General features: G+C 44.7%; 1 protein-coding gene and 1 long non-coding RNA gene across 3 annotated transcripts; one reads left to right on the top strand and one right to left on the bottom strand.

Moving 5' to 3' along the window:
• Nucleotides 1–4784: 4784 nt before the first annotated feature.
• Nucleotides 4785–6442, bottom strand: LOC306758797. 2 transcript variants are annotated; one of them, XR_013771399.1, is made up of 3 exons: nucleotides 6040–6442; nucleotides 5011–5193; nucleotides 4785–4922 (listed from the first exon to the last, which is right to left on the bottom strand). It is a non-coding gene; the product is annotated as an uncharacterized lncRNA (long non-coding RNA). The 2 variants fall into 2 exon arrangements; XR_013771400.1 differs by lacking the exon at nucleotides 6040–6442 and adding an exon at nucleotides 5808–5890.
• Nucleotides 6443–38039: 31597 nt separating this feature from the next.
• exoc3 (exocyst complex component 3) lies at nucleotides 38040–131951 on the top strand. The gene is made up of 16 exons (XM_079244045.1): nucleotides 38040–38183; nucleotides 40288–40471; nucleotides 40555–40774; nucleotides 40856–41028; nucleotides 96567–96779; nucleotides 103672–103850; nucleotides 104004–104120; nucleotides 104210–104327; nucleotides 112651–112776; nucleotides 123977–124077; nucleotides 125654–125764; nucleotides 126204–126345; nucleotides 129957–130079; nucleotides 130182–130343; nucleotides 131344–131465; nucleotides 131626–131951. The coding sequence occupies exons 2-16, from the start codon at nucleotides 40328–40330 to the stop codon at nucleotides 131828–131830; spliced, it is 2256 nt and encodes a 751-aa protein (XP_079100171.1). The 5' UTR covers nucleotides 38040–38183; nucleotides 40288–40327; the 3' UTR covers nucleotides 131831–131951.
• Nucleotides 131952–137600: the final 5649 nt, after the last annotated feature.

Genomic DNA, 137600 nt, shown 5'->3' with positions numbered 1-137600 from the left:
ACACAGACAGACACAGACTCAGACACAGACAGACACAGACACAGACTCAGACACAGACAGACACAGACACAGACACAGACAGACTCAGACACAGACAGACACAGACTCAGACACAGACAGACACAGACACAGACACAGACAGACTCAGACACAGACAGACACAGACACAGACTCAGACACAGACAGACACAGACACAGACACAGACAGACACAGACACAGACAGACACAGACAGACACAGACACAGACACAGACAGACACAGACACAGACAGACACAGACACAGACAGACACAGACAGACACAGACACAGACAGACACAGACACAGACACAGACAGACACAGACTCAGACACAGACAGACACAGACTCAGACACAGACAGACACAGACTCAGACACAGACAGACACAGACTCAGACACAGACAGACACAGACACAGACAGACACAGACACAGACAGACACAGACTCAGACACAGACAGACACAGACACAGACAGACACAGACTCAGACACAGACAGACACAGACAGACACAGACACAGACAGACACAGACACAGACACAGACACAGACAGACACAGACACAGACAGACACAGACACAGACAGACACAGACACAGACAGACACAGACACAGACAGACACAGACTCAGACACAGACAGACACAGACACAGACAGACACAGACACAGACAGACACAGACTCAGACAGACACAGACACAGACAGACACAGACAGACACAGACAGACACAGACACAGACACAGACAGACACAGACACAGACAGACTCAGACACAGACACAGACAGACAAAGACAGACAGCTGCGGAGGTGAGGCCTGATCATTGAGGAAGAGGAGAACTGAAAGAGTCCAGTAACGTGGTCAGAAACAGGCGGCGTTCAACGGACAAGCAGGCAGGATCCAGGTACGTAACGGGCTCAGTGGTCCAGAAACAATCATGTGTCGTGTCCAGATAGGTCTGACCCAAGCACATGTACTGGGTCTGCAACCTGGAATACACCACAGAGAGAACACTGGACTTGATCCAGGCAAAAGAGCTGCTGATCAGCTGGCAGAGAGGAAACGCCTGAAGGGAGTCGAAGTCATGCTGCAACCAGGTAAAGCCAGGTGGGCTGAACTAGGCTGGCCAAGCAGGAATGGGAACCATGGCAACCCACCTTTTCCTTGCTCTGGATACTTTATGCCGCCCAGCATGTGCATGCCAGCTTGGTAGAGTTTCTGTTCATTTTACCTGAATGTGGGCTCCATTTCCTTTATTTCAATAATCATCAAATGCAAAGGATTCAGTTTATGGGTTCAGCAGTGGAGACGGGATGACAGTGAACCTGGGGGCTGGTCTCAAAGGGGCTTTCATTCATCTGAATAGCCCCACAAACTAGTTTAGAAAAAGAATCAATAATGAGCCAGTCCCTCCAATCTGGGTCATGTTCTTTGAGTAAATAAACGTTTTGGAATCTGCCGCTTTGAGGCGATGCATGACTAATCCTCTGTGTTCACTCTAAATATAATGAGACGAATCCGTCATCAGCGTCCTCTTTGGCACCATCACCCTTCCCTCCCCAGTCCCTCCATGCCTTATCTTTCCACAGCTGAGTGACAACAGTTGCTATGGTAACAACATGTACATGTTTTAAATAACAAAACAGGAGCACAGACATCCTTTCATGGGAAGGGGAAATCCTTCTGTAATAATGACGTTCCCATGGGGGACAGACCTGCTCGGCGTTCTATGTTTTAAGGAACATAAAGTCAGTAAAAAGCTAAGGCAACAACCATTCACAGTTCCATTAGTGCGTTAGTACAATGGGAACATCTCACTAGTGTTTCCGGTTGCACTTTGCCTTACAGATAATTCGGTAATTACATGGTAACAGTGTGGTAATTTAATAGAAACAGACAAAATTACACACTACTTATGGATAATACCCAGTAATTACTTGTGGAAATAACCAGGTAATAGCCTTGTAGTAACACCGGAAACATCATGGTGACCAGACACTTGAACTGAAGTTTAAAGGGTAATACGTTGCCAGTTAAACAAAGTGATAGGACGATAACATATTTGACAAGAAAGTGAAACTATGTGGTTGTATTTTATTAATATTGTAGTAATTACCTTGTAGAAGCCTGGAAATGTCTTCAAATAACTCAATCTGAAAAAAAGAAAGAGTAATGATTTCCTGATTTTCAATCAGGAATTTTATTCTTCATTATTTGGAAAGTGTCTTGTTTGGGGATCACACCATGAGTCATTTTATCTTACTGAGCTTTCTGACTGTGAAATCTGACTATGTTCTTTCTTATGAATGAGAGAGGTTTATTCCACCGAACTACCACCTTCTCAGGACTCCAGAGACCCGGGGCTTCATACATCAACCATGCATACACACAGCAGTGTGTTAATGTGTGCCTACAGCATTCCTTTCCAAAGTCTGGGATTTATCAGCTTGTGCATAGAAAAATGTGTAAATTTAACCAGATTTTCTACCATGCATCTTCACAGAACCTGCTGGTGGAAGAGGGAAATTGCATGATTTCTGCACGTGTCAGAGTGATTTCAGCATCCACATTTTTTTACTTGCTTGAAATAATAAATGCTCAAAGGTAAACTATTTAGAAAAAGAAAAAAACTTGACAGGGGTGGGGCTTACTTGGTTTTTAAACATCCCAAAGATACCTGAGGTGTTAAGAAACAACAGATCTAATAATCACACTATCAGCGGATCTGATCACTGAGATCATTTCTGATCAGATGCTGCTTTTTGATTCTGTGAAAATGTATGCATTGATCATGGATCTGTATCAAGAACATTAACTGCTGTTCTGGTGAATATCAGTGAGGTTTGACATTACATGTCCATCACTGAGCTGCTTTACTCAATATGTGATGCATGTGTCTTTGCTATGGACCAACACACATTAATTTCTCAAAACTCATCAAAGCAGATGTGAAATTATGCTGCTATAATACTGGAATGATGCTGGAATGATACAACAATTATGTTGGAATGATGCTGGAATAAAGCTGGAAAGACTCTCTAATGATTTTGGAATGATGCTGGATTGATGCTGCTATGATGCTAGAATGATTCTGGAGTGATGTAATGATGATGGATTCATTCTAGAATTATGCTGGAATGAAGCTAACATTGTTCTTGAATAATGTTGGAATAAATCTGGATGATTTTGGAATGATTTCTGAATGAAGCTGGAATGATGCTACTGTAATACTCAAATTAAAGGTGTCATAACCTGGTCTTTTCATGTGCCCACTGTCCTCTAACGGTTTTTAAATAACATCTCTAAACCAAAAATATTCCTAAAAAGTGCTTTTTCTGACACTTTATTCATAACAAAACTTTTCTCGCGAGAATTCAAGTGAGATTTCTATCAACCTAGATATTGATTAAAATAATGTTAATGAGGTGCTCACTGATTGATCGCTGGAAGTCTGGAGTCGGAAGAGGGGCGAGGTCAGTGGTCTCCATGCTAAAAACATTAGCGGCTAGTGATAGCAGCTAACCCGACAGCAACAGCTTTCTGAATTCAGCATTGATGTCTGAACCGGATTCTGAGCCTGAGAGAGAAGATACCGAGATGGTGGAAGGAGCACGTTTACAACAAACTGTCTCTGAATGGTAAAGTCCTCATTTTTAATGTCTGCTCGCCTTGCCTGTTCAGATAGCATGTTGACAATGAGGCATGTCGTTCATGTTAATACGTATCAGTTTTATTCTGTGTTGGACTGTTTTTATACAATAAATGTACTTTTTAAAAACTCCGAGGTTACAGTAGTAAAAAAATGAAACGGATGTTGACTGAACTGGTCGGTACGTTCAGTGTCCAGCTGCCGGCCGGTCTGCACCCAGATAAGCACACACACATTTTAACCTCAAGGAATTTCACGAAGCTGTGCTTTTTATTGAGGTTTTATTTACCGTCAAGGGTTTTTCTAAATTAATTATCTTATTTAGATTTCCCGTTTTAGCCAGGAATGTGAAAAATGTCGTTATGTCAACATGACAGATCTCTGGTTGATGCAGCCACTGATGTGGGCTGGTGTGTTACTGTACAGATAAATAACATGAAGTTAGATATCTTGTATCATTGATCAGGCTTCCTGCTGACTAATGTAGACTCGTGTTTTATATATTCCAGCATCACTTACCATCTATTATGTTGGTCTAATTGTTTCTGTTAAGCTGCACATGCCAACAAAAATAGACAGCAAGATATTATTACTGTGCTTAGAAGATAAATTTTCTCTTTTCATTTCCTTAGGTGCTCAGCAGGATAAAGCAGGTCCAAACTCCTCTGTGTCTGACCCAACATCCTGGCGTGGAACCAGTCTGCTTCAATGCTTTTTCATTTATGAGCAGGATTATGTACATTTACCTGTCGGAGGGAATGAGAGGCAAGTTTCTCTTCAATGCCCAAAAATTCAGAAATAAAGCTAATCAAATGGCAAATAACTGTAAAAGGTGATTATTTATGTTCTTGCCATTTCATATGACACATAACAAGTAGTAACTTTGCTGCAGTCACTGAGGACAATAGTAACTGATTAAAGTAAATACACAACTTTACCATATACATATTTATGCATCTGACCTCTGAATGTAAAATGTAAAGCTGAAGTAAAAAAATACAGCTCTTTCAAACACAATATCTTTATTATTGTACAGAAGAAAAAAAAACAATGCTCATTTTCGATGTAATAAAATAAAAATGATCATTTTGACTCTTAGTAATTGATTCTGTTAACACAGTAGCTGAGTTTTCTGGGTTTTATGTGGACTCTCGTGGTTCTGGAGCCGGATGAGCAAGCCTCCACAGCACTGTCTTCATCATCATCTTCCTCCAGACTGGCTGAGATCTCATCTTCACTGCTGTCGTCTGGGTTCCTTTTCTGCACAGAACCAGATACTGACGTCAGAACAAGCAATAAAAGTGCCTCTTAGCTTCCATTAAGAATGTATATGTGTTTGATTTATTACCATTTTCTGTATGTAAAATTAAACAAACAAATGGCAAGCCTGTATTTGTGAAGAGAGGGTGGAAAGTCCTTGATGACAGCTGTGTTCCAGTTGTTGCCTGCATTGTGGGGTCAGTCTGCTCCAACATCAACTTTTAGACATCAGCTGGTGCTGCGCATGGTGTGAGATGTGCTGGACTAAAATCTGCAAATATAAATTATAAAAATATCAGATCATCACATAAATAGACTGTAGGTGTAAATAGTTGCAGTTTAGGAGTAATCAAATACTGTAATACAAATAAATCAAATAAAACTTTATCAAGCACTTTCATGTCAAAGGCAACACAAAGTACTTTGCATACTTTTTTTTTTAAAGCTTATTAAATAAAACAGGTTTTCAAACACTGAAATATTAACATAGAATATTAAAAACACACTCATTTTATTTCACACAGTTATACACAGACACGATTTTCCCAAACCTCTGTGTCTTCACTGCATGTAGATAAAATAAAACATATCTTTCAGATCCATCATACCAGGAGTCAGACCTCCACATCCACAGAGGCTGCAGCTGCAGATATTAATCCTGCACAGCTCCCGTTTTACAAACAAGACGTGAAGATGTCAGAAATAAAACGTTTGCATTCTGGTTCGGTGAATAAATACGATGATGGAAATAAAATATCCTCCCTGCCGATATCCAATAGGTGCCAACATCAGACTACATAATGGTTAAATTATCATTATGATTATTACAGCTGCATGTCATGGTGGAGAGAGCAAAGCTACACCCATCATAAATACTGTACTTACTGTGTGGTAGCAGGCGTGAAAAATAATAGAGAAGTCATTTACAAACATTTACGTGGCAGAGCATAGGATAGATATAAGAAAATAAAACCCAGGGCTCATTTGTACGCCGCAGGATGTTAAACCTTCAGGCTCGTCCCGTTAGCATAGCCATTAGCATTAGCATTATCTGCACCAGCTTAAGTCACGTCTCAGTCATGACAAAGCAGAACTTTATAGACGTAGTGACACTTACTGACTGCATTGATGCTGAGCCTCTTAAAGTTGCAATTGACCCTCTTTCCAACCGGGTTGATGGCATCTTCCCTTGGTATTTTCCCAAATGTTAGCAAAATGTTTGGCACAAACAGGCTGCAGCTGGCAGAGATGCAGGTGCATTATCAGCAAAAAATATTGTAATCCATCTGTAATCCATCTGTGATTTGGTCCGCTGATGAAGGGAGATAAAAAAAAAACCTTCCGATGTTAGTTTTGCTAACAGACAACCGAGCAGTGAACATGGGATCGCTGCTCGCACATCTTCACACAGCTTGTTGCTAATAGCAACTGAGACAGATCCAGCAGGTGTATTTCGGGTGGAAAAGAGGCAGGTTAATGCAAATAGAAAGAAAAAAAAAAAAAAAAACGTGTTTGCGAGACTTCAGCGTTGTGGGCAGTTATACTGTGAACAAAGCGTCCAGACGGGAAAAACCCGGCCGTCTTCAACAGAAAGGCTTCCGCCTTGTGTTAGCACTTCCGCCCAACACTAATACGCAGGTTTTAACTCGACAAAGTGAAATTTCCGGGTGAGGATTCCTTTAAGCTGGAATGATACTGGAATTATATTGGGATGATATCAAAATGGTCCTACAATGATGCTTGAATAAAGCTGGAATGATTTTGGGATGATTTAAAATTATTCTGGATTGAAGCTGGAACAATTCTCAAATTATGTTGCAATGATGCTTGAATGATTCTGAAATATTGCTGGAAGGTAGCTGGAACGATTGTGAAATAAGTTAGAATGATGCTAGAATGTTACTACTGTGATACTGCACAATTCTGGAATGATGCTGCTGAGATGAGACGAGACGAGATGAGATGAGATGAGACGAGACGAGACGAGACGAGACGAGACGAGACGAGACGAGACGAGACGAGACGAGACGAGAGGACAGGACAGGACAGGACAGGACAGGACAGGAGAGGAGACGAGACGAGACGAGACGAGACGAGACGAGACGAGACGAGACGAGAGGACAGGACAGGACAGGACAGGACAGGACAGGAGAGGAGACGAGATGAGATGAGATGACATGAGATGAACTTTAGTCATCTTCGAGGGGAAATTTAAGGTTCAATGAATGCTTGACTGGTCTCATGCTGACAGCTCCAAACAGCCTGATGTCTGGAGGGGTCAGTTTCCACCGATGCCAGCAGACATCTGCTCAACGCTGGAATCAATTCTGCGAGCCATCTCCAGAACCGCCACCAGTTTGCCAGTTTGGGCCAGATTGGCATCCTCCTTGTCCGCTACATTCTGCCAGCCTGCCAGTAGCTGCCTGTAGCTTGTGGATCTTCAGGTAAATCAGAAATCGATTGCGTTGAGAGACCAGTCGATCAGATCCATGATGTAAAAGTTTGAGAAATAAGAGATTTAAAGTGAGGCTTCAAGTGAGACAGGACAAAGTTGCAGGGAAAGAAAGAGAGGGAGGGAAGAAAGGAGCAAAGAGAACAGCGTCCGCCTCCACCTAGAGCAGGGGTCGGCAACCCAAAATGTTGAAAGAGCCCTATTGGACCAAAAAAAACAAAAAACAAATATGTCTGGAGCCGCAAAAAATTAAAAGCCTCATTATATAAGCCTTATCATGAAGGCAAGACATGCTTTATGTATCTATGTTAGCTATATCAGCCTACTATCAAAATGACTAAGTTGGCTACAAATACATAATGAGCCTTAATGATAAAATGTTTATTTTCTCTGCAGCGCATCCTGTAGAGAATGATGCACCACGTGACGACTCTGTTGTACGATGCCGTCTCATGTTTAACTTCATTACAATGTTAATGATTTATGTTTTGTTGCATTGATCAAACTAAAACAATGCAATGAAGAAATCAGATTTTTTTTATTTTTTATGTCATTTTTATTTTTAAGAATTCGGAAAAAAAAAAAAATGGAATGTGCACAACACGCCCCTTATCTGGGCAACAAACAGAGCGCAATAAAATGCAGCCTGCATTTATAAAAAATAAACCAGCAGCCTTTTAAAAAAAGGTAAAGTATATCAAATCAAATGAATACAGTTTGATTTCTGCCAAGCAAGTCAGTGTGAGGGTAAAACGCAGCAGCATCCTCTTGTCTTTAGACACGCAACCAACGCAGCTATCCTCCGACCTGAGCACCATTACCAAGTGTCATTCCAGATATATACTGACAAAAATCAGAAATCATTTATAAAAACATCCACTTTGTTACTCAGTCTGTGTCTATGAAGGATGATGTTCTTACCCGTTTAATGTGACTTCTGTTGTCGGACATCACTGGTCAGCTTCTCAACATGTAAGATGTAACTTGTGCTGAATTAATGTCCTTGATTTGCTGATCGGTGATGTTGCCGCCATTTTAACGGTCCTTTCCTTCACTGTCTTAGCGGAGAGGGGCATGTCTTTGATTTTCTGTATGATCTCGATTTTGTTTCTGAAGTCTGGAAATACGTGTTCTGATATGTTGATGACTGAGTCCTTCATGTAGTCACCATCTGTGAACGGTTTTCTACGCTTTATTATCTCCCGGGTTGCAACAAAACTTGCAGCAGTAGTGAAGTTTGGAGATGCAATCCACTTAAATCTATTTTTGCGTTTCTCTAATTTCTCCAGCAGTAATGCAATCGTACTTTTTGTGTCACTCCCAACTGGGTATTGGCTGCAAATCTAGCATGCTTTCCCTGGAAATGTCTTTCCACATGACTCTTTTTGTTATTTGACAACTTCTCGCTACAGAGCAAACATTCAGGCAATCCTTCCGCATTGGTAATGAATGCAAATGATTCGGTCCAAGAAACGTTGAATCCTCTGTTCTCCTCGGTTATTTTTCTCTTTTTCCCTTTGGGATCCATGTCCATCACACAGCCGCCGGTTTGTTTACAACGCCACCTGCCTGGCATCCCGCCCTGCTGATAGGCTACATGTGTCGCAGGCTGTGACGCAAATCCTCCTTGACAGAAATGTTGAAATTTAATATTTATTCTACACATTTTTACAGCACTGGAAAACGTTAAGAATGTTTGTGTCATGTTTGTCCTCCTACAGAACCAGATCAAAACAAAATTATATATCCCTCCCCCATCTTTTTCCATTTTTTAAACATTTTTGAAAAAGCTTCAGGGAGCCACTAGGGCGGCGCTAAAGAGCGCTAAAGAGCGGCTCCAGAGCCGCGGGTTGCCGACCCCTGCTCTAGATGATTCTGGAATGATGTTGGAATAAAGCTAGAATGAACCTAGAATTATCTTGGAATGATTTTGGAATAATGCTGGAATGAAGCGTGAATTATCTCGAATGATGTTGGAATGAAGGTGAAATTATGCTGGAAGAAAGCTGAAATTATTCTGAATTATTCCGGAATGAAGCTGAAATGGTTCTGGAATGATGTTGCGATGATGCTGGAATGATTCTGGAAGGATGCCACGATGAGTCTAGAATGATGTAATGATGCTGTGTTGATTCTGGAGTAATACGGAAATGAAGGTGGAATAATTCTCAAATGATGTTGGAATAATTTTGGAATGATGGAAAGAAGCTGGAATAACTCTCGAATCATGTTGCAATGAAGCTGAAACGATGCCATGTTGCATCAGTAGTACTTTTAGTCCTTTGTTAGACTCATGCAAGAATTTAGAAACCTTTCCATATATGGTTTCAACCCGTGGAGAGAAAACTAGATCTGCAGATCTGCAAACAATATAAGTGATTTAAAGCATTGAAAAAGTGTGTATATCACTTGACTGTCAACAAGGAAACTTGTCTTCATTTCAGTTCATCATGCCAGCCTCACACTCAGTTGAAAGTCTGCATTTGTAAAGGAAATGCTGGGAGAATCCAAAAATACTACTTACATCCTCTTTCTTCCACATTTTCATGCTCAGTTTAAACTTCAACAAGTCCTCTTCACTATAACTCAATGTTTTGAGTTGCTGCCATGTGATTGGCTGGTTAATAATTTGTGTAAAAATGATGTTGAACTGGTAAAACTGATTATTATGGATGGTGGGAGAAATATTCTCTGAATACTTCCATGTTCACAGGTGCCGATGTTGGAAGTGTGAACATCTGCTGCAAAGATGTAAGAAACGTACAGCTGATTTTGGACGTTTCTCACCATTTCAGTTTTGGCTCAAAAATCAGGCTCCTCATTGATGCACCAAAGTTTCCATCATTCTGGACATCACTCATAAACTGTCTTCAATGTTGCTTCAGTGAAGTCCAAACATTTTACAACTATGTCACCAGCCAGAAAACACAATCTGCATCCACACGGCCAGGAAACCAGCCTCACCATTGTTTCAGAGACATAGCCAAAACAAAAATCTCTGCTTTGGGATAACTTAAATAAAATACTGAAGCATCCAAGTAGCCAGTGCTTTAAGTGGTGGTACTCCCTCAATGACTTGCTGTCAGTTCGTCATGCAAATATGGGACAAAAACATGGCTGTTAATTATATGTGTTCTATAAATTGATCTTTAGATCAATAGTTTTATTGCACAGAAATTACAAAAAACAAACACAGCAAGTTTTAAATCAAAACCACATTTGCCAAATTCAAAGTGCCTCATTTCTGGACATTAAAAACACTGAACAGTAAATACATAAACTAAAGGCTTCCTAACCCTTTCATGCATGTATTAATATAAAAAACAATGCAACATTTGTTAAAATACAGTGTTTTACCTCTACAGACATATGCCATTAAACCAATAAAGTCTGGTATGCATTGTACGCTGTAAAAAATAGCAAAAAAGTGATCAAATTTAAAAGTGCCAGTACTGAGTTACGATGCATACCGGCCTTCTTAAAGCACTCCAAGTAGCTCTATATTTGATGCTTAAGCACACTGTTATAATATATTTTTAAACTGGGTTTAACAGGAAGTGCATATAAAAAAAGCTAGTCAGACAAATGTGACTTCATGAACTCCAGAATATTCCCTACAGCATGTTGCAGCACTCCACTCAGACATGGGATATCTGATGGATCGGATTATGCTGAAAGTCCTGAAAGGTCAACCTGAAGCTTTTGTCCTGTTCTCTGTTTACAGTACATAACACTGGCCAGCTCTGTGAAAAATGTCCTGACTTCCTCAGCTTTTCTCTGAGAACAACATGTCTTATCGGAAAGGGTCTTTTGGGACATCATGAGTTTTTAGGGACAAGAAATTAAAAAGCCACCCAACCCCAATATCATCCATGTCCAGCAAAGAGATGCCATCAATAACAGCTCATTGGTTACATTGATTACAGCTCATCATTACATTTATAGGCTATTACAAAACAAAAATTGTACACAGCACCAGAAATATATCTGCTGGTTAAACCAAATGTAAGCTACTATTCTATACTCTTGTATGCTCTCAAGACTTTAGACAGAAATCCTTAAATTTTCCCACCAACACATTTCCTCTGGACGATGAAAGAAAGACTGTTTTTTGGTTTTGTTGCCTGTTCTGGCAAAAAGAAAAGAAAAAAAAAAAAAAGAAAAAAAAAAAAAAAAAAAAATATATATATATATATATATATATATATATATATATATATATATATATATATATATATATATATATATATGTATATATATATATATTAAAATAAAATTCAAATAACCCGAAATATTTAGTAATATATTTTGTTTCTGCCTGTTCATGTTCTCTTGCATTCAGAAATGCCCTCATTTTCCCAGATATAGAAACAACACATCCCTTTAGAGGTCAGGCAGAAATTGCTTGTGTTTCTCCTCACAGAAAGATAGAAATGTTGTTTCCTTGCTGAGTTTGACATCAACCAAACACTGCTTGTTCAGTGAACAAGTATTTTTTAAAAGTACATCTGAAGCTGACTTGCAAAAGCTTAAAGGCAGGATATAAATATTCTTTAACAGTACGGTGTGTAAAGAAGGTAAACTAAGAAAAATAACTCAAAAGATTGCAAAAAGCAATAAATTATTCACTATCAATCAGATCAATCTCTGTCATTTTCCAAGGGAGAAATTATTAAGACGACTGATATCAGACTATAAAAACAACCCAAGAAAGCTGTTGAACTGTAAACTGTAGAAAAAAATCGTACAGCAGAGACACATCTGTGGCTGGAGGAGGACACAACTTCCATCCTAAAGCTCTTTGGTTTATCTCAATTGGTTTTAGATGCTTTGTGGAGATAAAGACTTGGTGTGACATTACTTTCATACACATTGCAGCATCATAGCAGCATCATTCCAATATCATTCAAGCATTTTCCAAGCATCATTCCAACATCATACACAGCACATCATTGTAGCATTATTACAGCATTATTCCATCATTGTCGTTGTGTCATCATAACATCATTGCAGCATCTTTGTAGCATCATCGTAGCATCATAGCAACATCATTGTAGCAACATTGCAGCATCATAGCAGTATCATGGGAGCTTAATTGCAGCATCATTCCAGCATCATTGTAACATCATTGTAGCATCATCATAGCATCATAGCAGCATCATTGTAGCATCATTGAAGCTTTATTCCAGCATTACTTCAGTATGATTTCAGCATCACTGTAGTATTTTTGCAGCATCATAGCAAAATCATTGGAGCATCATCACAGCATTATTCTATCATTATTGTGGCATCATAGCAGCATCATAATAGCATCTTTAAAAAATTATTGTGCATCACTGCAGCAACGCCAAAGAGCAGCATCATAGGATCCTAGCAGAATAATCATAGCATCATAGATTCATTGCTGCATCATTGCAGCATTATACCAGTATCGTAGTAACATCATTGCAGCATCATCTTAGCATCATTACAACCACATTCGAGCATCGTCGTGGCATCATAGCAGAATCATCATAAAATCATTGCAGCATCATTGCAGCATTTTTCCAGCATCATTGTAACATCATTGCAACATCATCATAGCATCATTGTGGCATCTTTTCAGAATCATCGTAAAATCATTGCGGCATCTTTTCAGAATCATCGTAAAATCATTGCAGCGTCATTGTAGCATCATTGCAGCATCGTAGCCACATCATTGTAGCAGCAATATCCTGGCATCATTGTATTCTTGTCATAGCATCCTTGAAGCATCACTCCATCATCATTTGCGGCATCATTGTAGCATATTTGCAGCATCACTGTAGCATCATTGCAGCATCTTTGTAGCATCATTGCTGTATCATCATAGCATTATAGCACAATCATCATAGCATCATTATAGCATCATTCCAACAAAATTGTAGCCTATTGCAGGATTTTTGCAGTGTTAAAGCAGCATCATTGTCATTTTAACATCATCCAAGCAATATCATGGTATCATTATAGCGTCATTGCAGCATTCTGTAGCATCATTGAAAGCAATACCATAGCATTATTGCAGAATCATTGTTGTAACACTGCAGCATCACTCCAGGAACATCATAGCATCATTGCTTTGTTATCAAACCCTCATTGCAGCATCATTGCAGCATCATTGTAGTATACATACATACATACATACATACATACATATAGATAGATATACATACATACATATATACATACACACACACACACACACACACACACACACATATATATATATATATATATATATATATATATATATATATATATATATATATATATATATATATATATATATATCCATATAAATACATACATATACATACATACATATGTACACACACATACCCACCCACACACATAAATATATACACCCACACAAGCCAACTCTAGATTCATGGTCCCTTTGGAGAACAGAATCATTGACAATCAGGAGGACCAGAAACTAGCAGGTTAAATCAGCTGTTCAGAGAAGAGTGATCATGCCAATGTGACCCCGCCCGCCTAGGGCTAGAGGCAGGCCAGGAGAACCCAGAGACCCGGGTAACCAGCAGTCACCCCCAGGCACAGACCCCAACCACCCCACTCCGGAGCCAGCCATGCATCCGCCCAGGAGGTGGCGAAGGAGGTCCCCAACCAGAGTCCCCCGCAATCAGGGGGAACAGGCCCCAGCAGGCCCAGGCCAGCAAGGGCCGATCCCGCCGGGCACCGGCCCCCCAGGGCAGACAGAGCGCAGGCCCCAGGGCCCCAAGAGCCCGAGAGCAGCCACCCGCCCCCGCAGGCAGAGGGCACAGCCCACACCGACGGAAGATCCAGGATCCCCAGACCGCCACCCAGCGGCAGCCAGGTCGCACCCCAGAGCACCAGCTGCGCTGAGGGGGCAGAGGACAGGATGGCCCCGATCAGGGCCCCCATAATTACCGCCCACCACTCCCAGCGTCCCCCCCACCACTCCACAGATGCAGCTGACCCAGCACCCCCCCCAGGGCCAGCGACAACCCTCCTACAGCCAGGCCAGCCCAGACTTAGGTCTAATGGATGGCACTCTTCCCCCACCCGTACCCCCCCCCCAGTAAAGCTCCGAGAATAGGGGATGAGAGGACCCTATCGTCCCTGCCTCCCCTCCGCTTATGACTGATTGTGAAGTATGTATTAGTTGCAATTAAAATTGAGGGAAGTGCCACGCGGTGTTGGGAGAGGGACCACCTAAGCAGCCCCGCCCACCATACACCGCACGACCCCCCCCCCCCCCCCCCCCCCCCCCGTGAGGTGAGCCGAGGCTGGGTGCAGCGATCAAGACCACCTTGATGGCCTTTCTCATCACCCAGCACCACGTGTACACCTCCCAATACCCTGCCTGTGTGTGATGGGGGGCGGGGAGGAAGAGGGGTCGAGGGATTTAAGTCCAGAAGGTGAGCCGCCCGCGGCTCTAGGCATGCCCCCACTCCCAGGGCCTCCCAAGGACCAGGACAAGCCAGGGACAGCCATCCCCGAGAGTCATCACACACCCAAGAGGGGACCAACTCACCACATGCAAAAGGGGGGCATGAGGACAAAGAGGAGGGGCGGCAGAAGGGGAATCCCAGACCGATTGTCCACCGCCCCCTCACTCACAGAGGACACCCCCACCTGGGGACATGAAGTCCCCCCTTGTCCACACATCGGCACTTTCACACACATCCGCCACTGTCTCAGCACACATACCTACCCCACACACATCCCCCACGTCACATCCAAATCTCCACCACCCCCACCCCCAACCATCACATCTACACTTATCCACCAACCCACCACACACATGCACCCACTACCCCATACATACACCCCTGCCCCATCGCCCCCCCCCTCCCACACACACACACACGCACACGCATTCATGCTTCGTCACGGCACTACCCACCCCCCCCCCACACACACACACCCGTATACATGCACCACCGCCACTCCCCACATACACGCATCACCCCACTCCCCCACACACACGGCACTACCCCCCCCAACAGACACCACAACACCCCCCCCCCCCACACACACACCCACGCACACCCGTATACATGCACCACCGCCACTCCCCCCCACACACGCATCATCACACTTCCCTACCCACACACATCCACACACCTATGTACCGCCACCAGTCCTCAACACACACCCCCTACACACACCCCTCCACACACACACACATCCCATCCACACTATCAAACAACCCCCCACTCCCCAAGTCCCAGGGTCGCAACCAGGCACCAGAGCATGTACCTGCCCGCCACCGCAGTGGCAGGTCCAGGTCAGCCCAGCCCCCCCCCCCCCCCCGGCACAAGCCGACCCCCCACCTCCAAGAGACAGGGGACAACCCCGGGCACCGGAGCCCTGGACCCCGCCCAGCCCACCCCACCGCGGCACAGGCGCCCGTTACGGAGTCAAGCCCGCCAACCCATCACCCGCCAGCGACCTCGCCCCGCCGCTGCGTGGCAACTCCAGCCGCCGGCCCATCCAGGTCCACAGTAGGGCTGGAAACCTAGCAACCCCAGCAGTGGAGCAGTCAAAATTCCCCCCCCAGGAGCCCACCACAGACCCACGGCCTCATGAGACCCCCAACCGGCCACCAACCCCGAGCGCAATAAGGTCACATTCTCCCCCCATACTAAGTGATGGAGCTGATCACAGGGGACCAGAGGGAATAAAGTTCAGCCGACTGATCTCTTGAGGAGGCAGACATCATCTCCATACTGATGTGATCTAATAAGAGATTTCTGAACTGCTGGATACACAGACTTTGTTTGCTTTTCCAGTTTAGAAGGATAGTTTTCTTTGCGATACATAAACTGGTGAGGATTAAGTTTGCAGGATTAAATTCTATGTTAATTTCACCAAAGTGACCCAGTAGGCCCAGTTTGGGGTTTGTAGGGATGTTACATTTGAAGCAATTTGACAGATCTTTACATACCTGAAACCAGAATTCCTGGACAGGTGGGCAAGACCACAAAGCATGGTAGTAGCTGTCAGTCGTGTTGCCAGTGCAGTGTGGACAGATGTTTGATTGTGACAGACCCATCCTGAACATCCTGTGTCCTGTATAATGAGTTCTATGCAGAATTTTAAATTGTATTAGTTGCATGTTTGAATTCTTAGTCATTGTAAATGTATCTGAACAGATCTGTGACCATTCATTTTGGTCAAAGTTACTGGATAAGTCTGCTTCCCATTGAGAAGTTGGGAGACATATGGAATCGTCTAGCTTTGATAGTAATCTATATATTTTGGATAACAGTTTCGGGGCATTGAGATTTAAGAATTCTGCAGCCCTGATAGGTAGCTGCAAGTTTAATTGATCAGGGGTGTATTTCTTACCTATAATAGATTTAAGTTGGTGGTATTCTAAGAGTTTTGTGCTGCTGATTTCATATCGTGAAGTAATTATATCAAAAGGGAGAAAGTTCCCGTTTTCTATTAAATGTTCTAACTGTTTTATTCCTTTATTCTTCCACTGAGGGAAGTTTATCATTTTCCGGTTTTGCTGGATGTCGGGATTGTTCCAAATAGGTGTAAGTTTGCATGGAATAAGCAAGGATTTGGTTAGTTTAAGAAATTCCCACCAGGCCATTAGTGAGGAGCTGATATTAATGCTTTTAAAGCATTTTTGGCATTTGACAGCTGTGCTGATAAATGGCAGGTCTGAAATTGCCATATCCTCACACATAGCTTCTTCTATATTAAGCCATGGTTCATCTAGATAGCTAGGTTTAAGCCATTTAGAGATGTATTGTAGTCTGTTGCTGAAAAAGTAATTTTGGAAATGAGGCAAGTCTAAGCCACCGCTATCTTTAGTCTTCTAGAGTGTTTTTAGACTAATCCGTGGTGGTTTGTCTTTCCAGAGAAATCTAGTGACATGAGAGTCCAGCGATTTAAACCAGGTCGATGGAGGTTTAATGGGGATCATTGAAAACAGATAATTGATTTTAGGTAGAATCATCATTTTTATAGTGGCAACTCTTCCCATTAGTGATATGGGTAAAGATTTCCACCATGTGAGATCGTCCTCAACTGTTTTTAGTAGAGGGACATAATTTAGCTTTATAAGGTCTGACAGTCTGGGTGAGATGTTTATTCCCAAGTATCTAATATTTCCTGACTGTAAAGCAGTGTCAGGAGTATTATGGAAGGAACAGTTGATGAGTAGAACGGTGGTTTTAGACCAATTAATGGAATATTCAGAAATTGATGAGAATTTATTGATGAGTGTGATTGTCTGACAGATGGATGATTGTGAATTTTGAAGGAAAAGTAAAACATCATCAGCATAAAGACTGGTCTTATGCTCCATATTTCTACAGTTAATGCCTTTAATGTCTTTGTTTTGTCTAATGCTAGCTGCTAAGGGTTCAATAAAGATTGCAAAAAGTGAGGAGAGAGTGGACAGCCTTGTCTGGTGCCTCTCTGCAAGGTGAAGCTGTGAGAAGTTTGATCATTTGTCCTGACGCATGCATTTGGATTGCTATACAGTATCTTTATCCAGTCGATAAACGATGAGCCAAACCCCAATTTTCTTAATGTTGCAAATAAGAATTTCCAGTTCACCCTGTCAAATGCTTTTTCAGCATCTAGAGAGATTATTGTAGTTTCCAGGTTATGTATGGTGGCATAATCAATTAGATTTATTAGTCTGCGCGTATTAGTGGTGGAATGTCTTTTCCTGGTTTTAGTATTACTGTAATACTAGCCAAATTCATGTTTTGAGATATTTGGCCTTTTTCCTTAATTTCTGAAACCATTTTATAAAAAATGGGTGCTAGTGTAGACCAAAATTCTTTATAATATTCAACTGGAAAAGCGTCTGGTCCTGGAGCTTTATTGCTGGGCATGTGTTTTAAAGCTTCATGTAGTGTGCTTATAGCAGATTAACATGTAAATTTAACAATGATTAGCTGTATGAGTGATAGATATTACCTGAGGTTAGTAGAGCCAGGGGGGGGGGTATTTTTGTCACGGTAAAGCTGTCCATTAACGAACAATTTGTCCACCGCGATGACTGCACGGGATCATTCGTCTCTGAGCTTCTCTCGGATGGGAAACAGGACCCTGCGTCTCTCCAGAATCTCTTTGGGAAACTGATCATTTACACTAAAATCGGTCCCGCGGAGTTCCGGACCTCGATCCGTCACCTGCTCTTTCTGCTTGCAGCTCACGAACTTGGCTACAATCGGTCTCGGTCTGCGGCTGTCCGGTCTTTTCCCACCTAAGCGATGAATTCGGTGAAATGAGATGTTCCTCACCGCGTCTTCGGGTAGCTTCAGCTTGGTTTGGATAAAGGATCTGATTGTTTGCTCTGGATCCTCTTCTTGTTGCGAAGACCAGGTTGTCCCTCATGCTGCGCGCCTGGAGATCGATCACCGTTTCCTTTATTTTTTTATTTTCCTCTGTGAGTCGGGTCATTCCCTCGTTGAGAGAAGTCACCGTCTCCCTGAGGCTGGCGTTCTCTGCGGCCAGAGACTCCACCTGCTGTTGGCTGAATTCCAGCGACTCCCGCAGCGACTGAAACTCCCGGTGGAGAACTTCCAACAGGCCCAGACGAGCGTCGAAGCTGGAGAGATTTTTATCAGTGGACATCAGGATGTCCGAGGTGTCATCCCCGTTAGAGGACGTCGCTCCGGGTGAGTCTTCTTTCCGGCTTCTCTTGGAGGTTGAAGCGGATCTGGGCGCAGACGGAGTCGGTGTTTGGCTTGTCTTGCCCATGACGATGCGGTTGAAACACTCGTCAATAAACTCCGACAAGCTGGTGAGATCCTCCTCGCTTTGCTCCAGAGTTTACCTTAAACAAGACTTTTTAATTGTTTGCTTCCAGAAACAGTTTAAGATTATATTGGCAAGAATATGATGTAAAATGAATATTTGTTTTAACGCGCCTTGACTAGATCTGCCGTCTCGCAAAATTTACATCACTACCGCATCATCATTACAGCATATTTGCAGCATCATTGTAGCATATTTGCGGAATCATTGTAGCATATTTGCAGTATCATTGTAGCATATTTGCGGAATCATTGTAGCATATTTGCAGTATCATTGTAGCATATTTGCGGAATCATTGTAGCATATTTGCAGTATCATTGTAGCATATTTGCGGAATCATTGTAGCATATTTGCAGTATTATTGTAGCATATTTGCGGAATCATTGTAGCATATTTGCAGTATCATTGCCAATCTCATTTGATGGCTTATGGATTGTTTTAAAAGATTGTTTTAAAGATTTTAAAAAAAAAATAAATAAAAAAAAAAGGATAGCAGCTCAGTGATGACAAAAAAAAACACAAAACCACCTTCATATTCACATGAATAGCAGTTAATATGACCTTGCAACACACATCCCAGATCAATGCAGGCGCGTACACAATTTACACATTTTTCAATGTAGAAGCTGATAAATCCCAGACTTTGTGTGGGAATGCTTAATGCACACATTAAGCACATTTCTGTGCTTATGCATGTAATATAGTAGAAAAACTCACAGGCATGGGAAGAACATGAAGAAAAAACAGTCACTATGTTTCACGTCAGCAGAATAAACATTGAACATTTCAGAATTATTCACGTTTAAAATTTTTTTAAAAACCAAAGTGATGTGGGAAATACAGCATTTTCCACACACAAACCCACTCATATTTTTGAACTACGTTATGACAATCAGAAAATCAGACTGTCTGACATTGTTTTTTCTTTGGACCTGAGACCCACAGGAAAACTTTGTCTAGCTTTGGAATTACTCTGAATTTGTCCTACTTCAGCTCCCAGAACTACAGTGATCAATGTTTGAGTGTATTTTTTATTTCTGGATTATTCTGTGTGAACAATATCATGACTGTCAGACCAGAAGGTCCATTTAGTGTCAAAGTCCTCATGGTGTTTGATTGGTTTTCAGACTAATCAGCTGACACTGCACACACCTGTCTGGTCAGCAGCTATTTAATCCCAGGCGGGTCAGACACTTGCTTTTAATCTCTTTGTGTGTTTGGTGATTTTCTTTTTTGAGTCCTATTTAAGGTAAAGTGACTTTTTGTGTTAATCTGTTACTGGTTTGCAGGGTTGGATGTATACATAGAAAGAAACATCAACATTCGGGTTTTGCCACCGTTTTCATGAGCTTCATCACGTGTTTGACGATATTTCAACTGAAGGTTCCACATTCATGTCATTCAGCTTCTGTTCCAAATCCTGCCTGTGCTCCTCATTTAGAAACCGTGTCTGCACGTCTATCAGCTAGAGGCCAATAATCCCACAACTATGAGCCTTCTGAACATTATTGTTTCTTTAGCACAATAAAAAACAGCCTTGTGGTATAAAATGGAGGCCTTAAACTAGTGTTTCAGTCCTGCTCCTCCAGTTCCACTGCCCTGCAGTACTACAACACAGCTGAATTAAATGAGGGCTTGGTGAGGAGGTTGGTTTATGTGTATCAGGTGTGTTGGAGTAGGAAGACATGTAAGGCCAGGACGGAGAAACCTGCTGCTGTCTGCCATGTTTAAGGTCCATTAACTTATTTTACTCTACTCTGGGAAGGCAACAGTGTGTTTTACTGAAGCCATCCATCTGAATAGACTTGCTGCTGAGGAAGAGCCCATCTCCTCAGACCTCTCTTCTGTGCATGGTCCTCAGCTTCTCTCCAGATGCTGCTTCTGTCTGTGAAGCAGGAAACGGCATGTATACATTTATACAGTACAGTGTCCTGTACTGTATACCAGTACAGGACACTTTTTATACTTTTTGGGATAAAAAGTCTTGTTTCTAAACCAGATTAGTAGTTTCTGATGATGAATGACAGGTTTTGTCAGGAGGTAACGGCTTACTTTTCTACAGAGTTTAGTAGTTTAGGTTATTTAAATAAAGCAGGTTATTTCCTGATGTCTGAGCGCCGCATCTTGTGGTTTTATACCTCCAGTCTGACCATGTAAATGTGCAGATCTCTCACGCATATAAAGTTCAGTGTTTAATTGCTGTTGGATGAATCAGATTATTGACACAATAACGAGCGTAGGTAATGAATATGCGTGCTGTATTTTCACAACCGTGCTGCTTTATTTACTGCTAAACTGGTTTTATCTTGTTTATATTGCACTTTGTGTTTTTGTCGCATTTAATCACATTTGTTTGAATTGCAAAGTGTCTTTGACTATTTTTTGAAAAGTGCTTTGAAGTAAAATGTACTACTGTTGACCTTCAGTTGGTTTAAACACCTGGAGGGGTGATGGATACAAGGAAAAGGAAATTACTTGTTCTGTTTAGCATCCAGGGTCAGTGAACCCTGCAGTTAGCCTTATGATGCTAATTAGCATTGGTTTGTTATGGGGTCTGATCTTTCTGAAATGGAATTCAGATGGTTGGTGTGATGAACCTAAAGTTCCCGTCACATCCCTCAGATTCAGTTTGTCATGTGAAGTCTGGACTGTGGAAACTAGGCTGTGATGATGTCGCCAGACGGATCTGTTAAGTTGAATATCAATATCAAGTGTTTTTTGTTTTTGTTTTTTTTCATTTTGTATAAATGTAAAACTGAAAAGTTCTCATCTTACTTGTACCTTCCTCCTCCACCTCTGAAGGTGGGGTATGGCAGCAACTGTGAGCCGACCCCCTGCGCATCCAGGATCTGAGGAAGGGAACCAAAGCTCTGGTACTAGCGGTGTTGGGACAAACTGTGCACCGCAGGAACCAGTTCAGGACCCAGGATCATCATCATACCATCCCCAACATCCTGCTGTTGCCCGGCCTGTCTTCTACTTTCATGCTCCACCTCCGCCCCCTTTCCTCCAGTACCAGTGGCCCATGCCCTTCTCTTATAACCCTTTTGCAGGCTTCCCAGCAATGAGTGAGTTGTAAATTTATTTTCTACAACTTTTTGTCCAACATTTTGCTACAGTATCACTTTTAGTCCATGAATTTAATAATTAGATGGTTCTGTATCACTGATGTTCTGTCAGGCAGGGTGGGGCCAACAAAGCCCTCTGGGCTAGACACCCCAGGAGGCAACATGATGCTACAGGCTTGATCTGGGAGAAGCTACCTATTCAGTGCAGCCTGCGTTAAAAGTTGTGATGAACTTTTTAACTCGTGATAACATCAGGTTTACTGGTTTTCCTCTTAGGTTATGGTATGGTTGTACCCCCTCCTCCGCTCCCTCCTCCTCCTCCCCCCCCTTTTATGGAGACCCCAGCCTACTTTCTACCACATCCTCACATGCAACCAGTTGACTACAGACGCTTGCTCCACCCACAGGCCCACACTCAGGGTGGGTCACACCAAAACCCAAACCAGACGCGCCGAATCCGTCCACCTCATACTGTCCATGTCAGGTGCACTGTGAACTCTGAGGTCCAGACGGAACCGATCCACAGCGCTGCCGGTGTTTATGATGCGGGTTCAGATTCTGGAAGAGGAACTGCCTCCAACTCTCCATGCACTCCAGGCTCCAGCTCCCACAAAAGGGCTTCGGTTGAGGTTGTGAGCTACAAGTTACCTCAGGGTGACCCAAAAGACAGCCAAGATAATGAGTCCTGCACCAGCAGCGCCATCAGACATGGGTTTGACAAATGTCCTGCCGCTGTGGAACCATCTGTCAGAGCAACTCAGGACATGCAGATGGAGAAAGACTTGGTTGGTCAGGAGCCCCCCCTCCCTCCATGTAGAGAGAGTCATATGTGGGCAAGTTCTCCAGACAGCATGGTTCCTGTGTGCAGCTCATCTCATGAGGACGGAGTCCAGAAGGAAAGACGCATCTCTGTTCCTGACATCCTGATGGGTTGGGGAAGTGATGCGCCTCAAGCAACACTGAAGCTCTCAGACGGGGAGTTGCTGGATGAGCATAGGCTATCTGATGAACCTGAAGCACAGAGCTCTATTTACCAGGATTTGACCAAGAAGCCATCTGATGATGCTCTGATGCTTTTCAAGATCCTCAGACTGCCCTGTGCTTTCATCGGGTCTTTCTCAGACTCCAATAGAGATGGTGACCTTGCAGAATCCACCTGCAAAGATGGATTGCAGTTTTCGTCAATTTCATCCAAGAAGTTCCCTGAACATGAGCAAGAAGATGTCACTGAGGCAGATGGACATGCCGATATGATGCAGGCCATTCCCTGCAAAGTAAGTCATGTGAGAAGGCTGAATGAGTCTGCCTGGTCCGTGGAGTCTCTGGCTCCTTTCTTCCCCAGCGGAGACTGGCTGTTACAGAATGGCATGTTTGACCTGAAGATCAACCAGATGAACGACGTTGGAGTGTCAACCCTTCATGGCAGCGTAGCATGTCAAGAGAGGAGTTGCAGACACTCCCCTTCTGACTCTGTTCCTCCGTCAGGAAGCTGGCTTGATTTCCAAAGTCCTGATCCTCAAATTGGTGGGCCGGTGCAAGGCAAAAGTCCCTCAGAAAAGGTTTCCTCGTCTTCCCCTAACCCCCTGGAAAACTATGCATCCCCCCCTGCTGAAGAGGAAAAAGGGTCTTCTGAACCAGAGGCTCATCAGAGCCCGAACCAGGACACAAATGAGCTGCAGGAGAAAAGCTCTTCTCCTGAGGAAGGAGTGCTTCTCCTAAACTCTGCAGCAGAGGAGACGATCCAGCCAGTTACCCCAAACGGGGTGGACCCTGAGGATGCTGAGGACAGAGGTCCACTCACCGTCCAGACGACGACTGAAGTGTTCCTATCCAGGGGACACTTGGTGGACTGTGGAGTTCAGTGCAACAAAATTTGGGAAGATGACTGTTTCTGTGAGAACCTGGAGCTAAACGGAAAGCAGCCTTTGAAATATCCAGGTGATTCTCCTTAAGTCCATGTGTTTTTGTCTCATTAAAACGAATGAAAAGCTGAAGGACCGCTGTCCCACAGAGCTGCAGAAGGCAAACATGTCGGAAGCCTTCAGTACGACTGGAAACCTGCAGAGGAAAAGGAATGGTCAGTGGCGGCACAGAGGTCAAGGTAATGCCCAGATGTCTTCCCTATGGTTTTCATCAAGTGCCTCGTGGGTTTTTTTTTATTTTTTTTTTTAGTTTTTCGTTGTTGTTTTGAGCTGGAGCAGGACATTCTGCATCACATTATTTTTCCAGAGATTTTGTTGTTTCTTGCTGTTTCTGCACCGTGAGGTAGAAGCTACATGCTGTAAAGCAGCGGTGCCCAGCACCAGTCCTTGAGGGCCGCTGTCCTGCAGGGTTTCCATGTATCCCTGCTCCAACACAACTGGCTTCCAGTAAATGGATCCAAAAGCCAATGAAGTTCTGCATTATGACTGATTAGTTTGAGTTGGGTGTGTTGGAGCAGCAAAACAGGGAAAACCTGTAGGATGGTGGCCCTTGAGGACTGATGCTTGACACCAATGTTGCCAGATTGTGTGAGAAACAAGCAACCAGCTGGATGAAAACAGAACCAAAAGAGAGGTAGGTGTGTGTGTGTGTGTGTGTGTGTGTGTGTGTGTGTGTGTGTGTGTGTGTGTGTGTGTGTGTGTGTGTAAATTAGTGTAACAATTTTTTTATTTATTTTTTTTTCTGAGAGTGTATTAACACAGAAACTCTTCCTCGCTCATGGTCAGTGCTTGGGTGAAGCCACTACGAAGAATGAACAGCTTCACCACCAGAAAAATAAATGGCCTCATCAACATGTTATCGTTCATATTCTGTGAGAAATGGCCAAGAAATAATTAGTTCTGCTACGGTATGTAAACTTCTGAGCATATACATTTTTATAAAACTGGGAGCAAACCAGTTAAACTGTCCTGCCACAAAGAAACTCTATTTCTGAGGTTAAATTCCACCTTAAGACGTCTGGGGGGGGGGGATGTAAAAACAGCTGACTCTCAAATTAAATAAGGCCTTTTGATGATTTATGAATATTCCACACTTTGACAGAAATGCATCATCATACATTATTTATAATATTCATGGACATAATTGTAAATGATATTGTAGCGTTCTCCATATAAATTTCTTTTATTAAATTAATTAAATCCATTAATTGGCCTTTACATCCTAAACGCAGCATAAGGCAAAACATAACCAGAGGAGTGAAGTAGCAACATGCACAAACATGGTTTCATCTCTGTTTCATTTGTTAATCAGTTAAAGTACTAATGTGCAGTAAAAACCTCCTTTCTCTGTTAAATCGGGCCTGATGTCACATCGGTGTTGTGGTGAGAGGAACAGCAGCAGATACAGTGGTGGGTTAGGGGTTGTACAACACTGGTTTGGGCCAGCATGGTTACCTCTCTTTATGTACGGTTTATGGTGGTTACCAAAGAAATGGGGTTTTGGACAGATCCAAGAAATAACTACTGTGTGATTCTTTTCACAAAAATGTGAGAAATATGTAAGAATGGTTGGTTCATAAGGGGAATAAATCAAGCCCATATAAGTAACCAGAGTTTTGAAAACAAGCCCAAAAAACTAATATTTACAAGTGACTTTACAAAAAAACAATCCAAAGTTGCTTGGAATAAGCAGACCTGGCAACCCTGCTGGACATAACCCTGTAACTTGTTTGGATCAATGTTGAATTGATGATTTGGGAGGATTGTTGACTTCTGATTAACAGGTTTCTGAATTTATGCAACTAAAAGATCCACGTCACCTGCGAAGTGATGGCTTTATCGTGTCATGTGACTCCTCCGTGCTTTTTAAGCAGCAGAAGACCGTCTGGCAACATTTCGGCTACAACCACGTCCACACCCGCTTTCTGCTGCATGCAGCAACTGTTCCAGTTTTAAGGAAGCTGGACTGGAAATCATCGTGTAGACTGGTGATAGAATCAAGATTTTGTTAAATTGATCAAGTTTCTTCCACAACGTCCTGAACTCGCAGCGGTCTGATTTATCAGGAAGAACTTGCAACTGCATCATTCCTCTTTATTCTGACTTTTTGCAGCTTTTCTCTGTAAATCAGGCTATTTTTAAACTTTGCTTTATTCTAGATGTAGCTGGTAACATTTAGTTTTACATGCCCGACCCAGTCTCACGATGAACATACCAGGAGACTTTTCCTCGTCCTTCCAACTGTTGAAAATATGGGCAGAATATTTAAAAGATCTTTTTTTTTTTTTTTTCTCATTGAAACCGAAACAATGTTGACATCTGTGAACCTGAGTTGTATCTTGATCATTTTAGCTGATTATCGAGATGTTTTCTTTGGCTCTGGCTTGTAAATTCATTCTTTTTAGACCTTGGCACATCGAAATGTTAAAGGATGAAAGCAGTGCTGGTTGGAACTGCTGGAAGTGGCAGAATGGGACTTTGCACGAGTTTTAAATTTGACTCTTCTCTGCAGAACGACGCGGCGATCAGCAGGAAAACTATCATGGACACTTCAAGTCTGGTAAATCTAAAGGTGAGGGCAGTTTTTCTGGCAGGTGTTGATGCAGCGAAACGCACTCATGAGTTTCCTCTTGCAGGTGCAAATGGAAGAAACCTCAGACATTGATGTCCCTGTGCTGCACTCTGGTTTTAGCAAATCAACTTAAAGTGAAATAAATGTTTTGTATGTTGATGTATTTGGACAATAAAGCTTGGACAAAAGATCGATGCCCCCCCCCCCCCTTTTTTTTTTTTTTTTTTTTTTTTTTTTTTCTCTCCTTTGAACCATCTGAACCGAAATGTCGTGAACTCAACTAAGTCTATATGAAGCCTTTTCTTTTTCTAGATGTTGCTGGAACACTTCTGGTGGTTTTTCTTACCAAGTTCAGCTGTTTAAGATGGAATGGTCTGTTTTAATTGGCAAGGTCTTCCTCTGGGAAGCAGGGAAATGGAAAATGATGACCTTGATGACCTTCCATGTAAAGATAACTGTAGTTACTTTGCCAGGGGTGGTAGAAAAGGCCCAGCTGCCATGCGTGCCTGTCCAGGTGGGTGGATTGCTCTGTGCTGTTCCTCTTCTTGGGTCTGCCTCCAGGCTGGTTGGGCTGACTTTTTGAGGTTCATTTGAGGATGATTGATAAAATCCCCACAACGGTTCCCTTATTTAACAAAGTGCTGTTCTTCTTTCAAACTCTCCTATTGACAAAACTTTTCATGAGAAATTCTGGGTTTTAGTGAGAAACATTTTGATTTCCAAACAACCAGATTTGATATTTCCTAATCCAAAATGAGTTGTTTGAATACTGAATACTAACCCATGTCCTGAGTCCAGATTTAGTCAGAAAAATGACTAAAGTTGACAGATTCTTCTGGAACCTTTGACTATTTTGCTTTAAATAATATACCTGTAGAGGGTTAAATGTTGTGTACAACTTGACAAAATCCATTTTTAGGTCAAATGTACAGAAAGTTCAAATATCGATGCAACACTAACGTGGATCCTGAACGTAGGATGTTTAAGCAGAATCGTATTCATGCCTTGTTCAAGAAAAATAAAGACCATAGTTCTGTAAGGTTCTTAATACCAATGTAAGCATATTCTGTGCAGTGAACATCCTGAACTTTGAACATGACATTCTAACTGCATCTCTGAGACTGTTGTCAGTAGATAACTCCCTCTTCTCATGGGAAAGCTGAATATGAGCTAAACGTAGGTTAACCCTTTCAGCACCTGTTCTTCAGTTTGCTCTCAACTCGCTTCACTTCTGGTCTTCTGCGTTTGTGCTGACATGAACTCCTGAAAAATAAATGTACTTATTCCTGAGAAGTCAGTCTGCTGCAAATTTACATTACGCTCCTTTGAGTCGACTGGCATAGTGGTTAGCACGGTAGCCTCGCAGCAAGAAGGTCGCTGGTTTGATCCTCGCCTGGGGGCGGGGCTTGGTCAGTGGCCTTTCTGTGTGGAGTTTGCACGTTCTCCCCGTGTATGCATGGGTTCTCTCCGGGTTCTCCGGCTTCTTCCCACCATCCAAAGACATGTTAGGTCAACTGGTTACTCTAAACTGGCCATTGCCTGTGAGTGGTTGTGTGTCCCTGCGATGGACTAGCGAGCTGTCCAGAGTGTTCCCTGCCTTTCACCCAAAGACTGTGGGGATAGGCTCCAGCTTCCCGTGACCCTGAATCGGACTAAGCGGTTAGGATGATGAACTGGCTCCTTCGAGCCGGATCTCAACTCCTCTCTGTGGAAAGGATGGGACGTGAAACTGTGCATGAGGGTCGGTTTCTGGGTTCGGGGAACCCTGGTGAGTTTGTGGGTTTGGGGGAACCATTAAGACAGTCAACGTCAATAACCTTCAGACCACCATCCTTTACTTCTTTTACCATACGGCTTTTTTCCGATAATGTGGTCTATTTCTCCAAATGAAATTAAAACTTATTTGGTTGATAGATTTTGTTTTATTTGGGATAGTAAGAAGGGTCAATACACCTCGACAGACTTTCCATTTTTGTCAGGTAAATCCGGCCTAAGATTGAAAGGCCTCTTTGGAGCCATAGGTGTAATTTAGTTTTACAATTAAGTTTATCTTCCATATTCATTGATTGGCTTAAATGTTGATCTTTGGTAAGATGAATACCCAGGTATTTGAGTTCTGATTTGACTGGAATGTGACATATTTCTTTAAATTGTGAGTCATGAACAGCTAGGAGTTCACATTTGTTTATGTTTAAAGTTAGTCCTGAGGCTTTGGAGAATTTCTTGATTTTATGAATTGATATTGGAATTTGTTTTTCATCCTTTAAAAAATAAAGTTGTGTCATCGGCTAGATGGCTGATGATTATTTCTGTTTCAAGCATGTTAGGTTTCTTCATGTCATTGCAGTTTTTAATGTAAATGGATAACATTTCAGTAGCAAGAGTAAATAGGTATGGTGAGATGGGGCAACCCTGGGGGACTCCGACATTAATTTTAAAGTTTGGAGTTGTTCCATTTGGAAGAATAACACAACTGTTGATGTTCTGGTATAGACCACCAATCAGGTTTCTAAATTTATTACTAAAGCCAAACTTCTCAAGTACTGATAAGATAAATTGATGCTCCACTGAGTCAAACGCATTATGGAAGTCCAAAAACAAAAGAAAACCATTGTCTTTAATTAGATCTCTATACTCGATTATATCCATTACCAACCTTATATTGTTGTGGATCAATCAGCCTTTCAAGAATCCGGATTGTGTTTCTGCAATAATATTTAATCTTCCAGTTTGGAGACAAGAGGCAAATATGTAAGTTAATAACTTGTAGTCTGAGTTCCGTAGTGTAATGGGTCTTCTGTTGTCTATCCTTCTGGGATCTTTTTGGGTTTCAGGATGGAAACTATAATCCCATGTCTCATTGTGACTGGGAGTGGACCGCTCTCAAAAATCTCTAAGAATATTGAGAATAGAAGTTCTCTGATATCATCCCTGAAATGTCTATAGAAGTCTCCTGTCAGACGATCTGAACATGGGGCTTTATTAAGAGAGAGTTTGTGAATTACTACATCAAGCTCTGTGATTGTTAATTGATTATCACATGTTTTATTAAACTGATCATTAATTCTGGGCATGTGTGGTGAGATTTCCTGCAGGAAAACATCACAATCTACTCTTGAGAATTTAGAACAATAGAGCTGACCATAAAATTTATGGATTTCTGAAGATATCGTTTCTCAAGAGTAATTTCTATCTGGCCTACCAGGATGGATTTAAGCTCTTCTTTTCTTTTTCTTTTTTTTTGAAGTTACAAAAATTCATTCATCTTCATGCCGCTTATCTGGGGTGGGGTCGTGGGGGCAGCATCCTAAGCAGGGAAGCCCAGACTTCCCTCTCCCCAGCCACATTTGCCAACTCTGCGGGGGGATCCCGAGGCATTCCCAGGCCAGCTGAGAGATATAATCCCTCCAGCGTGTCCTGGGTCTTCTCCGGGGTCTCCTCCCAGAGGGACGTGCCTGGAACACCTCACCAGGGAGGTCCAGGAGGCATCCTGACCAGATGCCCGAGCCACCTCAACTGGTTCCTCTCGATGTGGAGGAGCAGCGGCTATCTCTAAGGGTGAGCCCGGCCACCCTGCGGAGGAAACCCATTTCAGCCGCCTGTATACAAGATCTCGTTCTTTCGGTCACAACCCACAGCTCATGATCATAGGTGAGGGTAGGAACATAGATCGACTGGTAAATCAAGAGCTTCGCCTTCTGGCTCAGCTCCTTCTTCACCATGACAGACCGGTGCAGAGTCCGCATTACTGCAGACGCCGCACCAATCCGTCTGTCCATCTCACGCTCCATCCTTCCCTCACTCGTGAACAAGACCCCGAGATATTTAAACTCCTCCACTTGAGGCAGGACCTGACTCCTGACCCGGAGAGGGCAAACCACCCTATTCCGGCTGAGGACCATGGTCTCAGATTTGGAGGTGCTGATTCTCATCCCGGCCGCTTCACACTCGGCCGCGAATCCCTCAAGCAAGAGCTGGAGATCACGACCAGATGAAGCCAACAGGACCACGTCATCTGCAAAAAGCAGGGACCCAATCCTGAGGCCACCAAGTTGGATCCCCTCAACACCTCGGCTGCACCTAGAAATTCTGTCCATATAAGTTATGAACAGAATCGGTGATAAAGGGCAGCCTTGGCGGAATCCAACTCTCACTGGAAACAAATCCGACTTACTACCAGCAATGTGGACCAAGCTCTGACATCTGTCATACAGGGACCGGACAGCTCGTACAAGGGGGTCCGGTACCCCCGCAGGAGCCCCTGGGGGACACGGTTGAACGCCTTCTCCAGGTCCACAAAGCACATATAGACCGGTTGGGCAAACTCCCATGCCCCCTCCAGGACCCCAAAGAGGGAGCTGGTCCACTGTTCCACGACCAGGATGAAAACCACACTGCTCCTCCTCAATCCGAGATTCGACTATCCGGCAGACCCTCCTCTCTTACCAGGTAGGCTGAGGAGTGTGATTCCCTTGTAATTGGAACACACCCTCCGGTCCCCATTTTTAAGAAGGGGGACCGGAGGGTGTGCTCCCCTGGGGTGATGGTCCCCCCTTCTTAAAAAGGGGGAACCCCACCCCAGTCTGCCAGTCCAGAGACACTGTCCCCGATGTCCACACGATGCTGCAGAGACGTGTCAGCCAGGACAGCCCCACAGCATCCAGAGCCTTAAAGAACTCCGGGCGGATCTCGTCCATCCCCGGGGCCTTGCCACCAAGGAGCTTTTTAACCACCTCAGCGACTTCATCCCCAGAGATAGGAGAGTCCACCCCTGAGTCCCCCAGCTCTGCTTCCTCATCGGAAGACGTGTTGGTAGGATTGAGGAGGTCTTCGAATTATTCCCTCCACCAACCCACAACGTCCTGAGTTGAGGTGAGCAGCTCCCCACCTCCACTGTACACAGTGTTGACGGAGCACTGCTTCCCCCTCCTGAGCCGCCGGATGGTGGACCAGAATGACCTCGAAGCCATCCGGAAGTCTGTCTCCATGGCCTCACTGAACTCCTCCCATGCCCGAGTTTTTGCCTTGGCGACAGCCGAAGCCGCATGCCGCTTAGCCTGTCGGTACCCATCAGCTGCCTCCAGAGTCTCACAGGCCAAGAAGGCCCGATAGGACTCCTTCTTCAGCTTGATGGCATCTGTCACTGCTGGTGTCCACCAACGAGTCCTGGGATTACCGCCATGACAGGCACCAACGACCTTACGGCCACAGCTCCGCCCCCCTCTTCACCCGAGTGTCCAAGGCACGTGGCCGCAGGTCAGACGATACGACTACAAAATCGATCATCGAACTGCGGCCCAGGGAGTCCTGATGCCAGGTGTACATATGGACACTCTTATGTTGGAACCTGGTGTTCGTTATGGACAATCCATGACGAGCACAGAAGTCCAATAACAAAACACCATTTGGGTTCAGAGGGGGGAGACCATGACTCCCAATCACTCCCCTCCAGGTCTCACTGTCATTGCCCACGTGAGCATTGAAGTCCCCCAGCAGAACAATGGAGTCCCCAGAAGGAGCACCCTCCAGCACTCCCTCCAAGGACTCCAGAAAGGGTGGGTACTCTGAACTGCTGTTCGGTGCATAAGCACAGACAACAGTCAGAACCCCCGTGAAGGCGGTGGGAAACTACCCTTTAATCCATCGGGGTAAACCCCAACGTGCAGGCACCAAGCTGGGGGCTGATGAGAATGCCCACACCTGCTCGGCGCCTCACACCATGAGCAACTCCAGAGTCGAAGAAAGTCCTGCCCCTCTCGAGGGTACTGGTTCCAGAGCCCAAGCCATGCGTCAAGATGAGTTAGAGTATATCTCGCTGGAACCACTCAACCTCGCGCACAAGCTCAGGCTCCTTCCCCACCAGAGAGCTGACTTTCCACATCCCTAGAGCCAGCTTCTGCAGCCGGAGATCGGACCGCCAGGGTCCCCCCCCCCTTGCTGCCGCTCAGCTCACATTGCACCCGACCCCTACGGCTCCTCCTGCAGATGGTGAGCCCACAGGAGGTGGGGCCCATGTAACCTTTTCGGGCTGAGCCCAGGTTTGTGATCATTATAGGGGTCGATGAGCCATGCTTGGTCTGGTCCCTCCCCAAGACACCTGTTTGCCATGGGTGACCCTATAAAGCCCCAGACAACATAGCTGCTAGGATCTTCGGGACAAATATGTGTCTAATATAACCTAATATAATAGGTTACAAAAATATACAGTTTTTTCCCCCTCTTCAATCCATTTGGCTTGTGATCTAACATATGCTCCTTGTGCTCTAGGTGTAAAACTTATCTAAACTAGATTGGAGACTCAGTAACTTTCTTTTTATCTTCAGATAAATTAGGTTTGGTGCAGATTATGTTCAGTTGTTTTATTATCTCCAATTCTTTTTCTTCTAAATCTGTCTTTATGTTTTTACTGAACGAGATAGAAAATATTCTAATTTTATATTTAAGGAATTCCCATTTTTTGACAGGAGAAGTCAATTCAGTTTCTTCCCGGATTTCTGAAATTAGTGATTTAATATTGTAGCAATAATCCTTGTTTTTAGTGAGGCTGGAGTTAAATTTTCAATACTTATTTGAGAAAGTTTTCTGGTTTTGAGGTTTAATTTGTAGTTGTAGGAGACAGTGATCAGTTAATGGAGCAGCAGACATGCTCGAGCTGATATCGTGACATAAGTGATTTGACATTAGCCAGTGATCAATCCTTGATTTCAAATTATAATTCGGACTGAACCATGAATATTGTATTCCATCTGGATTGAGATGACGCCAAGGGGTGGCTTATTATATAGTTAGAGGGGTATCGATCCAAAAATTAATCCTGAACCAAGTTGAAATCCCCTCCTATTAGTGTATAGTGTATTAGTTTAAGATGGTCCAATTAATTGGTGATCTGTTATAGTAAAATCTGTTTTTCTTTGTTATTATTGTAGCCATAGATATTAATTAGGATTAATTTTAAAGTGTCAATGCGTATTGTGAGAATTACCAGTGACCACTTTCATCTGCCTTGTGAGGGATAATTTGTCCTTCCAAGTGATTAATAAGGATAGCAACTCCTGCTGATCTTATAGTACCATGGCTGAAATAAACTTTGTTTCCCCACTGTTGAGACCAAAATGCTTCATCTTCCTTCTTAGAGTGAGACTCCTGTAGAAAAGTAAAGTTAGCCTTTTTCCCTTTACATAATAAAAAATTTTTCTTTGGTTGAGTCTCTCAAACCCCTTGAAATAAGAGAGAGTAATATCAGATTTAAATTGGAACATAGAACAGAACAAAATTAGTAAAATGAGAACTTTAAAGTAGCAAAACCCTAAGTATGTAATTACCCCATGAGCTCTATGTATGTTAGGAACATACCAGTTTATGGCGTGACTCTCTGTCCATTTATAAATGCATGAAGGCTACGGAACTTGGTCTTGCAACCATTTTTTTTTTGCTTGTTAGACTTTTTGCCACACAGCTTTTCTCGCGTCTCTGTCTTCCTTGATGAGATCTTCTGCAAACCAAATGTTGAGATCTCTGCAGACAGGGTGGTTCTTGGTTGTTCGCCATCGTTCATCTCTGAAGATTCTTTTCTTCTTTGACACGTTCAGCCTGAGATTCCATCTTCTCTTGTAACGTTCAAATTCAGAGGATCTTTTTCCCAGCTCCAACATTTTAACCTCCATCTCAATGTTTTTCTCCTTTTGGTACTTCACTTCATCTTCCAGTTTCTTGTTTTGTTCTTTGCACTCTTTAATTTCTGCAAAGTTAAACTCTACAACTTTGGCAATATTAGTAATGGTGATGGTGTTTTGCTTAAGCTCCGATTTGACGTTCGCCATCATGTCTTGGAGGGTGCTAATTGCAGCTAAGATGGCAGCATTAGACACATGGTCTGCGTTGGCACAGAAACTTGCAGTTTCGTCTGGCTTTTGTTTTTTGAGGGGTGTTAGTGATTTCGCTGGGGAGGTTAAGTTGTTCTTAGTGCCTCTGGTGTTTGTATCCATGTCTTCAGGCGAGCAGTAGCCGTGCGGGAAGAATGTTTTAGCTTTGCCGCTGGCATTAATTTTAGCATTAACTTTAGCCATGGTTTTGTACCATTTCAGAGAGCTGAATGTCCTTCAGTACCGTCTGATAGGTCGTAGTTAGGTTATCGACTTCTTGTTGGGAAATAGTTTGTTAGACGTATGTCTTAAATGTCCATATTTGGGTTTTTGCTGCACCGGGTTACTACCGCGCGCCTGCTTCCTCTGCAATCTTGCCAGAAGTCCACCAGCGTAGGGTCTGGCGACTCACTCGCATCAACAAGTTTCCAGGGCGGGACAAACAAGTGCGGAGTAAACCAATCAGAAAAATGGCAGATGTGACGTCAGTAAAGCGGCAGCCTACAATCTCTGGAAGTGTTCAGTAGAGCGAACACAGCAGAAGAAAATAAACATGGCGTGCAGTACTAGCCTGGCACGCCAGACTGGAGGACTCTATATATTCTACGCTGGTATAGCGACAGAGTCTGGCGTGCCAGGCTAATTCAAGACAGTATTTATGGCAAAAAGAAACTAACTCCCGCTACGTCCATGCGCCATCTTGAATGTTTTGACGAATATGTAGCGACACAAGGCAAGAGTCTCCTCAGATCAACCAATCAGAGGGGCCGGTTTGTTTCAGACCGATGCGAATCTCCATGAAGGGGAGCAACTCTAGACTGAGATGTTCTGTATGGAATATATAGAGACTTCCAGTCTGGCATGCCACTTACTAGTTTTAAATGTGAAATCCACAGAAATTCCACTTTTATGGAACTTTTTTTTAAGTAGAAATTCTGAACAAAAGTTTAAAAAATGCCAAATACCTGAGAAATGTAGTTACCTTATAATGCCTACATTCATACAATTTTTAGCTTCCAAATGCTATTTCCATGAAATATTCATTCATTTGACCGCTTATTCCTGGGGAGGTGGAGTCTTTGGACTATAAGTTAAAAGAACAATTTGGAGTGAAATGTAGGCTTCTGTCATACTTAGCAAAAAATAATAAGGGAATTAAAGGGGACATTTACTTTGTGCGTATAGTGGCTTTGGCCCTCATGCTGCTGTGAAATGTGAATGCACTGTATCAAAAGTTATCAAAGTAGATAGATCAACCCAATATTTTAAGCAATGATTCCCACTTTTAGTCCTCAGAGCCTGTGAATAAAGGCACAAATAACATTGTGATCATTTGAAATGTGACAATATCTTCCAAGGATACATTAATATTCTCAATTTAAATGAATAAAATAACCCTCGTTGAAGAAATAAAGATTAGCATTCATTGACCAAAAACGTCCCCTGCTGTCCCAATAAAGTTTGAACCAGTTGAACAATGACAGAATAATCCGGTGGCCCAGACACTAGCTAGCATGCTAAGTAGTCCGAGTCCAGCCAATGCGGCCGCATAATCATACACAGTAAATAACCCAAACTCCAAGAAGATATTTTAGATTGTTTTTAGGTTATTTAGTTTAGTTTGTAGGTTATTTAGTTTTAAGTTATTAAAATAAAAGTATCCCGGCGCTATTTGCACTAGGACCCCTTTGCTGTCTGAATTACCGCCTGAAGGGGAAATAAATGCTATAATGGAAATATTTTGAAAGCTTTTTAAAATATGTATTTCTTAACATTCTAACATTTTTTTGCAATGTCTAATAAACACTTAGACCAGACATGGCCTATTTCAGCATTTATTTGTGATAAAGGCAACAACGGCAGAGACCAACGACATAAACCAACAGCATTGACCAACAACAGAAAGCAACGACATTAGCCAATCAGAAGGTAAAGACGTGCAGCGAAATACGAAGTCTACATATGCAGCAAACCCAAATGCAACAACATACATGTACAACATTTACATCATCCAACATTTATATGTGCAATAAATGCAAATGCAACAGATACATGTTCAACATGTACATGTACAACATGTATATATGCAAGAAATACATACGCAATATTGACATATACAAAAAGCAACACTTGTCAAAAACATTAGGCCATAGACATGTACCAAAGACACATTGGAACACCATAAACCAACAACATGTACACATATTACATAATTTTTTTTTTTGACACAAACGGAAACCCATAAATAAATAAATGCATTGGAGGTGCATGTATATGATGTCTGTGTTCCTGATGTCTATGTATATGATGTCTATGTACATTTTGTCTATGTACATGATGTCCATGTATATGATGCCTGTGTACATGATGTCTATGTATATTATGTCTATGTATATGACGTCAATGTACATGATGTCCATGTATATTATGTCTTTGTACATGATGTCTATGTATATGATGTCTGTGTACATGTCTATGTATATGTCTGTGTACATGATGTCTATGTAAATGATGTCCATGTATATAATGTCTATGTATATGATGTCTATGTACATGATGTCCATGTATATGATGTCTGTGTACATGTGTATGTATACTATATCTTTGTAAATAATGTCTATGTAAATGATGTCTATGTACATGATGTCAATGTACACGATGTCCATGTATATGATGTCTGTGTACATGTCTATGTATATGTCTGAGTACATGATGTCCATGTATATGATGTCTTTGTACATGATGTCTATGTATATGATGTCTGTGTACATGTCTATGTATATGTCTGTGTACATGTGTATGTATACTATATCTTTGTAAATAATGTCTATGTAAATGATGTCTATGTACATAATGTCAATGTACATTATGTCCATGTATATGATGTCTGTGTACTTTATGTCTATGTAAATGATGTCTATGTACATAATGTCAATGTACATTATGTCCATGTATATGATGTCTGTGTACTTTATGTCTATGTACATGATGTCCATGTATATGATGTCTGTGTACATGATGTCTATGTATACTATAGCTATGTATATGATGTCTATGTAAAAGATGTCTATGTACATGATGTCAATGTACATGATGTCCATGTATATGATGTCTGTGTACATGATGTATATGTATATGATGTCTGTGTACATGTCTATGTATGTCGTGGTACATGATGTCTATGTATATGATGCCTGTGTACATGTCTATGTATATGATGTCTGTGTACATGATGTCTATGTATATGATGCCTGTGTACATGTCTATGTATATGATGTCTGTGTACATGATGTCTATGTATATGATGTCTATATACATGATGTCGTTGTATATGATGTCTATGTACATGATGTCTATGTATATAATGTCTATGTAAATGGTGTCTCACGAAGACGAGAGGACGTACTGCGCAGCCGCATTGCCCTAAAAGCGGCGGGGCTAGTGGGCGGAGTCTAAAGGCGGAAGGCGGAAGTGAAAGCAGCAGCAACACAAGGCCGTTTCTCCTGAAATTATTTATTATAAATTATCGGGGTTACTCTGAAGATATGCATTTTATATTCATGACGTTTCTGTTCTTCTGAGGCCTGAGGTGAGAAAGTTTTGGGGTTTGGGCTTTGGGTTTGTTTCAGAAAGCGAGTTAGTGCTAGCTGTTGTAGAGATGAGCTAATGAGCTGAAAGTCGGACTGGTTTGGTTGGATCTGGAAAAATCTGCATAGATCTGGAAAAATCCAGATATATCTGAAAAAATCTGGATAGATCTGGGGAAATCTGTGAATTGGAACCTACATGTCTCTGCGAATATTGTCTAACGTGGTAGTAAAGAGGAGGTTTAGGTTTAGGTCCAGCAACCTGCTTCCATCTGACCGTCAGACTACAGACACGTTCCCTCTCAGACTACAGACACGTTCCCTCTCAGACTACAGACACGTTCCCTCTCAGACTACAGACACGTTCACACGTTCCCTCTCAGACTACAGACACGTTCCCTCTCAGACTACAGACACGTTCCCTCTCAGACTACAGACACGTTCCCCCTCGGACTACAGACACGTTCCCTCTCGGACTACGGACTACAGACACGTTCCCTCTCAGACTACAGACACGTTCCCTCTCAGACTACAGACACGTTCCCCCTCGGACTACAGACACGTTCCCCCTCGGACTACAGACACGTTCCCTCTCGGACTGCGGACTACAGACACGTTCCCTCTCAGACTACAGACACGTTCCCTCTCGGACTACGGACTACAGACACGTTCCCTCTCAGACTACAGACACGTTCCCCCTCAGACTACAGACACGTTCCCTCTCGGACTACGGACTACAGACACGTTCCCTCTCAGACTACAGACACGTTCCCTCTCAGACTACAGACACGTTCCCCCTCGGACTACAGACACGTTCCCCCTCGGACTACAGACACGTTCCCTCTCGGACTGCGGACTACAGACACGTTCCCTCTCAGACTACAGACACGTTCCCTCTCGGACTACGGACTACAGACACGTTCCCCCTCGGACTACAGACACGTTCCCTCTCAGACTACAGACACGTTCCCTCTCGGACTACGGACTACAGACACGTTCCCTCTCAGACTACAGACACGTTCCCTCTCAGACTACAGACACGTTCCCCCTCGGACTACAGACACGTTCCCTCTCGGACTGCGGACTACAGACACGTTCCCTCTCAGACTACAGACACGTTCCCTCTCGGACTACGGACTACAGACACGTTCCCTCTCAGACTACAGACACGTTCCCTCTCGGACTACAGACACGTTCCCTCTCAGACTACAGACACGTTCCCCCTCGGACTACAGACACGTTCCCTCTCGGACTACAGACACGTTCCCTCTCGGACTACAGACACATTCCCTCTCGGACTACAGACACGTTCCCTCTCAGACTACAGACACGTTCCCTCTCGGACTACAGACACGTTCCCTCTCGGACTACAGACACGTTCCCTCTCGGACTACAGACACGTTCCCTCTCAGACTACAGACACGTTCCCTCTCAGACTACAGACACGTTCCCTCTCAGACTACAGACACGTTCCCTCTCGGACTACAGACACGTTCCCTCTCAGACTACAGACACGTTCCCTCTCGGACTAGAGACACGTTCCCTCTCGGACTAGAGACACGTTCCCTCTCGGACTACAGACACGTTCCCTCTCGGACTACAGACACGTTCCCCCTCGGACTACAGACAAGTTCCCTCTCAGACTACAGACACGTTCCCTCTCAGACTACAGACACGTTCCCTCTCGGACTACAGACACGTTCCCTCTCAGACTACAGACACGTTCCCTCTCGGACTAGAGACACGTTCCCTCTCGGACTAGAGACACGTTCCCTCTCGGACTACAGACACGTTCCCTCTCGGACTACAGACACGTTCCCCCTCGGACTACAGACAAGTTCCCTCTCAGACTACAGACACGTTCCCTCTCGGACTACAGACACGTTCCCTCTCAGACTACAGACACGTTCCCCCTCGGACTACAGACACGTTCCCTCTCGGACTACAGACACGTTCCCTCTCGGACTACAGACACGTTCCCTCTCGGACTACAGACACGTTCCCTCTCGGACTACAGACACGTTCCCTCTCAGACTACAGACACGTTCCCTCTCGGACTACAGACAGGTTCCCTCCCTCTGAGGGTCTCTTCTCTCCCTCCTGCAGACAGCCAGCCAGCCAGCCAGGCAGGCGGAGCCGAGCAGCCATGGAGCAGACGGGTCGCGAGGCCGTGGCCACCGCCGTTCAGCGCGTGGCCGGTATGCTGCAGAGGTCCGACCAGCTGGATAAAGTGGAGCAGTACCGACGCAGAGAGGCCCGGAAGAAGGCCTCTGTGGAAGCCAGGCTGAAGGTCAGATTCACTGCTTTCATCACGAACATTAAGTCAAACCAGAGAACTTCATCCTGATCCCGTCCTGACACCCTGTTCTGCAGGCAGCCATCCAGTCCCAGCTGGACGGCGTCCGGACCGGTCTGAGCCAGCTGCACAATGCCCTGCTGGACGTCAAAGACATCCAGTGCTCCCTGGCTGATGTGAGCAAAGACTGGAGGCAGAGCATCAACACCATCGAGAACCTGAAGGACGTGAAGGAAGCCGTGGTTCAGCACAGCCAGCTGGCCTCAGCGGTGGAAAACCTCAAGAACATTTTCTCTGGTCTGTTTCTGGAAACCGGCTGATTCTAACTGCGTCTTCTGACTGCCAGCATGTCATGTGTTCCCCGTGTTTTACTTCCAGTCCCGGAGATCGTGTTGGAGACTCGGCAGCTGATCGAGCAGGCAGATCTGCTGCAGGCCCACAGGAAGCTGATGGAGCTGGAGTGTTCCCGAGATGACCTGATGTATGAGCAGTATCGCATGGACAGCAAGAACATCAGCGACATGAGCCTCATCTCCATCTACTTTGAAGATGTAAGACCTCAAGCCGCTCCAGACTCCTCTCATGTCTTAACTAAATGATTTTACTGAGATTTTTCATATTCGTATTCCTGTAAACTATCAGAAGTCAGAGAGAAGCACATGCTCTTCTGGAGCACATTTAGAGGTTTTCTCCTCAGAAACCAGCACCGGGGTCCTCATTTCTAACCCTGCAGCACCAAACCTGGCGTAGACCAGTCCCAGTCCACTTCTGGGGTTTCTAAAAGCAGGACTTGGCGGTAAAACGTCCCGACCTCCACGCCAACTCTGACCCCGGCGTATGACAACATCTGGAGAAACGGGAAACGGCGACACCAAAGGCAGAAAATAAAAAGAAATCTGAGCCATTTGTTCCAAATGAAATGTAAACTTTCCCCCAGAATGTTGGACATTAACAGCATCTGCAGAAGAAGAGAAAAAGTTCCTCCAGCACGTAAAACGTCCAGCAGTAAAATGTTCTGAAACCAAGCAGTTCTACATGTTAGAAAAGCCACATCACACAGTTAATAAGTCGTACAGAAGCTGCCGTACTAATAAAGCTCTACATGAAGACCTGCAGGTAAAAGGAGGCGGTTGCCATGACAACAGCCCATCATCAGGCTGCTCAGGTGTTTCCTCCACCTGCAGATACAGAACATGAAGTGATGGTTGGATATAAAATGCTCCCCAATGTGGCTTATCTGTCCCTGCTGGTGGACATGGAACATGGAGACTCTGGACTCCAGTCCGGCACCTTCCAAAGGGAAGGGACTGACAGGTCGGGTCCGCTCCTTTTCCCAACCCAGAGCAGAGGAAAAGAACGATGTTCTCCACAGCCAGACGTGGTGTAGCGGCCATCGGGCAGATGGAGGCAGGTGGAGGTGCCTCCATGCCCAGGAGGAAACCTGTTGTACAGCTGCAGATGTCTGCAGATAGTGGAGACGCTACATAACATGCTACTAAATGACGTCAGCGCTTCACCTGCGTTCACCTGATCAATCATCCAATCTGAATGATTGTGTTGTCAATCATCCTCTCATGTTGGAACCAAACGCTGCTGCTTTACGTCTAGAAGTGATGCAACACATCAGAGGTGGAGAATTCTCATTTATTCACAAGTTTATCTTTAGTGTGGTTTCTGTCAGGGTGGTGTTTATTCCTCTCCATCTCCTGCACCTCCTCCTTCATGGTGATTATTGGTTCCTCTGCGAGGACACCGCAGCTAGGACACAAGGTGGAACCACTGCCCCCCCTCTCTGCAGCGCTGCAACCCAGCTGGGACACACAGGAACACCAGTATGTTCCCAGTAAATAAACTGGAGTCAGAGACGTCTCATTTATGTCCGTTCATTTTATAATCTGAAACAAAGGAATGAAGCACTTCCAGCATCATCTGGAGCATTTTGTTCCAGCGTATCTCTGGACTCCTTCATTTTCCCGCCAGCTTCTAATCTGTGGGAGTGGGCAGCGCCCCCCCTTCCTCCTCCTGTGGACCAAGATGCACTTTCTCCCTACATTTTACTGTCTGACCACTTTATTTGTCCTTTCTGGATAAGTCCGGTGGTCTGATGAGACGCTGACAGCATCTGTCCCCTGCTGACCTCCTCTGTCTTTCTGCTGGTGGTGATGTCCATCCCGTCTCCACCAGATAAAATACTTTTACATTTTACAGCTTTATCTGTTAGAATTTCTTCCTCATTTTCCAGAAAATTCCTCTTTTTTGCTTTTTTCCTGCGGAGCCGTCATGGAAATGAGCTCATTAATATTTATCAGGGGTGTTCACCTGACCTTTTAAAGTTAAATTTACTGTTGATCCTGATTTATGAAGGAAACAGGCGTGGGACGTGCTGCTGTAGAAACCTGGAAGGCTTTTTGTGCCTCATTTCCTGTTTTCCGTACGGACGCCACCTGGAGGCATCGTTGCTGCGTACAGTTTGATAAATGAGGCTCCTGGTGCGTTTCTGCTGCAGTCCAGGGCTGGACTGTTCAACAGCTGCTTTCACCGTTCAGATAGAAATGGCAGAAAGGAGGCGGCGTGATTCCAGCTGCTGCCGCTGAGCGGCATAAAGAGGGCAAACGTCTGACCGACCAACAACCAGCCAGAACCACAGACCAGAGCTTCTACTGGGAACTAAAGAGCTTCAACTGGGAACGAAAGAGCTTCTACTGGGAACTAAACAGCTTCTACTGGGAACTAAGGAGCTTCTACTGGGAACTAAAGAGCTTCAACTGAGAATGAAAGAGCTTCTACTGGGAACTAAGGAGCTTCTACTGGGAACTAAGGAGCTTCTACTGGGAACGAAAGAGCTTCAACTGGGAACGAAAGAGCTTCAACTGGGAACGAAAGAGCTTCTACTGGGAACTAAAGAGCTTCTACTGGGAACTAAGGAGCTTCTACTGGGAACTAAAGAGCTTCAACTGGGAACGAAAGAGCTTCTACTGGGAACTAAGGAGCTTCGACTGGGAACTAAGGAGCTTCAACTGGGAACGAAAGAGCTTCTACTGGGAACTAAAGAGCTTCTACTGGGAACTAAAGAGCTTCAACTGGGAACGAAAGAGCTTCAACTGGGAACGAAAGAGCTTCAACTGGGAACGAAAGAGCTTCTACTGGGAACTAAAGAGCTTCTACTGGGAACTAAAGAGCTTCTACTGGGAACTAAGGAGCTTCTACTGGGAACTAAAGAGCTTCAACTGGGAACGAAAGAGCTTCTACTGGGAACTAAGGAGCTTCGACTGGGAACTAAGGAGCTTCGACTGGGAACTAAGGAGCTTCTACTGGGAACTAAAGAGCTTCTACTGGGAACTAAGGAGCTTCTACTGGGAACTAAGGTGCTTCAACTGGGAACGAAAGAGCTTCTACTGGTAACTAAAGAGCTTCAACTGGGAACGAAAGAGCTTCTACTGGGAACGAAAGAGCGTCAACTGGGAACGAAAGAGCGTCAACTGGGAACGAAAGAGCTTCAACTGGGAACGAAAGAGCTTCTGCTGGTAACGAAAGAGCTTCAACTGGGAACGAAAGAGCTTCTACTGGGAACTAAGGTGCTTCAACTGGGAACGAAAGAGCTTCAACTGGGAACGAAAGAGCTTCTACTGGTAACTAAAGAGCTTCAACTGGGAACGAAAGAGCTTCTACTGGGAACTAAAGAGCTTCTACTGGGAACTAAGGAGCTTCTACTGGGAACTAAAGAGCTTCAACTGAGAATGAAAGAGCTTCTACTGGGAACTAAGGAGCTTCTACTGGGAACTAAGGAGCTTCTACTGGGAACTAAGGTGCTTCTACTGGGAACTAAAGAGCTTCTACTGGGAACTAAAGAGCTTCTACCGGGAACTAAAGAGCTTCTACTGGGAACTAAGGAGCTTCTACTGGGAACTAAGGAGCTTCTACTGGGAACTAAGGAGCTTCTACTGGGAACTAAGGAGCTTCGACTGGGAACTAAGGAGCTTCGACTGGGAACTAAAGAGCTTCTACCGGGAACTAAGGAGCTTCTACCGGGAACTAAGGAGCTTCTACCGGGAACTAAGGTGCTTCTACTGGGAACTAAAGAGCTTCTACTGGGAACTAAGGAGCTTCTACTGGGAACTAAGGTGCTTCTACCGGGAACTAAAGAGCTTCTACCGGGAACTAAAGAGCTTCTACTGGGAACTAAGGAGCTTCTACTGGGAACTAAGGAGCTTCTACTGGGAACTAAGGAGCTTCGACTGGGAACTAAGGAGCTTCGACTGGGAACTAAGGAGCTTCTACTGGGAACTAAAGAGCTTCTACCGGGAACTAAGGAGCTTCTACTGGGATTTAAGGAGCTTCTACTGGGAACTAAGGTGCTTCTACTGGGAACTAAAGAGCTTCTACTGGGAACTAAGGAGCTTCAACTGGGAACCAAGGAGCTTCTACTGGGAACCAAGGAGCTTCTACTGGGAACTAAAGAGCTTCTACTGGGAACTAAAGAGCTTCTACTGGGAACTAAGAAGCTTCTACTGGGAACTAAGGAGCTTCTACTGGGAACTAAGGAGCTTCTACTGGGAACTAAGGAGCTTCTACTGGGAACTAAAGAGCTTCTACTGGGAACTAAAGAGCTTCTACTGGGAACTAAAGAGCTTCTACTGGGAACTAAGGAACTTCTACTGGGAACTAAGGAGCTTCTACTGGGAACGAAAGAGCTTCAACTGGGAACTAAAGAGCTTCTACTGGGAACTAAAGAGCTTCTACTGGGAACTAAAGAGCTTCTACTGGGAACGAAGGAGCTTCTACTGGGAACGAAGGAGCTTCTACTGGGAACGAAGGAGCTTCTACTGGGAACTAAAGAGCTTCTACTGTGAACTAAAGAGCTTCTACTGGGAACTAAAGAGCTTCTACTGGGAACGAAGGAGCTTCTACTGGGAACGAAGGAGCTTCTACTGGGAACGAAGGAGCTTCTACTGGGAACGAAGGAGCTTCTACTGGGAACTAAAGAACTTCTACTGGGAACTAAAGAACTTCTACTGGGAACTAAAGAGCTTCAACTGGGAACTAAAGAGCTTCAACTGGGAACTAAAGAGCTTCAACTGGGAACTAAAGAGCTTCAACTGGGAACTAAGGAGCTTCAACTGGGAACTAAGGAGCTTCTACTGGGAACTAAGGAGCTTCTACTGGGAACTAAGGAGCTTCTACTGGGAACTAAGGAGCTTCTACTGGGAACTAAGGAGCTTCTACGGGGAACTAAAGAGCCTCTACTGGGAACGAAGGTGCTTCTACTGGGAACTAAAGAGCTTCTACAGGGAACTACAGAGCTTCTACAGGGAACTAAAGAGCTTCAACTGGGAACGAAAGAGCTTCTACTGGGAACTAAGGAGCTTCTACTGGGAACTAAGGAGCTTCTACTGGGAACTAAGGTGCTTCTACTGGGAACTAAGGTGCTTCTACTGGGAACGAAGGAGCTTCTACTGGGAACGAAGAAGCTTCTACTGGGAACTAAAGAGCTTCTACTGGGAACAAAGGAGCTTCTACTGGGAACTAAAGAGCTTCTACAGGGAACTAAAGAGCTTCTACAGGGAACTAAAGAGCTTCTACTGGGAACTAAGAAGCTACTGGGAACGAAGGAGCTTCAACTGGGAACTAAGGAGCTTCTACTGGGAAAAAGGAGCTTCTACTTGGAACCCAGGAGCTTCTGCTTGGAACTAAGGAGCTTCTACTGGGAACTAAGGAGCTTCTACTGGGAACTAAGGAGCTTCTACTGGGAACTAAAGAGCTTCTACTGGGAACGAAGGAGCTTCTACTGGGAACTAAGGAGCTTCTACTGGGAACGAAAGAGCTTCTACTGGGAACTAAAGAGCTTCTACTGGGAACGAAAGAGCTTCTACTGGGAACGAAGGAGCTTCTACTGGGAACGAAGGAGCTTCTACTGGGAACGAAGAAGATTCTACTGGGAACGAAGGAGCTTCTACTGGGAACTAAAGAGCTTCTACTGGGAACTAAAGAGCTTCTACTGGGAACGAAGGAGCTTCTACTGGGAACTAAGGAGCTTCTACGGGGAACGAAGGAGCTTCTACGGGGAACGAAGGAGCTTCTACGGGGAACGAAGGAGCTTCTACGGGGAACGAAGGAGCTTCTACGGGGAACGAAGGAGCTTCTACGGGGAACGAAGGAGCTTCTACGGGGAACGAAGGAGCTTCTACGGGGAACGAAGGAGCTTCTACGGGGAACGAAGGAGCTTCTACTGGGAACGAAGGAGCTTCTACGGGGAACTTAAGAGCTTCTACTGGGAACTTAAGAGCTTCTACTGGGAACTTAAGAGCTTCTACTGGGAACGAAGGAGCTTCTACTGGGAACGAAGGAGCTTCTACTGGGAACGAAAGAGCTTCTGCTGGGAACGAAAGAGCTTCTACTGGGAACGAAAGAGCTTCTACTGGGAACGAAAGAGCTTCTACTGGGAACTAAAGAGCTTCTACAGGGAACTAAAGAGCTTCTACAGGGAACTAAAGAGCTTCTACTGAGAACTAAAGAGCTTCTACTGGGAGCTAAGGAGCTTCTACTGGGAACTAAGGAGCTTCCACTGGGAACTAAGGAGCTTCCACTGGGAACTAAAGAGTTTCTACTGGGAACTAAAGAGCTTCTACTGGGAACTAAAGAGCTTCTACTGGGAACTAAAGAGCTTCTACTGGGAACTAAAGAGCTTCTACTGGGAACTAAAGAGCTTCTACTGGGAACTAAGGAGCTTCTACTGGGAATTAAGAAGCTACTGGGAACGAAGGAGCTTCTACTGGGAACGAAGGAGCTTCTACTGGGAACTAAAGAGCTTCTACTGGGAACTAAAGAGCTTCTACTGGGAACTAAAGAGCTTCTACTGGGAACTAAAGAGCTTCTACTGGGAACTAAAGAGCTTCTACTGGGAACTACAGTGCTTCTACTGGGAACTAAGGAGCTTCTACTGGGAACTAAGGAGCTTCTACTGGGAACTAAGGAGCTTCTACTGGGAACTAAAGAGCTTCTACTGGGAACTAAAGAGCTTCTACTGGGAACTAAGGAGGTTCTACTGGGAACTAAGGAGGTTCTACTGGGAACGAAGGAGCTTCTACTGGGAACGAAGGAGCTTCAACTGGGAACGAAGGAGCTTCAACTGGGAACTAAAGAGCTTCAACTGGGAACTAAAGAGCTTCAACTGGGAACAAAGGAGCTTCAACTGGGAACTAAAGAGCTTCAACTGGGAGCTAAAGAGCTTCAACTGGGAACTAAAGAGCTTCAACTGGGAACTAAAGAGCTTCAACTGGGAACTAAGGAGCTTCTACTGGGAATTAAGAAGCTACTGGGAACCAAGGAGCTTCTACTGGGAACTAAAGAGCTTCTACTGGGAACTAAAGAGCTTCAACTGGGAACAAAGGAGCTTCAACTGGGAACTAAAGAGCTTCAACTGGGAACTAAAGAGCTTCTACTGGGAACTAAGAAGCTACTGGGAACGAAGGAGCTTCTACTGGGAACGAAGGAGCTTCTACTGGGAACTAAAGAGCTTCTACTGGGAACTAAAGAGCTTCTACTGGGAACTAAAGAGCTTCTACTGGGAACTAAAGAGCTTCTACTGGGAACTAAAGAGCTTCTACTGGGAACTAAGGAGCTTCTACTGGGAACTAAGGAGCTTCTACTGGGAACTAAAGAGCTTCTACTGGGAACTAAAGAGCTTCTACTGGGAACTAAGGAGGTTCTACTGGGAACTAAGGAGGTTCTACTGGGAACTAAGGAGCTTCTACTGGGAACGAAGGAGCTTCAACTGGGAACGAAGGAGCTTCAACTGGGAACTAAAGAGCTTCAACTGGGAACTAAAGAGCTTCAACTGGGAACAAAGGAGCTTCAACTGGGAACTAAAGAGCTTCAACTGGGAGCTAAAGAGCTTCAACTGGGAACTAAAGAGCTTCAACTGGGAACTAAGGAGCTTCTACTGGGAACTAAGGAGCTTCTACTGGGAATTAAGAAGCTACTGGGAACGAAGGAGCTTCAACTGGGAACTAAAGAGCTTCAACTGGGAACTAAAGAGCTTCAACTGGGAACAAAGGAGCTTCAACTGGGAACTAAAGAGCTTCAACTGGGAGCTAAAGAGCTTCAACTGGGAACTAAAGAGCTTCAACTGGGAACTAAAGAGCTTCAACTGGGAACTAAGGAGCTTCTACTGGGAATTAAGAAGCTACTGGGAACCAAGGAGCTTCTACTGGGAACTAAACAGCTTCTACTGGGAACTAAAGAGCTTCTACTGGGAACTACAGTGCTTCTACTGGCAACTAAGGAGCTTCTACTGGGAACTAAGGAGCTTCTACTGGGAACTAAGGTGCTTCTACTGGGAACTAAAGAGCTTCTCCTGGGAACTAAAGAGCTTCTACTGGGAACTAAAGAGCTTCTACTGGGAACTAAGGAGCTTCTACTGGGAACTATGGAGCTTCTACTGGGAACGAAAGAGCTTCAACTGAGAACTAAAGAGCTTCTACTGGGAACTAAAGAGCTTCTACTGGGAACTAAAGAGCTTCAACTGGGAACGAAAGAGCTTCAACTGGGAACGAAAGAGCTTCTACTGGGAACTAAAGAGCTTCTACTGGGAACGAAAGAGCTTCAACTGGTAACGAAAGAGCTTCAACTGGGAACGAAAGAGCTTCTACTGGGAACTAAGGTGCTTCTACTGGGAACTAAGGAGCTTGTACTGGGAACTAAGGAGCTTCTACTGGGAACTAAGGAGCTTCTACTGGGAACTAAAGAGCTTCTACTGGGAACTAAAGAGCTTCAACTGGGAACGAAAGCGCTTCTACTGGGAACGAAGGAGCTTCTACTGGGAACGAAGAAGCTTCTACTGGGAACTAAAGAGCTTCTACTGGGAACAAAGGAGCTTCTACAGGGAACTAAAGAGCTTCTACTGGGAACGAAGGAGCTTCAACTGGGAACGAAGGAGCTTCTACTGGGAACGAAGGAGCTTCAACTGGGAACTAAAGAGCTTCAACTGGGAACTAAGGAGCTTCTACTGGAAACGAAAGAGTTTCTACTGGGAACGAAAGAGCTTCTACTGGGAGCGAAGGAGCTTCTACTGGGAATTAAAGAGCTACTGGGAACGAAGGAGCTTCTACTGGGAACGAAGGAGCTTCTACTGGGAACGAAGGAGCTTCAACTGGGAACGAAGGAGCTTCAACTGGGAACGAAGGAGCTTCAACTGGGAACGAAGGAGCTTCAACTGGGAACTAAAGAGCTTCAACTGGGAACTAAAGAGCTTCAACTGGGAACTAAAGAGCTTCAACTGGGAACTAAAGAGCTTCAACTGGGAACTAAGGAGCTTCAACTGGGAACTAAGGAGCTTCAACTGGGAACTAAGGAGCTTCAACTGGGAGCTAAAGAGCTTCAACTGGGAACGAAAGAGCTTCAACTGGGAACTAAGGAGCTTCTACTGGGAACTAAGGAGCTTCTACTGGGAATTAAGAAGCTACTGGGAACGAAGGAGCTTCTACTGGGAACGAAGGAGCTTCTACTGGGAACTAAAGAGCTTCTACTGGGAACTAAAGAGCTTCCACTGGGAACTAAAGAGCTTCTACTGGGAACTAAAGAGCTTCTACTGGGAACTAAAGAGCTTCTACTGGGAACTACAGTGCTTCTACTGGGAACTAAGGAGCTTCTACTGGGAACTAAAGAGCATCTACTGGGAAGGAAGAAGCTTCTACTGGGAACTAAAGAGCTTCTACTGGGAACTAAGGAGCTTCTACAGGGAACTAAAGAGCTTCTACTGGGAACGAAGGAGCTTCTACTGGGAACGAAGGAGCTTCCACTGGGAACGAAGGAGCTTCAACTGGGAACTAAGGAGCTTCAACTGGGAACTAAGGAGCTTCTACTGGAAACGAAAGAGTTTCTACTGGGAACGAAAGAGCTTCTACTGGGAACGAAGGAGCTTCTACTGGGAATTAAAGAGCTACTGGGAACGAAGGAGCTTCTACTGGGAACGAAGGAGCTTCAACTGGGAACGAAGGAGCTTCAACTGGGAACGAAGGAGCTTCAACTGGGAACGAAGGAGCTTCAACTGGGAACTAAAGAGCTTCAACTGGGAACAAAGGAGCTTCAACTGGGAACTAAGGAGCTTCAACTGGGAGCTAAAGAGCTTCAACTGGGAGCTAAAGAGCTTCAACTGGGAACTAAAGAGCTTCAACTGGGAACTAAGGAGCTTCTACTGGGAATTAAGAAGCTACTGGGAACCAAGGAGCTTCTACTGGGAACTAAACAGCTTCTACTGGGAACTAAAGAGCTTCTACTGGGAACTAAAGAGCTTCTACTGGGAACTACAGTGCTTCTACTGGCAACTAAGGAGCTTCTACTGGGAACTAAGGTGCTTCTACTGGGAACTAAAGAGCTTCTACTGGGAACTAAAGAGCTTCTACTGGGAACTAAAGAGCTTCTACTGGGAACTAAGGAGCTTCTACTGGGAACTAAGGAGCTTCTACTGGGAACGAAAGAGCTTCAACTGAGAACTAAAGAGCTTCTACTGGGAACTAAACAGCTTCTACTGGGAACTAAAGAGCTTCAACTGGGAACGAAAGAGCTTCAACTGGGAACGAAAGAGCTTCTACTGGGAACGAAAGAGCTTCTACTGGGAACGAAAGAGCTTCAACTGGGAACGAAAGAGCTTCAACTGGGAACGAAAGAGCTTCTACTGGGAACTAAGGTGCTTCTACTGGGAACTAAGGAGCTTCTACTGGGAACTAAGGAGCTTCTACTGGGAACTAAGGAGCTTCTACTGGGAACTAAGGAGCTTCTACTGGGAACTAAGGAGCTTCTACTGGGAACTAAAGAGCTTCTACTGGGAACGAAAGAGCTTCAACTGGGAACGAAAGAGCTTCAACTGGGAACGAAAGAGCTTCTACTGGGAACGAAGGAGCTTCTACTGGGAAGGAAGAAGCTTCTACTGGGAACTAAAGAGCTTCTACTGGGAACAAAGGAGCTTCTACAGGGAACTAAAGAGCTTCTACTGGGAACGAAGGAGCTTCAACTGGGAACGTAGGAGCTTCTACTGGGAACGAAGTAGCTTCAACTGGGAACTAAAGAGCTTCAACTGGGAACTAAGGAGCTTCTACTGGAAACGAAAGAGTTTCTACTGGGAACGAAAGAGCTTCTACTGGGAGCGAAGGAGCTTCTACTGGGAATTAAAGAGCTACTGGGAACGAAGGAGCTTCTACTGGGAACGAAGGAGCTTCTACTGGGAACGAAGGAGCTTCAACTGGGAACGAAGGAGCTTCAACTGGGAACGAAGGAGCTTCAACTGGGAACTAAAGAGCTTCAACTGGGAACTAAAGAGCTTCAACTGGGAACTAAAGAGCTTCAACTGGGAACTAAGGAGCTTCAACTGGGAACTAAGGAGCTTCAACTGGGAACTAAGGAGCTTCAACTGGGAGCGAAAGAGCTTCAACTGGGAACTAAAGAGCTTCAACTGGGAACTAAAGAGCTTCAACTGGGAACTAAAGAGCTTCTACTGGGAACTAAGGAGCTTCTACTGGGAATTAAGAAGCTACTGGGAACGAAGGAGCTTCTACTGGGAACCAAGGAGCTTCTACTGGGAACTAAAGAGCTTCTACTGGGAACTAAAGAGCTTCTACTGGGAACTAAAGAGCTTCTACTGGGAACTAAAGAGCTTCTACTGGGAACTAAAGAGCTTCTACTGGGAACTAAAGAGCTTCTACTGGGAACTACAGTGCTTCTACTGGGAACTAAGGAGCTTCTACTGGGAACTAAGGTGCTTCTACTGGGAACTAAAGAGCTTCTACTGGGAACTAAAGAGCTTCTACTGGGAACTAAAGAGCTTCTACTGGGAACTAAAGAGCTTCTACTGGGAACTAAGGAGCTTCTACTGGGAACTAAGGAGCTTCTACTGGGAACGAAAGAGCTTCTACTGGGAACGAAAGAGCTTCTACTGGGAACTAAGGAGCTTCTACTGGGAACGAAAGAGCTTCAACTGGGAACGAAGGAGCTTCTACTGGGAACGAAGGAGCTTCTACTGGGAACGAAGGAGCTTCTACTGGGAACGAAGGAGCTTCTACTGGGAACGAAGGAGCTTCTACTGGGAACTAAAGAGCTTCTACTGGGAACGAAGGAGCTTCTACTGGGAACGAAGGAGCTTCTACTGGGAACGAAGGAGCTTCAACTGGGAACTGAAGAGCTTCAACTGGGAACTGAAGAGCTTCAACTGGGAACTGAAGAGCTTCAACTGGGAACTAAAGAGCTTCAACTGGGAACTAAAGAGCTTCAACTGGGAACTAAAGAGCTTCAACTGGGAACTAAAGAGCTTCAACTGGGAACTAAAGAGCTTCAACTGGGAACTAAAGAGCTTCAACTGGGAACTAAAGAGCTTCAACTGGGAACTAAAGAGCTTCAACTGGGAACTAAAGAGCTTCAACTGGGAACTAAAGAGCTTCAACTGGGAACTAAAGAGCTTCAACTGGGAACTAAAGAGCTTCAACTGGGAACTAAAGAGCTTCAACTGGGAACTAAAGAGCTTCAACTGGGAACTAAAGAGCTTCAACTGGGAACTAAAGAGCTTCAACTGGGAACTAAAGAGCTTCAACTGGGAACTAAAGAGCTTCAACTGGGAACGAAAGAGCTTGAACTGGGAACGAAAGAGCTTGAACTGGGAACGAAAGAGCTTGAACTGGGAACGAAAGAGCTTGAACTGGGAACGAAAGAGCTTGAACTGGGAACGAAAGAGCTTGAACTGGGAACGAAAGAGCTTGAACTGGGAACGAAAGAGCTTGAACTGGGAACGAAGGAGCTTCTACTGGGAACGAAGGAGCTTCTACTGGGAACGAAGGAGCTTCCACCGGGAACGAAAGAGCTTCTACCGGGAACGAAGGAGCTTCTACCGGGAACGAAGGAGCTTCTACCGGGAACTGAAGAGCTTCTACCGGGAACTGAAGAGCTTCTACTGGGAACTGAAGAGCTTCAACTGGGAACTAAAGAGCTTCAACTGGGAACTAAAGAGCTTCAACTGGGAACTAAAGAGCTTCAACTGGGAACTAAAGAGCTTCAACTGGGAACTAAAGAGCTTCAACTGGGAACTAAAGAGCTTCAACTGGGAACTAAAGAGCTTCAACTGGGAACTAAAGAGCTTCAACTGGGAACTAAAGAGCTTCAACTGGGAACTAAAGAGCTTCAACTGGGAACTAAAGAGCTTCAACTGGGAACTAAAGAGCTTCAACTGGGAACTAAAGAGCTTCAACTGGGAACTAAAGAGCTTCAACTGGGAACTAAAGAGCTTCAACTGGGAACGAAAGAGCTTCAACTGGGAACGAAAGAGCTTCAACTGGGAACGAAAGAGCTTCAACTGGGAACGAAAGAGCTTCAACTGGGAACGAAAGAGCTTCAACTGGGAACGAAAGAGCTTCAACTGGGAACGAAAGAGCTTGAACTGGGAACGAAAGAGCTTGAACTGGGAACGAAAGAGCTTGAACTGGGAACGAAAGAGCTTGAACTGGGAACGAAAGAGCTTGAACTGGGAACGAAAGAGCTTGAACTGGGAACGAAAGAGCTTGAACTGGGAACGAAAGAGCTTGAACTGGGAACGAAAGAGCTTGAACTGGGAACGAAGGCGCTTCTACTGGGAACGAAGGCGCTTCTACTGGGAACGAAGGCGCTTCTACTGGGAACGAAGGCGCTTCTACTGGGAACGAAGGCGCTTCTACTGGGAACGAAGGAGCTTCTACTGGGAACGAAGGAGCTTCTACTGGGAACGAAGGAGCTTCTACGGGGAACGAAGGAGCTTCTACGGGGAACGAAGGAGCTTCTACGGGGAACGAAGGAGCTTCTACGGGGAACGAAGGAGCTTCTACGGGGAACGAAGGAGCTTCTACGGGGAACGAAGGAGCTTCTACGGGGAACGAAGGAGCTTCTACGGGGAACGAAGGAGCTTCTACGGGGAACGAAGGAGCTTCTACGGGGAACTAAGGAGCTTCTACGGGGAACTAAGGAGGTTCTACGGGGAACTAAGGAGCTTCTACGGGGAACTAAGGAGCTTCTACGGGGAACTAAGGAGCTTCTACGGGGAACTAAAGAGCTTCTACTGGGAACTAAAGAGCTTCTACTGGGAACTAAAGAGCTTCTACTGGGAACTAAGGAGCTTCTACTGGGAACTAAGGAGGTTCTACTGGGAACGAAGGTGCTTCTACTGGGAACGAAGGTGCTTCTACTGGGAACGAAGGTGCTTCTACTGGGAACGAAGGTGCTTCTACTGGGAACTAAAGAGCTTCTACTGGGAACGAACGAGCTTCTACTGGGAACGAACGAGCTTCTACTGGGAACTAAGGTGCTTCTACTGGGAACTAAGGTGCTTCTACTGGGAAATAAAGAGCTTCTACAGGGAACTAAAGAGCTTCTACAGGGAACTAAAGAGCTTCTACTGAGAACTAAAGAGCTTCTACTGGGAGCGAAGGAGCTTCTACTGGGAACTAAGGAGCTTCTACTGGGAACTAAGGTGCTTCCACTGGGAACTAAAGAGCTTCTACTGGGAACTAAAGAGCTTCTACTGGGAACGAAGGAGGTTCTACTGGGAACGAAGGAGCTTCCACTGGGAACTAAGGTGCTTCTACTGGGAACTAAAGAGCTTTTACCGGGAACTAAGGAGCTTCTACTGGGAACTAAGGAGCTTCTACTGGGAACGAAGGAGCTTCTACTGGGAACGAAGGAGCTTCAACTGGGAACGAAGAAGCTTCTACTGGGAACTAAAGAGCTTCTACTGGAAACAAAGGAGCTTCTACAGGGAACTAAAGAGCTTCTACAGGGAACTAAAGAGCTTCTACTGGGAATTAAGAAGCTACTGGGAACGAAGGAGCTTCAACTGGGAACCAAGGAGCTTCTACTGGGAACCAAGGAGCTTCTACTGGGAACCCAGGAGCTTCTGCTTGGAACCAAGGAGCTTCTACTGGGAACTAAGGAGCTTCTACTGGGAACTAAGGAGCTTCTACGGGGAACGAAGGAGCTTCTACGGGGAACGAAGGAGCTTCTACGGGGAACGAAGGAGCTTCTACGGGGAACGAAGGAGCTTCTGCGGGGAACGAAGGAGCTTCTGCGGGGAACGAAGGAGCATCTGCGGGGAACGAAGGAGCTTCTGCTGGGAACGAAGGAGCTTCTGCTGGGAACGAAGGAGCTTCTGCTGGGAACGAAGGAGCTTCTGCTGGGAACGAAAGAGGTTCTGCTGGGAACGAAAGAGGTTCTGCTGGGAACGAAAGAGCTTCTGCTGGGAACGAAAGAGCTTCTGCTGGGAACGAAAGAGCTTCTGCTGGGAACGAAAGAGCTTCTACTGGGAACGAAAGAGCTTCTACTGGGAACGAAAGAGCTTCTACTGGGAACGAACGAGCTTCTACTGGGAACGAACGAGCTTCTACTGGGAACGAACGAGCTTCTACAGGGAACTAAAGAGCTTCTACAGGGAACTAAAGAGCTTCTACAGGGAACTAAAGAGCTTCTACTGGGAGCGAAGGAGCTTCTACTGGGAACTAAGGAGCTTCTACTGGGAACTAAGGTGCTTCCACTGGGAACTAAGGTGCTTCCACTGGGAACTAAAGAGTTTCTACTGGGAACTAAAGAGCTTCTACAGGGAACTAAAGAGCTTCTACTGGGAACTAAGGAGCTTCTACTGGGAACTAAGGAGCTTCTACTGGGAACTAAGGAGCTTCTACTGGGAACTAAAGAGCTTCTACTGGGAACGAAAGAGCTTCAACTGGGAACGAAAGAGCTTCAACTGGGAACGAAAGAGCTTCTACTGGGAACGAAGGAGCTTCTACTGGGAAGGAAGAAGCTTCTACTGGGAACTAAAGAGCTTCTACTGGGAACAAAGGAGCTTCTACAGGGAACTAAAGAGCTTCTACTGGGAACGAAGGAGCTTCAACTGGGAACGTAGGAGCTTCAACTGGGAACGTAGGAGCTTCTACTGGGAACGAAGTAGCTTCAACTGGGAACTAAAGAGCTTCAACTGGGAACTAAGGAGCTTCTACTGGAAACGAAAGAGTTTCTACTGGGAACGAAAGAGCTTCTACTGGGAGCGAAGGAGCTTCTACTGGGAATTAAAGAGCTACTGGGAACGAAGGAGCTTCTACTGGGAACGAAGGAGCTTCTACTGGGAACGAAGGAGCTTCAACTGGGAACGAAGGAGCTTCAACTGGGAACGAAGGAGCTTCAACTGGGAACGAAGGAGCTTCAACTGGGAACTAAAGAGCTTCAACTGGGAACTAAAGAGCTTCAACTGGGAACTAAGGAGCTTCAACTGGGAACTAAGGAGCTTCAACTGGGAACTAAGGAGCTTCAACTGGGAGCTAAAGAGCTTCAACTGGGAACTAAAGAGCTTCAACTGGGAACTAAAGAGCTTCAACTGGGAACTAAAGAGCTTCTACTGGGAACTAAGGAGCTTCTACTGGGAATTAAGAAGCTACTGGGAACGAAGGAGCTTCTACTGGGAACCAAGGAGCTTCTACTGGGAACTAAAGAGCTTCTACTGGGAACTAAAGAGCTTCTACTGGGAACTAAAGAGCTTCTACTGGGAACTAAAGAGCTTCTACTGGGAACTAAAGAGCTTCTACTGGGAACTACAGTGCTTCTACTGGGAACTAAGGAGCTTCTACTGGGAACTAAGGTGCTTCTACTGGGAACTAAAGAGCTTCTACTGGGAACTAAAGAGCTTCTACTGGGAACTAAGGAGCTTCTACTGGGAACTAAGGAGCTTCTACTGGGAACGAAAGAGCTTCTACTGGGAACGAAAGAGCTTCTACTGGGAACTAAGGAGCTTCTACTGGGAACGAAAGAGCTTCAACTGGGAACGAAGGAGCTTCTACTGGGAACGAAGGAGCTTCTACTGGGAACGAAGGAGCTTCTACTGGGAACTAAAGAGCTTCTACTGGGAACGAAGGAGCTTCTACTGGGAACGAAGGAGCTTCTACTGGGAACGAAGGAGCTTCTACTGGGAACTGAAGAGCTTCAACTGGGAACTGAAGAGCTTCAACTGGGAACTGAAGAGCTTCAACTGGGAACTAAAGAGCTTCAACTGGGAACTAAAGAGCTTCAACTGGGAACTAAAGAGCTTCAACTGGGAACTAAAGAGCTTCAACTGGGAACTAAAGAGCTTCAACTGGGAACTAAAGAGCTTCAACTGGGAACTAAAGAGCTTCAACTGGGAACTAAAGAGCTTCAACTGGGAACTAAAGAGCTTCAACTGGGAACTAAAGAGCTTCAACTGGGAACTAAAGAGCTTCAACTGGGAACTAAAGAGCTTCAACTGGGAACTAAAGAGCTTCAACTGGGAACTAAAGAGCTTCAACTGGGAACTAAAGAGCTTCAACTGGGAACTAAAGAGCTTCAACTGGGAACTAAAGAGCTTCAACTGGGAACTAAAGAGCTTCAACTGGGAACTAAAGAGCTTCAACTGGGAACTAAAGAGCTTCAACTGGGAACTAAAGAGCTTCAACTGGGAACTAAAGAGCTTCAACTGGGAACTAAAGAGCTTGAACTGGGAACTAAAGAGCTTGAACTGGGAACTAAAGAGCTTGAACTGGGAACTAAAGAGCTTGAACTGGGAACGAAAGAGCTTGAACTGGGAACGAAAGAGCTTGAACTGGGAACGAAAGAGCTTGAACTGGGAACGAAAGAGCTTCAACTGGGAACGAAGGAGCTTCAACTGGGAACGAAGGAGCTTCTACTGGGAACGAAGGAGCTTCTACTGGGAACGAAGGAGCTTCTACTGGGAACTAAAGAGCTTCTACTGGGAACGAAGGAGCTTCTACTGGGAACGAAGGAGCTTCTACTGGGAACGAAGGAGCTTCTACTGGGAACTGAAGAGCTTCTACTGGGAACTGAAGAGCTTCAACTGGGAACTAAAGAGCTTCAACTGGGAACTAAAGAGCTTCAACTGGGAACTAAAGAGCTTCAACTGGGAACTAAAGAGCTTCAACTGGGAACTAAAGAGCTTCAACTGGGAACTAAAGAGCTTCAACTGGGAACTAAAGAGCTTCAACTGGGAACTAAAGAGCTTCAACTGGGAACTAAAGAGCTTCAACTGGGAACTAAAGAGCTTCAACTGGGAACGAAAGAGCTTCAACTGGGAACGAAAGAGCTTCAACTGGGAACGAAAGAGCTTCAACTGGGAACGAAAGAGCTTCAACTGGGAACGAAAGAGCTTCAACTGGGAACGAAAGAGCTTCAACTGGGAACGAAAGAGCTTGAACTGGGAACGAAAGAGCTTGAACTGGGAACGAAAGAGCTTGAACTGGGAACGAAAGAGCTTGAACTGGGAACGAAAGAGCTTGAACTGGGAACGAAAGAGCTTGAACTGGGAACGAAAGAGCTTGAACTGGGAACGAAAGAGCTTGAACTGGGAACGAAAGAGCTTGAACTGGGAACGAAAGAGCTTGAACTGGGAACGAAAGAGCTTGAACTGGGAACGAAAGAGCTTGAACTGGGAACGAAAGAGCTTGAACTGGGAACGAAAGAGCTTGAACTGGGAACGAAAGAGCTTGAACTGGGAACGAAAGAGCTTGAACTGGGAACGAAAGAGCTTGAACTGGGAACGAAAGCGCTTGAACTGGGAACGAAAGCGCTTGAACTGGGAACGAAAGCGCTTCTACGGGGAACGAAGGAGCTTCTACGGGGAACGAAGGAGCTTCTACGGGGAACGAAGGAGCTTCTACGGGGAACGAAGGAGCTTCTACGGGGAACGAAGGAGCTTCTACGGGGAACGAAGGAGCTTCTACGGGGAACGAAGGAGCTTCTACGGGGAACGAAGGAGCTTCTACGGGGAACGAAGGAGCTTCTACGGGGAACGAAGGAGCTTCTACGGGGAACGAAGGAGCTTCTACGGGGAACGAAGGAGCTTCTACGGGGAACGAAGGAGCTTCTACGGGGAACGAAGGAGCTTCTACGGGGAACGAAGGAGCTTCTACGGGGAACGAAGGAGCTTCTACGGGGAACGAAGGAGCTTCTACGGGGAACTAAGGAGCTTCTACGGGGAACTAAGGAGCTTCTACGGGGAACTAAGGAGCTTCTACGGGGAACTAAGGAGCTTCTACGGGGAACTAAGGAGCTTCTACGGGGAACTAAGGAGCTTCTACGGGGAACTAAGGAGCTTCTACGGGGAACTAAGGAGCTTCTACGGGGAACTAAGGAGCTTCTACGGGGAACTAAGGAGCTTCTACGGGGAACTAAGGAGCTTCTACGGGGAACTAAGGAGCTTCTACGGGGAACTAAGGAGCTTCTACGGGGAACTAAGGAGCTTCTACGGGGAACTAAGGAGCTTCTACGGGGAACGAAGGTGCTTCTACTGGGAACTAAAGAGCTTCTACAGGGAACTAAAGAGCTTCTACAGGGAACTACGGAGCTTCTACAGGGAACTACGGAGCTTCTACAGGGAACTACGGAGCTTCTACTGGGAACTAAGGAGCTTCTACTGGGAACGAAGGAGCTTCTACTGGGAACGAAGAAGCTTCTACTGGGAACTAAAGAGCTTCTACTGGGAACAAAGGAGCTTCTACTGGGAACAAAGGAGCTTCTACAGGGAACTACAGAGCTTCTACAGGGAACTAAAGAGCTTCAACTGGGAACGAAAGAGCTTCTACTGGGAACTAAGGACCTTCTACTGGGAACTAAGGTGCTTCTGCTGGGAACGAAAGAGCTTCTGCTGGGAACGAAAGAGCTTCTACTGGGAACGAAAGAGCTTCTACTGGGAACGAACGAGCTTGTACTGGGAACTAAAGAGCTTCTACAGGGAACTAAAGAGCTTCTACTGAGAACTAAAGAGCTTCTGCTGGGAGCGAAGGAGCTTCTACTGGGAACTAAGGAGCTTCTACTGGGAACTAAGGAGCTTCTACTGGGAACTAAAGAGCTTCTACTGGGAACTAAAAAGCTTCTACTGGGAACTAAAGAGCTTCTACTGGGAACTAAAGAGCTTCTACTGGGAATTAAGAAGCTACTGGGAACGAAGGAGCTTCAACTGGGAACTAAAGAGCTTCTACTGGGAAAAAGGAGCTTCCACTGGGAACCCAGGAGCTTCTACTGGGAACTAAGGAGCTTCTACTGGGAACTAAGGAGCTTCTACGGGGAACGAAGGAGCTTCTACGGGGAACGAAGGAGCTTCTACGGGGAACGAAGGAGCTTCTACGGGGAACGAAGGAGCTTCTACGGGGAGCGAAGGAGCTTCTACGGGGAGCGAAGGAGCTTCTACTGGGAACGAAGGAGCTTCTACTGGGAACGAAGGAGCTTCTACAGGGAACTAAAGAGCTTCTACAGGGAACTAAAGAGCTTCTACTGGGAACTAAAGAGCTTCTACTGGGAGCGAAGGAGCTTCTACTGGGAACTAAGGAGCTTCTACTGGGAACTAAGGAGCTTCTACTGGGAACTAAGGAGCTTCCACTGGGAACTAAGGTGCTTCCACTGGGAACTAAAGAGCTTCTACTGGGAACTAAAAAGCTTCTACTGGGAACTAAAGAGATTCTACTGGGAACTAAAGAGCTTCTACTGGGAACTAAAGAGCTTCTACTGGGAACTAAAGAGCTTCTACTGGGAACTAAGGAGCTTCTACTGGGAACTAAGGAGCTTCTACTGGGAACTAAGGAGGTTCTACTGGAACTAAGGAGCTTCTACTGGGAACGAAGGTGCTTCTACTGGGAACTAAAGAGCTTCTACTGGGAACGAACGAGCTTCTACTGGGAACGAACGAGCTTCTACTGGGAACTAAGGTGCTTCTACTGGGAACTAAGGTGCTTCTACTGGGAACTAAAGAGCTTCTACAGGGAACTAAAGAGCTTCTACAGGGAACTAAAGAGCTTCTACTGAGAACTAAAGAGCTTCTACTGGGAGCGAAGGAGCTTCTACTGGGAACTAAGGAGCTTCTACTGGGAACTAAGGTGCTTCCACTGGGAACTAAAGAGCTTCTACTGGGAACTAAAGAGCTTCTACTGGGAACTAAAGAGCTTCTACTGGGAACGAAGGAGGTTCTACTGGGAACGAAGGAGCTTCCACTGGGAACTAAGGTGCTTCTACTGGGAACTAAAGAGCTTTTACCGGGAACTAAGGAGCTTCTACTGGGAACTAAGGAGCTTCTACTGGGAACGAAGGAGCTTCTACTGGGAACGAAGGAGCTTCAACTGGGAACGAAGAAGCTTCTACTGGGAACTAAAGAGCTTCTACTGGAAACAAAGGAGCTTCTACAGGGAACTAAAGAGCTTCTACAGGGAACTAAAGAGCTTCTACTGGGAATTAAGAAGCTACTGGGAACGAAGGAGCTTCAACTGGGAACGAAGGAGCTTCTACTGGGAACCAAGGAGCTTCTACTGGGAACCCAGGAGCTTCTGCTTGGAACCAAGGAGCTTCTACTGGGAACTAAGGAGCTTCTACTGGGAACTAAGGAGCTTCTACGGGGAACGAAGGAGCTTCTACGGGGAACGAAGGAGCTTCTACGGGGAACGAAGGAGCTTCTACGGGGAACGAAGGAGCTTCTACGGGGAACGAAGGAGCTTCTGCGGGGAACGAAGGAGCATCTGCGGGGAACGAAGGAGCTTCTGCTGGGAACGAAGGAGCTTCTGCTGGGAACGAAGGAGCTTCTGCTGGGAACGAAGGAGCTTCTGCTGGGAACGAAGGAGCTTCTGCTGGGAACGAAGGAGCTTCTGCTGGGAACGAAGGAGCTTCTGCTGGGAACGAAAGAGCTTCTGCTGGGAACGAAAGAGGTTCTGCTGGGAACGAAAGAGGTTCTGCTGGGAACGAAAGAGGTTCTGCTGGGAACGAAAGAGCTTCTGCTGGGAACGAAAGAGCTTCTACTGGGAACGAAAGAGCTTCTACTGGGAACGAAAGAGCTTCTACTGGGAACGAAAGAGCTTTTACTGGGAACGAAAGAGCTTCTACTGGGAACGAACGAGCTTCTACTGGGAACGAACGAGCTTCTACTGGGAACTAAAGAGCTTCTACAGGGAACTAAAGAGCTTCTACAGGGAACTAAAGAGCTTCTACTGGGAGCGAAGGAGCTTCTACTGGGAACTAAGGAGCTTCTACTGGGAACTAAGGTGCTTCCACTGGGAACTAAAGAGTTTCTACTGGGAACGAAGGAGCTTCTACTGGGAACGAAGAAGCTTCTACTGGGAACTAAAGAGCTTCTACTGGGAACAAAGGAGCTTCTACTGGGAACAAAGGAGCTTCTACAGGGAACTAAAGAGCTTCTACAGGGAACGAACGAGCTTCTACTGGGAACGAACGAGCTTCTACTGGGAACTAAGGTGCTTCTACTGGGAACTAAAGAGCGTCTACAGGGAACTAAAGAGCGTCTACTGAGAACTAAAGAGCTTCTACTGGGAGCGAAGGAGCTTCTACTGGGAACTAAGGAGCTTCTACGGGGAACTAAGGAGCTTCTACGGGGAACTAAGGAGCTTCTACGGGGAACTAAAGAGCCTCTACTGGGAACGAAGGTGCTTCTACTGGGAACTAAAGAGCTTCTACAGGGAACTACAGAGCTTCTACAGGGAACTAAAGAGCTTCAACTGGGAACGAAAGAGCTTCTACTGGGAACTAAGGACCTTCTACTGGGAACTAAGGTGCTTCTACTGGGAACTAAGGTGCTTCTACTGGGAACGAAGGAGCTTCTACTGGGAACGAAGGAGCTTCTACTGGGAACGAAGAAGCTTCTACTGGGAACTAAAGAGCTTCTACTGGGAACAAAGGAGCTTCTACTGGGAACTAAAGAGCTTCTACAAGGAACTAAAGAGCTTCTACTGGGAATTAAGAAGCTACTGGGAACGAAGGAGCTTCAACTGGGAACTAAGGAGCTTCTACTGGGAAAAAGGAGCTTCTCCTGGGAACCCAGGAGCTTCTGCTTGGAACTAAGGAGCTTCTACTGGGAACTAAGGAGCTTCTACTGGGAACTAAGGAGCTTCTACTGGGAACTAAGGAGCTTCTACGGGGAATGAAGGAGCTTCTACGGGGAATGAAGGAGCTTCTACGGGGAACGAAGGAGCTTCTACGGGGAGCGAAGGAGCTTCTACGGGGAGCGAAGGAGCTTCTGCTGGGAGCGAAGGAGCTTCTGCTGGGAGCGAAGGAGCTTCTGCTGGGAACGAAAGAGCTTCTGCTGGGAACGAAAGAGCTTCTGCTGGGAACGAAAGAGCTTCTGCTGGGAACGAAAGAGCTTCTGCTGGGAACGAAAGAGCTTCTGCTGGGAACGAAAGAGCTTCTGCTGGGAACGACAGAGCTTCTGCTGGGAACGACAGAGCTTCTGCTGGGAACGAAAGAGCTTCTACTGGGAACGAACGAGCTTCTACTGGGAACTAAGGTGCTTGTACTGGGAACTAAAGAGCTTCTACAGGGAACTAAAGAGCTTCTACTGAGAACTAAAGAGCTTCTGCTGGGAGCGAAGGAGCTTCTACTGGGAACTAAGGAGCTTCTACTGGGAACTAAGGAGCTTCTACTGGGAACTAAAGAGCTTCTACTGGGAACTAAAAAGCTTCTACTGGGAACTAAAGAGCTTCTACTGGGAACTAAAGAGCTTCTACTGGGAATTAAGAAGCTACTGGGAACGAAGGAGCTTCAACTGGGAACTAAAGAGCTTCTACTGGGAAAAAGGAGCTTCCACTGGGAACCCAGGAGCTTCTACTGGGAACTAAGGAGCTTCTACTGGGAACTAAGGAGCTTCTACGGGGAACGAAGGAGCTTCTACGGGGAACGAAGGAGCTTCTACGGGGAACGAAGGAGCTTCTACGGGGAACGAAGGAGCTTCTACGGGGAGCGAAGGAGCTTCTACGGGGAGCGAAGGAGCTTCTACTGGGAACGAAGGAGCTTCTACTGGGAACGAAGGAGCTTCTACAGGGAACTAAAGAGCTTCTACAGGGAACTAAAGAGCTTCTACTGGGAACTAAAGAGCTTCTACTGGGAGCGAAGGAGCTTCTACTGGGAACTAAGGAGCTTCTACTGGGAACTAAGGAGCTTCTACTGGGAACTAAGGTGCTTCCACTGGGAACTAAGGTGCTTCCACTGGGAACTAAAGAGCTTCTACTGGGAACTAAAAAGCTTCTACTGGGAACTAAAGAGATTCTACTGGGAACTAAAGAGCTTCTACTGGGAACTAAAGAGCTTCTACTGGGAACTAAAGAGCTTCTACTGGGAACTAAGGAGCTTCTACTGGGAACTAAGGAGCTTCTACTGGGAACTAAGGAGGTTCTACTGGAACTAAGGAGCTTCTACTGGGAACGAAGGTGCTTCTACTGGGAACTAAAGAGCTTCAACTGGGAACGAACGAGCTTCTACTGGGAACGAACGAGCTTCTACTGGGAACTAAGGTGCTTCTACTGGGAACTAAGGTGCTTCTACTGGGAACTAAAGAGCTTCTACAGGGAACTAAAGAGCTTCTACAGGGAACTAAAGAGCTTCTACTGAGAACTAAAGAGCTTCTACTGGGAGCGAAGGAGCTTCTACTGGGAACTAAGGAGCTTCTACTGGGAACTAAGGTGCTTCCACTGGGAACTAAAGAGCTTCTACTGGGAACTAAAGAGCTTCTACTGGGAACTAAAGAGCTTCTACTGGGAACGAAGGAGGTTCTACTGGGAACGAAGGAGCTTCCACTGGGAACTAAGGTGCTTCTACTGGGAACTAAAGAGCTTTTACCGGGAACTAAGGAGCTTCTACTGGGAACTAAGGAGCTTCTACTGGGAACGAAGGAGCTTCTACTGGGAACGAAGGAGCTTCAACTGGGAACGAAGAAGCTTCTACTGGGAACTAAAGAGCTTCTACTGGAAACAAAGGAGCTTCTACAGGGAACTAAAGAGCTTCTACAGGGAACTAAAGAGCTTCTACTGGGAATTAAGAAGCTACTGGGAACGAAGGAGCTTCAACTGGGAACGAAGGAGCTTCTACTGGGAACCAAGGAGCTTCTACTGGGAACCCAGGAGCTTCTGCTTGGAACCAAGGAGCTTCTACTGGGAACTAAGGAGCTTCTACTGGGAACTAAGGAGCTTCTACGGGGAACGAAGGAGCTTCTACGGGGAACGAAGGAGCTTCTACGGGGAACGAAGGAGCTTCTACGGGGAACGAAGGAGCTTCTACGGGGAACGAAGGAGCTTCTGCGGGGAACGAAGGAGCATCTGCGGGGAACGAAGGAGCTTCTGCTGGGAACGAAGGAGCTTCTGCTGGGAACGAAGGAGCTTCTGCTGGGAACGAAGGAGCTTCTGCTGGGAACGAAGGAGCTTCTGCTGGGAACGAAGGAGCTTCTGCTGGGAACGAAGGAGCTTCTGCTGGGAACGAAAGAGGTTCTGCTGGGAACGAAAGAGGTTCTGCTGGGAACGAAAGAGGTTCTGCTGGGAACGAAAGAGCTTCTGCTGGGAACGAAAGAGCTTCTGCTGGGAACGAAAGAGCTTCTACTGGGAACGAAAGAGCTTCTACTGGGAACGAAAGAGCTTTTACTGGGAACGAACGAGCTTCTACTGGGAACGAACGAGCTTCTACTGGGAACTAAAGAGCTTCTACAGGGAACTAAAGAGCTTCTACAGGGAACTAAAGAGCTTCTACTGGGAGCGAAGGAGCTTCTACTGGGAACTAAGGAGCTTCTACTGGGAACTAAGGTGCTTCCACTGGGAACTAAAGAGTTTCTACTGGGAACTAAAGAGCTTCTACAGGGAACTAAAGAGCTTCTACAGGGAACTAAAGAGCTTCTACTGAGAACTAAAGAGCTTCTACTGGGAGCGAAGGAGCTTCTACTGGGAACTAAGGACCTTCTACTGGGAACTAAGGAGCTTCTACTGGGAACTAAGGTGTTTCCACTGGGAACTAAAGAGCTTCTACTGGGAACCCAGGAGCTTCTGCTTGGAACCAAGGAGCTTCTACTGGGAACTAAGGAGCTTCTACGGGGAACGAAGGAGCTTCTACGGGGAACGAAGGAGCTTCTACGGGGAACGAAGGAGCTTCTACGGGGAACGAAGGAGCTTCTACGGGGAACGAAGGAGCTTCTGCTGGGAACGAAAGAGCTTCTGCTGGGAACGAAAGAGCTTCTGCTGGGAACTAAAGAGCTTCTGCTGGGAACGAAAGAGCTTCTGCTGGGAACGAAAGAGCTTCTGCTGGGAACGAAAGAGCAAGAGCTTCTGCTGGGAACGAAAGAGCTTCTGCTGGGAACGAAAGAGCTTCTACTGGGAACGAACGAGCTTCTACTGGGAACGAACGAGCTTCTACTGGGAACTAAAGAGCTTCTACAGGGAACTAAAGAGCTTCTACAGGGAACTAAAGAGCTTCTACTGGGAACTAAGGAGCTTCTACTGGGAACTAAGGTGCTTCTACAGGGAACTAAAGAGCTTCTACAGGGAACTAAAGAGCTTCTACAGGGAACTAAAGAGCTTCTACAGAGAACTAAAGAGCTTCTACTGGGAGCGAAGGAGCTTCTACTGGGAACTAAGGAGCTTCTACTGGGAACTAAGGAGCTTCTACTGGGAACTAAGGTGTTTCCACTGGGAACTAAAGAGCTTCTACTGGGAACTAAAGAGCTTCTACTGGGAACGAAGGAGGTTCTACTGGGAACGAAGGAGCTTCCACTGGGAACTAAGGTGCTTCTACTGGGAACTAAAGAGCTTCTACCGGGAACTAAAGAGCTTTTACCGGGAACTAAGGAGCTTCTACTGGGAACGAAGGAGCTTCTACTGGGAACGAAGGAGCTTCTACTGGGAACGAAGGAGCTTCTACTGGGAACGAAGGAGCTTCTACTGGGAACGAAGAAGCTTCTACTGGGAACTAAAGAGCTTCTACTGGAAACAAAGGAGCTTCTACAGGGAACTAAAGAGCTTCTACTGGGAATTAAGAAGCTACTGGGAACGAAGGAGCTTCTACTGGGAACCAAGGAGCTTCTACTGGGAACCCAGGAGCTTCTGCTTGGAACCAAGGAGCTTCTACTGGGAACTAAGGAGCTTCTACTGGGAACGAAGGAGCTTCTACGGGGAACGAAGGAGCTTCTACGGGGAACGAAGGAGCTTCAACTGGGAACGAAGGAGCTTCTACTGGGAACTAAAGAGCTTCTACTGGGAACTAAAGAGCTTCTACTGGGAACTAAGGAGCTTCTACTGGGAACTAAGGAGCTTCTACTGGGAACTAAGGAGCTTCTACTGGGAACTAAGGAGCTTCTACTGGGAACTAAGGAGCTTCTACTGGGAACTAAAGAGCTTCTACTGGGAACTAAAGAGCTTCTACTGGGAACTAAAGAGCTTCTACTGGGAACTAAAGAGCTTCTACTGGGAACTAAAGAGCTTCTACTGGGAACTACAGAGCTTCTACTGGGAACTACAGTGCTTCTACTGGGAACTACAGAGCTTCTACTGGGAACTACAGAGCTTCTACTGGGAACTAAAGAGCTTCTACTGGGAACTAAAGAGCTTCTACCGGGAACTAACGTGCTTCTACCGGCAACGAAGGAGCTTCTACCGGGAACGAAGGAGCTTCTACCGGGAACGAAGAAGCTTCTACCGGGAACTAAAGAGCTTCTACTGGGAACAAAGGAGCTTCTCCAGGGAACTAAAGAGCTTCTCCAGGGAACTAAAGAGCTTCTACTGGGAATTAAGAAGCTACTGGGAACGAAGGAGCTTCTACTGGGTACGAAGGAGCTTCTACTGGGAACCAAGGAGCTTCTACTGGGAACCCAGGAGCTTCTGCTTGGAACTAAGGAGCTTCTACTGGGAACTAAGGAGCTTCTACTGGGAACTAAGGTGTTTCCACTGGGAACTAAAGAGCTTCTACTGGGAACTAAAGAGCTTCTACTGGGAACGAAGGAGGTTCTACTGGGAACGAAGGAGCTTCCACTGGGAACTAAGGTGCTTCTACTGGGAACTAAAGAGCTTCTACCGGGAACTAAAGAGCTTTTACCGGGAACTAAGGAGCTTCTACTGGGAACGAAGGAGCTTCTACTGGGAACGAAGGAGCTTCTACTGGGAACGAAGGAGCTTCTACTGGGAACGAAGGAGCTTCTACTGGGAACGAAGAAGCTTCTACTGGGAACTAAAGAGCTTCTACTGGAAACAAAGGAGCTTCTACAGGGAACTAAAGAGCTTCTACTGGGAATTAAGAAGCTACTGGGAACGAAGGAGCTTCTACTGGGAACGAAGGAGCTTCTACTGGGAACCCAGGAGCTTCTGCTTGGAACCAAGGAGCTTCTACTGGGAACTAAGGAGCTTCTACTGGGAACGAAGGAGCTTCTACGGGGAACGAAGGAGCTTCTACGGGGAACGAAGGAGCTTCAACTGGGAACGAAGGAGCTTCTACTGGGAACTAAAGAGCTTCTACTGGGAACTAAAGAGCTTCTACTGGGAACTAAGGAGCTTCTACTGGGAACTAAGGAGCTTCTACTGGGAACTAAGGAGCTTCTACTGGGAACTAAGGAGCTTCTACTGGGAACTAAGGAGCTTCTACTGGGAACTAAAGAGCTTCTACTGGGATCTAAAGAGCTTCTACTGGGAACTAAAGAGCTTCTACTGGGAACTACAGAGCTTCTACTGGGAACTACAGTGCTTCTACTGGGAACTACAGAGCTTCTACTGGGAACTACAGAGCTTCTACTGGGAACTAAAGAGCTTCTACTGGGAACTAAAGAGCTTCTACCGGGAACTAACGTGCTTCTACCGGCAACGAAGGAGCTTCTACCGGGAACGAAGGAGCTTCTACCGGGAACGAAGAAGCTTCTACCGGGAACTAAAGAGCTTCTACTGGGAACAAAGGAGCTTCTCCAGGGAACTAAAGAGCTTCTCCAGGGAACTAAAGAGCTTCTACTGGGAATTAAGAAGCTACTGGGAACGAAGGAGCTTCTACTGGGTACGAAGGAGCTTCTACTGGGAACTAAGGAGCTTCTACTGGGAACTAAGGTGTTTCCACTGGGAACTAAAGAGCTTCTACTGGGAACTAAAGAGCTTCTACTGGGAACGAAGGAGGTTCTACTGGGAACGAAGGAGCTTCCACTGGGAACTAAGGTGCTTCTACTGGGAACTAAAGAGCTTCTACCGGGAACTAAAGAGCTTTTACCGGGAACTAAGGAGCTTCTACTGGGAACGAAGGAGCTTCTACTGGGAACGAAGGAGCTTCTACTGGGAACGAAGGAGCTTCTACTGGGAACGAAGGAGCTTCTACTGGGAACGAAGAAGCTTCTACTGGGAACTAAAGAGCTTCTACTGGAAACAAAGGAGCTTCTACAGGGAACTAAAGAGCTTCTACTGGGAATTAAGAAGCTACTGGGAACGAAGGAGCTTCTACTGGGAACCAAGGAGCTTCTACTGGGAACCCAGGAGCTTCTGCTTGGAACCAAGGAGCTTCTACTGGGAACTAAGGAGCTTCTACTGGGAACGAAGGAGCTTCTACGGGGAACGAAGGAGCTTCTGCTGGGAACGAAAGAGCTTCTGCTGGGAACGAAAGAGCTTCTGCTGGGAACTAAAGAGCTTCTGCTGGGAACGAAAGAGCTTCTGCTGGGAACGAAAGAGCTTCTGCTGGGAACGAAAGAGCTTCTGCTGGGAACGAAAGAGCTTCTGCTGGGAACGAAAGAGCTTCTGCTGGGAACGAAAGAGCTTCTACTGGGAACGAACGAGCTTCTACTGGGAACGAACGAGCTTCTACTGGGAACTAAAGAGCTTCTACAGGGAACTAAAGAGCTTCTACAGGGAACTAAAGAGCTTCTACTGGGAACTAAGGAGCTTCTACTGGGAACTAAGGTGCTTCTACAGGGAACTAAAGAGCTTCTACAGGGAACTAAAGAGCTTCTACAGGGAACTAAAGAGCTTCTACAGAGAACTAAAGAGCTTCTACTGGGAGCGAAGGAGCGTCTACTGGGAACTAAGGAGCTTCTACTGGGAACTAAGGAGCTTCTACTGGGAACTAAGGTGTTTCCACTGGGAACTAAAGAGCTTCTACTGGGAACTAAAGAGCTTCTACTGGGAACGAAGGAGGTTCTACTGGGAACGAAGGAGCTTCCACTGGGAACTAAGGTGCTTCTACTGGGAACTAAAGAGCTTCTACCGGGAACTAAAGAGCTTTTACCGGGAACTAAGGAGCTTCTACTGGGAACGAAGGAGCTTCTACTGGGAACGAAGGAGCTTCTACTAGGAACGAAGGAGCTTCTACTGGGAACGAAGGAGCTTCTACTGGGAACGAAGAAGCTTCTACTGGGAACTAAAGAGCTTCTACTGGAAACAAAGGAGCTTCTACAGGGAACTAAAGAGCTTCTACTGGGAATTAAGAAGCTACTGGGAACGAAGGAGCTTCTACTGGGAACCAAGGAGCTTCTACTGGGAACCCAGGAGCTTCTGCTTGGAACCAAGGAGCTTCTACTGGGAACTAAGGAGCTTCTACTGGGAACGAAGGAGCTTCTACGGGGAACGAAGGAGCTTCTACGGGGAACGAAGGAGCTTCAACTGGGAACGAAGGAGCTTCTACTGGGAACTAAAGAGCTTCTACTGGGAACTAAAGAGCTTCTACTGGGAACTAAGGAGCTTCTACTGGGAACTAAGGAGCTTCTACTGGGAACTAAGGAGCTTCTACTGGGAACTAAGGAGCTTCTACTGGGAACTAAGGAGCTTCTACTGGGAACTAAAGAGCTTCTACTGGGAACTAAAGAGCTTCTACTGGGAACTAAAGAGCTTCTACTGGGAACTAAAGAGCTTCTACTGGGAACGAAGGAGCTTCTACTGGGAACCAAGGAGCTTCTACTGGGAACCCAGGAGCTTCTGCTTGGAACCAAGGAGCTTCTACTGGGAACTAAGGAGCTTCTACTGGGAACGAAGGAGCTTCTACGGGGAACGAAGGAGCTTCTACGGGGAACGAAGGAGCTTCAACTGGGAACGAAGGAGCTTCTACTGGGAACTAAAGAGCTTCTACTGGGAACTAAAGAGCTTCTACTGGGAACTAAGGAGCTTCTACTGGGAACTAAGGAGCTTCTACTGGGAACTAAGGAGCTTCTACTGGGAACTAAGGAGCTTCTACTGGGAACTAAGGAGCTTCTACTGGGAACTAAGGAGCTTCTACTGGGAACTAAAGAGCTTCTACTGGGAACTAAAGAGCTTCTACTGGGAACTAAAGAGCTTCTACTGGGAACTAAAGAGCTTCTACTGGGAACTAAAGAGCTTCTACTGGGAACTACAGAGCTTCTACTGGGAACTACAGTGCTTCTACTGGGAACTACAGAGCTTCTACTGGGAACTACAGAGCTTCTACTGGGAACTACAGAGCTTCTACTGGGAACTAAAGAGCTTCTACTGGGAACTAAAGAGCTTCTACCGGGAACTAACGTGCTTCTACCGGGAACGAAGGAGCTTCTACCGGGAACGAAGAAGCTTCTACCGGGAACTAAAGAGCTTCTACTGGGAACAAAGGAGCTTCTACTGGGAACTAAAGAGCTTCTCCAGGGAACTAAAGAGCTTCTACTGGGAATTAAGAAGCTACTGGGAACGAAGGAGCTTCTACTGGGTACGAAGGAGCTTCTACTGGGAACCAAGGAGCTTCTACTGGGAACCCAGGAGCTTCTGCTTGGAACTAAGGAGCTTCTACTGGGAACTAAGGAGCTTCTACTGGGAACTAAGGAGCTTCTACTGGGAACGAAGGAGCTTCTACTGGGAACGAAGGAGCTTCTACTGGGAACGAAGGAGCTTCTACTGGGAACGAAGGAGCTTCTACTGGGAACGAAGGAGCTTCTACGGGGAACGAAGGAGCTTCTACGGGGAACGAAGGAGCTTCTACTGGGATCTAAAGAGCTTCTACTGGGAACTAAAGAGCTTCTACTGGGAGCGAAGGAGCTTCTACTGGGAACTAAGGAGCTTCTACTGGGAACTAAGGAGCTTCTACTGGGAACTAAGGAGCTTCTACTGGGAACTAAGGAGCTTCTACTGGGAACTAAGGTGCTTCTACTGGGAACTAAAGAGCTTCTCATGGGAACTAAGGAGCTTCTACTGGGAACTAAGGAGCTTCTACTGGGAACTAAGGAGCTTCTACTGGGAACTAAGGAGCTTCAACTGGGAACTAAGGAGCTTCAACTGGGAACGAAAGAGCTTCAACTGGGAACGAAAGAGCTTCTACTGGGAACGAAAGAGCTTCTACTGGGAACGAAAGAGCTTCTACTGGGAACGAAGAAGCTTCTACTGGGAACTAAAGAGCTTCTACTGGGAACTAAAGAGCTTCTACTGGGAACTAAAGAGCTTCTACTGGGAACTAAGGAGCTTCTACTGGGAACTAAGGAGCTTCTACTGGGAACTAAAGAGCTTCTACTGGGAATTAAGGAGCTTCTACGGGGAACGAAGGAGCTTCTACTGGGAACGAAGGAGCTTCTACTCGGAACCCAGGAGCTTCTGCTCGGAACGAAGGAGCTTCTACTGGGAACTAAGGAGCTTCTACCTGGAACGAAGGAGCTTCTACTGGGAACGAAGGAGCTTCTACTGGGAACGAAGGAGCTTCTACTGGGAACGACGGAGCTTCAACTGGGAACTAAAGAGCTTCAACTGGGAACTAAGGAGCTTCAACTGGGAACTAAGGAGCTTCAACTGGAAACTAAAGAATTTCTACTGGGAACGAAAGAGCTTCTACTGGGAACGAAGGAGCTTCTACTGGGAATTAAAGAGCTACTGGGAAAGATGGAGCTTCTACTGAGAACGAAGGAGCTTCTACTGGGAACGAAGGAGCGTCAACTGGGAACGAAGGAGCGTCAACTGGGAACGAAGGAGCTTCAACTGGGAACTAAAGAGCTTCAACTGGGAACTAAAGAGCTTCTACTGGGAACTACAGAGCTTCTATTGGGAACAAAGGAGCTTCTACAGGGAACTAAAGAGCTTCTACAGGGAACTAAAGAGCTTCTACTGGGAATTAAGAAGCTACTGGGAACGAAGGAGCTTCAACTGGGAACGAAGGAGCTTCTACTGGGAACCAAGGAGCTTCTACTGGGAACCCAGGAGCTTCTGCTTGGAACCAAGGAGCTTCTACTGGGAACTAAGGAGCTTCTACTGGGAACGAAGGAGCTTCTACGGGGAACGAAGGAGCTTCTACGGGGAACGAAGGAGCTTCTACGGGGAACGAAGGAGCTTCTACGGGGAACGAAGGAGCTTCTACGGGGAACGAAGGAGCTTCTGCGTGGAACGAAGGAGCATCTGCGGGGAACGAAGGAGCTTCTGCTGGGAACGAAGGAGCTTCTGCTGGGAACGAAGGAGCTTCTGCTGGGAACGAAGGAGCTTCTGCTGGGAACGAAAGAGCTTCTGCTGGGAACGAAAGAGCTTCTGCTGGGAACGAAAGAGCTTCTGCTGGGAACGAAAGAGCTTCTGCTGGGAACGAAAGAGCTTCTACTGGGAACGAAAGAGCTTCTACTGGGAACGAACGAGCTTCTACTGGGAACTAAAGAGCTTCTACAGGGAACTAAAGAGCTTCTACAGGGAACTAAAGAGCTTCTACAGGGAACTAAAGAGCTTCTACTGGGAGCGAAGGAGCTTCTACTGGGAACTAAGGAGCTTCTACTGGGAACTAAGGTGCTTCCACTGGGAACTAAAGAGTTTCTACTGGGAACTAAAGAGCTTCTACAGGGAACTAAAGAGCTTCTACAGGGAACTAAAGAGCTTCTACTGAGAACTAAAGAGCTTCTACTGGGAGCGAAGGAGCTTCTACTGGGAACTAAGGACCTTCTACTGGGAACTAAGGAGCTTCTACTGGGAACTAAGGTGTTTCCACTGGGAACTAAAGAGCTTCTACTGGGAACCCAGGAGCTTCTGCTTGGAACCAAGGAGCTTCTACTGGGAACTAAGGAGCTTCTACGGGGAACGAAGGAGCTTCTACGGGGAACGAAGGAGCTTCTACGGGGAACGAAGGAGCTTCTACGGGGAACGAAGGAGCTTCTACGGGGAACTAAGGAGCTTCTGCTGGGAACGAAAGAGCTTCTGCTGGGAGCGAAGGAGCTTCTACTGGGAACTAAGGTGCTTCCACTGGGAACTAAAGAGCTTCTACAGGGAACTAAAGAGCTTCTACAGGGAACTAAAGAGCTTCTACAGGGAACTAAAGAGCTTCTACTGGGAGCGAAGGAGCTTCTACTGGGAGCGAAGGAGCTTCTACTGGGAACTAAGGTGTTTCCACTGGGAACTAAAGAGCTTCTACTGGGAACTAAAGAGCTTCTACTGGGAACGAAGGAGGTTCTACTGGGAACGAAGGAGCTTCCACTGGGAACTAAGGTGCTTCTACTGGGAACTAAAGAGCTTCAACCGGGAACTAAAGAGCTTTTACCGGGAACTAAGGAGCTTCTACTGGGAACGAAGGAGCTTCTACTAGGAACGAAGGAGCTTCTACTGGGAACGAAGGAGCTTCTACTGGGAACGAAGGAGCTTCTACTGGGAACGAAGAAGCTTCTACTGGGAACTAAAGAGCTTCTACTGGAAACAAAGGAGCTTCTACAGGGAACTAAAGAGCTTCTACTGGGAATTAAGAAGCTACTGGGAACGAAGGAGCTTCTACTGGGAACCAAGGAGCTTCTACTGGGAACCCAGGAGCTTCTGCTTGGAACCAAGGAGCTTCTACTGGGAACTAAGGAGCTTCTACTGGGAACGAAGGAGCTTCTACGGGGAACGAAGGAGCTTCTACGGGGAACGAAGGAGCTTCAACTGGGAACGAAGGAGCTTCTACTGGGAACTAAAGAGCTTCTACTGGGAACTAAAGAGCTTCTACTGGGAACTAAGGAGCTTCTACTGGGAACTAAGGAGCTTCTACTGGGAACTAAGGAGCTTCTACTGGGAACTAAGGAGCTTCTACTGGGAACTAAGGAGCTTCTACTGGGAACTAAAGAGCTTCTACTGGGAACTAAAGAGCTTCTACTGGGAACTAAAGAGCTTCTACTGGGAACTAAAGAGCTTCTACTGGGAACTACAGAGCTTCTACTGGGAACTACAGTGCTTCTACTGGGAACTACAGAGCTTCTACTGGGAACTACAGAGCTTCTACTGGGAACTAAAGAGCTTCTACTGGGAACTAAAGAGCTTCTACCGGGAACTAACGTGCTTCTACCGGCAACGAAGGAGCTTCCACCGGGAACGAAGGAGCTTCTACCGGGAACGAAGAAGCTTCTACCGGGAACTAAAGAGCTTCTACTGGGAACAAAGGAGCTTCTCCAGGGAACTAAAGAGCTTCTCCAGGGAACTAAAGAGCTTCTACTGGGAATTAAGAAGCTACTGGGAACGAAGGAGCTTCTACTGGGTACGAAGGAGCTTCTACTGGGAACCAAGGAGCTTCTACTGGGAACCCAGGAGCTTCTGCTTGGAACTAAGGAGCTTCTACTGGGAACTAAGGAGCTTCTACTGGGAACGAAGGAGCTTCTACTGGGAACGAAGGAGCTTCTACTGGGAACGAAGGAGCTTCTACTGGGAACGAAGGAGCTTCTACTGGGAACGAAGGAGCTTCTACTGGGAACGAAGGAGCTTCTACGGGGAACGAAGGAGCTTCTACGGGGAACGAAGGAGCTTCTACGGGGAACGAAGGTGCTTCTACTGGGATCTAAAGAGCTTCTACTGGGAACTAAAGAGCTTCTACTGGGAGCGAAGGAGCTTCTACTGGGAACTAAGGAGCTTCTACTGGGAACTAAGGAGCTTCTACTGGGAACTAAGGAGCTTCTACTGGGAACTAAGGAGCTTCTACTGGGAACTAAGGTGCTTCTACTGGGAACTAAAGAGCTTCTACTGGGAACTAAGGAGCTTCTACTGGGAACTAAGGAGCTTCAACTGGGAACTAAGGAGCTTCAACTGGGAACTAAGGAGCTTCAACTGGGAACGAAAGAGCTTCAACTGGGAACGAAAGAGCTTCTACTGGGAACGAAAGAGCTTCTACTGGGAACGAAGAAGCTTCTACTGGGAACTAAAGAGCTTCTACTGGGAACTAAAGAGCTTCTACTGGGAACTAAAGAGCTTCTACTGGGAACTAAGGAGCTTCTACTGGGAACTAAGGAGCTTCTACTGGGAACTAAGGAGCTTCTACTGGGAACTAAAGAGCTTCTACTGGGAATTAAGGAGCTTCTACGGGGAACGAAGGAGCTTCTACGGGGAACGAAGGAGCTTCTGCTCGGAACCCAGGAGCTTCTGCTCGGAACTAAGGAGCTTCTACTGGGAACTAAGGAGCTTCTACCTGGAACGAAGGAGCTTCTACTGGGAACGAAGGAGCTTCTACTGGGAACGAAGGAGCTTCTACTGGGAACGACGGAGCTTCAACTGGGAACTAAGGAGCTTCAACTGGGAACTAAGGAGCTTCAACTGGGAACTAAGGAGCTTCAACTGGAAACTAAAGAATTTCTACTGGGAACGAAAGAGCTTCTACTGGGAACGAAGGAGCTTCTACTGGGAATTAAAGAGCTACTGGGAACGAAGGAGCTTCTACTGAGAACGAAGGAGCTTCTACTGGGAACGAAGGAGCGTCAACTGGGAACGAAGGAGCGTCAACTGGGAACGAAGGAGCTTCAACTGGGAACTAAAGAGCTTCAACTGGGAACTAAAGAGCTTCTACTGGGAACTACAGAGCTTCTATTGGGAACTACAAAGCTTCTACTGGGAACTACAGAGCTTCAACTGGGAACTAAAGAGCTTCAACTGGGAACGAAAGAGCTTCAACTGGGAACGAAAGAGCTTCTACTGGGAACTAAGGTGCTTCTACTGGGAACTAAGGTGCTTCTACTGGGAACTAAGGAGATTCTACTGGGAACGAAGGAGCTTCTACTGGGAACGAAGAAGCTTCTACTGAGAACTAAAGAGCTTCTACTGGGAACAAAGGAGCTTCTACAGGGAACTAAAGAGCTTCTACTGGGAATTAAGAAGCTACTGGCAACGAAGGAGCTTCAACTGGGAACGAAGGAGCTTCTACGGGGAACGAAGGAGCTTCTACGGGGAACGAAGGAGCTTCTACGGGGAACCAAGAAGCTTCTACGGGGAACCAAGGAGCTTCTACGGGGAACGAAGTAGCTTCTACGGGGAACGAAGGAGCTTCTACGGGGAACGAAGGAGCTTCTACGGGTAACGAAGGAGCTTCTACTGGGAACGAAGGAGCTTTTACTGGGAACTTAAGAGCTTCAACTGGGAACGAAAGAGCTTCTACTGGGAACTAAAGAGCTTCTACTGGGAACTAAAGAGCTTCTACTGGGAACTAAAGAGCTTCTACTGGGAACTAAGGTGCTTCTACTGGGAACGAAAGAGCTTCTACTGGGAGCGAAGGAGCTTCTACTGGGAACTAAGGAGCTTCTACTGGGAACTAAGGTGCTTCTACTGGGAACTAAGGTGCTTCTACTGGGAACTAAAGAGCTTCTACTGGGAACTAAAGAGCTTCTACTGGGAACTAAGGAGCTTCTACTGGGAACTAAGGAGCTTCTCATGGGAACTAAAGTGCTTCTACTGGGAACTAAGGTGCTTCTACTGGGAACTAAAGAGCTTCTACTGGGAACTAAAGAGCTTCTACTGGGAACGAAAGAGCTTCTACTGGGAACGAAGGAGGTTCTACTGGGAACGAAGGAGCTTCCCCTGGGAACTAAGGTGCTTCTACTGGGAACTAAAGAGCTTCAACCGGGAACTAAAGAGCTTTTACCGGGAACTAAGGAGCTTCTACTGGGAACGAAGGAGCTTCTACTGGGAACGAAGGAGCTTCTACTGGGAACGAAGGAGCTTCTACTGGGAACGAAGGAGCTTCTACTGGGAACGAAGAAGCTTCTACTGGGAACTAAAGAGCTTCTACTGGAAACAAAGGAGCTTCTACAGGGAACTAAAGAGCTTCTACTGGGAATTAAGAAGCTACTGGGAACGAAGGAGCTTCTACTGGGAACCAAGGAGCTTCTACTGGGAACCCAGGAGCTTCTGCTTGGAACCAAGGAGCTTCTACTGGGAACTAAGGAGCTTCTACTGGGAACGAAGGAGCTTCTACGGGGAACGAAGGAGCTTCTACGGGGAACGAAGGAGCTTCAACTGGGAACGAAGGAGCTTCTACTGGGAACTAAAGAGCTTCTACTGGGAACTAAAGAGCTTCTACTGGGAACTAAGGAGCTTCTACTGGGAACTAAGGAGCTTCTACTGGGAACTAAGGAGCTTCTACTGGGAACTAAGGAGCTTCTACTGGGAACTAAGGAGCTTCTACTGGGAACTAAAGAGCTTCTACTGGGAACTAAAGAGCTTCTACTGGGAACTAAAGAGCTTCTACTGGGAACTACAGAGCTTCTACTGGGAACTACAGTGCTTCTACTGGGAACTACAGAGCTTCTACTGGGAACTACAGAGCTTCTACTGGGAACTACAGAGCTTCTACTGGGAACTAAAGAGCTTCTACTGGGAACTAAAGAGCTTCTACCGGGAACTAACGTGCTTCTACCGGCAACGAAGGAGCTTCCACCGGGAACGAAGGAGCTTCTACCGGGAACGAAGAAGCTTCTACCGGGAACTAAAGAGCTTCTACTGGGAACAAAGGAGCTTCTCCAGGGAACTAAAGAGCTTCTCCAGGGAACTAAAGAGCTTCTACTGGGAATTAAGAAGCTACTGGGAACGAAGGAGCTTCTACTGGGTACGAAGGAGCTTCTACTGGGAACCAAGGAGCTTCTACTGGGAACCCAGGAGCTTCTGCTTGGAACTAAGGAGCTTCTACTGGGAACTAAGGAGCTTCTACTGGGAACGAAGGAGCTTCTACTGGGAACGAAGGAGCTTCTACTGGGAACGAAGGAGCTTCTACTGGGAACGAAGGCGCTTCTACTGGGAACGAAGGAGCTTCTACTGGGAACGAAGGAGCTTCTACGGGGAACGAAGGAGCTTCTACGGGGAACGAAGGTGCTTCTACTGGGATCTAAAGAGCTTCTACTGGGAACTAAAGAGCTTCTACTGGGAGCGAAGGAGCTTCTACTGGGAACTAAGGAGCTTCTACTGGGAACTAAGGAGCTTCTACTGGGAACTAAGGAGCTTCTACTGGGAACTAAGGAGCTTCTACTGGGAACTAAGGTGCTTCTACTGGGAACTAAAGAGCTTCTCATGGGAACTAAGGAGCTTCTACTGGGAACTAAGGAGCTTCTACTGGGAACTAAGGAGCTTCAACTGGGAACTAAGGAGCTTCAACTGGGAACGAAAGAGCTTCAACTGGGAACGAAAGAGCTTCTACTGGGAACGAAAGAGCTTCTACTGGGAACGAAAGAGCTTCTACTGGGAACGAAGAAGCTTCTACTGGGAACTAAAGAGCTTCTACTGGGAACTAAAGAGCTTCTACTGGGAACTAAAGAGCTTCTACTGGGAACTAAGGAGCTTCTACTGGGAACTAAGGAGCTTCTACTGGGAACTAAGGAGCTTCTACTGGGAACTAAAGAGCTTCTACTGGGAATTAAGGAGCTTCTACGGGGAACGAAGGAGCTTCTACGGGGAACGAAGGAGCTTCTGCTCGGAACCCAGGAGCTTCTGCTCGGAACTAAGGAGCTTCTGCTCGGAACTAAGGAGCTTCTACCTGGAACGAAGGAGCTTCTACTGGGAACGAAGGAGCTTCTACTGGGAACGAAGGAGCTTCTACTGGGAACGACGGAGCTTCAACTGGGAACTAAAGAGCTTCAACTGGGAACTAAGGAGCTTCAACTGGGAACTAAGGAGCTTCAACTGGAAACTAAAGAATTTCTACTGGGAACGAAAGAGCTTCTACTGGGAACGAAGGAGCTTCTACTGGGAATTAAAGAGCTACTGGGAACGAAGGAGCTTCTACTGAGAACGAAGGAGCTTCTACTGGGAACGAAGGAGCGTCAACTGGGAACGAAGGAGCGTCAACTGGGAACGAAGGAGCTTCAACTGGGAACTAAAGAGCTTCAACTGGGAACTAAAGAGCTTCTACTGGGAACTACAGAGCTTCTATTGGGAACTACAAAGCTTCTACTGGGAACTACAGAGCTTCAACTGGGAACTAAAGAGCTTCAACTGGGAACGAAAGAGCTTCAACTGGGAACGAAAGAGCTTCTACTGGGAACTAAGGTGCTTCTACTGGGAACTAAGGTGCTTCTACTGGGAACTAAGGAGATTCTACTGGGAACGAAGGAGCTTCTACTGGGAACGAAGAAGCTTCTACTGAGAACTAAAGAGCTTCTACTGGGAACAAAGGAGCTTCTACAGGGAACTAAAGAGCTTCTACTGGGAATTAAGAAGCTACTGGCAACGAAGGAGCTTCAACTGGGAACGAAGGAGCTTCTACGGGGAACGAAGGAGCTTCTACGGGGAACGAAGGAGCTTCTACGGGGAACCAAGAAGCTTCTACGGGGAACCAAGGAGCTTCTACGGGGAACGAAGTAGCTTCTACGGGGAACGAAGGAGCTTCTACGGGGAACGAAGGAGCTTCTACGGGTAACGAAGGAGCTTCTACTGGGAACGAAGGAGCTTTTACTGGGAACTTAAGAGCTTCAACTGGGAACGAAAGAGCTTCTACTGGGAACTAAAGAGCTTCTACTGGGAACTAAAGAGCTTCTACTGGGAACTAAAGAGCTTCTACTGGGAACTAAGGTGCTTCTACTGGGAACGAAAGAGCTTCTACTGGGAGCGAAGGAGCTTCTACTGGGAACTAAGGAGCTTCTACTGGGAACTAAGGTGCTTCTACTGGGAACTAAGGTGCTTCTACTGGGAACTAAAGAGCTTCTACTGGGAACTAAAGAGCTTCTACTGGGAACTAAGGAGCTTCTACTGGGAACTAAGGAGCTTCTCATGGGAACTAAAGTGCTTCTACTGGGAACTAAGGTGCTTCTACTGGGAACTAAAGAGCTTCTACTGGGAACTAAAGAGCTTCTACTGGGAACGAAAGAGCTTCTACTGGGAACTAAGGTGCTTCTACTGGGAACTAAAGAGCTTCTACTGGGATCTAAAGAGCTTCTACTGGGAGCGAAGGAGCTTCTACTGGGAACTAAGGAGCTTCTACTGGGAACTAAAGAGCTTCTACTGGGAACTAAAGAGCTTCTACTGGGAACTAAAGAGCTTCTACTGGGAACTAAAGAGCTTCTACTGGGAACTAAAGAGCTTCTACTGGGAACTAAGGAGCTTCTACTGGGAACTAAAGAGCTTCTACTGGGAACTAAGGAGCTTCTACTGGGAACTAAGGAGCTTCTACTGGGAACTAAAGAGCTTCTACTGGGAACTAAAGAGCTTGTACTGGGAACTAAGGAGCTTCAACTGGGAACTAAAGAGCTTCAACTGGGAACGAAGAAGCTTCTACTGGGAACGAAGAAGCTTCTACTGGGAACTAAAGAGCTTCTACTGGGAACAAAGGAGCTTCTACAGGGAACTAATGAGCTTCTACAGGGAACTAAATAGCTTCTACTAGGAATTAAGAAGCTACTGGGAACGAAGGAGCTTCTACTGGGAACGAAAGAGCTTCTACTGGGAACGAAGGAGCTTCTACTGGGAATTAAAGAGCTACTGGGAACGAAGGAGCTTCTACTGGGAATTAAAGAGCTACTGGGAACGAAGGAGCTTCAACTGGGAACGAAGGAGCTTCAAGTGGGAACGAAGGAGCTTCAACTGGGAACTAAGGTGCTTCCACTGGGAACTAAAGAGTTTCTACTGGGAACGAAAAAGCTTCTACTGGGAACTAAAGAGCTTCTACTGGGAACTAAAGAGCTTCTACTGGGAACTAAAGAGCTTCTACTGGGAACGAAAGAGCTTCTACTGGGAACTTAAGAGCTTCTACTGGGAACTAAAGAGCATCTGCTGGGAACTACAGAGCTTCTGGGAACTAAAGAGCTTCAACTGGGAACGAAAGAGCTTCAACTGAGAATGAAAGAGCTTCTACTGGGAACTAAGGAGCTTCTACTGGGAACTAAGGTGCTTCTACTGGGAACTAAGGAGCTTTTACTGGGAACGAAGGAGCTTCTACTGGGAACGAAGAAGCTTCTACTGGGAACTAAAGAGCTTCTACTGGGAACAAAGGAGCTTCTACAGGGAACTAAAGAGCTTCTACAGGGAACTAAAGAGCTTCTACTGGGAATTAAGAAGCTACTGGGAACGAAGGAGCTTCAACTGGGAACGAAGGAGCTTCTACTGGGAACCAAGGAGCTTCTACTGGGAACCCAGGAGCTTCTGCTTGGAACCAAGGAGCTTCTACTGGGAACTAAGGAGCTTCTACTGGGAACTAAGGAGCTTCTACTGGGAACGAAGGAGCTTCTACTGGGAACGAAGGAGCTTCTACGGGGAACGAAGGAGCTTCTACGGGGAACGAAGGAGCTTCTACGGGGAACGAAGGAGCTTCTACGGGGAACGAAGGAGCTTCTACGGGGAACCAAGGAGCTTCTGCTTGGAACCAAGGAGCTTCTACGGGGAACGAAGGAGCTTCTACGGGGAACGAAGGAGCTTCTACGGGGAACGAAGGAGCTTCTACTGGGAACTAAAGAGCTTCTACTGGGAACTAAAGAGCTTCTACTGGGAACTAAGGAGCTTCTACTGGGAACTAAGGAGCTTCTACTGGGAACTAAAGAGCTTCTACTGGGAACTAAAGAGCTTCTACTGGGAACTAAAGAGCTTCTACTGGGAACTAAAGAGCTTCTTCTGGGAACTAAAGAGCTTCTACTGGGAACTAAAGAGCTTCTACTGGGAACTAAAGAGCTTCTACTGGGAACTAAGGAGCTTCTACTGGGAACTAAGAAGCTTCTACTGGGAACTAAGGTGCTTCTACTGGGAACTAAAGAGCTTCTACTGGGAATTAAGGAGCTTCTACGGGGAACGAAGGAGCTTCTACGGGGAACGAAGGAGCTTCTGCTCGGAACCCAGGAGCTTCTGCTCGGAACTAAGGAGCTTCTGCTCGGAACTAAGGAGCTTCTACCTGGAACGAAGGAGCTTCTACCGGGAACGAAGGAGCTTCTACTGGGAACGAAGGAGCTTCTACTGGGAACGACGGAGCTTCAACTGGGAACTAAAGAGCTTCAACTGGGAACTAAGGAGCTTCAACTGGGAACTAAGGAGCTTCAACTGGAAACTAAAGAATTTCTACTGGGAACGAAAGAGCTTCTACTGGGAACGAAGGAGCTTCTACTGGGAATTAAAGAGCTACTGGGAACGAAGGAGCTTCTACTGAGAACGAAGGAGCTTCTACTGGGAACGAAGGAGCGTCAACTGGGAACGAAGGAGCGTCAACTGGGAACGAAGGAGCTTCAACTGGGAACTAAAGAGCTTCAACTGGGAACTAAAGAGCTTCTACTGGGAACTACAGAGCTTCTATTGGGAACTACAAAGCTTCTACTGGGAACTACAGAGCTTCAACTGGGAACTAAAGAGCTTCAACTGGGAACGAAAGAGCTTCAACTGGGAACGAAAGAGCTTCTACTGGGAACTAAGGTGCTTCTACTGGGAACTAAGGTGCTTCTACTGGGAACTAAGGAGATTCTACTGGGAACGAAGGAGCTTCTACTGGGAACGAAGAAGCTTCTACTGAGAACTAAAGAGCTTCTACTGGGAACAAAGGAGCTTCTACAGGGAACTAAAGAGCTTCTACTGGGAATTAAGAAGCTACTGGCAACGAAGGAGCTTCAACTGGGAACGAAGGAGCTTCTACGGGGAACGAAGGAGCTTCTACGGGGAACGAAGGAGCTTCTACGGGGAACCAAGAAGCTTCTACGGGGAACCAAGGAGCTTCTACGGGGAACGAAGTAGCTTCTACGGGGAACGAAGGAGCTTCTACGGGGAACGAAGGAGCTTCTACGGGTAACGAAGGAGCTTCTACTGGGAACGAAGGAGCTTTTACTGGGAACTTAAGAGCTTCAACTGGGAACGAAAGAGCTTCTACTGGGAACTAAAGAGCTTCTACTGGGAACTAAAGAGCTTCTACTGGGAACTAAAGAGCTTCTACTGGGAACTAAGGTGCTTCTACTGGGAACGAAAGAGCTTCTACTGGGAGCGAAGGAGCTTCTACTGGGAACTAAGGAGCTTCTACTGGGAACTAAGGTGCTTCTACTGGGAACTAAGGTGCTTCTACTGGGAACTAAAGAGCTTCTACTGGGAACTAAAGAGCTTCTACTGGGAACTAAGGAGCTTCTACTGGGAACTAAGGAGCTTCTCATGGGAACTAAAGTGCTTCTACTGGGAACTAAGGTGCTTCTACTGGGAACTAAAGAGCTTCTACTGGGAACTAAAGAGCTTCTACTGGGAACGAAAGAGCTTCTACTGGGAACTAAGGTGCTTCTACTGGGAACTAAAGAGCTTCTACTGGGATCTAAAGAGCTTCTACTGGGAGCGAAGGAGCTTCTACTGGGAGCGAAGGAGCTTCTACTGGGAACTAAAGAGCTTCTACTGGGAACTAAAGAGCTTCTACTGGGAACTAAAGAGCTTCTACTGGGAACTAAAGAGCTTCTACTGGGAACTAAAGAGCTTCTACTGGGAACTAAGGAGCTTCTACTGGGAACTAAAGAGCTTCTACTGGGAACTAAGGAGCTTCTACTGGGAACTAAGGAGCTTCTACTGGGAACTAAAGAGCTTCTACTGGGAACTAAAGAGCTTGTACTGGGAACTAAGGAGCTTCAACTGGGAACTAAAGAGCTTCAACTGGGAACTAAAGAGCTTCAACTGGGAACGAAGAAGCTTCTACTGGGAACGAAGAAGCTTCAACTGGGAACTAAAGAGCTTCAACTGGGAACTAAGGAGCTTCAACTGGGAACTAAGGAGCTTCAACTGGAAACTAAAGAATTTCTACTGGGAACGAAAGAGCTTCTACTGGGAACGAAGGAGCTTCTACTGGGAATTAAAGAGCTACTGGGAACGAAGGAGCTTCTACTGAGAACGAAGGAGCTTCTACTGGGAACGAAGGAGCGTCAACTGGGAACGAAGGAGCGTCAACTGGGAACGAAGGAGCTTCAACTGGGAACTAAAGAGCTTCAACTGGGAACTAAAGAGCTTCTACTGGGAACTACAGAGCTTCTATTGGGAACTACAAAGCTTCTACTGGGAACTACAGAGCTTCAACTGGGAACTAAAGAGCTTCAACTGGGAACGAAAGAGCTTCAACTGGGAACGAAAGAGCTTCTACTGGGAACTAAGGTGCTTCTACTGGGAACTAAGGTGCTTCTACTGGGAACTAAGGAGATTCTACTGGGAACGAAGGAGCTTCTACTGGGAACGAAGAAGCTTCTACTGAGAACTAAAGAGCTTCTACTGGGAACAAAGGAGCTTCTACAGGGAACTAAAGAGCTTCTACTGGGAATTAAGAAGCTACTGGCAACGAAGGAGCTTCAACTGGGAACGAAGGAGCTTCTACGGGGAACGAAGGAGCTTCTACGGGGAACGAAGGAGCTTCTACGGGGAACCAAGAAGCTTCTACGGGGAACCAAGGAGCTTCTACGGGGAACGAAGTAGCTTCTACGGGGAACGAAGGAGCTTCTACGGGGAACGAAGGAGCTTCTACGGGTAACGAAGGAGCTTCTACTGGGAACGAAGGAGCTTTTACTGGGAACTTAAGAGCTTCAACTGGGAACGAAAGAGCTTCTACTGGGAACTAAAGAGCTTCTACTGGGAACTAAAGAGCTTCTACTGGGAACTAAAGAGCTTCTACTGGGAACTAAGGTGCTTCTACTGGGAACGAAAGAGCTTCTACTGGGAGCGAAGGAGCTTCTACTGGGAACTAAGGAGCTTCTACTGGGAACTAAGGTGCTTCTACTGGGAACTAAGGTGCTTCTACTGGGAACTAAAGAGCTTCTACTGGGAACTAAAGAGCTTCTACTGGGAACTAAGGAGCTTCTACTGGGAACTAAGGAGCTTCTCATGGGAACTAAAGTGCTTCTACTGGGAACTAAGGTGCTTCTACTGGGAACTAAAGAGCTTCTACTGGGAACTAAAGAGCTTCTACTGGGAACGAAAGAGCTTCTACTGGGAACTAAGGTGCTTCTACTGGGAACTAAAGAGCTTCTACTGGGATCTAAAGAGCTTCTACTGGGAGCGAAGGAGCTTCTACTGGGAACTAAGGAGCTTCTACTGGGAACTAAAGAGCTTCTACTGGGAACTAAAGAGCTTCTACTGGGAACTAAAGAGCTTCTACTGGGAACTAAAGAGCTTCTACTGGGAACTAAAGAGCTTCTACTGGGAACTAAGGAGCTTCTACTGGGAACTAAAGAGCTTCTACTGGGAACTAAGGAGCTTCTACTGGGAACTAAGGAGCTTCTACTGGGAACTAAAGAGCTTCTACTGGGAACTAAAGAGCTTGTACTGGGAACTAAGGAGCTTCAACTGGGAACTAAAGAGCTTCAACTGGGAACTAAAGAGCTTCAACTGGGAACGAAGAAGCTTCTACTGGGAACGAAGAAGCTTCTACTGGGAACGAAAGAGCTTCTACTGGGAACAAAGGAGCTTCTACAGGGAACTAATGAGCTTCTACAGGGAACTAAATAGCTTCTACTAGGAATTAAGAAGCTACTGGGAACGAAGGAGCTTCTACTGGGAACGAAAGAGCTTCTACTGGGAATTAAAGAGCTACTGGGAACGAAGGAGCTTCTACTGGGAATTAAAGAGCTACTGGGAACGAAGGAGCTTCAACTGGGAACGAAGGAGCTTCAAGTGGGAACGAAGGAGCTTCAACTGGGAACTAAGGTGCTTCCACTGGGAACTAAAGAGTTTCTACTGGGAACGAAAAAGCTTCTACTGGGAACTAAAGAGCTTCTACTGGGAACTAAAGAGCTTCTACTGGGAACTAAAGAGCTTCTACTGGGAACGAAAGAGCTTCTACTGGGAACTTAAGAGCTTCTACTGGGAACTAAAGAGCATCTGCTGGGAACTACAGAGCTTCTGGGAACTAAAGAGCTTCAACTGGGAACGAAAGAGCTTCAACTGAGAATGAAAGAGCTTCTACTGGGAACTAAGGAGCTTCTACTGGGAACTAAGGTGCTTCTACTGGGAACTAAGGAGCTTTTACTGGGAACGAAGGAGCTTCTACTGGGAACGAAGAAGCTTCTACTGGGAACTAAAGAGCTTCTACTGGGAACAAAGGAGCTTCTACAGGGAACTAAAGAGCTTCTACAGGGAACTAAAGAGCTTCTACTGGGAATTAAGAAGCTACTGGGAACGAAGGAGCTTCAACTGGGAACGAAGGAGCTTCTACTGGGAACCAAGGAGCTTCTACTGGGAACCCAGGAGCTTCTGCTTGGAACCAAGGAGCTTCTACTGGGAACTAAGGAGCTTCTACTGGGAACTAAGGAGCTTCTACTGGGAACGAAGGAGCTTCTACTGGGAACGAAGGAGCTTCTACGGGGAACGAAGGAGCTTCTACGGGGAACGAAGGAGCTTCTACGGGGAACGAAGGAGCTTCTACGGGGAACGAAGGAGCTTCTACGGGGAACCAAGGAGCTTCTGCTTGGAACCAAGGAGCTTCTACGGGGAACGAAGGAGCTTCTACGGGGAACGAAGGAGCTTCTACGGGGAACGAAGGAGCTTCTACTGGGAACTAAAGAGCTTCTACTGGGAACTAAAGAGCTTCTACTGGGAACTAAGGAGCTTCTACTGGGAACTAAGGAGCTTCTACTGGGAACTAAAGAGCTTCTACTGGGAACTAAAGAGCTTCTACTGGGAACTAAAGAGCTTCTACTGGGAACTAAAGAGCTTCTTCTGGGAACTAAAGAGCTTCTACTGGGAACTAAAGAGCTTCTACTGGGAACTAAAGAGCTTCTACTGGGAACTAAGGAGCTTCTACTGGGAACTAAGAAGCTTCTACTGGGAACTAAGGTGCTTCTACTGGGAACTAAAGAGCTTCTACTGGGAACTAAAGAGCTTCTACTGGGAACTAAAGAGCTTCTACTGGGAACTAAAGAGCTTCTACCGGGAACTAACGTGCTTCTACCGGGAACGAAGGAGCTTCTACCGGGAACGAAGGAGCTTCTACCGGGAACGAAGGAGCTTCTACCGGGAACTAAAGAGCTTCTACTGGGAACAAAGGAGCTTCTCCAGGGAACTAAAGAGCTTCTACAGGGAACTAAAGAGCTCCTACTGGGAATTAAGAAGCTACTGGGAACGAAGGAGCTTCAACTGGGAACGAAGGAGCTTCTACTGGGAACCCAGGAGCTTCTGCTTGGAACTAAGGAGCTTCTACTGGGAACAAAGGAGCTTCTACTGGGAACTTAGGAGCTTCTACTGGGAACTAAGGAGCCTCTACTGGGAACTAAGGAGCTTCTACTGGGAACTAAAGAGCTTCTACTGGGATCTAAAGAGCTTCTACTGGGAACTAAAGAGCTTCTACTGGGAGCGAAGGAGCTTCTACTGGGAACTAAGGAGCTTCTACTGGGAACTAAGGAGCTTCTACTGGGAACTAAGGAGCTTCTACTGGGAACTAAAGAGCTTCTACTGGGAACTAAGGAGCTTCTACTGGGAACTAAGGTGCTTCTACTGGGAACTAAAGAGCTTCTACTGGGAACTAAGGAGCTTCTACTGGGAACTAAGGAGCTTCTACTGGGAACTAAGGAGCTTCTACTGGGAACTAAAGAGCTTCTACTGGGAACGAAAGAGCTTCAACTGGGAACGAAAGAGCTTCAACTGGGAACGAAAGAGCTTCAACTGGGAACGAAAGAGCTTCAACTGGGAACGAAAGAGCTCCAACTGGGAACGAAAGAGCTCCAACTGGGAACGAAAGAGCTTCTACAGAGAACGAAAGAGCTTCTACTGGGAACTAAGGAGCTTCAACTGGGAACGAAGGAGCTTCTACTGGGAACCCAGGAGCTTCTGCTTGGAACTAAGGAGCTTCTACTGGGAACTAAGGAGCTTCTACTGGGAACTAAGGAGCTTCTACTGGGAACGAAGGAGCTTCTACGGGGAACGAAGGAGCTTCTACGGGGAACGAAGGAGCTTCTACGGGGAACGAAGGAGCTTCTACGGGGAACGAAGGAGCTTCTACGGGGAACGAAGGAGCTTCTACTGGGAACTAAGGTGCTTCTACTGGGAACTAAAGAGCTTCTACTGGGAACTAAAGAGCTTCTACTGGGAACTAAAGAGCTTCTACTGGGAACTAAAGAGCTTCTACTGGGAACTAAGGAGCTTCTACTGGGAACTAAGGAGCTTCTACTGGGAACTAAAGAGCTTCTACTGGGAACTAAAGAGCTTCTACTGGGAACTAAGGAGCTTCTACTGGGAACTAAGGTGCTTCTACTGGGAACTAAAGAGCTTCTACTGGGAACTAAAGAGCTTCTACTGGGAACTAAGGAGCTTCTACTGGGAACTAAGGAGCTTCTACTGGGAACGAAAGAGCTTCAACTGGGAACGAAAGAGCTTCAACTGGGAACGAAAGAGCTTCAACTGGGAACGAAAGAGCTTCTACTGGGAACGAAGGAGCTTCTACTGGGAACAAAGGAGCTTCTACTGGGAACAAAGGAGCTTCTACTGGGAACTAATGAGCTTCTACTGGGAACGAAGGAGCTTCTACTGGGAACGAAGGAGCTTCTACTGGGAACGAAGGAGCTTCTACTGGGAACGACGGAGCTTCTACTGGGAACGACGGAGCTTCTACTGGGAACGACGGAGCTTCTACTGGGAACGACGGAGCTTCTACTGGGAACGACGGAGCTTCTACTGGGAACTAAAGAGCTTCTACTGGGAACTAAAGAGCTTCTACTGGGAACTAAAGAGCTTCAACTGGGAACTAAAGAGCTTCAACTGGGAACTAAGGAGCTTCTACTGGAAACTAAAGAGTTTCTACTGGGAACGAAAGAGCTTCTACTGGGAACGAAAGAGCTTCTACTGGGAACGAAGGAGCTTCTACTGGGAATTAAATAGCTACTGGGAACGAAGGAGCTTCTACTGAGAAGGAAGGAGCTTCTACTGGGAACGAAGGAGCTTCAACTGGGAACGAAGGAGCTTCAACTGGGAACTAAAGAGCTTCAACTGGGAACAAAGGAGCTTCTACAGGGAACTAATGAGCTTCTACAGGGAACTAAAGAGCTTCTACTGGGAACGAAGGAGCTTCTACTGGGAACGAAGGAGCTTCTACTGGGAACGACGGAGCTTCTACTGGGAACGACGGAGCTTCTACTGGGAACGACGGAGCTTCTACTGGGAACTAAAGAGCTTCAACTGGGAACTAAAGAGCTTCAACTGGGAACTAAAGAGCTTCAACTGGGAACTAAGGAGCTTCTACTGGAAACTAAAGAGTTTCTACTGGGAACGAAAGAGCTTCTACTGGGAACGAAGGAGCTTCTACTGGGAATTAAATAGCTACTGGGAACGAAGGAGCTTCTACTGAGAAGGAAGGAGCTTCTACTGGGAACGAAGGAGCTTCAACTGGGAACGAAGGAGCTTCAACTTGGAACGAAGGAGCTTCAACTGGGAACTAAAGAGCTTCAACTGGGAACTACAGAGCTTCAACTGGGAACTACAGATCTTCTACTGGGAACTACAGAGCTTCTACTGGGAACTACAGAGCTTCAACTGGGAACGAAAGAGCTTCAACTGGGAACGAAAGAGCTTCAACTGGGAACGAAAGAGCTTCAACTGAGAACGAAAGAGCTTCTACTGGGAACTAAGGAGCTTCTACTGGGAACTAAGGTGCTTCTACTGGGAACTAAGGAGCTTCTACTGGGAACTAAGGTGCTTCTACTGGGAACTAAGGAGCTTCTACTGGGAACGAAGGAGCTTCTACTGGGAACGAAGGAGCTTCTACTGGGAACCAAGGAGCTTCTACTGGGAACGAAGGAGCTTCTACTGGGAACGAAGAAGCTTCTACTGGGAACTAAAGAGCTTCTACTGGGAACGAAGGAGCTTCTACAGGGAACTAAAGAGCTTCTACAGGGAACTAAAGAGCTTCTACTGGGAACGAAGAAGCTACTGGCAACGAAGGAGCTTCTACTGGGAACGAAGGAGCTTCTACTGGGAACCAAGGAGCTTCTACTGGGAACCCAGGAGCTTCTGCTTGGAACTAAGGAGCTTCTACTGGGAACTAAGGAGCTTCTACTGGGAACTAAGGAGCTTCTACGGGGAACGATGGAGCTTCTACGGGGAACGAAGGAGCTTCTACGGGGAACGAAGGAGCTTCTACGGGGAACGAAGGAGCTTCTACGGGGAACGAAGGAGCTTCTACTGGGAACTTAAGAGCTTCAACTGGGAACGAAAGAGCTTCTACTGGGAACGAAAGAGCTTCTACTGGGAACGAAAGAGCATCTACTGGGAACGACAGAGCATCTACTGGGAACGAAAGAGCTTCTACTGGGAACTAAGGTGCTTCTACTGGGAACTAAAGAGCTTCTACTGGGAGCGAAGGAGCTTCTACTGGGAACTAAGGAGCTTCTACTGGGAACTAAGGAGCTTCTACTGGGAACTAAAGAGCTTCTACTGGGAACTAAAGAGCTTCTACTGGGAACTAAAGAGCTTCTACTGGGAACTAAGGAGCTTCTCATGGGAACTAAGGTGCTTCTACTGGGAACTAAGGTGCTTCTACTGGGAACTAAAGAGCTTCTACTGGGAACTAAAGAGCTTCCACCGGGAACTAACGTGCTTCTACCGGGAACTAAAGAGCTTCTACTGGGAACGAAAGAGCTTCTACCTGGAACTAAGGAGCTTCTACTGGGAACTAAGGTGCTTCTACTGGGAACTTAAGAGCTTCTACTGGGAACGAAAGAGCTTCTACTGGGTACTAAGGAGCTTCTACTGGGAACTAAGGAGCTTCTACTGGGAACTAAGGAGCTTCTACTGGGAACGAAGGAGCTTCTACTGGGAACTAAAGAGCTTCTACTGGGAACTAAGGAGCTTCAACTGGGAACTAAAGAGCTTCAACTGGGAACTAAAGAGCTTCAACTGGGAACGAAGAAGCTTCTACTGGGAACGAAGAAGCTTCTACTGGGAACGAAGAAGCTTCTACTGGGAACGAAGAAGCTTCTACTGGGAACTAATGAGCTTCTACAGGGAACTAAAGAGCTTCTACTGGGAACTAAGGTGCTTCTACTGGGAACTAAAGAGCTTCTACTGGGAGCGAAGGAGCTTCTACTGGGAACTAAGGAGCTTCTACTGGGAACTAAGGAGCTTCTACTGGGAACTAAGGAGCTTCTACTGGGAACTAAAGAGCTTCTACTGGGAACTAAAGAGCTTCTACTGGGAACTAAAGAGCTTCTCATGGGAACTAAGGTGCTTCTACTGGGAACTAAGGTGCTTCTACTGGGAACTAAAGAGCTTCTACTGGGAACTAAAGAGCTTCCACCGGGAACTAACGTGCTTCTACCGGGAACTAAAGAGCTTCTACTGGGAACGAAAGAGCTTCTACCTGGAACTAAGGAGCTTCTACTGGGAACTAAGGTGCTTCTACTGGGAACTTAAGAGCTTCTACTGGGAACGAAAGAGTTTCTACTGGGAACGAAAGAGCTTCTACTGGGAACGAAGGAGCTTCTACTGGGAATTAAATAGCTACTGGGAACGAAGGAGCTTCTACTGAGAAGGAAGGAGCTTCTACTGGGAACGAAGGAGCTTCAACTGGGAACGAAGGAGCTTCAACTTGGAACGAAGGAGCTTCAACTGGGAACTAAAGAGCTTCAACTGGGAACTACAGAGCTTCAACTGGGAACTACAGATCTTCTACTGGGAACTACAGAGCTTCTACTGGGAACTACAGAGCTTCAACTGGGAACGAAAGAGCTTCAACTGGGAACGAAAGAGCTTCAACTGGGAACGAAAGAGCTTCAACTGAGAACGAAAGAGCTTCTACTGGGAACTAAGGAGCTTCTACTGGGAACTAAGGTGCTTCTACTGGGAACTAAGGAGCTTCTACTGGGAACTAAGGTGCTTCTACTGGGAACTAAGGAGCTTCTACTGGGAACGAAGGAGCTTCTACTGGGAACGAAGGAGCTTCTACTGGGAACCAAGGAGCTTCTACTGGGAACGAAGGAGCTTCTACTGGGAACGAAGAAGCTTCTACTGGGAACTAAAGAGCTTCTACTGGGAACAAAGGAGCTTCTACAGGGAACTAAAGAGCTTCTACAGGGAACTAAAGAGCTTCTACTGGGAACGAAGAAGCTACTGGCAACGAAGGAGCTTCTACTGGGAACTAAAGAGCTTCTACTGGGAACTAAGGAGCTTCTACTGGGAACTAAGGTGCTTCTACTGGGAACGAAGGAGCTTCTACTGGGAACTAAAGAGCTTCTACTGGGAACTAAGGAGCTTCAACTGGGAACTAAAGAGCTTCAACTGGGAACTAAAGAGCTTCAACTGGGAACGAAGAAGCTTCTACTGGGAACGAAGAAGCTTCTACTGGGAACGAAGAAGCTTCTACTGGGAACGAAGAAGCTTCTACTGGGAACTAATGAGCTTCTACTGGGAACTAAAGAGCTTCTACTAGGAATTAAGAAGCTACTGGGAACGAAGGAGCTTCTACTGGGAACGAAAGAGCTTCTACTGGGAACGAAGGAGCTTCTACTGGGAATTAAAGAGCTACTGGGAACGAAGGAGCTTCTACTGGGAATTAAAGAGCTACTGGGAACGAAGGAGCTTCAACTGGGAACGAAGGAGCTTCAACTGGGAACGAAGGAGCTTCAACTGGGAACTAAATAGCTTCAACTGGGAGCTAATGAGCTTCAACTGGGAACTAAAGAGCTTCAACTGGGAACTAAAGAGCTTCAACTGGGAACTAAAGAGCTTCAACTGGGAACTAAAGAGCTTCAACTGGGAACTAAGGAGCTTCTACAGGGAATTAAGAAGCTACTGGGAACCAAGGAGCTTCTACTGGGAACTAAAGAGCTTCTACTGGGAACTATAGAGTAGAGCTTCCATCATAGACGTGCGATACAGTCCTGCACATTAAGAAGAGCTGTCTTCAGCTGCTAATCGAGCGTCTCTGGCATTGCAGCGCTGTGCTGTAAACTCCTCCCACAGCCGCTTTGCTTTCATTCAGACACTGTTGCCAACTTGTCGACTTTCTCGCTAAATCTGGAGACTTTTCTTTTTTAAAAGCGACTCGCGACAAATCTAGCAGCTTTTACTGCAGTTATTAGAGACTTTTCTGGTGTTTTGGCGACTGACTTGAAGGCACATATTGTTCTGCAGTTACTGTAAGGAAGGAACAGCGGGAGCCTATCCCGTCCTAAAGCACTCCCAGGCAGCCAGAGAAGGCAAAAGAGACATTTATTGTTTTTATGTATCGTGTCAGCTGTTGTAAAGTTGATGTGCCGGTAATACGTGCAATAAATATTTATATTGGGAAAAAAATCGTCAGAATCATGATCTAAATTCTAAGCAAAAAATTGTGATTCTCATTTTATCCAGAATCGTGCAGCCCTCATGTCATTGTTCAGCCTGACAGTAAGAACCTTTAAGGCATTTATTCTTCACAAACTGACCTTTGAAACCATATTCTTTCCTAAAACTGTTTTCTACAAAAGTTAGTATTTAACTGGATGTAAAAAAATAAAGAAATGCTCATTATTTATTGCAAGAAAACATTTTAAAAGCACACAAGCTGTTTCAACGCATAAAAAATGCTGAAACGCTGTCAGTTTTTCATTGTGCTGAAATATGATGCCATATCTTAGTTGTGTTTACCAGTTTTATCAGAAAATCTAAAAAAATATCTCAGTTAGGTGGAGGAAAAGCACCTGACCCCAAAGCAAGGTGGAGCGGATGGCCAGGACGCTGCAGCTCCGCCTCCTTTCAGACTCGCACCTCTCAGTAGGTTAGTCTCATTACCTGCTGTGAGACACACCTGCTGAGTTGCTGAGCATCTTGCAGTCCTTGTGCAGTTAACTCTGCTGTATGATGATGAGAGGAACACCTTGTCTGAGGGCAGGAACGCTTTTTGCCATCTTGCATTGCTCTCAGTCTGGTTGTGCTTGTTCTGCAAGCGACCAGGAAAATGAAGTGTTCTGATGACGATCAGGCTTTTCCACACGCTAACTGGGCCATGTCTTCAGCACCATGCCTTGTTACCACCGCTGATTTCTCTCCATTTGGAATTTTTTTGGATGATTTAGAAAGGAAGAAGCCAGAGTTTTGTGTTTAGCGGCTGGTTGGTCGGATGATTCCTTCGCTAGTTACTAATTATACACTGTCCATAGTTGTTGATACACTGGCCATGTTACTGCAAGAGATACCGCTGTTTACCAAGTTGCTTTGACCTTGCAGCAACTCTTCTAACTTCCACATGTACATAGTGGTTTCAGGTTGACGATTGACTATTAATTCTCCATATACGCCGTATACCTATCTTATATATGTCAGGTCTAACAGCTCGGGATATGTTGAGTATATCTAATATATCACCTACCCCTGAATCGAGCCAAAGGAAGACGTTTTCGCCTCTAACTAGACAACTGAAACTAGACACTGGTTGTCCTTTCACAGCTGCAAAATAAGTCCCAAATTCTACTTCCTGTCTGAAAAATGCCTCAAAATGACCGTCTGTCTTCCAAAACCACATTTCCAGGAAAATTCCCTTTTCCAGAGGTTTCTGGTCCATAGTCTTTATTTTCTGCCTGGCTACATGGATTAGATTGGACAGTCAGTTGTTCTGTGTCTCAAATATTTCCTTCCTAACCGCTGTTGATTGGTGGAATTGATGTAAACATGGTGCGTCAGCGCAATTCCAGGGTTGAAATCCAGATCAGTCATGCTTCAAATCAAATCAAAGATACTTTATTCATCCCTGAGGAGAAATTCAAGGTTCAAGCCAGCTTGTCCAAGGTTTGACATACAGACATTTAACATTTATGACAAGTTTACAGAACCGAACTGAAGCTTAGGCCCTGCAGCCAGCTTTACCGGCGCTGCCTTATAACAGATAAGAACAGTGATACATTAGGATCATGGGGAGGGTTGAGGGGAAAACACATGTAACTCCGGACTGCTGTTTCCCTGTTGATGCACATTGGAAGAGTTTTCCTCCACTTTTAGCTACTTCTGGATAAAATGGCTTCCCTGAAGAAGAACGGCTGGAGATAATTTGATAGACTATGGGACAGAGCTGTGTGTCTCATATCACACAATGGAAGACGAGGGTCTCACTTAAAACCGCCGCGCCATCTCTTCACAAAAACCTCTGGAACTTTGCTGTGTTTCCTTTCAGCTTCACGAATCTTTCAGCGATAACGTTGGTTTTTCGTGTGTTTTTGTCAACTGCAGCAAATTTCAGAGGTTTTAAACTAAAATATGCTTCATAAAAATATGCCTCATTTACATATAGAACAATGCAATCTGCCTCCTTCCAGGTTCAAGGGCTGTCAGATGAGTTGGCCAAGCAGCTCTGGATGGTACTGCAGAGATCCATGGGAACAGTTCGTCGAGACCCCACCATGCTGGTGTCAGTGGTTCGCATTATTGAGCGGGAGGAGAAGATCGACCGGCGTATGGTTGACCGAAAGAAACAGACAGGGTTCATCCCACCAGGACGACCCAAACGGTGGAAGGACAAGATGTTTGAGGTCAGTAAAACTTATTAAAAGAGAATGGACTATGAGAATAAATTAGTTAGTCTTTGAAAGTCAGAAGTCAGGGATTTTTTTATAGCTGTTCATCCAGTATTTGTATATTTATTGCTGCGTAGTCAGAAAAGATGATTTGTGCTTTTACTCTGTTTTGAAAAAAATACATTTTTATGTTTTTCCTACATCTCGGCTTCAGGATGTATACATGTAGCGCTCCTCCCCACTAAAATAGTATTATATAGACTGCAGATTGTTCTTCAAAGCAGCACTTCAGATTTTCTTGTGCTTCCGGAGACCACCTTCTCAAACTCGTTTTGGTCAGCGGTTGCTGCTGAGAAACGGATGTGTAGGTGGAGGGAGACCAGGTCATGCTCTATATAAAATATTAGAACATGTATTTTTCTCTGGTGGAGAAGTTGACAAACACTTCAGTGTTTTTCCAGCTTCTCCATCAGAAGTTGACAAACTGGTCTGATGCAGGATTCCAGCTGCTCTACTGGACCTTGTTGCTGGGTTTCTGCTTCCAAGATGCTCCAGATGTTTATACTGGTGAAAGGTCTGGACTGCAGCAGACCAGTTCTCCTGTTCCACCATGCTGTGATGATGCAGGATGTGGTTCAGCATGGTGATTTCTGCAAGACGTTGTCTGGATGGGAGCAGATGTTACTTTCCAGCATGATGTGGGAGCGTCCCACGCCATCGGCAACCCTGCGTTTCCCCCACATAGACCAATGTGGGGCAAAGCATCACTAGAACATGTACTAATTTGTTTAGGCCAGCAGAAACTGTGGAGTATAGAGAGAGGGTGGGACGAGCCCATAGAAGTGAACCTACTCTAGTCCTGACTTGAGTGGGAACAAGAATTATCTTACCTCCAGCGCATCATCATCTCTCCACACAACTACAATAGTGCTACATCCTATATGAGACTCACATCTTCTGCGATGCCTCAGAGAGCACCTATGGAGTTGTAGCCTACCTCAGAGTCATGGAGCAGTTGGTCCGCATCGCCACTGGCTTCATCATGGCTCACTCCAGAGTAGCACCCCGCATGTAGGTGTCAATAACTCACTGGAGCTGTGCTGCCCTTACTGGAACCTAACTAGTCGAGATTTTACTACAGTTCTACAGTGGATCCACTCCAGCTCCTACAGGTACAAAGTGTTTGTGGGAACTCCAGTTTGTGAGGAACAGGAGCTACTCTGTCCAGAACTGTGCAGATATGTAAACTTGGATTATAATCTAGCAGAAAACATCACAAGCTTCAGACCTTCTCCAGTTGCTAGGCCCACACTTCCTAACACAGACTCCTGAAACCACATCCTCATACCTGCCCAACTCCAATCAGTACAGTTGTCTACGCCTGATTCTGGCGTAGATGACCAGAATCAGGTTGTCTATGCCCCCAGGTTGTAGACAACCTGATTCTGGCAACTCACAAATCCTTGCATTGGGTGGTGTCTACTCCCTTCACTGCTACTGAGCATCTGGAGGCAAAGGCCAGCTGCTTCCCTCTGCTCAGAAGGACAGCTTTCCCAGGGAGGTCCAAGTCCTCTAAATGGGCCACCCTGGGGGCTTTTTGACAGAACTGGTTCCAGAGCTGGTCCTGAGCCAGAGCCAGACTTAGCATAAGCACCGGCTCCTGAATCTCACAACCGGTTCTATCCTGGCACCACCTCTTTGTTGGGCCAGAGTTTGGAACTGCTTCACATTGTGTGCATCAGCAGCTGGTTGCGGGGTTACCTGGCCAAAATATGAGTTTTGGTTTTATTTATTTCTTTATTTTTTGGTTTAGAATGTTTTTTGTTTTTTTTTTAACATAATGACAAATCTAAAAAAAATTAAATAAAGCATATGACAAATGGTTCAAAAGGAGTGGGTAGAAGCATGAACTTATATATAATCCTACGAAATAATAATAACAGAACAACTTGGTTTATGCAATATGTCTTCATTCTGTCATAATTGATACGTTAAAATAATCAGTTATAGTGATGGACTAATGCAGTAATAATAACAATAATAATATGACAACAAATTAGTTTAACAAATTCACAAAAGATTTCTGGAGACCATAAAAAGTAGCTGGACGCAGCAGCAATGAACGACTGAAAACAAACCCAGATTCTGAATTCTGTCCTTGGTGACCCGCCAGCAATGACGCAGCTCCAACCAGACTCTTTTGGTCGAAACCAAAACCGGGTTCTTTGTGCACACCGGAGCTGAACCACCTAAGCAGTGGCTCTAGCACCAGCACCGGTTCTTCTTTGGTCAAAAAGACCTACCTGTGCACCAAAGCAGCCATATTTATTCTTTGACCTGAGACCCTGAAAGCGTCCACCTAGTCTTGTTAGTACCCGAGGAACCTTTGACTCAGCTCCTCATAAAGCACTATGACGGCCATCTGCTTTGCTATTGCGCAGACAGATTATTTGCAGTGGTGCAGCACATCTAGTGGTAGACAGCATTGGACCATACATTAAAATTAAAATTAGACGTGGAAGGGAAAAGCTCTTGAGAATTATCTACACCACTAGATGTACTCACTTAGATCTCCTCCCTAGCCCTGATAGCGGCTCTTTCTCAGTGTCATTACACAGGTTCATCGTGCAATGTGGGAAGAGGAACCAATTTCAGGGGTGGCCACAGGGAATTGCAAAGTGCCTTTGGGAACATGGTCGACAAGCTGCAGATATCAAAACAGACACAGATAGCAAATCAGACCAACAACTTTTAGTTCAACCCTCCATACTCACCTCATTTTGGGGGAGCCTGAGAGAGGTAAATCAGTTCAGTCAAGTCAGCCATTCACATCACCTTGAAATACCAAGTTGTGGCAGAGGAAGTCCTTCTAGCTCTCATAGAAACTGAAGGCATCCTCAACTCAAAACCTCTTGGTTATGCCGACCCAGACCTCATAATGCCGAAACTTCTCTTGATGGGGACGCTACATTACCATAAGCAGTGTACGGCCCTCACAATGGCCTGTCTTCACTTTTCATCCAGAACTACCCACCAGGGCTCCCGCTGAGGGACCCATTGTGATGATTGTGGACTCTAACCTACCCAGAGGACTGTAGCCTGTTGGGACCATCACCAAGGTTTTCCCAGGGACAGAGGATGGTGTTTTATCTGCAGACGTAAAGGTTTTAGACAGTATCTACATTTGTCCTGCAACCAAACTTGTGGAGCCTCTTGAAATGCCAGACCAGTCAAATGGTACCTCTTAAACCTTCTGGACTTTTATGAGTGTATTTGCCTGGCAAACACAGGGGTGGCCGTTCATGCTCTTACATAGACTTCAGAGGGCACATGGCTTCTGTACTTCCTCGTCACCCGTAGGTTTCTGAAGAGCTGAATTGAAGCTCGGTGGGCGGTTCCTACCATCGCCATGTTGGCAGCGTCATGCGCGTCGTCTCACCCGGAAAATACAAATATGGGCAAAGAGGTGGAGCTGAGAGGGGGGCTGTGAGCGTCATGTTAGATGATTGACATCGAGCGAACTCCGAGCTTTCTGTAGCTAAGAGCTAACTGAGCTAACCCGGAGATAACAGGAGCTAACCAGCTAACGGAGGTAAGGGGGCTAAAGCTAAGTCACGTTGTTAACCGGCTAAAAACCGCAGTTGTTCTATGTTCTTCTGACTTGAAGCGGGAGATGGGGTACCTGTCAATCAAAAGGACACGCCCCTAAATATGTCGAACTTCGAGATTAAATTACTTTTAAACGAGTTAGAAAAAAATTCACTCCCCCCACAGTTGTCATGAAGGTAAACCTGACCTATTAAACCTAAAATGGATTTTTGACCCAGGCTGTAAACATGTTTATTTCTGCTGTAAACATGTTTATTCCTGCTGTAAACATGTTTATTTCTGCTGTGAAGTTGGTTCATTGTGAAGTTGGTCAACGTGCAACTCAGGTGAAGCATCGCTTCAAAGTCTAAACAGCTATGTTACTTTTCAGATTTTCCACCACCCTACCAGTTGCTTTGGGCTGCTGCCGTGTTGAGCTTGCCTCTGCTTCCTGCTCTCGGAGAGGACGGACGCTTTTTCTCTCCCTCCCGTTCCCACTCTGACCTGCTGCTTCTTTGTATTGTCATCTATCTATCTGAGCCTCTTTCTCCATTTCCTTCCGAATTTAAATCATGGATCTGGTCAGCTGGTCTCTCAATGCAACTCATCAAATATTTTTTGCACAAAGAATAGGCAAAGGGGATCCTGCAGGTCCCGAGGTGCATGCTGCTGGATAAGTGATGAAAGTCATGTGTCTGCTGCTTCTTTCTGTGGAGGATTTCTACACAATTGGATTTCTGATAACTGGGTTTCTGCTGTTTGGTGTGTGCACTTTCCTGGTGTCTCGCAAATTTTGGAAGATCTGTGATGCCGAGCAACTAGCACTCGAACTCATGTGTGTCAGCACTGGACCGTGACTGGAGCTGGTCGTGGTTCTGGAGCTCATCCGTAGGTGGGAAGCATCTTGGAGAAGCTGTTGCTCGGTTTTGGTGGAAACTGACCCGATTCGGCTGTTTCGGAGTCCGACTGAGACCACTAAGGACTCAAAGCTGAGCCAAACGAAGCTTAGCTTGACCCAAAACAAAGCTGTTATCTGGATCTGGCTCCCTGACTGGCCTTGGGCAGGCTGGTTATCACGTCTCCTGGAATGTAATGCTGCCTGACGTTCAGTCCCCCTCCCTTTCTCAGGCCTGTGGAACTTAAAATGAACTCTGCTCTCAAGGCTGCATTTACATCAGGTGGCACAGATGAACTGGGGAAAGTTCACAGACTCACTGAACGCACACACTCACACCCACTGTTACAGACACACTCTCCTCACCCCTCCCTCCACTCACGGACGGCGAGTTGGATGGGCGTGCTGCTTGGCTGGGGGCGACCTCACTGGCTGTCTGGGAGACCCCACCCACCCCTCCCCTCCCATATTGTGTGTTGTCTATTGTCTAAATTTGTGCTTAAGCTTAGAGGTGTGTTTTTTTGTTTTTTTTTTGTTGCATCTTTATCCTTCCTCTTTAGGTGAAGTGTCGAGATACTTCTTTTTTTTTCCAACACCCACCTATCCTTCCTCATGTCATCTTTTCCTCATATATAAGGCGGCGCCGGTAAAACTGGCTGCAGGGCCTAAGCTTCAGTTCGGTTCTGTAAACTTGTCAAATGTAAATGTCTGTATGTCTGACCTTGGACGAGCTGGCTTGAACCTTGAATTTTCCCTCGGGGATGAATAAAGTATGTAGGAGGAGAAGCCTGCTGCAAACCCTGTTCAAAATTATTAGAGGCTGCTGATCCAGGCGATGAACTGACAGATACAAAGGTGGCATTTAAATACCCGTGTTAATATCTAAATAGATACTGCATTTTAGTATTGTTTAGTAGGGCTGCACAATTAATCGTTAAAGAATCGTGATCTCGATTCATACTTGTATACGATCTCCTTTTCAAATGACGATTTAAAAAAAAAAAAAAAAAAAAAAAAAAGACCATGAATGTACCGCAAAACTTGGCGACTTTCTCGCTAATCTGGCAACTTTCCAAACCCCCTTGGTGACTTTCTTTGTTAAAAGCGACTAGCGACAATTCCAGCAGCTTTTACTGGAGTTACTGGAGACGTTTCTGGTGTTTTGGCGACTGACTTGAAAGCACATCTTGTTTAGCAGTGACTGTCAGGAACAAGCAGTGGGAGCCTCTCCCCATCATAAAGCACTCCCAGCCGGCCAGAGGAGCAGAGAGGACACCTGCACAAGCCCACATGCACGGTCACAATTAATAGCGCACGTGCAAATCCACGGCTGATCCCAGCCTGGCTTACAGAGTGGGATGTAAACTAACATCTGTTGTCTCTGTTTGGTCCCATTTAGATTGTTAATGTCCAGTTTAAACTGTCTGTCCAGGAAGTAGTTTGAATGTTATGTTTTTGCCAACATATGTTCATGTTTTACTTTGACTAAAAACAAACCAAAAGGAAGAAAACTACAGAAAACAAACAAACAACAAAATGAAGTGACTCTGCCAAAGTATCTCTTTTGGGTCACTTTGCTGGTCCAAAGTAAAGAAAGCAGCTATTGGCTGTTCTAGAAGTCGCTGAATGATGTCATCACCTAATTTGCATAATTGTCCATATGCTGTAATGTAATGGACGTTGTGAGAGAGAGCAATAATGTTGTGGGAGAAACAAAAGGTGAGTCAAAACCACCCTAAATATGTTTAGTACTAGGAATAAACTCTTTTATCTTGTTTTCAGAAAATCAAATTTAACCAAAGGACTGCTGTGTGAAGTTTCTAGCTTCATGTCCAACCCTCCTGTTGTTTATATTGTAAGAACCATACCGACCTCTCATCACCTGATGCACAGAAATATATTGTTCAAAAATGTTCCTATTAAAATGATTCAAAGGTTGTGTGTGTAAGAGAAGACAAGAGAGACATTTATTGTTTTTATGTTCTGTGTCAGCTGTTGCAAAGTTGATGTGCCAGTAATACGTGTAATCAATATTTATATTGGGAAAAAAATTGTGATCTCAATTCTAAGCAAAAAAATCCTGATTCACATTTTATCCAGAATCTTGCAGCACTATTGTTTAGCATCTTGGTACCCTTTTTTTTTTTTTCTTTTGCTGGCACTGATATCAGTAGGATTGCTGCTTCCATGTGTGTGCACACATCTTCTGTACTGCCAGATATCAGGCTGGAAGCATATTAGAGCCTTTCGTTTTCAGCTGGTTTTCTTGTCTCCCAAGTTTGAAATGATTGAGACAAAATTAAAAGCGGTAAAGGCTGGTTTAACCAGATGCATGCTGTGCATAAGTGAGACCTTGGTGTCAGTTTGGATGCTGTACATTTCCTGCCACAAGGTGTTTCCTGAAATCCTTGTGTTTCGTTTCAGGTGTTGGAGGGCACTGTTGGCACCCGCATCGAGGGCACCCAGGCAGTGACCAGAGAGGCTGATAAGATGTGGCTGGTTCGTCTGCTGGAAATAACAAGGAAATATATTCTAGATGACCTTGTTGTTGTCAAGAATCTTATGGTTCAGTGCTTCCCTCCACACTACAACACCTTCAACAGGTAGCGTTGACCTTATTAGCATAACTCTCTTTAAATTCCATCAGAAACTCTTTGTTTTTATGGCTAAAGATCAGAAAGCATGTCCTGCTGATTCCTGGGCTCTTCATTTCTTCCTTATCTGTATTTACATGGATGTTGGTGTTTGTGTTTCAGATTTTTCTGCCTTTATCACAACGCTGTGTCCACTCGTGTGAAGGAACTGGCCTCTGAGGACTTGGAGGCTAATGAGATTGTGTCGCTGCTCACCTGGGTTCTCAACACGTATAAAAGGTTTGTCCATCTTCATTCAGCTGAATGTAGCATGTGGTTAATATTTTATTAATACCTGCAGACAGTTATAACGCTGGTTTGTGTTTCAGTGTGGAGATGATGGGTCATCCAGATCTCGCCCAAGAATGTGATATCAACCAGCTGGAGCCTCTGTTGGCTCAGGACGTTGTGGATGAGCTGCTCAGCAAATATGTCCAGACATTTACAGTAAGCACCTCACACTCTGAAGCGTGTTGAACCACCGTCACTGCATCATGGAGTGTGTGTATGCATGCAGCTGAAGCCTCATTTTAATACTCCATCTACAGGGTGTCCACGGGGCTTCAAAAGTATTCAAAGGTAAAAAATCGGTTGTGACAAAGTTACGACTCTTAAAAAGTCTTAAGCAGGGTTTTTTTATTGGTATTCAAGCTCTGCTCTTTTCACTTCACAACAAATAAAAGCGGAAGTGCTGGTGTGCTCGACCTGCTGGGTGTTTTGGGGTTGCGCCTTCATACGTACAGGATGTAGCACCATGTCCATAGAAACACCTGGCACCAATAAAAACAGACCAAAATGTAAAAACGCTAATTTCTGAGCCCAGGTTGGAAATGGCAGATTTGAAACCATGGCTGAAGCTTCTCTGTAAGAACAACCGGGAAGCCGGTTGGAAAAGCCAAACAGACATGTCGCTTAGTTCAGATGTTCACGTTCAGTAAACGTTTAGTTTTAAAGAATCCAATCGTCTGAAACAATAAACAGGTAAAAAAGTTCCTGAATAAATAAACGCTGCAGTGGGAAATGAGAGCATAAAAGGGGAATCTGTTGTCTTTTAAATTGTCCAACATTAGACGATAAAAACAATTAGAATTTCATTGTTTATGGATGAATATTTTGATGTTATGTTACTAAGTCACCATCTGATGCCTTCCACTATGTATCCCACAGAACGGCTCAGCTGTCCGCCTTCGCATGCACCACAAAGCTTGATATAAGTGATCTTAAAATATTAGTGATTTAATGATAGATATTTAATAGTTAATAGATATTTAATAATAGAGACAAAAGGTCATTGCTTTTCTGAGAAAAAAAAGAAAACACGTATAATGATACTGCCGAAACTCCCTGAAATGATCTGGAGCATTTAATAATGAGGAGGTCCTGGGTGGGTCAGGTGTTTTCATCCTATAATCCAGATAGCCGAGGTGCTGCCATCATAGTCTTCCCTCCACCTCGGGGTGATCAGGAATGATGCAGGCTGCTCTGCCAACTGGAGAACAGATCCTCGTACGTTCCATAATTCATAAGATGCAGTATTTTTTCCAACCCTTCGGTATCCAACCTCTTCAGTATCTCCCCCTTTTGTTGCTCTTTGGGGCAATTTTAAATGTCTAACCCATGTGTTGACCAGTCCCCACCCAAGACAGGTCCAACCCTTTGTAGCACGTCTGTCTAAAGGGGTTCCACCGAGACCGGGAATTATTTGTCACAGATTAGGTAGGTGAGTGCCCAATTTGCAAATGCACTGTTCTCATGTAAACCAGAGCAAGCGTCCCCCTTAGGCCAGTGGCTGCCAAACTTTTTCTAACATGCTTGCCTTTGAAAAATTCCCAGCCCCTCCTTTCCAAATGACATTATGAAAAAACATGGGTCAAGAATTTCAGCTTTTATTGGAAAAAACAAAAGATGTATGCATTCCTGTGTGATTGTGCCAACATCTGTCCACACACTGCTGAATTATTGCCAGATACCTCAAATATGGTGTGATAAAATCCCACATCAGTTTTAAAGATAAAAATAAAGTGTTACGGTGTGTTCAGACCAAACGCGTTTTCAGCGTCAAGAGCGGCAGGTTTCCATGGAAAGTCTATATGGAGGCGCGGCAAGGGGGCGTCAAGCTTTCCCTCGTCGCGTTTTGAGCATTTTGGGCGTCGGCGATCCGCGCAGAACGCGCGTTAAAAGCCAGAGATGGAAAATCTGAACTTAGGCCGCTTGACACGTCAACCAATCAGAACGATCAGCTCGCAGCTCCTGGAGGATTTCTGTGGTGAACCCAGACACGGGGCTGAGACGCCGTTACTCTGTGCAATATTTAGGATAACCATTCCTTGCTAAAAAGCTGAATGTTACTGATTTTTACTGATTTCCTTTCTAGATTGCACCATCTGTTGGCAGCAGATTGTAGTAGCTCTGACTTGCTATCTTGATTTTTTTTTTTTTTTTTTAAAAGTACAAAGTCTTCTTGCATAGATATTACCTCAAATTAGGTATTTTTTTAATGAGGATTTCATGCCGGTTCGGAGGGTGTGCTGCAAGGAAGATTTTTCTTCATATTTTTGGCTCTTTCAAGGCTTGTTATGATGAGTCCCCATGGCAACAAAAGACTTATGATGAGTCCCCATGGCAACAAAAGACTTGTTTACAATCGGGATCAACTGATTAAACTCTCCCAAATCAGGATTATCAGCAAAACAACACATCAAATCCCAATGGAGTTGAAAAGAAAGAGAAGAGGTTGCAGAGCGGGAGTCAGACAGCGGAGGATGCGATGGAGATTTAAACCATTTCTCCCGACCGTCGTCATGGGTAATGTGAGATTGCTAGCTAACAAAACGGATGAGCTCGAGATGCTAACAAGGTGTCAGAAAGAATACAGAGAGTACAGTATTATGTGCTTCACCGAGACATGGCTGCATGAACACATCCCTGACTGTAATGTGTCTGTACCGGGCTTTAAAACGGTCCGTGCAGACCGCAGTAGACAACACAGCGGAAAGCTAAAGGGTGGTGGAATTGCAGTGCTGGTTAACCAGCGTTGGTGTCATCCTGGACATGTTACTGTCAAGGAGAAGATACGCATAAGGGACATGGAACTGTTAGCTGTGAGCTTCCGTCCACATTATTTACCCAGAGAGTTTACCTGTGTTATTCTGGTAGCGGTTTATATAATACCTGGTACCGCACCAGACACAGCCTGTGACGTCATCAGCTCCGTCGTTGCTCGGCTACAAACACAGCATCCAAACTCATTCATGGCGATCTCCTGAGACTTCAACAATGTCTTCCTCTCTGCAACTCTACCAACATTCCAGCAGTTTGTCAGCTGCTCCACCAGAGAAAATAAGATGTTGGACTTATTTTATGCAAATATGAATAATGGATACAGTTGTTCTGCCCTGCCTCCTTTAGGAAGATCTGACCATAATCTGGTTCTTCTCACCTCCACCTACAAGCCCATCGTTCAGCAGCAACCAGTCATCACAAAGACTGTCAAAATCTGGTCTGCTGAAGCCGAAGATGCTCTTAGAGGAGGCTTTGAGGCTACAGACTGGAACGTCCTCTGTGAACCTCATGGAGACAACATCAACGCCATGACTGAGTGTGTGACAGATTACATAAACTTCTGTGTGGACAGCATCGTCCCAACAAGAACAGTGAGGTGCTTCCCCAATAACAAACCCTGGATCACCAGTGAGCTGAAAAAGCTGCTGAACATCAAAAAGAAAGCCTTCAGGGATGGAGACAGGGAGTTATTGAGGGCAACACAAAAACAACTTAAAACACAAACTAAGAAGTGCAAGGAGGACTACAGGAAGAAGTTAGAAAGTCAGCTCCAGCAGAATAACGTGAGAGATGTGTGGTCTGGAATGAAGAAGATCACCGGCTTCAAGTTAAAGGGGGACCAGCCTGATGGAGGTCTGGACAGAGCTAATGAGCTGAACATATTCTTCACCAGGTTCAGTTCACCCCCTACCTCCAGCCCAACAGACCACACACCCTCCATAAGCCCACTGCTTTCCTGTCACGCCTCCAATCTGTCACCCTGCAGCTCAGTCATGGACCAGAACACAGCTTCATCTCCCTCCACATCAGGACATCCTGAGACCTCCACCTTGTTTGTCTCCTGCAATCAGGTTAAGAAGCAACTTGAGAAACTGAACCAGAACAAGGCTGCAGGTCCAGATGGTGTCAGTCCCAGAGTTCTCAAGACCTGCTCAAAACAACTCTGTCCGATTCTCCAGCACCTTTTCAACACCAGTCTGAGACAAAATAGAGTCCCAGTGCTGTGGAAAACCTCCTGCCTTGTTCCAGTGCCTAAAAAAACACAACCAGCTGAACCAAGTGACTACAGACCAGTTGCCCTGACATCTCACATCATGAAAGTCCTGGAGAGACTCTTACTGGCTCACCTCAACAAGCAAGTAAACACCTTTCAGGACCCATTCCAGTTTGCATATCGTAATGGACTTGGGGTTGAAGATGCCATCATATACCTGCTCCAGAGAGCACACTCTCATCTGGACCATTCAGGCAGCACTCTGAGGGTCATGTTCTTTCATTTCTCAGTGCTTTTAATACCATTCAGCCTGCTTTGTTATGTGAGAAGCTCCATAAATTCCAGGTGGATACCTCCACAACCACCTGGATCTATGACTACCTCACAAACAGACCCCAGTTTGTGAGACTGAAAGGTTGTGTGTCTGAGATGGAGGTCAGCAGCACTGGTGCACCACAAGGAACTGTACTCTGGCCATTCCTCTTCACTCTGTACACCTCAGACTTCCAGTCCAACTCTGAGTCCTGTCATCTGCAGAAATACTCTGATGACTCTGCAGTTGTGGGGTGTATCAGGGATGGACAAGAAGCAGAGTACAGAGAACTGGTCAGCCAGTTTGTTAAATGGTGCGGTGACAATCATCTCATATTAAATAGCAGCAAAACAAAAGAGATGATTGTTGACTTCAGGAGGAAGAAGAATAAACAAAGCACTGTTTCCATCCTGGGAGAGGAGGTGGAGGTGGTGGAGGAATACAAGTATCTTGGAGTTCAGCTGGACAACAAACTGGACTGGAAATGCAACACTGACTACATCTACAAGAAAGGTCAGAGCAGACTGTACTTCTTAAGGAAGCTGAGATGGTTTAACGTCTGCACCAAGATGTTGCATATCTTCTATAAGTCTGTTGTGGAGAGTGCAGTCAGCTTTGCAGCATCTGCTGGGGTAGTAGCATCAGAACCAGAGACTTGAAGAGAATCAACAAACTGATCCAGAAAGCTGCTTCTGTGCTTGGAGTAACTCTGGAGCCACTGGAGCTGATTGTCCAAAGAAGAATGCTGCACAAGCTGATGAAGATGATGGAGGATTCTTCACACCCTCTCCACAACACAGTGATGAAACAACAAAGTGTGTTCAGTGAGAGGCTTCTTCAGGTCCCATGTAAGACTGAAAGTTACAGAAGATCATTCCTGCCAGCAGCCATCAGCCTCCGGAACAAGACCTCCTCTAGTTATTATTATTATATACTATAATATTGATTTTTCCCTTTGGGGATTAATAAAGTATTTTTCATTTCCTTTCATTTGGCAACGTAGCAGGATATGTTGCCTAGCAACGCTTTGTTTTGGGTGGGGCTCTCTGCTGAGTGCGGCTCTAGTTGCATTAACAGTGACTATCACTGCCCTACGACGACGTTCTCTAGCTTTATTTATTAAATAAAACCACGCCATCTCTCTGCTGCACTGCCATCATTCAGACTGACCGGAAGGAAAGCTCCGCCTTTCCCTACTCTCTTTTCCGCATGTCTGGAGCGAGCGGCAGACGCGGCAGGAGCGTTTTGGGCGTCGGACACAAAAGTGGCAGTTTAGTGAGGAGCATTGAGCGTTTTTGACGCTCAGAACACGTTTGGTTTGAACACACCGTTAGGCTGCCAGTTAAAGGGACATTGTCTCCATATTGCTTTTTCTTTTTCTAACTACAAAGTCATAAAATGTAAAATTATTTTTCAGAACTGGGAAAATAAACTTCAATCTATCCATTTGAAGGTAGCAAACATTTCTGACAGCTCTAGTATGACAGTGTGAATGAGCCCATTGGCCTGCTGTCTGCAGTGTCTACAGATTTTGGCAGCTTGGGGGTCTAAGTATTACAAATTTAAACTGAACATATTTTCATGATTTTCAGTTATAAATCCTAAAACACTAGGGGAAAAAATCCTTTAATGAATACTTAAATGAAAATAGAAAAACTCAAGTTGTATGGGCCCAGGTTGCTTGGCGTATTCAAAAACAAACAATAACACATAAAATACAGTCCTTCCAAAAAGTGCAGATGTTTGGTTAGAAAAATACTAATAATAAAATACTCATCTCTCTGTCCATCGAGGGATTCTGTCAACAATCCAGAATTCATTCATTCAATGTCTGTGATGGAGACTTGGTTCTCAGAGAAGAGTTAGACATCATCTGGATGCATCGTTGCTGAAATCAGCAGGTGCTGCTGCCTTGAAGGGATCTCCTCAGAGAAAATATGTGCTCTTTCACACCTGGAACACCACAGAGGCGTCCAAATCCTTGGTTTCAACATTTTCACCTAGACTCTAACAAGAGTCTGATTTCTTCTCTGAAGGCGTTTGTCCCACATCTCCAGCCTTCTAGTGAAGAAGCTTCTTCTTCCTCTACAGAGTTAAAGTTGCACAAAATTAAATAGTATCCATTTAGTTGAGCTCTAGCAGCCTTCCCCTACAATAAACTTGTACAGGTTAGTTACTGAGCCTTCGCCACGGTCTTTGATTGAATGAGTAGTTGGATCATGGTGACATTTGCTGAGTTTTGGACTCTGTGTTTGGACACCAGTTGGTAGCATTAATCTACTGCTATGAAGTCATAAACTACATCAGCATGTCACACAAGAAAGCCCTGATGCCAACACCGGAGGACTTTGAGGAAATTAAAAAGTCTCTCGACGCCTTTTGTGACAGCTGTCAGAGCAGGAGTAGCTTCAGGGGCTACTGGAGGAGGTCCAAGAACTATGCCTCCAGAAGGCGGAGAAAGACCAGAAGAAACATCGGCAGCAGGCAGAAACTGCTAGAGAAAAATCTCTCCGTGAACGACACTCAGATCAGTGGGCAGGGACAAAAGTTTCATTTGCTGCAAGGAGCTCACATGAGCCAGCAGATCACATGGTCCCAGTCTGGTGGACCAACATTCAGCTTAGTTCATCATCTCAGTGTAATGTCACGGGGTTCAGATGTTGTTTCCAGTTGACGTGGTTTATTGCCAACTCCCAAGTGTAGCAATATATACAGTGACCTTAACCAATATGTACATTACAATACAATACATTATAGGACAAGACCTCTCTGTCACAAATGTCATCTCAGGAGCAGCAGCATCCTGTCCCACAGCCCCATCTGGGAACACTGTCATCTCCATTCTTTCCAGAGTGAGGTTTACAGTCTCCTTCAGGAGGGTTATAATGTTGTTATGCCCAGTCTAGGTTCCTGAACGCAACAGGAAAATATCATCCTTCAGTTGAGTCAGACTAGCTCTCGGGAAGGTTCAAACGAAAAGTATTTTTTAATTTTACAACGTGAAATAACAGAAATCGTCTTATCTGGAAAACAAGTCAGAGTTAACAATGTGTAAAATTAATCTCAAATGCCAAAAATAAACAAAACAGATCCTTTGCTCTGAGTTTAACTTACCTATGCGAGATAAACATGAAAACAAAAGACAGGTGCTTACCTCCTTATCTAACAAAAACAGGAGAAAACTCAAACCAAAATACGCAGCTCGCAGTTTTTGACAAATGTTGGAACATTTCACAAGCTTTTCACTGCCAGCCTGACGCAACGCGAAGGATGGTACGCACGCTCCGTCCCTCTGAGCCCTCCAACCAGGCCCGCGGTTCTCCCTCTTTTAAAACAGTGGACAGCCAATTCCGTCCCGACCCGTCTCCTCAGGCGGTCCAATTCCGGTTCCGGGCAGCGCATCTGTCCTTGCCAGCACACTCCTTTCCAGAGAAAAAAAACATACACACAACCAACAAAACGACCACATTCGTAACAAATGTCCTTTCTAGTTGTTCTCATTCCAGAGACACTTTGAAGCAGGAGATAAAGGTATAAAACAAGATTCTAGCCAAGCCACTCAGACCATCTGTCCTCTGCAGAGGCTCACAGTATCATAATGGCAAGATTTTCCAATCACAACATACTCAAATATTGTCAGTGAAAATGTTACTGTAACTCACTGCATTTAGTAAGGATGAGCCGCACTGAGTTTAATCCAGCTGTAGACGATGTCTGAAGAGGCAGAGAATGAGGAGAACACACACTTGTGGTTGATACGGTTACTATCTTGAGGACTGGAATCATCCAGGCTGCTGTAGTGTTTGATTCTTGCAGTAGTGGATGATTGACATTTATCAAATGACTTGCCTGTATCTAAGAGCCAACCTGGAGCTGTTAGCTGGCTAAAAACTGGCTTCTTGTAGCCGGATATTGGATACCTTTCAATCAAAAGGGCACGCCCCCACTTATGCTTAAGTGGCTATGAAAAAAATTCAGCTTCATCAGTGGATCTTACAGGATATAAAAAGAACCTGTTGTTTTTGTTGTATCTTATTTGAAACTGATCTGGATCAACTGTAAATACATTTAGAAAACAGACCACACCTCATTGTTTCACTACAAAGTGCCAAAGATATAATTAAAAATATAAATTATAGGTGTTTCTTTTAAGTCGGAATGGTCTTCCTTGTGTTTTTCAGTCTAATATAACTGGGTGGCTGCGGAAGGCTTTAGAAACAGACAAGAAAGACTGGCAGAAAGAAACCGAGCCTGAAGCAGACCAAGATGGATACTATCAGACCACGCTGCCGGCCATTGTCTTTCAGGTAAACATGATAATGAAGCTGAGTTTGGTTTACTGTGCTGATAAAATGTTCCACTCATCTTCTACATCTTAAGCTTTGAAATTATCAGCTGTCAGCAGTTAATATGGGGGCTGATGCAGGTCAAGTCAAGGATCATCTTTTAGATTTACAAAAAACTGTATGGTGCATATTTCTCTGTGTAGAGGACAAATCTGCATTGGCAGATATGCTAAGTATTTCCATGACCATCGGGAAATGCTATGGTATTATAATGACATACAGTGTGGCAGTTCAATCATAGTAAAACACTCTTTCCAGTAGAATTTGAGTCTGTTTGCTTTCAAAGTCCACGTTGTTTTTGGAAATATGAACGCACCAAACAAATTCTGATTTAGACCAAAAAAGTAGACTCGGCCCACCTACAAACGCAGGTCTCGGTCCGTTGCAAGCAGTCCAAATACAGGAAGTGGACTACAAAAAAGTCCCTTCCAGCATTTGGCATAGCATTGCATTGTGGGTAAATACGTAGCGACAGCATCTCTGTGCGGACAAAAACATGTAAAAGTTGAAGGTACTGTATCATGCTGTATGGTCTGTTCATGTTTGCTCTGGGATAGTTTCTGTTTCTTTTCTACTGTTTCAAATAAAAATTTAATTGAATGCCTTTTGTCCCAAGAATAAGTAGAGCCTGAGTTTACAATATAAATGTGTCTGTTGTCCTCTAAAATCCATCCATCCATCTTCTGCCGCTTATCTGGGGTCGGGTTGCGGGGGCAGCAGCAGGGAAGCCCAGACTTCCCTCTTCCCAGCCACATTTGCCAACTCTGCGGGGGGATCCCGAGGCGTTCCCAGGTCAGCCCAGAGATATAATCCCTCCAGCGTGTCCTGGGTCTTCCCCGGGGTCTCCTCCCAGAGGGACGTGCCTGGAACACCTCACCAGGGAGGTCCAGGAGGCATCCTGACCAGATGCCCGAGCCACCTCAACTGGTTCCTCTCGATGTGGAGGAGCAGCGGCTCTACTCTGATCTCCTCCCGGATGACCGAGCTCCTCACCCTATCTCTAAGGGAGATCCCGGCCACCCTGCGGAGGAAACCCATTTCAGCCGCCTGTATACGAGATCTCCTTCTTTCGATCACGACCCACAGCTCATGACCATAGGTGAGGGTAGAAACGTAGATCGACTGGTAAATCGAGAGCTTCGCCTTCTGGCTCAGCTCCTTCTTCACCACAACAGACCGGCGCAGAGTCTGCATCTCAGCCAACTCACCACCAGGTGGTGATCAGTTGACAGCTCCGCCCCCCTCTTCAACCAAGTGCCCAAGGCATGTGGCCGAAAGTCCAATGACACTATTACAAAGTTGATCATAGAACTGCTGCCCAGAGTGTCCTGGTGCCTGGTGTACTAATGGATTGAGGTCGGCTTTCGGCAGGGGCAAGAGGAGGCAACGCCCCCTCAAACAAACACTTTGCCCCCTCAAATCAAATCTGACAAAAATGCATCAACTGCCTAAACTCTCTCTCCCCCCTGCACCTAGCTGCGTACTTCCATTACTTCCATAAAATGGATCCAACAACCAATGAAGTTCTGCACAATGAGTGATTAGTTTGAGTCAGGTGTATTGGAGCAGGGATAAATGGAAAACCTACAGAATTGTGGCCCTTGAGTACCAGAGGTGAAAACCCCTGGCAAAACTATTTCAGCTTAGTTTAATATTTTAGTTTATTAAATTAGTTCATTATTGAATCGGGTTGTTAAAACTTTTTTTCTTCTTAATGTATCTATAATTTTTATATTCAGTTTCCCTCCTGATTGTCGCCATCTTGTGGTCAGGTGGTTTGCATGCCTTAGTGACCCTAAGAGCTACACCAGCAGGAGCTTTAGTTTCTGGTGGGACACCCAAGCTGGACAGGTCTTTGGTTAGAGGCCTGACAAAGTACAATATATTTCTTCAGAGTGTTGGACTCTACTAACAGTCCTGTTAAGAAAACACAATAATAACAACAAGAAGAGCTGAAGGACGTGCATGCATGATGCCTCCTACACATTTCTGCCTGCCCCCTCATGTATGTATTCCTACAGCTGGTCTTGATATGGAGACTCTTATGTTCAAACATGGTGTTCGTTATTAACAATCCATGACAAGCACAGAAGTCCAATAACAAACACCATTCCTCCCAATCACTCACCTCTAAGTGTCACTGTCACATGAGCACTTCTCACATGAGCATTGAGTGCCCCCACCAGAATGAAGGAGTCCCCTCATTGAGTTTGATGATGGAAAGAAAGCCCCCCTCCAAAACTTCCTCCAACAACTCCAGAAAGAGTCGGTGCTCCGAACTGCTGATTGGTACATAAGTAGAAACAAGAGTCAGGACCCATCCCCCACCCGAAGGCGGAGGGAAGCTACCCTCTCATCTACCGGGTTAAACCCCAATGTATAGGCACCAAATCAGGGGGTAACAAGTATGCCTACTCCTGCTCGGCACTTCTCCTTGGGAGCAACTGCCAGGATACTGGTTCCAGATCCCAAGCCATGTGTAGTGGCACTTAGTTTTCCTTCATGACCACCACTTGCTTCATTTCAGTCTGACTAACCCTAATGAGCGGCTTCCCAGTGACGTATGGAAACTTAAAAAACGTAAAATTATAGATTTTTAGCAAATATAAGCTTTTGGAACTCTAAATCCTTTTTAAATACTTTTTTCCTTTCCTTTAAACTTAATTATAAAATGTAAAATGATGAATTTGGCTCCAACACCATGTCTCGAGGTAAATCCAGCTAGATCTACTCGGAACCAATAAACCTTGGGCACAAGATCATTCTCCTTCCCCACTAGAGAGGTGACGTTCCACATCACGAGAGCCAGTTTCTGCAGCCGAGGTTCGGACCACCAGGGTCACCACCTCTTGCTACCCAACTCACATTGCACCCGACCCGGCTCCTCCTGAGGGTGGTAAGACCCTTTTGGGCCAAGCCTATAGTCCAGCAAAGACCCGGCCACCAGATGCTCGCCATCGTGCTCCACACACAGGCCTGGCTCCAGAGAGGAACTCCAGTACCCTGTGTCCAGGCAAGGCAACCTTCATACCAATATTTCTTGTCATCATTGGGGTCTTTGGGCAGCGCTGGGTCTGGTCCCTGCTCTAGACACCTCTTTGCCATAGGTGAAGACAGTTACTAGGATCTTTAGGATGCATAAACCTCTCCAGCACAAGAAGGTGATGGCTCAGGGAGGGGTCTGAAATCCATTTAAAATTAAAAATGTCACTTTTGAGCTGTTATTTGACATTAAGTACGAAACCTTTCATTATTAGATTTTTTTTTTATTTTTATTTTTTTAAATGAAGTCCCACTTAAACGTTTACTCATTAGCACACTATATATTTGTTTTCTGATAAAAATGTGTTTTTGTATGTTAGTACTTTTTACTTTGATCGTTGTGTTAGCAGCACCTCAGACGAGTGAAACGAGATGCAGATTAGTACATCCCTGTGTGAACTAAGACACTGCAATGTCATATTGATGTATGTTCTTCTGGATGAATGCTGAGCGAATATTCTGCACGATACAAAGAGATTATTAACTTAATGTTGATTTTTCTCTAAGCAGCCAACTACAGCAGTCAAGATTTTTTATTTCTGAGACTGTGACACTGTCCTATTTTCTTTAAATGTTACAATGTATTTTTGGAAAAGTTGCTGCACATTCAGGCATAGTGAACATTATATTGAAAGCAGTATTTCAGGCATAGTAAACATTATATTGAAAGCAGTATTTCAGGCATAGTAAACATTATATTGAAAGCAGTATTTCAGACATAGTAAACGTTATATTGAAAGCAGTATTTCAGGCATAGTTAAGGTTATATTGAAAGCAGTATTTCAGGCATAGTAAACGTTATATTGAAAGCAGTATTTCAGGCATAGTAAACATTTTATTGAAAGCAGTATTTCAGGCATAGTAAATGTAGTATTGAAAGCAGTATTTTAGGCATAGTAAACGTAGTATTGAAAGCAGTATTTTAGGCATGGTAAACGTAGTATTGAAAGCGGTATTTCAGGCATAGTAAACAGTATTGAAAGCAGTATTTCAGGCATAGTAAACGTAGTATTGAAAGCAGTATTTCAGGCATAGTAAACGTTACATTGAAAGCAGTATTTCAGGCATAGTAAATGTAGTATTGAAAGCAGTATTTTAGGCATAGTAAACGTAGTATTGAAAGCAGTATTTTAGGCATGGTAAACGTAGTATTGAAAGCAGTATTTCAGGCATAGTAAACAGTATTGAAAGCAGTATTTCAGGCATAGTAAACGTAGTATTGAAAGCAGTATTTCAGGCATAGTAAACGTTACATTGAAAGCAGTATTTCAGGCATAGTAAACGTAGTATTGAAAGCAGTATTTCAGGCATAGTAAACGTAGTATTGAAAGCAGTATTTCAGGCATAGTAAACGTGGTATTGAAAGCAGTATTTCAGGCGTAGTAAACGTAGTATTGAAAGCAGTATTTCAGGCATAGTAAACGTAGTATTGAAAGCAGTATTTCAATCATAGTAAACGTCGTATTGAAAGCAGTATTTCAGGCATAGTAAACGTGGTATTGAAAGCAGTATTTCAGGCATAGTGAACTTAGTATTGAAAGCAGTATTTCAGACATAGTAAACGTTATATTGAAAGCAGTATTTCAGGCATAGTAAACGTTACATTGAAAGCAGTATTTCAGACATAGTAAACGTTATATTGAAAGCAGTATTTCAGGCATAGTAAACGTTACATTGAAAGCAGTATTTCAGGCATATTAAACGTTACATTGAAAGCAGTATTTCAATCATAGTAAACGTAGTATTGAAAGCAGTATTTCAGGCATAGTAAACGTAGTATTGAAAGCAGTATTTCAGGCATAGTAAACGTGGTATTGAAAGCAGTATTTCAGGCGTAGTAAACGTAGTATTGAAAGCAGTATTTCAGGCATAGTAAACGTAGTATTGAAAGCAGTATTTCAATCATAGTAAACGTCGTATTGAAAGCAGTATTTCAGGCATAGTAAACGTGGTATTGAAAGCAGTATTTCAGGCATAGTGAACTTAGTATTGAAAGCAGTATTTCAGACATAGTAAACGTTATATTGAAAGCAGTATTTCAGGCATAGTAAACGTTACATTGAAAGCAGTATTTCAGACATAGTAAACGTAGTATTGAAAGCAGTATTTCAGGCATAGTAAACGTAGTATTGAAAGCAGTATTTCAGGCATAGTAAACGTAGTATTGAAAGCAGTATTTCAGGCATAGTAAACGTTACATTGAAAGCAGTATTTCAGACATAGTAAACGTTACAATGAAAGCAGTATTTCAGACATAGTAAACGTAGTATTGAAAGCAGTATTTCAGGCATAGTAAACGTAGTATTGAAAGCAGTATTTCAGGCATAGTAAATGTAGTATTGAAAGCAGTATTTCAGGCATAGTAAACGTTACATTGAAAGCAGTATTTCAGACATAGTAAACGTTACAATGAAAGCAGTATTTCAGACATAGTAAACGTTACATTGAAAGCAGTATTTCAGACATGGTAAACGTTACAATGAAAGCAGTATTTCAGACATAGTAAACGTTACATTGAAAGCAGTATTTCAGACATAGTAAACGTTACATTGAAAGCAGTATTTCAGGCATAGTAAACGTTACATTGAAAGCAGTATTTCAGACATAGTAAACGTAGTATTGAAAGCAGTATTTCAGGCATAGTAAACGTAGTATTGAAAGCAGTATTTCAGGCATAGTAAACGTTACATTGAAAGCAGTATTTCAGACATAGTAAACGTTACATTGAAAGCAGTACTTCAGACATGGTAAACGTTACAATGAAAGCAGTATTTCAGACATGGTAAACGTTACAATGAAAGCAGTATTTCAGACATAGTAAACGTTACATTGAAAGCAGTATTTCAGACATGGTAAACGTTACAATGAAAGCAGTATTTCAGACATGGTAAACGTTACAATGAAAGCAGTATTTCAGACATAGTAAACGTTACATTGAAAGCAGTATTTCAGACATGGTAAACGTTACAATGAAAGCAGTATTTCAGACATAGTAAACGTTACATTGAAAGCAGTATTTCAGGCATAGTAAACGTTACATTGAAAGCAGTATTTCAGACATAGTAAACGTTACATTGAAAGCAGTATTTCAGACATAGTAAACGTTACATTGAAAGCAGTATTTCAGGCATAGTAAACGTTACATTGAAAGCAGTATTTCAGACATAGTAAACGTTACAATGAAAGCAGTATTTCAGACATAGTAAACATTACATTGAAAGCAGTATTTCAGACATAGTAAACGTTATATTGAAAGCAGTATTTCAGGCATAGTAAACATTTTATTGAAAGCAGTATTTCAGGCATAGTAAATGTAGTATTGAAAGCAGTATTTTAGGCATAGTAAACGTAGTATTGAAAGCAGTATTTTAGGCATGGTAAACGTAGTATTGAAAGCAGTATTTCAGGCATAGTAAACAGTATTGAAAGCAGTATTTCAGACATAGTAAACGTAGTATTGAAAGCAGTATTTCAGGCATAGTAAACGTTACATTGAAAGCAGTATTTCAGGCATAGTAAATGTAGTATTGAAAGCAGTATTTTAGGCATAGTAAACGTAGTATTGAAAGCAGTATTTTAGGCATGGTAAACGTAGTATTGAAAGCAGTATTTCAGGCATAGTAAACAGTATTGAAAGCAGTATTTCAGGCATAGTAAACGTAGTATTGAAAGCAGTATTTCAGGCATAGTAAACGTTACATTGAAAGCAGTATTTCAGGCATAGTAAACGTAGTATTGAAAACAGTATTTCAGGCATAGTAAACGTTACATTGAAAGCAGTATTTCAGGCATAGTAAACATAGTATTGAAAGCAGTATTTCAGGCATATTAAACGTTACATTGAAAGCAGTATTTCAATCATAGTAAACGTAGTATTGAAAGCAGTATTTCAGGCATAGTAAACGTAGTATTGAAAGCAGTATTTCAGGCATAGTAAACGTGGTATTGAAAGCAGTATTTCAGGCGTAGTAAACGTAGTATTGAAAGCAGTATTTCAGGCATAGTAAACGTAGTATTGAAAGCAGTATTTCAATCATAGTAAACGTCGTATTGAAAGCAGTATTTCAGGCATAGTAAACGTGGTATTGAAAGCAGTATTTCAGGCATAGTGAACTTAGTATTGAAAGCAGTATTTCAGACATAGTAAACGTTATATTGAAAGCAGTATTTCAGGCATAGTAAACGTTACATTGAAAGCAGTATTTCAGACATAGTAAACGTTATATTGAAAGCAGTATTTCAGGCATAGTAAACGTTACATTGAAAGCAGTATTTCAGGCATATTAAACGTTACATTGAAAGCAGTATTTCAATCATAGTAAACGTAGTATTGAAAGCAGTATTTCAGGCATAGTAAACGTAGTATTGAAAGCAGTATTTCAGGCATAGTAAACGTGGTATTGAAAGCAGTATTTCAGGCGTAGTAAACGTAGTATTGAAAGCAGTATTTCAGGCATAGTAAACGTAGTATTGAAAGCAGTATTTCAATCATAGTAAACGTCGTATTGAAAGCAGTATTTCAGGCATAGTAAACGTGGTATTGAAAGCAGTATTTCAGGCATAGTGAACTTAGTATTGAAAGCAGTATTTCAGACATAGTAAACGTTATATTGAAAGCAGTATTTCAGGCATAGTAAACGTTACATTGAAAGCAGTATTTCAGACATAGTAAACGTAGTATTGAAAGCAGTATTTCAGGCATAGTAAACGTAGTATTGAAAGCAGTATTTCAGGCATAGTAAACGTAGTATTGAAAGCAGTATTTCAGGCATAGTAAACGTTACATTGAAAGCAGTATTTCAGACATAGTAAACGTTACAATGAAAGCAGTATTTCAGACATAGTAAACGTAGTATTGAAAGCAGTATTTCAGGCATAGTAAACGTAGTATTGAAAGCAGTATTTCAGGCATAGTAAATGTAGTATTGAAAGCAGTATTTCAGGCATAGTAAACGTTACATTGAAAGCAGTATTTCAGACATAGTAAACGTTACATTGAAAGCAGTATTTCAGACATAGTAAACGTTACATTGAAAGCAGTATTTCAGACATAGTAAACGTTACATTGAAAGCAGTATTTCAGGCATAGTAAACGTTACATTGAAAGCAGTATTTCAGACATAGTAAACGTAGTATTGAAAGCAGTATTTCAGGCATAGTAAACGTAGTATTGAAAGCAGTATTTCAGGCATAGTAAACGTAGTATTGAAAGCAGTATTTCAGGCATAGTAAACGTTACATTGAAAGCAGTATTTCAGACATAGTAAACGTTACATTGAAAGCAGTACTTCAGACATGGTAAACGTTACAATGAAAGCAGTATTTCAGACATGGTAAACGTTACAATGAAAGCAGTATTTCAGACATAGTAAACGTTACATTGAAAGCAGTATTTCAGACATGGTAAACGTTACAATGAAAGCAGTATTTCAGACATGGTAAACGTTACAATGAAAGCAGTATTTCAGACATAGTAAACGTTACATTGAAAGCAGTATTTCAGACATGGTAAACGTTACAATGAAAGCAGTATTTCAGACATAGTAAACGTTACATTGAAAGCAGTATTTCAGGCATAGTAAACGTTACATTGAAAGCAGTATTTCAGACATAGTAAACGTTACAATGAAAGCAGTATTTCAGACATAGTAAACGTTACATTGAAAGCAGTATTTCAGACATGGTAAACGTTACAATGAAAGCAGTATTTCAGACATAGTAAACGTTACATTGAAAGCAGTATTTCAGACATAGTAAACGTTACATTGAAAGCAGTATTTCAGGCATAGTAAACGTTACATTGAAAGCAGTATTTCAGACATAGTAAACGTAGTATTGAAAGCAGTATTTCAGGCATAGTAAACGTTACATTGAAAGCAGTATTTCAGACATAGTAAACGTTACATTGAAAGCAGTATTTCAGACATAGTAAACGTTACATTGAAAGCAGTATTTCAGACATAGTAAACGTTACATTGAAAGCAGTATTTCAGACATGGTAAACGTTACAATGAAAGCAGTATTTCAGACATAGTAAACGTTACATTGAAAGCAGTATTTCAGACATAGTAAACGTTACATTGAAAGCAGTATTTCAGGCATAGTAAACGTTACATTGAAAGCAGTATTTCAGACATAGTAAACGTAGTATTGAAAGCAGTATTTCAGGCATAGTAAACGTTACATTGAAAGCAGTATTTCAGGCATAGTAAACGTTACAATGAAAGCAGTATTTCAGGCATAGTAAACGTAGTATTGAAAGCAGTATTTCAGGCATAGTAAACGTTACATTGAAAGCAGTATTTCAGACATAGTAAACGTTACATTGAAAGCAGTACTTCAGACATGGTAAACGTTACAATGAAAGCAGTATTTCAGACATGGTAAACGTTACAATGAAAGCAGTATTTCAGACATAGTAAACGTTACATTGAAAGCAGTATTTCAGACATGGTAAACGTTACAATGAAAGCAGTATTTCAGACATAGTAAACGTTACATTGAAAGCAGTATTTCAGACATGGTAAACGTTACAATGAAAGCAGTATTTCAGACATAGTAAACGTTACAATGAAAGCAGTATTTCAGACATGGTAAACGTTACAATGAAAGCAGTATTTCAGACATAGTAAACGTTACATTGAAAGCAGTATTTCAGACATGGTAAACGTTACAATGAAAGCAGTATTTCAGACATAGTAAACGTTACATTGAAAGCAGTATTTCAGACATAGTAAACGTTACATTGAAAGCAGTATTTCAGACATGGTAAACGTTACAATGAAAGCAGTATTTCAGACATAGTAAACGTTACATTGAAAGCAGTATTTCAGACATGGTAAACGTTACATTGAAAGCAGTATTTCAGACATGGTAAACGTTACATTGAAAGCAGTATTTCAGACATGGTAAACGTTACAATGAAAGCAGTATTTCAGACATAGTAAACGTTACATTGAAAGCAGTATTTCAGACATGGTAAACGTTACAATGAAAGCAGTATTTCAGACATAGTAAACGTTACATTGAAAGCAGTATTTCAGACATAGTAAACGTTACATTGAAAGCAGTATTTCAGACATGGTAAACGTTACATTGAAAGCAGTATTTCAGACATGGTAAACGTTACATTGAAAGCAGTATTTCAGACATGGTAAACGTTACAATGAAAGCAGTATTTCAGACATGGTAAACGTTACATTGAAAGCAGTATTTCAGACATGGTAAACGTTACAATGAAAGCAGTATTTCAGACATAGTAAACGTTACATTGAAAGCAGTATTTCAGACATAGTAAACGTTACATTGAAAGCAGTATTTCAGACATGGTAAACGTTACAATGAAAGCAGTATTTCAGACATGGTAAACGTTACAATGAAAGCAGTATTTCAGACATAGTAAACGTTACATTGAAAGCAGTATTTCAGACATGGTAAACGTTACAATGAAAGCAGTATTTCAGACATAGTAAACGTTACATTGAAAGCAGTATTTCAGACATGGTAAACGTTACATTGAAAGCAGTATTTCAGACATGGTAAACGTTACATTGAAAGCAGTATTTCAGACATAGTAAACGTTACATTGAAAGCAGTATTTCAGACATAGTAAACGTTACATTGAAAGCAGTATTTCAGACATGGTAAACGTTACAATGAAAGCAGTATTTCAGACATGGTAAACGTTACAATGAAAGCAGTATTTCAGACATAGTAAACGTTACATTGAAAGCAGTATTTCAGACATAGTAAACGTTACATTGAAAGCAGTATTTCAGACATGGTAAACGTTACAATGAAAGCAGTATTTCAGACATGGTAAACGTTACAATGAAAGCAGTATTTCAGACATGGTAAACGTTACAATGAAAGCAGTATTTCAGACATGGTAAACGTTACAATGAAAGCAGTATTTCAGGTGTGGTAAGAAGCAAATCTGAGCTTGTTTTACTCAGCTTGTTTTAACTGTGAAGTAGCTGGTAAATATCTTTCACGTTGTGGGAGTTTGACTCGTTTTCTTGAATGTTCTTCCTCCGTGCCTTTTTGCAGCCCTCCTGATTCTCTCTCAGCTTTCTCTACTGCGACGATCTTCATCTGTCCTTCATCTGCTTTTCCTCAGATGTTTGAGCAGAATCTGCAGGTTGCTGCACAGATTGATGGAGACTTCAAGGAACAAGTTCTCAAGCTGTGTCTGAAACAGATGAACTCTTTTCTCATCAGGTAACTGTGTAGACCTTTTACCACGCCTACAGTCCTGTGAACATCTGGAAGTAGTTTAATTTTATCCAGTTTAGGTACACAGTTGTTTCCAGAGTTTGATTCCTGAACAAACCATGAACAAACAGTTGATATCCACGGTGGGCGCAGGAGTGAAGCTGCTTCAGATCTCCTGCAGCCGAAGGTCCCACATGAAGGCAGCGGATGTCAGCACGACATAAACTACAGTACCATGCAAAAGTATTTGCCCCCGTTGTTCATTTCTCACTGTTTATCAAATTTGTCACACTTTCAGTGGGGAGGGAAAGTTTGGGCACCTCTGGTAAAGATTCATTTTAATGTGCAAAAAGAAGTCAACAAACGTTGGAAAGTCTTCAAAAGGCATCAAACTACAAATTAGACATTCTTATAATGTGCCAAAAAAAGTTAGAGCTTATTTCCATCGTTTTCACTTTTAAGAGAACAAAAACACAAAAAATTGTATTTGTAAAAGTTTGGGCACCCTGAGAACTTAGTATCTTGTCATGCCCCCTTTGGCAAGTATCCCAGCTTGTAACCTCTTGTTTTGAGGTGGCATCAAGTTGGCATCCAAAATTTGCTGGAACCCCTTTGAATTCACGTTTCCTTCTACTTGTGACATGTTCCCTTTGCCACTGGCTGCATTACAACCCCAGAACATGATTGCTCCACCACCATACTTAACAGTTGGACAGAGGTTAAAATCCCTTTCTTCTCCGAACGTACCTGTGCTCATTCCGGCCAAAAAGTTCTATTTTAACCTCATCAGTCGGCAGAACTCGTTGACAAAATGCATCAGGCTTGTCTATATGTTCCTTTGCAAATTCTGAATGCTCGTTTTGTGGAGAGGACGTAAAAGAGGTTTTCTTCTGATGACTCTTCCATGAAGGCCATATTTGTACAAGTATCTGTTCATAGTGGAATAGTGCACCATGACTCCAGTGTCTGCCAGATCTTTCTGAAGGTGCAGTCAGATGTGGGTTTTGACTTGCTTTTCTCTGCCAGCTGTTCTGTCTGATATTTATCTTGATCTTTCACATCTTGCTATAACTTCCACTCTTCCTGATCACTACCATTTCTTAATTTCATTCCAAACAGAGGATATTGGCATCTGAAAACACTTTGCTATCTTCTTCTAGCCTTCTCCTGCTTTGTGAATGTCAACTATTCACCATTTCAGTGTTCTTGACAGCGGCTGAGCGGAGCCCATGGTGCTGATTGTTGGAGCAAGGTCAGATGAGTCTGGGCATTTAAAACCTTTGAAATGTGACATCCCTGGTCTTTCCAGACACTGACTGAGAAAATCCACGACACTGTCAGGTCTCAGCTGTCCAAAAGGGCGGTACAAGGCTCTGAAATCTCATTGAGATGCACATTTGTAAACTAGAAATCAGGAAGGGGGCAAATACTTTCAGTTAGAAATAACTGATAAGTCCAGTTGGAAAAAAGCTGAAGCTTTCTGAAAGAGAACATGGCAGCACAGTTTAGGTTGGCTTAGGTTATTAGTGCTCAAAAGATATGTACTTATTAAATGATTGGACTAACATTTGTGTGTTTGTAGATACCGGGAGGAGGCGGTGGTCTACAAAGAGGAGCACCTGAGGGACAGACAGCTGCCTCAGTGTTACGTTCAGTACATGATCGCCATCATCAACAACTGTCAGACATTCAAGTGAGAGCTCATCTTATCCATGGCCTGGTGTCTGCAGGTTAACACAACACCAGGCCAGTATGATGTGTAGATGCTGAGGGGTTAAAGGAGGAAATGGGATTAGCATCTAACATTTTGTTATATTTCCACAATAGTACAATTTGACCAACAGAAATTGGGCAAACATTCAGTCTTTTTCATGATTATCAAATATTGACTTGTGTCAGTGGTTTTTCTTGAATGAATTATTTTCCTTCCTGACATTTGGATTCTATCCTAACAAACCTCATGTGTTTATCATTTTGGGCTGTGTGTGTTATGTCATGTTAAAGTCCAGTATTCAACATGATGATCAGAGTAACTTTTCCACATGTAGAAGTCGTACATACATGTGTGTAGTAATCCTGACTCTCCTCATGAATGTGTTTCAACATGATATATTTTGCTGCCTGTTTGTCAGAGAGTCCATCAACAGTCTGAAGAGGAAGTACTCTCAGTCATCTTTGCCCTCAGACAGCGACGCCGCCATAGAGAGGACGCTCAACGAGGTGGCCAAAGATGGTTGTCAGTTCCTGCTGGATGAAGTCTTCCTGGACCTGGAGGTAAGGACAGCTGCTGTTAGAATGGACCACATTCACTGTACAGCTCACATACACCCACAATTTTTTATTGTATTTTTCAATGTGTATATAGATACAATCAGATTATATTTATAAGTCCTCAGAGACTGTCCCCTCCTGTACGGAACGATGCAGCAATGCCTAAAGAAACACAGAGACAGTTGCTGCCACCTTAGCCACCTTGTTGCTAAGGTTGGTGAGTTTTCCCACCGCTGTCCTGGAAGATGAGATAAACTTTATTTATACAGCGCTTTTCATAGACACAAGGTCACAAAGGGCTTCACAACAATAAAACATGAAAAAACTGCAACATATGGAAAAAATAAATAAATAAAAACGGTATAAATACGCAGCAGTGTCACCGAGTCATTTTGGAGCTAAAATGCCTGAACAAACATGTTTTTAAAAGCATCTACTGAGTCCAGATCCTGGAGAAGCTCATTCAGAGACGGGGAGCGACAGCTTTAATAGAACGGTCTCTCCGGGTTTTAAAATGAGTTGGTGGGACCATCAGCAGGTGTTTCCCCGTTGACCTCAGACTTCGAGCCGGACTGGAGGGCTTCACTAAGTCCTCAGTGTAACCAGGACCCTGTCCATGTAGGGCTGGGAAAGGAAGTACCAGGATTTGGAAACAATACGATGTTCAACAGGAAGTCAGTGAAGAAACTTTAACACGGGGGTGATGTGGGTTCTCCTGCTGGTTCCAGTCAGAAGCCTCGCTGCCGAGTTTTCCACTGTCTGAAGACGAGCCAGGGCTTTCATGTTTAGCCGTGTAAATAAGCTGTTGCAGAAGTCTAATCGTGAGGACACAAATGCGTGTATAATCAATTCGAGCTCTCGCTTAGACATCATTGGTCTCAGCTTTGCAATATTACGTAGTTGAAAAGGTTGGAAGGGTTGATGTTAAGTCCCCCATCTGACCCTGCCCCCCCCTTGCCCGAAGGGTCTTGCCTAAGTGCCCAGCTGGAAGATGTGCCATATGTCGACTGTACTCTATGGAGCTATGTAAATACCTTGAACCATTGCAGCCATTCCAACTCGGGTCTCCCGCACAAGAGACCAAAATATATCTACATTCAGTGATGTTTCAGACCCTTCAGGGAGTTTATTTAAGGACAAAACAAGCATCAACAAGTCTAGCGTCTGTTCCTGGTGGTAAACACAACTTTTGTTGGGTAACATTAAAAGAACGTGTAGCTTTCTCTTCTCTGTTAGCAACACCTCCTTCCCCCATCCTAAAGAACACATGCGTCAGAGCAGGAGGTGATCAGCTGCAGTCAGAGCAGGAGGTGATCAGCTCTGCTGCAGAATCAGACTGAAGCTGACGCTGGTGGATCATAGTTACTCGGATATTCAGGACACACTAACCCCTCCACCATGATAGGATGGCGGCTCAGGGAAGGGGTTAATAAATCTAGGTTCCAATTAAACTAGGGGTGAGACTCAGTTTAATTAATTACAGGCTTTGGAAGTACTTATTTATCATATTGTTCATATTTTAATAGCATAATAATATTTGGTCCAAAATATAACTTTTTTTTCATTTAAATGGATTTTACTGAGTGACTTCATCAAATAATATAAACAAATTATATCATTGACTCAAGGCTCTATTAATGTCTGGAAAATATATCCATCCATCTTCTGCCGCTTATCCGGGGTCGGGTCCCGGGGGCAGCAGCCTAAGCAGGGAAGCCCAGACTTCCCTCTCCCCAGCCGCATTTGCCAACTCTGCGGGGGGATCCCGAGGCGTTCCCAGGCCAGCCGAGAGATATAATCCCTCCAGCGTGTCCTGGGTCTTCCCCGGGGTCTCCTCCCAGAGGGACGTGCCTGGAACACCTCACCAGGGAGGTCCAGGAGGCATCCTGACCAGATGCCCGAGTCACCTCAACTGGTTCCTCTCGATGCGGAGGAGCAGCGGCTCTACTCTGTTCTCCTCCCGGATGACCGAGCTCCTCACCCTATCTCTAAGGGAGAGCCCGGCCACCCTGCGGAGGAATCTCATTTCAGCCGCCTGTATACGAGATCTCCTTCTTTCGGTCACGACCCACAGCTCATGACCATAGGTGAGGGTAGGAACGTAGATCGACTGGTAAATGGAGAGCTTCGCCTTCTGGCTCAGCTCCTTCTTCACCACGACAGACCGGCGCAGAGTCCGCATTACTGCAGACGCCGCACCGATCCGTCTGTCCATCTCACGCTCCATCCTTCCTTCACTCGTGAACAAGACCCCGAGATATTTAAACTCCTCCACTTGAGGCAGGACCTGACTCCCGACCCAGAGAGGACAATCCACCCTATTCCGGCTGAGGACCATGGTCTCAGATTTGGAGGTGCTGATTCTCATCCCAGCCGCTTCACACTCGGCCGCGAAATTCTGTCCATATAAGTTATGAACAGAATCGGTGATAAAGGGCAGCCTTGGTGGAGTCCAACCCTCACCGAGAAGGAATCCGACTTACTACCGGCAATGTGGACCAAGCTCTGACACCAGAGCTGACACCACCTGACACCAGATGTGTCAGAACTGGAAAATATATATAACTTTAAAACCGTAAAAAACTAATCGAAAATGCCCATGGCCAAGTTTAATTTAGTGTCATTTTATGTTCTTTAACCAGCAGCTGCTGTTGTTCTGTAAGAGTTCCTATATGTTAACGTTTTCCGTGTTTCTGTCCACACTCTTCATTGAAAGACATTAATGTGACAGTAAAGCAGATTGTGTGGTAGCTTCAGTCTGGTCCTACAGCTTCTAGAGAGTTCTTCTGGACGGGGGAGGGGCTTACGCAGCTTCTAGAGGGTTCTTCTGGACGGGGGAGGGGCTTACACAGCTTCTAGAGAGTTCTTCTGGACGGGGGAGGGGCTTACACAGCTTCTAGAGAGTATTTCTGGACGGGGGAGGGGCTTACGCAACTTCTAGAGGGTTCTTCTGGACGGGGGAAGGGCTTACGCAGCTTCTAGAGGGTTCTTCTGGACGGGGGAGGGGCTTACGCAGCTTCTAGAGGGTTCTTCTGGACGGGGAGGGGCTTACGCAGCTTCTAGAGGGTTCTTCTGGACGGGGGAGGGGCTTACGCAGCTTCTAGAGGGTTCTTCTGGATGGGGGAGGGGCTTACGCAGCTTCTAGAGAGTTCTTCTTGACGGGGGAGGGGCTTACGCAGCTTCTAGAGGGTTGTTCTGGACGGGGGAGGGGCTTACGCAGCTTCTAGAGGGTTCTTCTGGACGGGGGAGGGGCTTACACAGCTTCTAGAGGGTTCTTCTGGACGGGGGAGGGGCTTACGCAGCTTCTGGAGAGTTCTTCTGGATGGGGGAGGGGCTTACGCAGCTTCTAGAGGGTTGTTCTGGACGGGGGAGGGGCTTACACAGCTTCTAGAGGGTTCTTCTGGACGGGGGAGGGGCTTACGCAGCTTCTAGAGGGTTGTTCTGGACGGGGGAAGGGCTTATGGAGGAGCAGGTTTGTGACGGAAATGTTTTTGTTGAGACAAAAACAATTCTGAGCCAATCCTGATTACTGAAGGGAAACTGACTGGGTTAGAGAAAATTCCAGTACTTTTAATTCATTTGGTTTTGGGGTTGTATTCTTTTTTATTTACCAGAATCACCTGAATGAGCTGCTGACCAGGAAATGGCTGACGGGGTCTCATGCTGTGGACACCATCTGTGTGACAGTGGAGGACTACTTCAATGACTTCAACAAAATCAAAAAACCTTTTAACCAGGTAGGATTTCAACTGGAGTTGTGGATGAAACAGGAGAAAATGGAGCCTGTTGGTTTGAGCTGTGGAGGTATGGAGATGACATGTGACCTGCTGTGTATGCAGGAGATGACAAACAAGGCCCTGCACAGGGTGGTGGTAGAGTACCTGAAAGCCGTGATGCAGAAGAGAATCACCTTTAAAAATGCTGATGAAAGGAGAGAAGGAGCTGACAGGATGATCAAAGAAGCTGATCAGTTCAAGTTTCTCTTCAGGAAGCTTTCGGCGGTGAGTTCACACCTGCTTGTTTAACGGAAACCGTGGTGTCATTCTGCTCCAGTAGTTCACATGAACAGGTCGGACTGCAGACAGAACAGTAGTCCAAAGCTTTCTATTGGTGGATAACTGGGATGTGTGTCAGTTTTTAGTGAAAATAAAGTCTCCAATCTTTGTCATATCAGTTAAAATATCAATGAAAATCAGCAATTATCAACTAAAAACTTAACATGATGGGGCTTTTCTGTCAGATGGTGCCAGACAGTGCAGTTCCCTCTCCTTTTCCTCTCTACATACAACACATGTCCCAAAGGGTGAAAGGCCTCCACCTAGATGTAACCAAGCCGCAGGCAGGAGCCTCCTCTCGCTAATTCCTGCATGGATGATGATGGTCAGGCTACAACAGGTTACATCACCCCAACCAATGCAGTGAGCGGCTTCTTATCTCTTCAACAAGCATGTGGAAAGACACATCCTGTTGTCGAGGAAAAGATGTCCGTGCGTTTCAGAAAGGTCAGATCATCAGCATGAAGAGAGAAACAACATCTGTGGAGATGCAGAAACTACTCAAACTGGGTTCAGAACTCTCCAGGGCAGCATTACACAGCAGAAGGAGGAAATGTGGTGGAACAGCATCCTGGCAGGAATAAACGCGTTTACGGCCAGGGATCAGATCTGCTGTTTGGATCAGGTTCAGCGGAAGGTTCTGGTTGGTGTGCCATTAAACTTGCTGTTGTGAGGCCTAACTTTGGACTCGTAAGCATAGAAACCACTATGTATTCATGTAACTCTTAGATGGAGTGGAAGTTTGGAAGTCCAGGTCCAGTTCTGGGTTTTCAAACCGCTTCAAGTGTCCGAGGAAATCGTGAATAGAAATATGCTTCCTTCTCTGCCTCCGTCTGCTTCAGCTGTGCAGCATGGATGGTCGTCATGGAGCATTTCAGCTCAGTTTCCTGCATAGACTGAGCCGTTTCTCCTTACTGGTGACCAGCAAACCCATCTGTTGTTGCAGGGTGAAGACACAGACCGGCTTTGTGGTGCCATCACTGCCATAGCTGAGGTGTTCAAGTTGACTGACCCCACGCTGCTGTTCCTGGAGGTCACCACTCTGGTTTCCAAATATCCCGATATCAGGTGGGTCCGGTCAGCGTCATCCCGTTTCCATCAGGATCCAGCCAATCAGAGAGTTTGGTCGTAACCAAACCAGCCTGACTGACACGCTGCTACAGCCATGGTAAACTCTGGCTGGCTCTCTGGTTTTATTGGTGTGTTTTGTCCTTCCTGCTTTCCGTAGAGAGGAGCACATCCAGGCGTTGCTGGCGGTGCGCGGCGACGCCAGCAGGGAAATGCGGCAGATGATCATCGGGACGCTCAGTGAAAACAAAGTGTCCCACAGCGGTGCCGCACAGCCCATCTTCAAAGACATTGCCGTGCCCACCATCACCATGACAACCATGACTACCATGACCTCCATGGCAACTGCGAAGCTGCTGAAATAGAACCAGCTTTCCAGCACCTGCAGGAGGAAGGGTTTCCATGGTTTAATGCAGCTTCTTCACACCTTTAACCTGTTTGTTTTCATCCTGATCTCGTGTTTGACTCAATAAACTGCAGCTTTTCCTCCGATTCCAGGCTGTGGCTGCTTCTTCACCTCAGACTGACCATCAGTCTCCATCACAATCACTGTACATCTAAACTGTTTTAGAATTCCCACTGAGGTCCCATCCAGTGTTGCTGTCCGTTTCTTCACATAAACATGAACAAAAGACAGGCATCCTCACTCGTAGATGGGCATGGTCATTAACCTCCTCCAGGGCACGGCCCGCCATGTGACTGATGCACACGTGTACATCACCATGGTGATGCTTAAACAATATATTGTGCAGCTTTAATCAGTGCTTCCCAACATGTTCTACCTGAAGACATTCTTTATGCAACTCGCTGTGCTCTCCTGGCTGCGCCGTCTTCAAGCCAAGCAGCAAAATCCAGCAGTGAAAAGTGACTTCTGTAAAGTAGTTCCAAAAGTGCAGTTCCCCCGTCATCCACTAGGGGCTGCAAAACAGAGCAAATCCCCATAGACTCCCATGTTAAACAGACCAACTTCACAGCAGAAATAAACATGTTTACAGCAGGAATAAACATGTTTACTGCAGGAATAAACATATTTACAGCAAGAATAAACATGTTTACAGCAGGAATAAACATGTTTACAGCAAGAATAAACATGTTTACAGCAGGAATAAACATGTTTACAGCAGGAATAAACATGTTTACGGCAAGAATAAACATGTTTATAGCAGAAATAAACATGTTTACGGCAAGAATAAACATGTTTACAGCAGAAATAAACATGTTTACGGCAAGAATAAACATGTTTACAGCAGGAATAAACATATTTACAGCAGGAATAAACATGTTTACAGCAAGAATAAACATGTTTATAGCAGAAATAAACATGTTTACGGCAAGAATAAACATGTTTACAGCAGAAATAAACATGTTTACGGCAAGAATAAACATGTTTATAGCAGAAATAAACATGTTTACGGCAGAAATAAACATGTTTACGGCAGAAATAAACATGTTTACAGCAGAAATAAACATGTTTATAGCAGAAATAATCATGTTTACAGCACAAATTTTTTAGCAAAAATGGAAGCAAAAAATTTTCTAGTCGTTATGAAGTAGGCAGATGAGGAGTAAATGAGGAGCAAACCTTTCTATTGTTTTGGTATCAGCGTTAACAGACTTTGGGTTAATGTCCGGGGAAGAGATTGATTATTTATACAATCTATTAAAAGACCAAGGAGGAAGGAAGCAAGTTGTTTGGAGAAGATTTTATAGAATTCAGAAGTAATGCCGTCCGTACCAGGACTCTAATTAGGTTTGAGGCATTTTATGGCAGAGTGACTTCTAATGTTAGTGTTTTGCCACATATTTTTTCAGATCAATATCTGTCAAGACCCCAGAAATTGGCAAGCAGATTCTTCATCATATTTTGAGTCATTATTTGGCATAGAAATCAGAGCAATATTTTACTCCAGGGTCATCTATTGTGTTTCTGTCAACATTAAGTTTTTGAATTGTGTTGTTTTTAGCATGTTGCCTTTCTTTTTCATTCTGCTCCCCTTCCTCCTACCATCTTCTCACAAAGGCACCCTCAGTTTTGATTTGTAAATGTCATCCAGCTTGTTTTGCAGACTGATTAGGTGTTTCTGCTCATTTTCAGTGAGATTTCCTTTCATCTTCTGAGAATAAAGAAGTTATTTGTGGGATAAGAGTTTCTTCTTCAGCCTTTTTAGCTTTAGCAGTTGAACTTCCAAATGCTCTCAGGAATTTTGATCATTCAAATTTTAAAAGCTCCCAGTTACTACAGAAGTTATTTTCCAATAAAGACTTATGCCAAAAGCGTTCAATTAAAGACTGAACACTTTTACAGACAGATTCATCATTTAAAATAGTTATTTAGTTTCCAATATGATCTTCTCTGGTTAATGTTAGGAAATTTGCATTAATATTGCTTTATGATCTGTTAGAGGATGTAGTATATTGACATTAATAGCATTGCTATCAAGACAGTTGAAAACTGGCCAGAAGTCTGTACATGATAGGCCGGTACACATCTTATTGCTCCAGGTATATGCGTTTACATTTAGAAAAACCAATGTAAGAAACAGGATTCTAAATCTACAAGTAGTTGATCATTTTCACATTTCAAGTTGTACCCATACAAGTTTACCAGTAAGATTATAGTATCATTAACATTTATAATTAGTATACAGAAATGGCCTTTAGCATCACCTTCAGAATGTAATGTAGAACCATTGTAACCATTTATCAAAACAGCCGTACCTGCAGCTCTCTCTGAGCCATGCGATAACCAAAAGTTGTTGCCCCACTGAGCCTTCCACCGCTGTGCATCGCTCGTAACTGAGTGAGTCTCTTTAAAAAAAAGAAAAATCAGTCTTTCGCTCCTTTGCAAATAAAAATAAAGCTTTTCATTTGACATTCTGTCTCAACCCCCTGGCATTAAGAGAAAAAACAGAAGAAGACAATGAAACACAAAGAACTAGTAACAATTATTATTTTAAAAAAAAAGAGTACAAATATTAGAGAAGTACCGAAAAGTATCTTTATCCCTTGATAGATGAGCAGATTATATGTACACTAAGATTAAACAATCTCCTCATGAGGTACATCACAGCAACAAGGGTCATTTTAATCCCTATAAATGTAGTAATGAAGGCACACCAGAGGTATACAAGTTTCAATTCCTGCAATGTGTAATCGGCAAAAGAGCTTAAGATTTAAATGTGTAAAGTAGCACACAAGATCTATTAGACATAGATCAGCATAAAGAGAAGATATACAACCATCTGATATGATTTATGAAAAGCCAGCACCTGGATTGGAACTCACAATCTTCTGAATGAGAAGCAATTCATTTTACCACTATGCCACTACAATTGTTATTCACCACCTGGCAGGAGCGCTGATATTTCTTACCATTGGTATGTGATTGCCTTTGCCACCAGTGTGTCATCAGCAGAATTGCAAAAAGAAGTGAAAGGTTGAACTGCTGTCAAGACGCCAAAGATTATTTTAAATAGTTTGTAAACACAACTAAAATTCTACCCACATTTTAACTGCAAAGCTTGTCATGAAATCTAATCACTTTGATGGAACAGTATACAGTACTCTGTGTGCACCAGCTGGCATACCCCCTCCCTTGTACACCAATGCGTTCTTGTGTTCCGGTGCTAAAAAATGGACCAATCACTGAGCTCCATTTTCTGATTTGTCCAATCACAGGAAATTATTTGAAAGTTTGACAAAAACATGACAACTTGAACATTTTTACATGTTTCCAAGACCAAAAGTCATAGCACATATCTCCTGAATCGGCTGAACAGTTTGACATTTGAATGGTTGAAGTGAGACAAAAGGTGTGGGAGGAGTAGAGTTTCAAACATTTTGCAGAAAAGATAAGTGTTTTATTTGAAGCATTTTAGGAACAACTTAATCAGTGTGAATGCAATTCACCGCGTTTGTGCCACTTCAGCCTATCAAATATTAAACTCTTCGGTACATTCATGAGAATGAAGCTATGACTTTTGTCATGGCAAACTTTTGTAGATTTTGAGATATTTAGCATTTTGTAAAAATAAATTCAGGCTTGTGATTGGCTGAAAACCCTTTAAACCAAATGCGGATTGGACACTGAAAAAATGCAGCTCAGCTATTGGTCATTTTTTGCATACTGAGCTGAAAATTGCTTCAACAGGGTTCAGAGCGCTGCACCGGTTTCCAGTGGCCGGTACATGGCAGCCATATAAATACTGACAACTTCCATTTTGTCACTGCTTTGGCAGTTTTACAACAGTCCTGTACACATAGAGAGGTTTCTCAATGTAAATCTGATTTGTGCTTCTTAAAATCCAACAACTTTTACATAAATTCATGGTGGAATTTTACTTTTATTGAACCTGTTTTCATTCAGAATGTGTCAAGTTAGATGATTGCTCCCAGCTGTGTTCTTTAACCATCAGGATCTGTTTGTTACTATATAAATTAGCATAGTTAGTTTCGGCTCAGAGTTTTGCATTGTTTTTTTTGTTTTTTTGCAAGTGGGCGTAACCTTGTAACATCAAGTCAACCCAGTGCTTCTATTTTGTCATTTTGACACTTTATCCATTCAGATATTAAATTATTAACCTCATTCAGGAGATACGTTTGGCTTTTTCACATTTAAACTTTTTCAGTTATTCAGGTTTTGTCAATTTTTCAATTCTGTCTTGTGATTGGAGAAAACAGAAATTCAACTCAGCAACTGGTCCATTTTTTGCATATGGACCACTATTGCATATTTTTTCCACTATACACTTGCGACACAAGTGTATAGTGGTGTACAAGGCACAGGTTCTCATCCAGCGTCTAACACAAAGCTTCTCCATGGTCAGTGTTTGAATATTGTGAGGCTTATGCAGAGGCCTTTGATTGATGCTGTTCAATAATCTCTAGCTGTGTGCTGCACAGACCACAAGTTATGGTCTAAGAGGAGGCATGATATAACTGAACAGTACAATGCAAACTGCAACATCATTATTGATGTGGAAAAATTTAAGGAAACAGGTAATTTGAAAAACCACATCAGCAGATTTATGTGGTTGTTTACAATGATTTCAACAACCAAATACAAATTTTTACTGCGACTTTAAATTTATAGTTTGTCAAGTCAAACTTTTTTAGCTGGTTCAAAGGTCTTCACCAGTTCTCAGTGTCTGGTACATTGTGGTCCTGACTCCCTTTTTTTTTTTTTTTTTTTTTTTTAAATATATCAAGTCAGCTCAGTACCTCATAAAAGTACCTATTCATAGCACCTAAAAGAGAAAAGTGTTCCTATACATGGCCACTAGGTGGCCATGTATAGGCCATGTATAGGAACATAAGAGCAGAAATGAAAAGAAATTCTGTGCTTTTCAGTCCGTGGTGCTTTTCAGTTGACCAACAGCAGTTTAGTTCAACCTTTCCCTTTTCTTGTGATTTCCTTTTTTGTGTGTAGTGCAACCAGCAGCGTCTGTTTGTTACCAACTAAATCAGGTCAGCTCTGTACCTCTTAGTAGTACCTCTTGATGGCACCTAAAATTAACATTTACCTCATCACCATTAGATGGCACTCTAAGACCAGGAATTGAAAGAAACTCTGCGCTTTTCAGTCTATGGTGCTTTTCAGTTGACCAAAAGATCAATGGCTTCTTCTTCTTCACAGTAGTTTAGTTCAACCTTTCCCTTTTAGCAATCCTGCTGATTACACGCTGATGGAAGTTCTAAAAAGGCATTTTTATGCCAATAGCAAAACTCTTCAATAGTTCTGCCAGTACCTTTAACATCTTCTTTTCAATTGAAATGTTTTACCTTTTTCCACACATGTACATCTGGGCAAAATGTAGCCTAGTGGTTGTGAGAATGGGCCTTTGCACTGGAAGTTGGAGATTAGAATCCAAACAGTAATGTCTCACCAAATATTTCCACACAGTACAACTTATCACCTCCTTTCACATCTGTATTAATCTGTCTTCAGATATTGTACAGACACTTTATGTTTGGTTTTGTTTATTTTTTTGTTTTGACTTTCTGTGCAGGTAGTACACATATTAACTGACATGATGCACAATGTTCAAGACTGGATTTGAACCCATCCCATGTATACTAATGCGTACCTGTGCACCAGTACAGAAAATGGACCAATCGCTGAACTGCATTTTCTGT

This window comes from Telmatherina bonti, assembly GCF_933228915.1.
Source record: "Telmatherina bonti genome assembly, chromosome: 7".
NCBI lineage: Eukaryota > Metazoa > Chordata > Actinopteri > Atheriniformes > Telmatherinidae > Telmatherina > Telmatherina bonti.
Note: the sequence above shows the minus strand (reverse complement) of the source record. Positions and strands in the feature narration are given on the sequence as shown.

What these genes read in the sequence shown, in the direction of transcription:
- exoc3 (XM_079244045.1), top strand. Translation starts at nt 40,328, where the DNA reads ATGGAGCAGACGGGTCGCGAGGCCGTGGCCACCGCCGTTCAGCGCGTG. An exon ending in TCTTCAGGAAGCTTTCGGCG is followed by an intron (nt 130,344 to 131,343) that starts GTGAGTTCACAC and finishes CTGTTGTTGCAG; the next exon opens with GGTGAAGACACAGACCGGCT. An exon ending in TCCAAATATCCCGATATCAG is followed by an intron (nt 131,466 to 131,625) that starts GTGGGTCCGGTC and finishes TGCTTTCCGTAG; the next exon opens with AGAGGAGCACATCCAGGCGT.